The 131,718-nt window shown below is 39.9% G+C and overlaps 14 protein-coding genes across 17 annotated transcripts; 10 read left to right on the top strand and 4 right to left on the bottom strand.

Annotated features, from left to right (window-relative positions):
• The first annotated feature begins 5,743 nt into the window (after positions 1-5,743).
• On the top strand, positions 5,744-10,782 carry septin2 (septin 2). The gene is made up of 8 exons (XM_079232044.1): positions 5,744-5,844; positions 6,028-6,145; positions 6,491-6,592; positions 6,832-6,977; positions 7,392-7,475; positions 8,550-8,610; positions 9,294-9,390; positions 9,582-10,782. The coding sequence occupies exons 2-7, from the start codon at positions 6,053-6,055 to the stop codon at positions 9,378-9,380; spliced, it is 573 nt and encodes a 190-aa protein (XP_079088170.1). The 5' UTR covers positions 5,744-5,844; positions 6,028-6,052; the 3' UTR covers positions 9,381-9,390; positions 9,582-10,782.
• A 424-nt stretch (positions 10,783-11,206) lies between these two features.
• On the bottom strand, positions 11,207-15,170 carry stk25b (serine/threonine kinase 25b). Of its 2 annotated transcripts, XM_079230890.1 has the most exons (11): positions 15,017-15,170; positions 14,792-14,848; positions 14,552-14,660; positions 13,542-13,699; positions 13,280-13,465; positions 12,796-12,941; positions 12,359-12,464; positions 12,209-12,280; positions 11,559-11,695; positions 11,461-11,474; positions 11,207-11,386 (listed from the first exon to the last, which is right to left on the bottom strand). In XM_079230890.1, the coding sequence occupies exons 2-11, from the start codon at positions 14,825-14,827 to the stop codon at positions 11,274-11,276; spliced, it is 1,077 nt and encodes a 358-aa protein (XP_079087016.1). In that variant the 5' UTR covers positions 14,828-14,848; positions 15,017-15,170; the 3' UTR covers positions 11,207-11,273. The 2 variants fall into 2 exon arrangements, with proteins under 2 accessions (XP_079087016.1, XP_079087015.1); XM_079230889.1 differs by lacking the exon at positions 11,461-11,474 and having other exon boundaries at positions 11,237-11,386; positions 15,017-15,146.
• Positions 15,171-18,985: 3,815 nt separating this feature from the next.
• LOC306743898 (mitochondrial fission factor homolog A-like) lies at positions 18,986-21,941 on the top strand (the record flags this gene model as incomplete). Its single annotated transcript, XM_079226462.1, has 6 exons — positions 18,986-19,199; positions 19,384-19,562; positions 20,063-20,154; positions 20,316-20,486; positions 21,605-21,680; positions 21,810-21,941. The coding sequence occupies 6 exons, from the start codon at positions 18,986-18,988 to the stop codon at positions 21,939-21,941; spliced, it is 864 nt and encodes a 287-aa protein (XP_079082588.1).
• Positions 21,942-23,765: 1,824 nt separating this feature from the next.
• Positions 23,766-28,589, top strand: LOC306739789 (putative flap endonuclease 1 homolog; the record flags this gene model as incomplete). Of its 2 annotated transcripts, XM_079221844.1 has the most annotated exons (11): positions 23,766-23,847; positions 24,590-24,656; positions 25,051-25,153; positions 25,429-25,483; positions 25,609-25,670; positions 25,787-25,923; positions 26,645-26,705; positions 26,842-26,973; positions 27,061-27,206; positions 27,292-27,436; positions 27,668-28,589. In XM_079221844.1, 11 exons carry the CDS (start codon positions 23,766-23,768, stop codon positions 27,722-27,724), a joined length of 1,047 nt encoding a protein of 348 aa, XP_079077970.1. In that variant the 3' UTR covers positions 27,725-28,589. The 2 variants fall into 2 exon arrangements, with proteins under 2 accessions (XP_079077970.1, XP_079077971.1); XM_079221845.1 differs by lacking the exons at positions 23,766-23,847; positions 24,590-24,656 and having other exon boundaries at positions 24,930-25,153; positions 27,292-27,341.
• Positions 28,590-28,950: 361 nt separating this feature from the next.
• Positions 28,951-35,780, top strand: agfg1b (ArfGAP with FG repeats 1b; the record flags this gene model as incomplete). Its single annotated transcript, XM_079226135.1, has 12 exons — positions 28,951-29,117; positions 31,594-31,687; positions 31,970-32,085; positions 32,810-32,948; positions 33,039-33,195; positions 33,380-33,487; positions 33,848-33,962; positions 34,156-34,235; positions 34,358-34,450; positions 34,649-34,807; positions 35,366-35,460; positions 35,668-35,780. The coding sequence occupies 12 exons, from the start codon at positions 28,951-28,953 to the stop codon at positions 35,722-35,724; spliced, it is 1,380 nt and encodes a 459-aa protein (XP_079082261.1). The 3' UTR covers positions 35,725-35,780.
• Positions 35,781-37,550: 1,770 nt separating this feature from the next.
• On the top strand, positions 37,551-39,367 carry fbxo36b (F-box protein 36b; the record flags this gene model as incomplete). The annotated part of the gene is made up of 4 exons (XM_079235324.1): positions 37,551-37,646; positions 38,040-38,148; positions 38,633-38,805; positions 38,996-39,367. The coding sequence occupies 4 exons, from the start codon at positions 37,551-37,553 to the stop codon at positions 39,365-39,367; spliced, it is 750 nt and encodes a 249-aa protein (XP_079091450.1).
• Positions 39,368-44,466: 5,099 nt separating this feature from the next.
• On the top strand, positions 44,467-49,785 carry grk7a (G protein-coupled receptor kinase 7a; the record flags this gene model as incomplete). The annotated part of the gene is made up of 4 exons (XM_079228816.1): positions 44,467-45,063; positions 45,990-46,445; positions 48,920-49,200; positions 49,446-49,785. The coding sequence occupies 4 exons, from the start codon at positions 44,467-44,469 to the stop codon at positions 49,783-49,785; spliced, it is 1,674 nt and encodes a 557-aa protein (XP_079084942.1).
• A 4,275-nt stretch (positions 49,786-54,060) lies between these two features.
• atp1b3a (ATPase Na+/K+ transporting subunit beta 3a) lies at positions 54,061-58,798 on the bottom strand (the record flags this gene model as incomplete). The annotated part of the gene is made up of 7 exons (XM_079214370.1): positions 54,061-55,556; positions 55,645-55,731; positions 56,291-56,341; positions 56,589-56,782; positions 56,941-57,039; positions 57,374-57,502; positions 58,687-58,798. 7 exons carry the CDS (start codon positions 58,796-58,798, stop codon positions 55,389-55,391), a joined length of 840 nt encoding a protein of 279 aa, XP_079070496.1. The 3' UTR covers positions 54,061-55,388.
• A 1,918-nt stretch (positions 58,799-60,716) lies between these two features.
• Positions 60,717-68,588, bottom strand: gk5 (glycerol kinase 5; the record flags this gene model as incomplete). Its single annotated transcript, XM_079235207.1, has 16 exons — positions 60,717-62,071; positions 62,810-62,943; positions 63,276-63,335; positions 63,425-63,528; positions 63,992-64,086; positions 64,311-64,415; positions 64,503-64,629; positions 65,005-65,065; positions 66,169-66,242; positions 66,336-66,397; positions 66,716-66,791; positions 66,978-67,109; positions 67,281-67,374; positions 67,511-67,586; positions 68,225-68,318; positions 68,418-68,588. The coding sequence occupies 16 exons, from the start codon at positions 68,586-68,588 to the stop codon at positions 61,902-61,904; spliced, it is 1,635 nt and encodes a 544-aa protein (XP_079091333.1). The 3' UTR covers positions 60,717-61,901.
• Positions 68,589-70,180: 1,592 nt separating this feature from the next.
• On the top strand, positions 70,181-75,123 carry LOC306738006 (nucleolin-like). Of its 2 annotated transcripts, XM_079219835.1 has the most exons (15): positions 70,181-70,245; positions 70,739-70,802; positions 70,996-71,097; positions 71,221-71,328; positions 71,404-71,514; positions 71,876-71,944; positions 72,031-72,154; positions 72,296-72,423; positions 72,657-72,783; positions 72,874-73,007; positions 73,219-73,345; positions 73,430-73,563; positions 73,681-73,807; positions 73,894-74,060; positions 74,768-75,123. In XM_079219835.1, the coding sequence occupies exons 1-15, from the start codon at positions 70,231-70,233 to the stop codon at positions 74,827-74,829; spliced, it is 1,599 nt and encodes a 532-aa protein (XP_079075961.1). In that variant the 5' UTR covers positions 70,181-70,230; the 3' UTR covers positions 74,830-75,123. The 2 variants fall into 2 exon arrangements, with proteins under 2 accessions (XP_079075961.1, XP_079075962.1); XM_079219836.1 differs by lacking the exons at positions 73,219-73,345; positions 73,430-73,563.
• A 2,099-nt stretch (positions 75,124-77,222) lies between these two features.
• Positions 77,223-92,859, top strand: LOC306737137 (polyamine-transporting ATPase 13A3-like; the record flags this gene model as incomplete). Its single annotated transcript, XM_079218838.1, has 31 exons — positions 77,223-77,273; positions 78,848-79,021; positions 79,321-79,494; positions 79,720-79,790; positions 79,950-80,033; positions 80,174-80,243; positions 80,346-80,480; positions 80,604-80,670; positions 80,923-81,057; positions 82,269-82,433; positions 82,614-82,771; positions 82,912-83,100; positions 84,025-84,086; positions 84,618-84,768; positions 85,068-85,190; positions 85,966-86,116; positions 86,323-86,443; positions 86,948-87,072; positions 87,223-87,386; positions 88,065-88,196; positions 88,336-88,415; positions 88,525-88,567; positions 89,099-89,208; positions 89,406-89,502; positions 89,852-89,924; positions 90,268-90,445; positions 90,937-91,118; positions 91,526-91,614; positions 91,816-91,896; positions 92,105-92,200; positions 92,677-92,859. 31 exons carry the CDS (start codon positions 77,223-77,225, stop codon positions 92,857-92,859), a joined length of 3,714 nt encoding a protein of 1,237 aa, XP_079074964.1.
• A 9,555-nt stretch (positions 92,860-102,414) lies between these two features.
• LOC306736350 (transcription factor HES-1-B-like) lies at positions 102,415-103,660 on the top strand (the record flags this gene model as incomplete). The annotated part of the gene is made up of 4 exons (XM_079217975.1): positions 102,415-102,522; positions 102,624-102,719; positions 102,809-102,896; positions 103,209-103,660. The coding sequence occupies 4 exons, from the start codon at positions 102,415-102,417 to the stop codon at positions 103,658-103,660; spliced, it is 744 nt and encodes a 247-aa protein (XP_079074101.1).
• Positions 103,661-114,833: 11,173 nt separating this feature from the next.
• Positions 114,834-116,375, bottom strand: LOC306751508 (uncharacterized protein; the record flags this gene model as incomplete). Its single annotated transcript, XM_079235089.1, has 1 exon — positions 114,834-116,375. One exon carries the CDS (start codon positions 116,373-116,375, stop codon positions 114,834-114,836), a length of 1,542 nt encoding a protein of 513 aa, XP_079091215.1.
• A 1,014-nt stretch (positions 116,376-117,389) lies between these two features.
• On the top strand, positions 117,390-120,383 carry cldn1 (claudin 1). The gene is made up of 4 exons (XM_079226397.1): positions 117,390-117,671; positions 118,490-118,654; positions 118,921-119,005; positions 119,844-120,383. The coding sequence occupies exons 1-4, from the start codon at positions 117,449-117,451 to the stop codon at positions 120,004-120,006; spliced, it is 636 nt and encodes a 211-aa protein (XP_079082523.1). The 5' UTR covers positions 117,390-117,448; the 3' UTR covers positions 120,007-120,383.
• Positions 120,384-131,718: the final 11,335 nt, after the last annotated feature.

Genomic DNA, 131,718 nt, shown 5'->3' with positions numbered 1-131,718 from the left:
AAAAGCTGGCCTACTTCTCATCAATATGACCTGTGTAAGAAAGGGCTGTAAGGTCTTTAGCAAATATACTACTGAGCATTCACCGTAGCCCAGATGTCAGCTGAACAGACGCCTCAGTGCTTTTTACTCTAGCACAAATCATTGGTTGTCATGTTGTTGCTATATCGATAGCAAAAAATAGTTTTAATTGAAGTAGTGAGTATGTGCAAAGCTATGTTCTTTTAATTTATGTTTTACTGTCACATTACAAAAACAATATTTTAAAAGATTATTTCTCTACTTTTTTTTTTTTTTCTACAGCAAGGCCAGTTCACCAACCCTGAGACCCCAGGGTATGTTGGATTTGCCAACCTGCCGAATCAGGTTCATCGCAAATCAGTAAAAAAAGGATTTGAGTTTACATTGATGGTGGTAGGTGAGTGTGTCAGTATTTTTTTGTATTCCTCTTGTCATCATGAAATGCTGGTTTTATTTAACTTGGGAAATTATGGTCTATCTAAGTCAGGGGTCGGCAACCTGCGGCTCCGGAGCCGCATGCGGCTCTTTAGCCCGTCTGTTGCAGCTGTTGCGGCTTTTCTTCTTCTTTTTTTTGCACAGTGGAAAATCTTTCAAAGGGAACTCCTCTTATCTTGGCGTTTGAGGTGATATTTGGTCACTGAAAATAAAAATAAATGTTTAAATATTTCTTTAACTAAAATGTGCATCAAATCCTGTCACGTCGCTGTCAAGCAGCTTCCCTGCAGGTGCTACTAGTGATTCACAGAGCTCCGCCCTCGCTAAACTATCAACAGAGAAAGGTAGTTTAATTCTGCGTGGACGTATTAATTAGCTTTCACTGCCAACGATGCTGCTGACCTGTATGCTTGATATGTGGCGAGGAGTTAGCAAACAACAAAACATTTAATGTTCCAGAACAAGCACACAGCATCTGATGAAAAGTATCAAGCTGCGGAAGAGCGATTTATCAACTGCTGCAGCAAACTGAGCAAAGTAGATATATTTTCAGGAAGTGGATCAAGTCTCCAACTCCACTCCTGCTGCTGGTTCTGCGTCAGCTCATGAGACACTGAGGCGTCCGCTCGTAAAAACGGATCCGTCCTCCTCCGTTTGCGGTGCTCTAAAAGTTTGTAGTGTGGAGGCTCAGTGTAAACGTAGCAAAAGATATGCGTTTAAAATGTAAACCTCACGTGAGGATGACAGGTATTGAACCTGCTACCTTGTGGTTACAGGAGGAACACTCTACCACATGAGCCACATATATAGATAGGACTCGAGGTCTGTGTAGTTGTGTATTTAATGGACCTTAATGTAGCCAACACATGACTTTTTTTTCTCCTCTTCATAAGAGTTTGATAGTTATAAACAGGTAAAATAGCAATACAATGTCAACAATTGTCTTTATTCTTGTTCTATAATTTCATAATGTACATATAATATAACTTTGATATCAAATAGCTTTTGCGGCTCCAGACACTTTTTTTTTTTTTTTTTTTAAGGAAAAAAGGGAAAAATGGCTCTTTGGATAGAAAAGGTTGCTGACCCCTGATCTAAGTGAAAACAAGCTTAATGCTAGTCAGCTATAGTGAACATGGACATTTGAGGAATGTGCTTTGCTTTTTTGGCTCAAGTTTTTGTAATGGCCTTTCTATTTACCGTTTTACTACTCTTTAATCTCCATAGTTCATTTTGTTTGAATGCTGAGAGTAAGCAAGTTGTTTTGTCTTTGACTATAGGTGTATTTTAGTGTGCATGAATGCTTTGGTCTGTAGAAAATGGCAGATGTCTCATCAGTGTAGTTGCTCAGCTGGCGTCAGCATCAGTGTAAACTCTTGATGTGAATACTGACTGTGTGAACCTCCCTGCTTGTTGGTAAGGGGGGAGGGGAGAAGCTCCTGCTCATGCTGCTCATCCTTTTCCTTTTAAAATAAAGCAGGGAGGAATGAGCCTCGAGGGGCCCCGAGGGACTGATTCACACAGTGGACAAGGCCTGCTGCTTCCTCTACTGCAAGAATACTCATTGAGTGCATATTTAACCTTTTGTGTGACTCGGGTTCTTTAACAAATCAGTGTTTTACAGTACTTTTAGATGCTGCAGTTCTAATCCACAGATGGAAACCATATTTATGTATGAAAATGAATTTCACGTTTTAGGCTTACCCTAAAAAAACTGGTACTTTTTCCACTTCACCCCTCTTCCACATGCACCTGAAGCTGTAGTGTAAAACAAATCTACATGTTGATTTTTGAAGGGTGGAAGCCCTGTTTCTTACATATAGTTTCTTAAGTTTCATTCACTGCTGTTTTAAGTTAAACTGCTTCTGTAGTTTTAGGGGTTTCCCAGACAGAAATTAGGGCATACTGCTAGACTAAAACAACGCTCAGTGGGTCTGCCAAAATCCATGTAAAGATATTTTTAGTCTGGTACAAGGCTTAATCGTTGTCTTGGATTCAGACATCAGCTTTTATTTTAAACGTTATCACACAAACTGTGATTGTCTGTCTGTTTAACTGTGGTGTGTTTACTGTAGCCCACCTATTGTTTGTATATTGCGCCAGTTTCAGAGGCAACCAATTGAGAGTTTGTTTGTTAATGTTGTATAGTTCATTCATAATCAGACTAGGGCTGTAACTAACGATTATTTTAATAATCGATTAATCGGTTGATTATTTTTTCGATGAATCGGAGAAAAAAGCATTCATTTCCAATCCTTTATTCAAAAACAGAACTGACAGTGCAAAACATCTTCAGAAAGCACAAACGGGTTGCTCCTTGAACATTCCTGAGCTGTTAATTAAAAAAAATAAAATTAAAATGGACTAACACTAAAAACATACACATGTATGCTTTACATCTGCCAGATGTGAGCCCTTTTTACTGTAATTGGTCTCCTTGGAGCAGAGGCTGCTTTAGCATGCCCTGCTTTATCAATATGTATGAAACACTGGGACAGTGGGAAGCTGTACTGCTCCTCTCATGTCTCTTCTGACCGAAACCTTCAGGCCCAGCTCCACCTCAGCTCAGCTCTGCATCAAGCTGCGCTGCATATAGAGCGTCCTCTTCCTTAAACTATTTCATTCTGGATCTCTTACGACCACGAAATGACGTTGTTGGCTAAGCCAAACTACGTGATTTGATTCATTCTACTTTTAAGTAAAAAAACAATTTGCAGCCAGATCCGCCGGTGTGCCGGTTTAACGTTAACGAGTGACTGCGTGAACCAGACCGGGGGTTTACGGCATGTTTCATCACGTTAGGTTTTTTTACAAGCAAGACTTAACTGTAACGAAATATAAAGTAACTTTAACAACAATACACAACCAAAACACATTAGCTAACGTGATAGCAAGCTGACTAGCTTCCATTAAAAACAAGTTTGAGGGAAATGAAGCCGATGTAGACATCTTAACGCTGATTGGCCAAGACTCGACACGTCACATCCAAGATGTTCTATTTTTGCTAAGATCACGACCTCAACGTTTCTCGGTGTCTCACTCCAATCTCAGACACGCTGGCGGCCAGTTGCTCTGCTCTTCTCTTTTATTGCGACTTTTTGACTGCCGTAATAATCGCGCGACATAACAAATCGATAATGAAATTCGTTGCCAACACTTTTGATAATCGCCTTTTATCGATTCGTTGTTGCAGTCCTAAATCAGACCACATCAGCAGAGACATTCATTTTAGTCAGTTTGAAAGTCTTCAGTTTACAGTTTCTTCACTTAAGTGCAGATTCTCGTTTAAAGATTGAGTTGAGCTAAAAGAGAATATCCGGGTTTAGTTCTTGTTTAATATTTGTAAAAGTGAAACTGTCCAGTAGATTCCTTGATTTGTAGCACTTGAATACTGCTGACTGATTATGAAGTGAACACTTACACTTTCCAAAACACTAAGAAAGCTTAATAAGCCACCTGACACTGTTCTAGGAAAGATTATTGCTATAAATCAGATTTTGTATCATGCATTTCCGTGTGGTGCTTGGCCTACTGTGCGTCACAAGCAGATGTCTTGTTTCCTGCAGTAGAGTGAGGATCTCCTTTGTTCTATTCATTGAAACTGAACCCTGTACTAGAAGAGGTTTGCACCAACAAGAACCTGGCGGTGCTTTCGTCATTTTTAAGCAATTGCAATATATTATGAATGAATGAATATATACTTTATTAATCCCCAAGGGGAAATTTTTTTGTCGTCATCAGTAGCGCCTTACAATTGAAGATACAAACACACAAGATAAAAGATCAATATATAAAGAAGCAACAGGGATGGAAGATATATATATATACAAATTAAAATAAAGCCATATATATATTTAAATATACACAATAAAATACAACTAACTGGAGAATATATTTATATTTACAGCCGCAGAGTGTATTAAAATTAAGTAAATTAGATAAACAGTAGATAGTGCAAAATGCAAGTATGTATGGTACAGTGATGATTTAATCCACAGAGGAACTAGCAAGCGGTGACTTGTTGTAAAGCCGTATAGCTGTCGGCAGGAATGTTCTCCTGTAACGGTCCTTATTGCAGCGTAGCGTGAGGAATCTCTTAGAGAAAGTGCTCCTCTGACCCTGCAGTAGGTGGTAGAGAGGGTGGTCCAGGTTGTCCAATATGGACAAAAGTTTCTTCAACGTCCTTCTCTCCACCACCTGCCTCCAGAAACTCCTGCTTGCAGCCGATGATGGAGCCGGCCTTCTTAACTAGCTTGTTAAGTCTGTTGGTGTCACCGACTCCAATGCTGCTCCCCCAGCAGACAATTGCGAAGTACAGGGCGCTGGCCACAACCGACTGGTAGAACATCTCCAGCATTTTGCTGCACACATTGAAGGATCGAAGCTTCTTCAGGAAAAAGAGTCGACTTTGCTTGTCATTCTAGTGTTGATTATCCCTCGTGTTGTCTTGGGGTCAAAATGACCCGTGTACGAGTGTATATGTATGTGTGTTGATGGGTCATTTTGACCCCAAGACAACACAAGGGTTAAGATGATGTTTCATTTTCGTCTATTGTCAAAAGGTGAATCTGGACTTGGAAAATCCACCCTGATCAACAGCCTGTTCCTCACTGACCTTTACCCTGAGAGAGTCATCCCTGGAGCAGCAGGTAAAACACACATGCACTTCAGGATCCTTGTTTTAAACCACTTCGACAAATCTGCATGTTTCAAACATAATTGACTGGCTTTGTCATTGCATGTTGTTAGAGATTTTGCACTTTCTGATCTTCTAACAGAAAAGATAGAAAGGACTGTTCAGATCGAGGCGTCGACGGTAGAAATTGAAGAGCGAGGAGTGAAGCTCCGTCTCACTGTGGTAGACACACCAGGATATGGAGACGCCATCAACAGCCAAGACTGGTATAAAATATTTTGAGGTCCTATGCAGAAGAGGAAATTAGGTATTTTTAAGTTTAAACTACCCAGTGTCAGTCCTCTGATCTTGAACAGTGATTAGGCGCTAACCTTGGACAATTCAAAATATATGTTTTTCCCCCCACAAATATTTGACTTTGTAAGGAGAATCTGGGCTTTTGATATTAGTATGTAATGGCGTACCAGCATGGATGAGTCCTTGTACAATACTGTGAGATATATATATATATATATATATATATATATATATATATATATATATATATATATATATATATATATATATACATATACATACACACTGTAGTGTTAGATGTGACGTACATTTCTCTCATTCAGTTTCAGCACCATTATCAGCTACATTGATGACCAGTTTGAGCGGTACCTCCATGACGAGAGTGGTCTAAATCGTAGACACATTGTTGACAATAGAGTTCACTGCTGCTTCTATTTTATTTCCCCGCTTGGCCATGGGTGAGTCCTGCAAAGCACACTAATATACATCATTTTCAGTTTGTAAAAGTTGCAGAGAAGTTCTTTTCTATTTAACTAACCATATTTTTTTTATACTGCTTCACTCTTTGCTTTTAATAAATATTTGCTTGAATCTTCCCGTCTCTCTTTGACCCTGGTTCTGTCTGTTTCCTGTCCCACCAGGCTGAAACCTCTGGATGTTCAGTTTATGAAGGCCATTCACAATAAGGTCAATGTTGTTCCTGTCATCGCTAAGGCAGACACACTCACCCTCAGAGAGAGGGAGAGGCTCAAGCGCAGGGTAAGGACAACAGTCGCCCATTGTTCAGGATCTTTTCCCGTTCTTGAAACAATCAGAAGTATCATATGCTCATGGTCACTGCTTTACCCTCCCAGCGCATTCAAATATACATATATACTATATTGAAACAGGGCTATAGTTTAAATATCTAAAACCAAAAGGTAGATAAACCACAGTGAGACACGAAGTGTCAAGGCGGAATAGTCAAGTGTTTTTGGTCAGTATTTTTATGCATAAAGTCCTGATTTTAAAATAGAAATAGTTTGTCATTAACAGTATGTAAAGGACATAACGGATAATAAAAGATGTTAATTTTCCGTGTTTTGTCCTGGTCTTCTTTGTAAGGTTCTGGATGAGATTGATGAGCATGGCATCAAGATTTACCACCTTCCTGATGCTGAGTCGGATGAGGATGAGGACTTCAAAGAACAGACCAAGATCCTCAAGGTAAACTCTCCACCCCCTGCCAAACTTTTCATTCCTGAATCAATTTGAGACGAGTTGGTGTTGTTTTTTTACCACAGGAATGAGAGTTTTTCATGGATAAAAGCAGTTTGCGTTATATCCTCAAATATAATTCCATTTAAGTCAACCAATTACTATAGGGTTTTGTCTTAAGTGTAATAATTTTTTATGTTGGTGATTGAACCATGACTACAGGCGTATAAACTACTCCTATTTTCCAGGCTAGCATCCCATTTGCAGTGGTGGGATCCAACCAGCAGATTGAGGCCAAAGGGAAGAAGGTGAGGGGCCGCCTGTACCCTTGGGGAGTGGTAGAGGTGGAGAATCCTGAACACAACGACTTCCTCAAGCTGCGGATCATGCTAATGTGAGTGGTAGAGGAGGCTAAATCACGTTGCTGTCCTTTTTCTTTCAATGTAATGGTGATATTGAGAGTTTACGAACTTGCCAAACTTTATATAATAATCTGTTGCTAGGCTGGCGAAGTTGTTCGTTTGGCAGGGTGCTTTAAACGGCAATGAGATAAAATCTACCCCTGCCAATAACTTTTTGTTAAGGGGTAGTTTATTAGAATAGGGATGTAGCCACGACAGGAAAGGAGAAAAAAAGATGGATACAAACAACACTAGCAGTGTAATGCGGTGCAGACAAGTTTGGCTAAAATAAAGACATTTCTTATGTTATGGTGCACTCCATAACCAGACAGCTACTACCCACTAGAGGTACAGTGAAGTTAACGTCTGTAGTCCTCCAAATGTCTGACTTTTCCACAACCCCACAGAACCCACATGCAGGATCTACAGGAAGTGACCCAGGACCTTCACTACGAGAACTTCCGTTCGGACCGCCTCAAACGGGGTGGCAGGTTGTCCTCCCATGGTTACATTCTGCCTCTGTCTCCTGCGTACGTACTTGTTTGTCAGCTTGCTTCTCTGCACCTCCCCCACCTCAAACAACAAACCTTTGATTGGACACAGTGTTAAAAAACAACATTGAAATGCCATAGCACGCACAATGGACAGCACAGATGTTTCACTAGTGAAACCAAGCCAAAACAGCCAGAGCTGTGTAGATGGACGCTGAGTTACTAGATTAAATTATATATAATGGGTCATGCCCTTCCAGTTTTTCTTCTGTGTTCGATTCATACAGTATAATGTTATTGGACTAGTATCATTCTGTTGAACCCGACAGTAGCTCTAACTCATCATCATTTTGCATGTTCCCGACACGTAGTGAGGCAGCAGTTAATGCTGTGGTCTCGTGGGTTGTGGTTTTACATGACTAGTCGGTAGCTAAATGGCATGTGCAGTTTGAGTATCTGTAGAGGTCATAAACAGGATTACTGTGTCATGTAACATAGTGTGGACATATCATTTAACACTCAATGTAGACCAAAAGGATTCTTTTAGACTTTCTTCAAAAGCCAACCCAGGATAAGGCAGTGGTTTTACTGTCATCACATTGCTTCGCCATCTGTCCAAGGTGGTGGACTGTTGAGGTACCGTTTTTTTTTTGTGTTCATTTGGGGGAGGTAACACTGTTCCCCTGACTCTCGCTACTTCTCTCTGGAATCTCCCTGCTTTCATCTCTTTGTAGTTATTTGTTGTAGCTGCCCACTTTTCTCTTCTGCAAAGAAAAACTAACCCACTGATCCCTTCTTCAGCTTCTCTATGTGGCTTTTCTAATGTTTGCCTAATGCTTCAACTTAAAATGGTTCAACGTGCACTTTCAGGCATGCAGACATACACAAACTTCTCAGCTGACTCAGTTATAATGCTTTACAAATCATCACACAAAGTGATTTTACATTTATAACCTCTGACTGTGCCTTTTAACTTAATAATACTTACGTTAATCGACATTCATTCTGCAGAAATATTAAAGGTGGATTATGTAGCGTGTGACATCAAAGGTAACTAAAGTTGTGTTGATGCAGAAAGGGACCGGAGCCGGAGGAAATGGACAAGGATATAATCCTGCAGGAGAAGGAGGCTGAGGTGAGATATTTCAGATGCTACACCACTTTGGGCTTATTATAAAGAAATGCATGTTTCATGTATTGTCCTTAATTGTTTATTTTTTTCAGGAAAGAATAGTTTCACATTTTGGGAAATGCACTTATTTGCTTTCTTGCAGGGAACTATTTCAGTGAGCTTTTAGATGAGGTGGTTGTATTTGAATTTTGTTTTATTTTGGACATATCCAGGCTACACTAACCGCCTGCTGGATGTAGCTTCATATTTAGCATACAGAAACAAGAGTGGTAGCAATCTTCTTATCTAACTTTTAGCAAACTAGTGAATAGCTGTGCGTACCATAATTATTGAACTATCCCTGTCACTATTGATCCCTGTGTGTGTGTATATATATATATATCCCTGTTACTATTATTGAACTATCCCTGTCCCTATCACTGTCCTAAAAGTTACAATTTAAAAACTAGAACCAATTCAACATTTATTATAATTGTTTCTGTTTTCAGTGTTTTAATCTTATAATAGCCATGTTAACTGTGGGACCAGTTGTTTCTAGTCAATTATTTATAACTGACAGACAGATATGAATGATCCTACATTTAGCAAGATGCCTCTTAATCACAGCTGTCTAAGTGAATGTGCTTTGTTGTAAGTGCAGTTAGTGTTGTTCCCTGTCATGCATGTTTATGTTCTGTGTCACACAGTTGAGACGAATGCAGGAGATGATTGCCAAGATGCAGGCCCAGATGCAGAAGCAGGGAGATGGAGAGGGAGACGGCCACAATGTGTGAAACGTCTATGGTAGGAGCAAGACCCATGGAAACACTCGCTTCTCCAAGATAGCACAGTCTACACTTTATTACCAGAAAAACGGGACACCTAATTTCCTGTATTTGTATCCTAAATACCTATACGTGGTAATTGTAGTTGCTGGTCTTCTGTGAGGCCAGTTTTGATTTTTGGTTAACTTTTTCTTTTCTCTTCCATTGTAGGTTTGTGAGCCACTGCTCAAGTTTGACTAGAAAGACGGAGGATAGCCGAGAACGTGTATTCAAGTTATTGACTTGTATTGCTTGCCACTATTTTTATTCTAATCCTACATGGGATCTGGAGTCTTTTTTTTTTTTTATATATATACGTACAGTTAAGTATATTCCAAAAGTATTACATTTATATATTTTCACACGGTTCTATTTCTTTCTTTTTTTTCTTTTGGTTTATTTTAAACTTTTGCCAGTTACTCAAATTAAGTCACGTGATCCATCTCTTAAAAATGGTGGAATATATCTTTGATACAAACTGTTACTTTTCCTTTTTATTATATATATATTTAGAAAACCAAAGTACTGCTGCTTGTAGTTCTAAAACATCTCTCAGCATGTGCTAACATTAGGAGAGCTATGCTGAGAACTAGCAGCAGAAGTAGCTTTTTCCACCATTGTTATGCCATTATCTTGGTATTCCTTAAGTGAAGAGAAAACATGATTTCATATTCCCTCTGGTTAATAGTTGACCACACAAGCCTCCCAATAAATAGGGTCCATTTGCTCAGTGTTAATCCTATTACCCACCTCATCTGCATGCAACTGTCAACCCCGTCTGGTCAAATTTTCAGGTGAATTTTCCCTCTAGTGCTTTGTTGGGATCAACTTCTCCCTTTACTGTCAAATACTTATCCATTAGTGCAGTTCTGAGATCAGTATCTTAAGTAAAATGGCATTCAAGTGTTTTTAAGCTCCTTTTGAGTTTGATATGAATTAAATAAACTGTGACCCGTGACCTCTTCCAGTCTTGCTGCAGACTTGACAAATGAAGGACGTGCAAATGAGTTGTGACGCCTCTGTTTGGTGCTTTAAATTGATTGGAATTAATTACTCCACGTTTCCTCGACACTCCTCAAAAGTGAAGTCATGTGCCAGGGAGCATTAACTGTTACATGTCTGTTTTCTTTTTTGATGCAGTGAGATTTGAGGTATAAACTTTTACCAACTGCTGAGTGCTTTGTGGTTTCCATGACCACAGAGATTAAAGTGGCCTAATGAGGTCATTGTAGCCAACGTTTCCTTCACCAGCCAAGATGTGAGTTCTTGACATTCCTCTTTGTGCTGTTTTTATCCAATATTAAAGCACCAAATATTGTTCTTGATGCATATATTGTAATAAGTTTTAATAAAATGTATTAATCTCCTGTGATTTGAGCCTTTTAAAATTATTTATTATCTGCCCGTTACAAGGCGGAGTAGCAGCCTGAAGCTTGTCCACATACACACCAGCGGATGCTTTCCTTTGTGTGTGTTTTAATTTCAGTAAGATTAATTCCTGTTGACAGACAAAACCACTATATGAACCGTGTTTGTATTTAGTTTTTTTTTAGGGGGGGTAAAGGGGGAATATTAATACATTAGTTTAACAATTAACATTAGAAATTCAAGAATTACATAAATATGATTTATATAGGTATATTGATGAAGGGCCCACTATTGTACAGCACCGTATAATTTGCACCTCCAGATAAAATGTCTGTAAGTGAGCATCAGAGTGACACCAAACAGACAATGGGACATTTTCCATAGACTTTATTATAGTTTTTTTTCTTCTCAATCTAACAGGTATACACAACGCTCTAAATGTCATGGCTTTTGTTTTAAATACTCTCCGCGCTTAAAGAAAAACTGTAAAAATATTTAATTATAACTAATTAAAAGATCTCTTGGGGGACAGGACTGGGAAGGGTGCAAAGATACGAGGGGTGGGTGGAGGTGTCTTCTGTGGTCCTTATCTGAGACGTTTGGAAGGTCTGGGAGACAGAAAAGGGAGCAGGGTTAAGTTACATCCAGCTGGGGTTTCACCGCGAAGACGGGGTGGTGTTACCATTTAAAGAAAACCTGGAAGAACAAGATGAAATCAATTAATTGAAGAAAAAAAAATGGATGATGATAATAGTACTAATAATAATATCGGTACATCACCTGCACACTCTCTCCATCATGTGTGTGACAAGGCGGTCGGAGATCCCCGGACAGGACTCTTCGGCCAGGTTGAAGGCGTTTTCAAGCTCCTCAATGGCTCCTACGCCCCCGCCACTCGCCCGCCGCTTCTCCTTCAACTGGCGGTAGTAAAAGAATATATGTTGTGTAATGGGAGGCTTCCACCAAACAAAATGACTTGATTTCAACTGGACTGTTGACGGTTTAAAACATAGGCAGATATCGGTCAGATTTTGTTGGCTCTTGTATGTACCAACTGAGCTCCATCCTATGGTCTTTTCTGTGTTGTGCTTATTAATATATTCTACTTTAAAACAACACAAGTATAAAAATCATTATAATAGCTGTGTAATATGGTATTTCCTGAGGGAAGAATAGAGCTACTTTGGGACTAAATTACAGGCTAAATCAGTGTTAAAAAATAACCTTGTTTAACTTTGTCCAGAGCTCAACAGTCAAGAAGTAATTTACCAAATGAAGAAAATGAAAAAAAATCCAGTTTTATAGACAGGATTAACTTCTCTAGATCAAGGCCTGCTCTTGTTGTGCTGTGTCAAAGTTCTGTTTATTATTATTATTATTATTATATACACGCATATATATAAATAAATGTATTGAACAGTTGGGCCTACCTCTCTGAAGATAGGTGTTACCAAAGCAGACAAGCATTGTGATTTGGGTTGCCTTTTCACCAGATCTCCTGACTGAGAAGAGGAAAAGGATGTTGGGGGATGCGGGGAAGAAAAAAAGATTTGACTGCGTCTGTGCTGCGCGTGTCTTACCTCTGAATCTGTGTGTGTGTAGCCCTTCTGTAACTTGTTCAAAGAGCTGGGTCTGACTGTAGGGAAGGTCCACATGGGACACGTATCAACATCACCATCAGCATCCCTGAAGGATGGAAGGAAAGAGATATTTAAACATGTGAGGAAAACCAATATGACCCTACTTGCACATAATTATTTGAACTACATTGAGAACCATTTTAAAAACATGTGTAACTGTTCCCCATTTGTCACAAGCAAGTACAGCTGACAGAAATGTTTACAATAGGCAACACTAATTACTGATACTACTTGGTGGGTACCCAGTTCTTCTAGTAAATCCTCCATTAATCATCCTGAAATTCTCTAATACCTAAATAATTTACTAACGTGGCTGTGACTAGATCCTTTGGGAAATGTAAATCTCAAGTGTATCGATGTGTGTTCTTGAGACTGACATATCTGAGTCATCAGAGCTGGATTCCTCCCCGTGTCCTTCCGACTTCCAGCGGCGGTAGCGGTCTATCAGCTCCGCCAGGTAGGCCGTCTTCTTGGTGTAGCGCGTGATGAACTTGTGCTTTAGGAGCTCTTTGGCTGTTGGCCTCTGTGCAGACATATTAGAAGAAGAATCAAAAAGGGATCAATTGTCTAGTTATAACGTGCTAAACGAAGCGTCAGTAAGGAGTCCATCGTCACTTCACTAAGATTTAACATTTTGGTGCGTAACAAGAATGGGATTTGGTTTGAATTATTTATCAAACACAGCACAAATTATACTTCCTATTAAGAACAAGGCATGCTTATCCAATAATAAATATTTGGTTTGATAAATTATCCAAGTCTGAAGATCTAATTTCTCATTTTATTTAGCCACAAACAAACATGTTTAATCCCATTTTAGTTCTGCTACAATGCAGATGAATGCAGGCAGGTGCTACTTACAAAACGAGGGTCTTTATTTAGACAAGCCTCAATAAACTCTTTGAAGGGCTTGCTGTAAGGTCCCTCAAGTGTGGGTGGTGTGTTTTTCGGGATGAGGAAAAGGACCCTCATGGGGTGTAGATCCGAGTTGGGAGGTTCCCCTTTCGCCAACTCAATGGCAGTGATTCCCAGGGACCAAATATCAGCCTGAGGGGGAGAGTGACGTGTAAGTAAGGTGTTATCTTCACATACAGACACAGGAACATATACTTACTGGCCTCACCTTGAAGTCGTAAGCGGACTGTTTGATAACCTCTGGAGCCATCCAGAAAGGTGTGCCTACAAATGTGTTCCTCTTAATCTGGGTATCTGTCAGCTGTCCGGCCACCCCGAAATCTGCCAGCTTCACGTCGCCCTGCTCCGACAAGAGTACATTGGCAGCTGGAAGAAAGAGACAGAAGAAGAAAGACAGTCAACATATAAGAACAAGTAATTCTAAAATAAAAAAGGAATGATGTTGTAAAGCATGATTGGAGTTTCATTTTGAAATAATCATGAGTAATGAAGTGTTATAGCACCTTATTTTAGGCCTCTCTCGCGTGACTTTTTTAAATGCAAGAACAATAATTACTCCCTGAAGACGTTTTATCAAAATTTCAGCAACTGTGAGTCACAGATGGATGGACAAAGGACACTTTGCAGTCTCTTCCCGAGTTTAATTGTGGCGGAAACAAACCGCTTCACAGACAGAATCCATGTACATCATCAACCAAGTCTTCTTAATTATTAAGCTTGCTGTCGTAAATGTTTTTTTATTCTCTAATAATTCAAAAAATGTAAGAGCACAACATCAGCTACAGAGAAAAGAAAAATATAATTTCACAAACACATACATTTAACCTTCAGTACATTGTGAAACTTACAGATAGTGTTGATACATTTCTGCAGTTTGAAAGCATATTTCAGTGTGTTGACTTACTCTGTCCAGCATCTGGTGAAGACTGGATACAAATTTTGTTACCTGGCGGCTCCCTTATCAAAGCTTAAAATTAGCTCTGAATTGTGAGTACGATATTTTACTTTGTACCAGGACAACACAGTCAAATTATATGAATTTAATTCAATTCAGTTTATTTTATATAGCCCAACATCACAAATACAAGTTTGCCTCGGAGGGCTTTACAATCTGTACACATGACATCCCTGTTCCGGAACCTCACATCGGATCAGGATTTTTTTTTTAAATAATTTATATCTAAAAGATGCTAAATGAAAAAGAGGGACTTTTATTACCTTTGATATCTCTGTGGATCTTCCTTTCAGAGTGCAGATACTCCAGCCCCTTCAGTATTTCCCTCAAAATAGTAGCAATATAAGTCTCTTCCAGAGGCCCTGGACGGAGCTAGGAGGAACAAATAAATCACAAAACAGTGGGTGAAAAGCGCCAACAACATATTAGGTTTTGCTTCTCCAGTGTAAAAATTGGCAATTTGTATCACACTTTGTAAACTGTATAAATATAGGTCTTCTTACCAGATCCAGAGCAGATCCTCCACCTAAATACTCCATGATAATCCATAGTTTGGTCCCCTGAGAGCAAAAAATACTTGATGAAAAACATCTGAAGTTTAAGATTTAAAAACGCTGCTTTGCCTTTGACTGTTTGGTACTATGTCTGTGTCTCTAAGCATCTTCATGTAGATAACTTGAAGAAAAAAATGTGTACGTAACCCTTCGTTATCTGCATTATAATCTCACCTTCAGGTATGATCCATAATACTTGGTAACAAAAGGGCTATCACACTGGCTCAGCACTGTGATCTCCTGTTGAATGTCTTCAATCTCGTCCTCTGCCTCTTCCAGATCTATAATTTTAATCGCCACCACCTCCTTTGTGCGGTTGTTAATTCCTTTGTAGACCTCTCCAAAGGAACCCTTCCCAATCCGCTCCTGCTTGGTGAAGTACTCCTCGGGGTCCAACCGGGGTATATTCTGGTCCAGTGACAGCAAAGAAAGCATTGAATTCTTGAGTACATGCCATGATGACTGTGGAGGCATATTTGTTTGTATTTGTGTGTGTGTGTGTGTGTGTGTGTGTGTGTGTGTGTGTGTGTGTGTCTTCCCAGGGACAACACAATGGTAAACAACTTCACATATGATTGCTCTTTAATAAAAAGGTGAATTAGATGTGACAGGAGAAGTTACATCTATCTATTTGACTGTATATGATAATGTTCCTGTTCTCCTGCACTGCTGGAACATAAACATGATGTATGATTAACCTTTCTTATCTGTCATTACCTGTCTATTCAGTCACAGCCCATATAATAACCCACTGGATCGAACTTTGTGCCAGTATGTAATTCAAGGAACATGACAATTAAATGTTTTGTAGTTTTCTCTCTCTATGTTAGCAAGAAATTATGGTTTTGAGTAAGAGAGAATGCACTTATTAAAGTCCATACATTTAAAATGGATTAGTATGTTCAAATATGTGACATCTATCTGCAAGTCAAAAACAGCGAAGACCTAAAATGTTGGTGTATATACTGTCACAACATTTAGAGTTTGTAATTACATGTTTTCGTCAGTTTGTGGGTGTCCTTGGCATAGTTACACCTGACGCTAACAATGGCAAGGAATAATAAATACATGAGTATATATATGTGTGTGTGTGTATGGTAGGTTGTATCACCTTGCATTGATAGCTTAAGACCCCTACGCACCTATTCATGGCAAGCCTGACAGTCATGGGTGTTCGCATTGTCTTGGACAAGAAGGGAGGTGACAGTTGGTGAAAAGATGATTTCTGTACCTGGTTTTGCATGTCTCGAAGATGTGCCATTCCCTCTGCAGGTTGGACGGGACAGGGACAGCCGCAGCTCTCCCTTTCCGAGCGTATCAAATGGTCCCTTCGGGTTTTTCCTCCCCTCGTAGCTGTCTAGGAAGCTAGCTAGGTGGCTAGCCAACGAGACAAACACCCAATCTGCTGGCTTTAACAGGGCTGTCACTCCGCGCTCTGTTTTCGGCCTCCAAGTCCAACGGAGGACTGAAGAGCCCGGCGAGACAACAACCTATTAACCGAGAGACTCCATTAATGTCGGCCGTGGTCAATAAGAAGACAGAATGCTCCTTCCGTCTATTAATATTTAATTCATTTCAAGGAACGCTTAGCCTGTTGTTCATTTGAAGCTTGAGGAGGACAAAATAATGGCACCAGCCGGAGGGCGCATGCGCACTGGGTTTAAAGGTGGAATTGTGGGAGCTGTATTTCTAAGCTTTGTGCAGCCTTTTCCTTTCTGTCAATACTGTGCTTGACACTCGGTGGACATTTAAGGAACTCACTTGTGTTTAATTAAATCCAACCATAAAAACGGTTCCTACAGTGTGTTTCTGGTCATTTGATTTTAATCGATTCAAAGCAGAGTAACTTGAAGCCAAGTTGTATTTCAGCAGATATTGGATGTTGTGTTCACAAGCAACATGGTTTTATCTGAGTCTATTCCATAAGAGACCACACATGCCCTGTAAACGAGCTATAATATCATTGATAAGCAAATGCACAATGGATAATGTAAATTACCAGTGGCCCATAAACATTAGCTATGTATTAACTCTTTTGATGGAACTGAACAGTTGTGGATGTGGTTTTATATATATATATATATATATATATATATATATATATATATATATATGTATATATATATATATATATATATATATAAATATATATATATATATATATACATATATATATATATATATATATATATTGTTATTATTATTTCCCTAATAATTGCCAGCTGCAGTAGTTTTTCACCTCCATAAAGAGTTTGACATTGCACATATACAGAGACACATCTACTTAATGACTGCAGCACAAATACCATAATACTGTGCATCTTGCTGTTTCAACAAAGCCCAAAAACCTGGTGGTCATAAACACATTGTCGAACGAATGGAATTTGCATCAACTGTCACTGGTCGTCACTGTCATCACCCAAAAGGCAAAATGTCAAACTTTAGCCCAGGTTCATATGCAGATGTCCTTACACTGGCACGTTGTTAATTTACAGGTAGTGAACCATGTGCACGGACAATGTTTGAACTGTGAAAGAGAAGTGAGTAACGCCACACAAATCATTAAGTGACAGGGAGCATCTGCACCTGAACAAATCCTGTATGTATTATTTTTATGTTGCATTTTTTGTATTGTATTTTTTGGTTAGCTTTGTCATCTTTGTCACACCATCACATCAGAACAAGTTTATTTCCAGTGACCATATTTCTCTTATTGAAGTCAGACATTGAAGTCTGGCATTTTTGGTTTAAATAGAAAGTCACGTTTGTGTAAAAATCGATTTTCATGACGAAATAAATAGTGATTCTCGATTTCATTTTTTCTTTTGAAATCGTTGTTTGAATTTCAAACTCTTCTCTCTGCAAGAAAGGACATGTTGCATATTTGCCATTGGTCTCATTATGATGGGTAAAGTGAATTACAGCGGGAATACTCAATTTACTTAAATCGAAATAATAATAGTATTATTTTGTATTAAATAGACCTAATACATGAACATTTTATGTGAAACAATTCCGATAGAAACAACTAATTTGAGTGTTACAATTGTGTGCGCTTGTTTTTAGACCTGGGCGTTGCCTGCTGCTGAGGCTCCGCCAGACTGATTGTAGATCATAAACTCCGCCCCAGCGGGCACGCCGGGTGGATTTGCTGGCGGATGTTAACAAACACACCAGCTTGAAACGGCGTGTGTTCGGTTCTGCTCGTCGTCCGTTCTGATTGACGCTGTTATTAATGCAGAACGAACCTGCATTTTGACACGTGACACTTTCAACTTCGGTGCTGGAACCATAACGGTTAGTACGGTCGTCATAGAAACCAGGATATACCTGGTTCACTTGCTCCTGCGGACAGTCCGCGCGCTGCTTAGCCAAGATAACACGAGCTAGATGTGAGCTACGTGCTAGGTATGGCGTCTTCATTCAGAGACATTGGAGGCCATGTGTCAACAACAGCTAGTTATAGCTCATGTAATTTGTAATAATGTCATGCAGCAGAATGTTATATCTAGCGTGAGTTAAAATATGATTTGGTAGTTTTGGCCGATACATCCTTCGCCGCCACACGGTTAGAGAGAAACGCTGTGATGTAGCTCTGTTTTTTAAATGATGTATAACTACTCGCATACAGACTAATTTAACGCCAAATCGTTGGCGTTTGATTGAGTTGACCTTGACACCTTGACTTCATCGTCTGTTGTGCTATAGTTATCTTAATTCAATTATGTGCTCATTGTGTTTATTGTTTTCTTTTGTTGTTTGCGTTGTAGTTTTTGTATTGTGTCTGCTTAGCGCTGTGGGGAAATGTACTACTGATGCTTGGTGAATACTAGTAAAGTTTGACTTTACTATGTTTGACTGATAATGATACTGCTTTCAAATATAATCAGAACATAGTGATGGCATTTCAGTTAGACCACTGGCATGCACATTAGAGAGATGGCAAACATCCAGGTCTCACAGAGAAGAGCTCAAATGTGATAATTGAACATTTGACTCCTCTGTCTCTGTGATGGCGCCATCACTGAAGTGTAGCTTAAATGTCTACGGTCTAACTTGCACTCCACTCTTACCTTTTATTTGTTGAGTTTTTTTTTTTAAGAGTTGTTCAATTTCCTTCCATTTGATGTGTCTACAGGCCGGATGAGTGGGCCATTCGCCTCCCCCTCTTCAGAGGTGGCTGAGATGAACCGCCTCCATTTTGAGTTGGAATACACCGAGGGAATCAGCCAGCAGATGCGGATCCCTGACACCCTCAAGGTTGCCTCAGAGAACCAGAGAGGGACTATGTCACTTCAGCATCCCCTCCCCATACACACAACTATGATGCAGGTGCCAGAGAGAATCATCGTAGCAGGTGAGAACAAGAAGATTAAAGGGTGCATGGAAGAACATACCCTCCACGTACAACAAAACTGTGCATGGAAATCTTAAATTGAGGTGCATGAAGGGTAACAAGCTGTTTTAATGTTTTAATATCATTGTGACCTCTTAACACCAACCATTTGTATTTAACTTTCACCCTTCTCCTTCCTCCACAGGTGATGAGGGGGACTCTCAATTTTCTCGTCCACGAGACTTAGACCTAATTCAATCCGTCCCTCCAATGGACCTTCTGAGCATGAAGGCCCCGCCACGTATCCTCACTCTATCAGAGCAGCCACTGGACTCCTTTGAAACGGAACAAACTGCTACTTCACAGAGCAATCCCATCCATGCGGTAAGGGTCAAATCATGGTTTTCATTCTGTGTTTCTCATCACAATTAATTTAATTTTCATTCATTTACTGAACTTGACACTGATCCTCATAGTGTCGCCCTATTACACTATCATGCACATTGTACAATTATAGAAAGGTAGCAGCCTGGAGTTAAACAAACAATGTCATAAAACATGCCACTTTACATTTACAAGAATACTTTTGTGCTATCAGTCATTAGTTACCTAAATTAAATTTGTTAATACAAATATTGTAGATGCAGTAACATTTCGAGTATTAATCAGATTAGGTTGTAAAAGGTGTGAGGCTGTGAAGGTACCACGGGAAGCTGATGATTTGAAGGTTATCTGGTGAAAAACTAAATAGAATTCAAGGTGGAAAATCCCTGAACTCGTCACTGAAATCATGTAATGTCAATGTAAAGTAGCTCACTTTGAAAGGGAGCCAAACAAATTACATATTAGGTTATAACTTTTTTAACTTTTTGTGTCATTCATAGGTCCACTTTCATGCTCGGTCTCGAAGGGAACGCAGTGCCAGTGAGAACATGTCTGGCCGCCATAGTGGTCATATTGTCAGAGGTGATATATGGTAAGCATACATCTACAGCTGATACATTTATTTCAACACTGCTTGAATGCTGCGACCTTTTCATTCTTAATTTGTCACCCGTTATTCTTATTTCACTCTTGATATGTTTAAAAAAAAATCTTATTTCTTTACCGTTTTCTCCCCACTTGCCTCTCTGCCAGTGTAACCCCTTCCCCTTCTGCCCCCCCAGTCCGGTTGTGTCCCCCCCTCTGTTCCCCTGAGGATGCTAACATCAACCTGTTTACGACTGCGGGGTTCCTCTCTTATGTCCAGTCAACAACACGCCGGGCATACCAGCAGGTCCTCGACGTGATGGATGACACACACCGCAGGTCATTTCTATTTTCTTTGTCCCTGTATTTCTCGGAAGTCACTCTATTCACAAAGTTTCTCAGAACAAACAGCTGGTCATGGCTGTGTATTTCTAAGAAAAATCATGAAATGAGGACATTTTGTATAAAAGAAGTACACTTTTCTCACAGCATTGTTACCTTTAGGAGAACTTCTCAAGGTGGAGGGCTGTAATGGCGGAGGTATGAAGCATAGGAGTTTCTGAATCTAGGCAGCAAAAGAGGTCAACAAGTTTGTGATAAATTGCACATGGTAGTAAAGCGTTGCACATGAACATTTTGATGGGATGATGTGTGATTCTGTTTGTCTGCTCTAATTTTGAGGAATGATGAAACAAAGTAACATTATAAACAAAGTGAAATTTTAAGGCCATTTATATTGTTTCAGACTCAACTTACATAATTTCCCTTTGCTCCATGTCAGTCATTCTCACAAGTGGTTCGTTGCAGATTTTATTAGGGTCGACACAAATGTGCAGAATTTCTTCCCTTAAATTTCTTACATTTTCATTTATAGTTGCAGTAAACCTTTTAGCCACGTGAGGGAGCCTGCATTTTTGTATTGTTGTGATAATTGTAGTCTATTAATAACATTGTTTTACTGATGAGAGGAAAAAAGACTTAACTTAACCTGAATGCATTTATTTAGTCTCATTCATAAAGTATTTAACAAGGTATGCTTTTACCTATTCAAGATAATATAAAGTGATTGGAAATTACAGTAAAAATGGTCGGGAGTGTTAATTTATTCTACTCACGATTTCTAGATAAGGCGTCTTGTGAATTGGTCATTGTGGTTTGCAGTTATTTTTAAAGTGGGTCCCGAGAAAAACAGTTTGGGAAACACTGCCCATGTGAGCCAAAAACACTGGTCTAGTGGAGGTACCTGGAGGTGTCAGGGGCTTGAATGGGACATATATTTGTCATTAGCATTATGCTCTTGTCTGTCAGTTTTTTTTAGGTTAAGAAATGTCTGTTGGAAAAAGTTATCTTTTAGGAAAGTTTCTGTAGCTATGCAGAAAGTCCCTGAGCTAGACCCATTTTAAATATTGATGTCACTGTTGTCATTATTCGAAACTGATATATATTGATCTGCACAGGACACACCTGGACCTGGCTCTGGATATAAACCCTGACGAGTCTGGCTTAGTGGACGCTTCCTCACTACGACGACAGGTAATATACCTTGCACACCTTTGAGACTAACTGTCACTAACGGGTGATTCATGTGCTTCTCCTCTGCTCTGGTGTGCATACTGTGCCGTTTTTTTTTTAATGGAGAAAACTGTTCTTGTGGTCATTCAGATTGTGAAGTTGAACCGGCGTCTGCAGCTGCTTGAGGAAGAAAACAAAGAACGCGCCAAGCGAGAAGTGATCCTGTATTCTGCTACAGTGGCATTCTGGCTAATTAACACCTGGATCTGGCTCCGTCGCTAAGATTTGGAAGCACTGGAAACCAAAGCAATTCCTTGTTAATAGTGCAACCACTAAAATACAGTATGAGACTTTACTACATCTAAAGGCCACCACGGGAAACTACCAGAATATTGGCAAATGTCCTCCACCACAGTCCTCTGTGTTTCTATTGCGTATGCTATTTTAGGATTTTAAACATAGCGCTATCAAGATAAGACCTGAGGCAGTAAAACAAAACCAAAGTTTTCAAAACTGATGAAATGCCTATGTTTGGATTATTTACAAAATGTCCCATTGGCTAGGATTCACACCGTCACATTTAACTACAAGTTGGCTTTGGTCGGGTACAGCAACACAAGAACTAGAGGGAAAGCTAAAGTTAGCATATCTCCCATTCAAAGATTCATCTATGGATTTACTTCCAGTATAAAGCGGCAAACAACTAACAGGACCAAGCACAATGACACTATAGCTGGATGTTTACAAAGCGTCAGCAACTACTTTGACGTGGTGAGCTACCTACTAGTTGCCATATTTGGCTACAACTAGCTTCAACCTAGGATGATGTCAACTCTGAATCACTGTCAAAGTTTCAATCTGAAGTTTCTCCGCCTCTAGAATACTGCAATGATGTTCACTTATATTTAGTCAAACTAAATGTGGTACAGATACAAAAAGAATGTGGGCCAGTTACAAGTAGCAAATGTGTCTCTTTATTAATTGGAAAGAATTGCAAAACCTCACTGATTATGGTTGCTTGTGCAAAAACTACTGATTGCAACTATTTAATTCTTGATAAATGCACAGCAAAAAACGATGTTACAGTGATGCCTACCATCAATCATCTTTGAGAGTAAGGAAAAGAGTCTTTAGACGGGAAACATGGATCTACTTAAGCGACAAATGTTTGAGGAACCAAGCTCAGAGCTTCAGACCTGAACTGTCTGTTTAATCCGGTTTAATCAAAGTAAGAAGACTAAATCTAGAGATGCTATAATATTTACCCTGAATGTCCTTGAGTTCTGCATCACCCAAAACATTTGTATAAAGTACTTAAATACCCTGTTGTTGTAAATGTTGTAGTCTGTTGTTTACCTCTTTGGCAGTGACTTGCATAGGGATTCTGTTATGAGCTTGACAAAGTGTCGACAAAAATATGAAGGGTATGTTACTAAGGGTTTTATCTCTGCCATGATAATGTTTTCCCATACTGTTTTCAAAGTTTGAATTTGTTTTTTACGGAGAATTTGAATTTGTTTTTCACTAACCTGACATTAACCGGTGAGACTAAAAGCATGGACTATGTGGTTTTATTCATCATACAGTGTGATATCAATCTTAGCGCTATTTTCTGTGTGATCGTGTGTAATAGATGGCAACGTATATGTACATAACGTATATTTATTATTTTTCAATAATGAAATGAGTATGTTTTTCATGGAGGTTTATTAAAATGTTGCAGTAACCATTTCTTTGTTTTGGTACCTATTACCTAAAGCTGGAGTTTAAAGTCGAATTATTGTACTTTCCTTGTAATATATGAATACATTCATTGTTTGTTAATAAATGATAATTTCCTCCAGAAGCCTGTTTCTGTCCAATGCTGACCCCTACTGCTCTCATAGCTAGTGTGCAACAACCACACTGCAATACCGGGAAGATGTTCAGAGGACTTTAATTGGACATCGTTGGAGAGAGATATTGTTAAAGTGAATCAAAAGTCAACTTATACTACCAAACATCCTCTACGAACGGCGATTAATTTGGATCAAACTCAACCTGTTTCGTTATTTGTGTTCGACCCGGAAGTCTTCATAACAGAGAGTCCGTAGTCCTGGAGAAACAATGGGGATCTCCAAACTGGCCGATTTGATCCGCCAAGATGCTCTCGATGCTGTTTCTCACAAGGACATCAGTGACTACTCGGGTAACACAGCTGCTCTCCATCAGCCTCTCTGTTCTGTTCGGGGTATCTGTTTATCAAACGAGGAAAAGAGCTAACAGCTAGCAGCTAACGCTAGCAGGCAGTCACCTGACCACAGCGAGCTCGACGTTATCAAACTTTGACAAAACCTCTTGTGAAGTAAAACTAACGTGACTTCACTGAAACGTGTCAATGGTCCATGAAGATGTATTAATAGTAGAGTACTTTTACTCAAGTAATGGATCAGAATAACGCTTACACTCCTCAAGCTTTAAAACTAATAAAAAAATGTAGCAACCTGTAAAACATATTGAATGATGTTAACTGGTGTTATCGACAGCACAAGGCATTACAAGTCTGCTGAAACAATCACTGGGGCATGAAGCTCATAATGATTTTATTTAGCTACACTCAAATCTGCCTACTGCCAAAGCATTAATACTGCTGTTCAAAACCTTTTATAAAGACAGAATATATTGTTAATTCTTTTAATTCCTCGCGTTTATATTAAGTACAGTAACATTGTTTGCATAGTTATGTGATGGACTGAATGAATAGGCATATTTTCCTTTGAAATAAAGTGGATTAAATGTGTTGAGTTCTTCGTAGAACCATTTAAGTAGTGTAGTTGAATAATATTGTAAGTCAAATTTGACCTCTGGGCATAATAGACCGGCCATTTATGACTATGAAGATGTGGTATTATATGGTGCTGATGATGCTAGTGCTGTGTCACACCCCGCAGGAAAAGTAATCGCACTGGATACGTCTATTGTTGTGAACCAGTTCCGTGCTGCGACACCTTCACTAAGGTGAGCTCCTTACTGTAAAAGTAGATCTTTTGTGACATGGACGTCTTCCTCCGACCAGCAAACTCGTATATATTGATTCCCCATTTCCAACATCCAACATCTTTACTGAAAATGCTCACACCACTGCTTTGGTGTGTTTGTGTGTTGACTTAATTTGTGCGTTTTGAGGCTGCACTTTGTGGTTGTGTTGTATATACGACTGCATTATATTGTCAAATGTTTCTAATATCTTTATCAACCAATTTGCATATGAGCAAAAACATTAGAAACACCTTTATAAAAGTATGCAATCTGACACAACCACAAACTACAGCCATAAAGCTGAATCAAAATCTAACAACAATCTCAACAACAATTACAATTGTGTGAAATGTTCTTTATTTCTTCTCTGTAGCCCCCTGACAGGTCTCTTCTTCCGCACACTCACCTTCCTAGAACACGATATAAAGCCAGTATTTGTGTTTGACGGGAAGCCTCCTGAGGAAAAGTCAGCTGTTGTAAGTGACTCCTTTTGAGACTGTGTCTTTAGACTCAACATGCCCCTAAACGTATCTTCCTGGTGTGTGTAAAACAGTCACTGCTCAGAGACAGACTAATCTGGATGCTACCTTCGTGCTCATAATGGCCGTAGAACTGCTGTCCTTACATGTGATATCTAAAATGAGGAAGTGAATTCAATGGGCCAGTGCGATATGTTACAGACAGTTAACACCTGTAGTGTAATAAAGAGGACACCTACCCATGCTGATCAAAGCTCCGGTTTTTCCTGCAGCTCGAGAAGCGAGCTGAGGCAGCTGGTTGGAGGTCAGCCAACCTCACAGGCACAGGTACATCAACACAAATATAAGATGTTAGTTATATACATCATTACATTCTGGAGAATTACACACTGGGAATATTATTTTAACATCAAGTGTTCTAAAGTGAATCTTGACTCTTGTGCTCCATGCAGCATCATCCCAGACCAAAGATTGTCTCCAGCTCCTGAAGCTTCTGGGTGTACCTGTCATCCAGGTAGGACCTGCTGAAAATATTTCTTCACATTTCTCTCACTGTCTCTTTCCTTGCTTCATTCAATTAATGCATTTTCCTTTAGATCACCCTCTCTTTCTCTCTGTCTTCTGCTCCAGGCTCCAGGGGATGCTGAGGCTCTGTGTGCATGGATGGTGAGAGAGGGCACTGTGGACGCAGTGGCATCAGAGGACATGGACACACTGCCGTTTGGGGGAAATACTTTAATTCGCCAGCTAAACTCCAAGAAGGACAGGTACGAACTGTACAATTAAGTTGTTACTTTAAGGGTTGTACTGTAGTTTTCTTATGTTTTAATCCATTCCTTTGTCTGAAACACATTCATGCTATGCTGGCAATTTTCCAAACTATTTACTTTGTTAAAAGCCTTTGGCAGACATGGTTTGTATGTTCGATTGTATTTTTGGTCAAATAATTCTCTTTTTCTAAAGTTTTCTGGGGCTGGTGTATTTAAGTATTCCTCAGAACCTCTGACGTCTAACCCTTGAAAGAACATCAATCCATTACTCCATGTTTTTAACAGACTCAGAAGCTCATTCAGCTCGCGACTAAAGAGGCCTCAGTGTTCTACTGCGGCCTCAGAAAGTCTTTTATTCGAGCAGTAGTCCAATTTTTTAATAAACACTTTTAGTTGTTTTTTAGATGTAACATCTTTGTTAATAATGTTATGACACTCTTTATGGTGTTATTCATTAATTTCATCTTTTGTTGTGTGTTTTGTTTGATTTGGTGGCAAATTAGTTTCTTTTGGGGATTAATGAATTTTTCTTATATCATTTATTCATTGTAGTTTTTGACACAAAGTCAGACATCATCATGTCAGGCTCAACTATGTTGATGTATCGATGCTAATACGAGGGATTTCCTCATGCCACTCTATTTCCAAATATCCAATCTATGCCTTTCAGCTGATTTTTCGAAACTGATCTCATGTTGATCTCCGCTCTTCTTTACAGTGAGGTGGTTGAATATTCTTTAACCAAGCTGTTAGAGAAACTACAAATTAGTCACGAGGAGGTGAGACTGAAACCTTTAAAGATGTCTTTTAGAGCATATAATAGAAATACATACATTATAATGTATATTACCGCTTCACATAAATACTACAAACAAGTCCTCAAACTTTCCCTCTTTTGCATTTTTCTTCCACCAGTTTGTTGACCTGTGCATTTTGTTGGGCTGTGACTATTGCGACAAGATAGCTGGTCTGGGTCCAAAGAGAGCTCTGACATTGATCCAGAAGCACCGAACTATTGAAAATGTGGTTTTGCATATCAACAGAAAGGTACTACATGGTTTTTCATTCTGTTTTCATTCTGCATCACAAAAAAGTGCAAGACTTGATAAGACCCCAGTATCCACTGCCTTTCAGACATATCCTGTGCCACATTTCTGGAAGTACAAAGAAGCACGGAAGATATTCTTGGATGCACCACAAACGGTAGCTCCTGAACTCACCTGGGCTGAGCCAGATGAAGAAGCCTTGGTTAGGCTCCTCTGTCATGTCAAATACGTTAAGTATGTACTTTGCTTCAGCCCACTTCCTATGCTTCTCACATGCTTAAAGACAGTTGTGGCTGAATACCTGTTAATATGTTTTTAGGGAAGACCGGGTCCGTCATCGAATGGAGAAGTTCCGTCAGACGCGGAAAAGTAAGCGGGAGGAGAGGGAAAAGGAGAAGGCAGCAGGAGGTAGCAGGCAGTCTCGCATGCAGGACTTCTTTAGAGTTACCAGAAAGAGGGAGCAGGTGAACAATCTCCTACAAAAATATATATTTTAATTTAAGGTATTTTAAAGCTTCAGAATATTATAAATTGGAGGAAAGCTATAATGATTAAATGTACTAAAAACTATGAACAAGTATCTTCGAAGTATTTGGATCATGATTTTTACTCTATTCAAGCAGTCAGTTATTAATTTTCAGTAGTTCCTAATGTGGTGTTTTGATTAGTCTGAATAGTTGTCCTTCTTCCTCTAGCCCGTGGAAGCTGCAGACCCTTTAAGCAGCAAAAGAAAGAGGCCAAAGTCAAAATAAGGCTGCCAACATCTCCACATTGCTTCCTGCACCATTCCACCATCCAAGTTTTGATGTTTTTTTGTTTGAATGCTTTCTAAGCTGTCTTCCTGTCAAGACATCTCAAACCATCAGCAGACAATCCTGTGATCCAGATCTTGATATTTCTGTATTTTATTTTTTTTTAACACCAGGCTTCATTCCTGTGCTGATGAGAACATCTTGCATCTTCAACATCCATGTCAGTGACCAAATTCAAGTTTTTCTATTTGTAGATTATGTAACACAAATAATTGGCAAACTTCAACAGTTTGAGAGGCTGCAGCTTTGCATTTTGAATCATGGTTTTGTAACAGCATTAGAAGAAAACTCTGCTTTTCCGAGTGCTTTCTTGCCACCTCATAATTTAGAAGAAGCGAAAACAGGCATCTTTATATCTTTGTCTCTAAATGGGGCGGATCTGGTCTTAGAGTCTGCAACAATGCAGTTTACTGAGCAGTTCTTCAGTGTATCCAGCAGTTTCTTGCAAAGCAACCAAGACAAGCAGAGCAGGCGGTGGACGGCTATGAAAGAGAACAGTGTGATCACTGTCATGGAGTCCTTCCCCCCAAGCCAAAGCTGAAGACAGGGGATGCCTCATCACCAGATATTCAATGAGCACCTGTTGTAAAAAGGGTGCCAAGGCAGAGACCAAAGACTTGAATTTTAAAACATGAACTAAAGTGGTATCAAGTACATAAAAAAAGAGACAGCGAGATGTTTAAAACCATGTGAGAAAAGTTTGTATTTTGAAAATGTGTGTAAATAATACAGTATACTATTTGTTTTATATTTTGTTTTGATATGCAATGCTGTTGGCCATTTTTTTTTATTAAAATACTGTTGAAGTGTATTTGTTTGACAGATTATCTTGAGCAAAGTGTGATTCGGTGGTGTTGTTGTTTTCATCGCACCATTTCTCAATATGTTTTTCTGACGAATTTCCGAATAGCAAGCGTCGCTTTTAATCCAATTACGAGGCATCATTCCGAACCAACAGGTGGCGCTTATACTCGTAAAGCCGGTTTATTTCACATTTTCTCCCGTGTAGAAGAAGTGTTTGTCAGTCGCCCAGTCTCCCCGGCTCGAAGGTGTCTGGCCGCCGCCTCCGCCGCCGCACCCGACTATCCTCCCTGAAGACACCCTCCCTGTCCCAGGTCCTTTGACCACACGTCCTCCGCGGGGATACCACATCGCTATTTTCGGCCATGGCGACGAACGCGAAGCGAAAGCAGGAGGAGACTCATTTGAAGATGCTCCGGGAAATGACGAGCCTGCCCGCGAATAGGAAATGCTTCGACTGCGACCAGCGCGGCCCGACCTATGTCAACATGACAGTGGGCTCCTTCGTCTGCACCACCTGCTCGGGGATCTTGTGAGTTTCTTTTTGGCCCAAAGTATCTTATTTATTGTTCAGTGTCCACGGCAGGCGAGACGCCGCAGCCGGTCCGGTCCGGTCCAAAACTGCCTTGGCGGTGCCGTTAGCTTGTTAGCTAGCGTTAAAGTCAGGACAGGTAACATCGGTTCTGCCCTGGGCCGTTGGTTCGGGTGACTTAGTGTCGGCAGTTAGGTTTGTTTATAGCTCTACTTCAATGTGATGTTGTACACACACTTGTGGTTCCAGTGACTTTATTGTCTGGTGTGCTCATGGACAGCTCGCCCAACGTAAAGGCTCATATACCGAACAGTCAAATCTTTGACCACCTAGTCTAAAACATCACGTCATGTGGAACCTCCTCTACTTGAACTTAAGTTGGATCTCCAATACGTAATGTTGCAAGCACACACCTCTAGATAAGCCGCACACGTCCAAGAGATAAGCAGGAGCAGGGTGCGTCTCTCAACTTGGGAAGAAGCAGAGGGGCTGTGGGTCGCCTGCTGTCTGATGAAACCACTTCTTCCTCAGAGATACTTCATTATGAAATCATAACCAGGGTTTAGGCAATGCACCTGATAAACTGCCCACTGCCATTTAGTTTCTCCAGAGGTAAACATGTTTGCCAATTTTTCTGTCACTATGTTACATGTGTTGCAGTGCATTGTTGCTGTTTATGTGCAGTATTTACCCATTTAGTTGTGAGCTAATTGTCTGTGCGTGTTTGTTGTATTATGAAATAGTTTGCATACAATGTAAGAAACGTTTTAGCTCAAATGACACTGCTAAGACCAGCTAGTGAGTCTGTGCCATTATCCCTTATAACACTGTACAGAATAAGGATAGTTGAATGTCAGTAAGGAAAAGTGAAATTGGTTAAATAGCTAATCTTTGAATGCTTGGACAGTGCTAGTATACGTTTTAATACTTTAAAAAATAATTGACCCATTGGACTTTTTTATTTTTTTGCTTAATGAACTCACCGTGGGCAACAACAAGTGACACAAACTAAGTTAAATAAAAATGTGTAAACATAACATTTATTACACAAGTATTCACCCTGTGGAAATCAGTATTAGTTGAGGCACCTTTGGCAACAGTTTCAGCCTTGATTCTATGTGGATGGGCCTGTATTAGCTTGGCACATTTGGACACTGCAGTTTTCCTTTATTCTTCTTTGACAAACTCTTAAAGCGCTGTCACGTTGCCGTGAATAGCAATTTTTAAATCCTGCCATAAATTCTGGTTTGGATGGAGATCTGGATGCTGACTTGGCCACACCACGACATTAACATTGTTGGTTTTCAGCCATTCCTGTTATAAATTGCTTCAGGTTTTCCTCCAGTATGTGTCTTGAGTGTCAGACTTAATTTATCCTCAATCCCAACAAACCTTCCTTGGCCTGCAGCAGCATCCCCAGAGCATGATGCTGCCATCACAGGCCTTCATGGTGGTGGTGATGGTTGGATGTGTATTGGTGTCACCAGACCATAGAACCCACATCCACTATGGCAAACACTAACCCAGGTGTGTAGTAATTTTTTCAACAGAGGTTTCTATCTTTGCCAATCTGCCATAAAGCAGCAACTGGTGAAGCAACAGTTGTTGAAGCAACAGTTGTTGACTGCACCGTGTCTCCCATCTTCGCAAACAAAGCTCATTCTGACCCTCATATGTCGAGAACTGTGACAGTGTTGAGAATCTAAGAATAAAGGCCCTTTTGGCACAAACATGTGATTTTGTGCTCTATAAACTGATTCTGTAATCTTATGACAGATTTGTTTAAGCTCCTTTGTCTTCATGATTTAGTTTTTGTGAGAAAACTGACCATGTAGCTGTTGTACCTTCCAGCTACTTAAAGCATATTTAACATTATGTCTCTTGTTACACCTTGATTGACATGATTTTAATTTAGCTCATTATGTGATCTACTAAAACAGTTTGTAATTGTGATTACACAACTGTGATTGTGTCACTATAATTATTTTTTTTTAAACATTGAAACTTGAAGAAGTGTATTTGGGTTTACACTTTTTACATAAAAATATGTTGTGATTCTATCTGTCACTAATAACAGTGAACACAATATCAGCCATTTGAAATTAGAGATTGATCATTTCTAATTAAATATACAGTCACACATTTTTTCTGAATTAATGTGTGCCTTTATATTTTGGTGTCACAATTACATTCCTTGAGATTTAAACCAAATACTCAAAACCCCAAATCTAGGGTCTTTAAACATGTTTAACAAGCAGTAAATACCTCTGATATTTTGTTAGTTTGCATTTTAGAAATGTCTGTCAAATGTTGATACTTGCACTTATTTTCTAAGTACCAAACATAAATATCTCATACAAGAAAATATCCATCTGTGGTTGGATTTTAGTTTCTCATTTCATGTCACATGAACAGCACTGGAGTTGCATCCTGCTCCTCCTGTTCTTAAGCTAACATATGCCTCCTCCACCCACAGACGAGGACTGAACCCCCCACACCGAGTGAAGTCCATCTCTATGACCACATTCACACATCAGGAAATTGAGTTTCTACAGAAACACAGCAATGAGGTATCAAGCACTGTGCACACGTTACAACAAAGGAATCCGCACCATATTTCACAATATTTTAAAAGTCATTCTGGATTTGATTCAGAAGCATCTTGGCATTTTTCTGAACCCTGCATAGTCAACTTTATTGGCCTTCCTCTCCCCACTTTTTTTCCTCCCATTTCTCGTCATCCCCTCCCCCTTCCCTTTACTTTCTCTCACCTCTCTCCCGGCTCTGCCACCACCCCCACCCCAATCCTCTCTTTACCTCCCACTCTCCTCATTCCTCTGCCCCCCCTGTAGGTCTGTAAACACATCTGGTTGGGCCTCTATGACGACAGGACATTAGTTGTTCCAGATTTCCGAGAACCACAGAAAGTAAAAGAGTTCCTTCAGGAAAAATATGAAAAGAAAAGATGGTAAAGAATTTTGTTTGATATATTTAGTTTTGAGTACAATCTGTTAAGAATCACAAACCGACATGCATGACAACATTATTTCAGATCATCCTTTATCCATTGTATAAATGGTTAAATCGAGCAATACTTTATATTGTTGTTGCTTCTTTTGTTGTTTGTTTTTACCATGTAAAGTACCTTGAGCACCTTGTAAAGCGCGATACAAATATAATGTATTATTGTTATTATTACTTGTATGCATCCAGCCTTATTTAATGTCGTAGGGAACTCAAAGGTAATACATGCTAGAGTGAATGTCAAAGGTTCTGCAGGTCGTTCAATAATGCTGGCAGTAGTGGCTGTGATGCAAACAAAGAGTGGGAAGTGCTGAGAGGGAAGTGCTGCCTCTGTCCAAAAACATTTTGCAATTATGGATTTGATTAACCATATATTTTAGTTTGATTGTGTGCTCTTCATTACCGTGGACCTTCTATTTCTACGTGTTACTTTCCCTTTTACTGCAGTTTTGGTGGAAAGAGAGCACATTTGCTTTGTGAAGGAAGGTCACATTTGATTTGTTTTGATTGATTTATATATTTACCTTCATCCCAATCAGCTCAATCAAACAATTACCTCCCTATTTCTTGTACTCTCATAGTGCCCAGTTATAAAAGTCACTTCTATTTTTTTGCTTTTGAAAAAAATATGTCTACATCTGTGGTGGTGTTATCTCATGGATGCCTAGGTATGTCCCTCCAGACCAAGCAAGAACAGTAGCAAGTGTCCAGGCCTCGGTGTCTGGCTCCTCTGCCAGCAGCACTGGTAGTACCCCAGAAGTCCACCCCCTCAAGACCCTGCAGCTCAACAAGACCCCACTGCGCCAGGTAACAGAGATGCACACTGAGGCTAATGTATTTGGAAATTTGGTTGGAGAAAAGTTTTAACTCTCAATTTTTTCCCCGGCTACTGCCCAGTCACCAGGGCTAGGTCGTTCCCAGGCTCATAGCGCTGCTCAGGAGAAGAAGTTTGACTTGCTCTCAGAACTGGGAGGAGACATCTTTGCTGCTCCATCTACTCAAACTTCCAGTTCCACCAACTTTGCCAACTTTGCACATTTTCCAAGCCAGTCAGGTAAGATAGCTTTCTCTGAAAAGTCTATAAAGTCCAACCTTTTACTCAGACACTCATTACAGATTAATACAGATATGTATCACTGTTTAGCCTTTGGTTTGTCATCATTCCATGCATTGCCTTGCCATTGATTTTATTTCCTCATTCATTGTATGTGTTAATTTTTCCTTGTGTATGGCTGCAGCACCTCAGGGTAATTCAGATACCAACTTTGCCAACTTTGAGGCATTTGGAAACACTACAATTCCATCCCACCTGAGCACGTCCCCCCCCTCAAAGTCCTTTTCATCAGGTACCCCCTCCCCTCCATTGTCTTTCCTCCACCCTATCCACACACACTCACCCTCATCTCAGTATTTTTTTTTTCATTTCTTACCCACTGTGTCCACTGGTCAAGCCCTGTCTGTATTGAGCAATCTGCTATAGATGCTTAGAGCATGTGCTGGCCATCGCTACTGTTGAAAACCTGATGGAAGCACATTTTTCTTGGCTAATTTGTTATACTTAAATCTTCTTAATTCTTGCTAAGTTGTTTGTAATGTTGGGCACACACCATTACACCCTTTCAATTCCTCACGCTCTTCCCTGAACCATTTAGTGTGCGAGACACAGATTTTATTTTTTTCCCATTTTCTCCTACATTTTTTCAAAGGGGGAGGTGTGCCAATCCCATCAATGTCTAGTGCCGTCCCTGCCCAGTCCAACCATAGAGAGGATCGCTATGCTGCTCTGGCTGAGTTGGACAACGAGCTCAGCAATGTGCCAGGGTGAGAGAGAGAGAGAGAGAGAGACGTACACACACACACACACACACACACACACACACACACACAGTAATATTGTAACAGTATTGCTGTAGGACTGCTGTAATCAGTACTGCTGATACATTTTAATTAAACTTTAATTTGAATGTTGTGCATGTATTAAACATATGTAAAAATATTTACTTTACTTTTTCAGGAACTTATTTGGACCAGTGCTTGGTTCATCGCCAGCCCAGAATCCACCTGTGTTACCCAGCATGCAGCCTGGCTTTGGAGGTGGTTGTAGTGTTTACTACTACAGTGGTGCATGAGAGAATGGAAATATATTTTCAGAGCTGTGTATTTTATATACGTAACTTGACGACTCATTTAGCAAATTCCTCCTGCATTTCATCTAGCCGTCCCATCCACAAATCCCTTTGTTGCTGCAGCTGTTGCCCCGGAGATGGCCACCAACCCTTTCCAGGCCAATGGCAGAGCTCCAGCTGCAGGTGTGTGCATTTAAAGTTGAGTGTATTCAACATGGCACATTTTTTATTAGACATGTGTGTTACTTTGATGTAACCCAGTTACATTGCCAAGTAGCTTTGTGTTTGCCAAAGAATCTAGAATTTACTCCTCCTTGTATGTGTGTATTGTGGGTGTGTTTGTGCATTTATGTACACACACATACTGCGTGTGTCTCATAGCCTCGTTTGGCACTGGCTCTATGAGCATGCCGGCCGGCTTTGGGAATGCATCTTCCTACTGCCTCCCGACCAGTTTCAGCGGAAACTTCCAGCAGCAATTCCCTGGCCAGGCTCCCATCCCTTACTCTCAAGCTGGGGCCTACCACCCTCAGTCCAATGGTTAGTGGCCTCCCACATGCCTTTGTCCTCTTACCCTGTTTCACCTGTACAGTACCTGTCAGTGATTTAGGCCACATGCAGCTTTTTCCTGGGAATGAATTGTACGTTGTCTTTATCTACATGATGGCCGTCTGCATTGGGAATTGTGTTGCTGTTGCAAATTAAAAGTAAGACTTGTCAGTTGCAGCTACTGCACAGTAATAAAAGGTTGCATTTAGGGTGGAAAGCTTTCGGAGTGAAACGCTTTCGGGTTCTGCTCTGTACAAAGCTTTGGACCAAAACCACAAGGAACCAATCTGACATAAGGCTCTATTCACACCTGAATGCAATCTGACATGCTGGGCATAGCTCTTTTCTTCTTCTTTTTTTTTTTTTACAATCTTTTTATAGTTTTAGTCTCTCATACGTTAGTTCTGTGCATCTTTGACTCTTTAAGCTTGCTTTTTATGGCCTGTTGATATAACGGTTGCAATGAAATGTTATCATGACACATTGCTTAACTGCTGGAGAGAGAGCGAATACTCAACCTGTAAACCCCTATTTCTCTGGCACCCCTAGGCCCTGCATTCCCAGTCTATGGTCAGAACAAGCCGTCCATGACACCCTTTGGGCAGCCCATGGCTGGCCCTGGCATGTCCAATAACCCATTCATGGTGAGCATGCATTACCTTTTTGTATTCCCAACGTTTTGGATTAAAGAAGGAAATAAAGGATGTACTGTGTGGGGCTTTATCAGTTTAAGAAAACAACTGCATTGATTGATTTTCACTGAAAACATTGCTATTCATCATGTATTTTGAAGAAAATAATTGTTTCATTTTCTGTGGGTGTCTTAAATCTCCTGCCCTCTCTCATTTCAGGCTGGAGCCCCAGGTGGGTCGTTCCCTTCAGGGGGTTCAACCAACCCGTTCCTGTAGCACAACTCCCAGTCTTTGCCACCAGAGGGCAGCATGCAGCACATATTCAACGCATACGTTCTGTCATGCAATCAGCGGAAATGCTTTTTTTTAACTTTTTTTTTTTTATTCTTCATAAAAAAAGGTTTACAACACTATGAAGGAATACAAAGGACTATATTGAAGACTATGGGACTGTTATAAGGGACATGTACTGTTTGGACTATATACAATACATTATATGCTTTTTTATTTTTTTGTTTATGACTGTAAGCTCTGTGCATATCATCATATGTAATCACACTTAAGTACATGCTATGTATAACAAAGACTGAGTGAACAAGGGTGAGTATACACACACCTTGTGGAAAAAACCCACTACAAACTATCTACGTAGGTAAGGGCATAGACTTTAAGATCAATCTCTGGTTGTAATCAAATCCATAATCTCGTTTGAGGCAACCATGATGATGTTATTTCAGCATAATTGTGCTTTTACTTGAACTAAGGTGCAAACAGGTCCTTTATTAACTTACAAGTTGCCTATAACCCAAACCATGTATGGTTATATTAGAGTAATATCCCAAGCAGGTGGATGGGATACAGCCTTGATCCTGGACTATTATACATCCTTTCGTTATTATTGCCAATATCTGTGAAATTGTGGAAAAAAAGAGTCGGGGCTTTTTCAAATTTGAAACCAGGGGCAGCTCCTTGGATATGTAGCCAGCATAGAGTTCAGATGGTTTTTGCCCACCACCTAAAGTGACAAGCATGTCTACCAGAGCACAAATGGAGGAAAGAGACAAGAAGTGAGGCTTTAAGATGAGTATGTCTATGTTCTGTTACCCCTCCTAATCTATAGATATTGACAAATTGTTAAATATACTTTAAGTGACCTCTCTTTTGCTTTCAGATAAACACTATATTTTAGGAATATGGTAAAGGCCAAAGGAAAGACTGTTAAGGGTTGTGGGTGTGATCCAAATTGGGTTGCATCAAAAGTGAAGTAGTTATTCACGTGGTTGTGGTTGACTTGTGCTCTTGACCATGTACCAGACCCAGCCCAGACAAATACATGTCCAACACTTTAAGCGCAATATTTATGCAGGATAACAACCGCTCCACGGGCTTGATCTTAACTAAGGTGCTGGAAGTATCAAAGAGTTCAAATTGATAGAAAAGATATCCGCACACGTAGATCTATGCAGAGTACACTTAGGTATAAAGGGTCTCTTCAAACTAAATATTTATCATATGTTAGTTATGTTGTATTCACTACACTCCCCTCATATTTGCTTTCTTATTAAAAAGCATGTGGAGTGAAGAACAGGATGAGGAGAAATACGGATTTCTTTCAGTTTGCTTTAAATTAAGGCAAGGGAAAAGAACAGATTAATTATGGGAATATTACATTACAGGATCAGCCTGGGACTGAACCAGTGTCTCATTTGTGCCACCAATGACTAACAATGAATTTGACCATGTGTTTCTTGTCTTTACAAGAATAGGTAAGTAAATGTGTACATATATAAATATATGTATAAATAAATTAAAAGATTTTTAACTACAATCTTGACTTTGATATGAAAATGCACTCAGTTTATTAGGTACAACTAAGCGAATGGGTGTTACTGATATTGTGTCCATTTAACTTCTGTCAATGAGAGTAGGTTGATATGATAAACACTCGAGGAAACGAGGAGTCCAGAAGGAGCCTCAGGTCGAGGAAACGAGGAGTCCAGAAGGAGCCTCAAGTCGAGGAAACCAACGGTTATCTCTGGAGCCCCACGAGGGGCTGTTCAGCAGAAAAGGCGCCGTTGTCATGACAACAAAGACACGCTGACATGGCGGCCCTTCTGACGGAGCCGCTGTTTGAGACGTCCGGACGCGCTCCTGCAGCCAATAATAACTTTTATAATTTTATTGTCACCAAGTCTTATGTAAGTATTGATGTTCATAAACCGTGATTCATTACTGTGGGTGTAAACTAAGCTACATACATTAAACTAATATTAGCGAGCTAAACCTGCTTCTTACAATTTAAGCTAATCTTTTCCCAACACAAACAGAGAACAGACCCTTCTCTGTCATAATCCGTTTCCTAAACCATAGACTAAAATAAATCATCACATTCACTATCAAACGGCCATGAACAGTTTGCGCCTGCCTCTTCAACAAGTTTTTGCCTCATAGACCTCGGCCCTACGCCTCCTAGTGGTGGGAGGTTTAACAACAAAACAATAACAAAATGGCTCTTAACAAAAGCTTTCAAGAAAAAAAAGATGCGTTTTATAGCGTGTTAAAATATCTAACTTTTGACTGGCCACTTCCAGGTGGTCTGGAGATGGTGGAAGATATCTCCGAGGGCTGTAGACAGGTACGCCAAGCCCGGGGAGCTGAAGGAGTCACACGAGGACTTCTTGGCCGACACTTGGGTGCAGAGTAAGGACTTCATATTCAGGACTATTTAGAGCTAAACACATGCTAACCTCAACTGTTTGCTTTTTATGCAATGCAGAGGGTTTTGTATTTGTGTGGCTGCCTAGTGGTATATCACAAGGGTACTTAAAGCAGAAGCCACTCACTGCTTGTGAGTTCACTCTAAACAAAAAAGTACTTAACAGTTTGTGGTTCCTCCATTGTGGCTTTTTGCCAGTAATATTCACTGGTTTGTGTCTGTTTTACAAAGAGATTAAAAAGGTTGCATGTTTTATTCACCGCTTAAACACTTTGGCTTTGACAAGCCCCAATATAGCATTTTTTTTTAGCTTGCTCTGCCAACAGTAGACCTGTACAGAAATGCATTACATAGTGCTTTAGGTATTTATCACTTTATATTCAGATAGTGTCTTGTGAATGTTTGTATGTTAGGACAAATTGAATGTATGAATATGGATGACAGGTAAAACAATGGGCTTCTTTCCAGATGAGGTCAGTATGGTTTTCGGTCGTCGAATCTTGCAGTACACCAAGGCTTTGTGCCAAGGCCATTATGATTATCTGGAGCATCTGCCTGACACCTTACTTCTGCGGATAATAAATAGTCTAGAACTAGAGGATGTCGGTCAGCTTGGACGAACGTCACGCAGGTTCAGAGAGGTGAGTTTCAGAGAGATGCTTAAAAAAACAACTATATCCTGAGATCCAGGTTGCACCATTGCATTTTGTCTTCCGACAACAATATTCTATTGTTAGTTTGATTTGATAAATTGGAAATTATATCAATGCAATAAATTCCCCTCTTATGCTTGCTTTAATATTACTAATACTAGGCACTTCTGCTCCTCAGCTATGTGGGTCAGAGGAGTTTTGGGAGCAGGCAGTGCAGCAGCGCTGCAACACAGTGTCGGCTGAGATGGCTTCTCTAGCGTGCGATGGGGGCTGGCGCAGCATCTTCTTCACCAGCAAGCTTCAGCTGCAGAAGTTGATCAGCCGCAGGAGGCTGAAGGCTCAGGAGCATCAAGGAGGACAGGTCTCTCCAGATTCAAAGGCAGAGGAATCTCCTGATGTGATGTGTCGCTGTGATATAGACCCTGACCCGAACCCTGAATCGGAGGCTGACTCTGACTCCAGTGATGTAAAGCACTGTGTGGTTGAAACGCCTGTAGAGCAGGGCACTGAGCAAGAGGAGACTGCTGTGCAGAGCCAGACAGTACAATGAGTTAATTCTTTTGTCAAATATTGTGGAAGCCCTGTGTTTTAGGCTTGCTGTTTTATATCTGGATTGATATGCCATTTTATTCTCAGGAGTTGTGTATCGATTATTTGCAGAATATTGTCTTTTATTTACATTTTCATTCGTATATCCATTGTGCCATGACTTTTCTGACTTTACATATTAAAACCAACAAAAAAAGGCTACATGTACATATTAATTGTTCATTTAATATACAAAATGCAATTCTGCTGGCTGCAGATTGTCATTAATGAAACCTCAGTAACTGCCACTTTACAATGAGACTCAACTTTACTTGAAGGGACACTAACATGTTAATTTATTTATGTTATGATTCACTTGAATAGGTTGACTTAATACCGGATCATTGGTATCAAGCAGACTTCTCAAATAACATGGTCTTAATTCAAAGATATTTAGTTGTCAATTTGTTGTCAATTCCTAATTTGTTCCTCATTTCTTAGCAACCATTCAGGATTGTGTTTAAATTAAAACAATATAAAGTTGAGATCGACACAATTATCAGAATTTGTATAAAAAGGTGTCTTTAAGGTGGGTAAAATAATAATAATACAAAGAACTGTAATTTCTGTTTGCAGGTACGCTATCTATTTGAAAAGGTCAACTTGGCCAGTAACAGTTGCATCATGATCTGGATTCTGAGAGGACACAGATAATGTCTATGGGTGCATCCCAAGTCTGATCACATCTGATCAGCTGTCAGTCGCTTTAACAGCTGACAGAGTTTTGTCTGGAGAGTTTTTAGCGAACATTCCAATAAAAATGCACTTAAAATATTGATAGCAATTATCGTATGTTTTCAGTTGATTTAATGGTGTTAAACTACAATTTATATTAATAAAGACACAGTTATCATGAGTGTCAGAGTGGAGATGTTTTTTCTCTCGTCTGTTACCGTTTAATACACTGCATTGAGTATTTATATACTGTGATATGTCCTGCTTATACGCGTAGGATCCATTTCTACCGGCGGAATGCGTCTTATTTATTTATTTATTATTTACGTCGGTATGTTTTGAAATTCTGATTGTGACATCATTATAAAATAACCCACAATATAAATATAGTTTCTCTTCATTACGTGTTGTAAACAAGTGTTTCCTCTCTCCAGCTCTCTGATTTTAATTACATACATAATAAAAGTTATTGAGGGAAACAACAGTGCAAATCTTTGAAGACAGTTGTTTGTGGTCCTTTTATTATTCAGACCTACAATTAACATATTTTAACCAGATGGTGAATAAGAAAACGGATATAGTATATAAATTGATTTTAATCTGTGATCGTCTTCACTCTGGTATGAAACTCCAGCGATCAGTCCGCGCAGCTGCAGTGTCCAATCAAATAACAGATGAACAGCGAGGGGGCGTGTCCAGCGTTAAAACACTTCCTGCTGTTACTTCGCTCCTCCGAGCAGAATAAGCCGTTTCTCAATCAGCGTTCTTCTCTGTACTTGTGTTCTCGTGGACTCGTGGACTCGTGAAACGTCATCAGTCGCGGCCCAAGTACTGTTCCAATTCAAAAGTCCGCTTCTCGCCAAGAACGGTGAAAATGCCCGGATGTGACTTGATCCACCCATTTTACCGGGGATCAGAGCAGACTTGAGCGTACTTGAGAGAGCCAATATGCCAGAATGCATTTCGGACCAGCAAACGAGGGATAATGACGGATGAGAAAACTCATAACTGAAAGTTGACATTCTCTGAATACTACCGTTGTTGAGTCACAAAATTTAATTTTAGGAAGAATCGGCCTACTTAAAAAGATACACTGACGGTTTGAGGTCCTGCTCGCGGGACCGGTGAGCCCCGCAGCACCGGGCCGTCAGCGCTCTGCTGCCCGCCGAGAGCAGCCTGATCTCGGCTGGACTTTTTGAAATGATCCGTTGGCTCCGATGTCTCCGTATCGATTAAACATGAGATATAATTCTGTTTCGAGGATTTAACAAGCAATATTTATTATTTATTCACAGTCACATTAAATCAGTTTGACTGAGGGAAAGGTTAAGGTTTATAATTTAAGATTTTAATTTAACTTTGACTTTGAACTACAGCGGTGTCTTATTACTTTTGACCGAATTGTTTGCAATTGTATATATATATATATATATATATATATATATATATATATATATATATATATATATATATATATAAGTATATATATAATACATATTATACACATTTATTATATACAATGATATGTGTGTGTATATATATATATATATATATATATATATATATATATATATATATATATATATATATATATAAAACACATTTATAAACATATTATATCTACAATTATATGTGTATCTATATAAGTATTTATATAAAATACATATTTATAAACACAATATATATACAATGAGATGTGTATCTGTGTGTGTATATTATATATATTTATAAACACAATAATATATATATATATATATATATATATATATATATATATATATATATATACACACAATATATATACAATGATATGTGTATGTCTGTGAAACCAGTACAAAAAAAGCAGGGTTGTCATATTTTGTTTGACTGTAAAAATACTTTACAGTGAAGAATCAGAGTTACTCATGACAACAACAGCTGAGGTGGTGACATCAAGTCAGCTGCTGTTCCAATTGCAGAAAGACCATCCTGCATTCTCCTGTCTTTGAGAGTCTGGACTCCTAAGTCCAGATTTAAGCCCTAGGCCGAGGCCAGAATGGCTCAGTTGTGAGAGTTAACGTGGCCATAAGGATATCAGCTCCACTCTCAGGCAATATTTATGCAGCATAATCATTTATATATTTATTGGCTTCAGTTTTCTTTTCAAATCTGTATGAAAATGTATTGCACTGCATAATAGGATGTTAGTTGCGCCCCGTCCCTCATTTTGTGCAAATCTTGAGAGAGGCCATAATAGGATGGAGCCAGACCACGTAAAGACCCTGTAGTAAACCATATGGGAGATGGGATGAGTATGCTCTGCTCATCTTAACCTTTACTTCCGCTTCAGGCCAGGCTAATCCTCGCAAGGTTAAAGGAACATGCTGCTCAAAGAGCAAACATCTAAAGCAGAATAGAGAAGAGGAAGCACAGACATTCCTCTTATATATACATATGTACCTTTGCTCAATTTCTCAACAACTCTCTTTATCTCCCTTGCCACTGTATCACTTAATCCCATATTGCATTTTACAACAGCTTGTTTAAGGCGGGTGCCTAACACATTTCTTGAAGGTTTTCACTAATTTATGATGGCCCTCAATGACATTTACACGGCTCAGCAGGGATCCCACAGAGTCACGTGGGAGCTCTCGTCTTACCACTCTTTACTTTTCCTGACCTGGTAAAAGATGAAACCGTTGACCTATTTTCATCCACTCAGGAGGCTTAAGTACTTTACTGACACTATGATCTATTTAAAACATGTGTTACATTTGATATTCATGGCAGCCTCTTTAACTGACAAGGCATCTCTTTCTCTATACAATTTGGAATCTTGAATTATAGTTTGGTGAAATATTAGTAAATAAGATGTAAATTGAATTACCATCAATCTATTCCGTCCTTCTTCAATGTAACAGAGAAATCCATCCAAAATCAACATTTCTCTGAGGAAGTTGTGATCTAATTTCATTGATTGCTGTGATTTTTTTATTTACAAAGATATTTATCCATTTCCACTTTGATCACTCTGTGCTCTCTGACGCCAAGCAAAGCCCTTGATCTTGTGCAGGGCACTAACCGCTTGAGACCATTTGAGTAAAGATTAGCTAATATTATCTGAGGATTATCACCAGGCTAAAGCCATGTGCCAATTCATCATATTGCATTTGTAAAAAAATATTTAATTATTTATGCACTTTTCACACGTTATACACTTCCAACACAAACCTTTACACCCAGTATTAGCTACAACCTGAAACAACATAAAAACGACTAAAAAGGTACAGGTAGAAGAAAATACATCTTCAATTACCCGCCCCTTCTCAAAACAAATAACATAAATGGTATACACGTATGGTTTGCCAATGCTTTTAACAACCTTTTGTGTATGTATCCACATATTAAACAACAAATCATTGATGTGTAAAATAGTATTTTGGATGACATTATAAATACAAATATCTAAGAACATGTGCTCTTTCAGTAAGCCCAACCTGAAGCATCTGTATGCATCTAAATGAGTGTTTACTCACAGTTCACTCGATACTGGTGGCCTTTACATTGCATGTACATTTTTGTTTAATTAATAGTACATAGCAATGAAGTTAAGTAGAATTTTTGTAATGTTCAGTGTAGATATCGTAAAGTGGTGGCTACTGATTAATGAGGTTAAATGATGAGGATAAAATATCAGACAGATTCAAAGTAAGCTCTCTGAAGTACCTGCCCTTTTGAGACTGGGAGGAGGAATGAGAAGAAGATGAGGATGCCATATTATAGGCCCATGTTGACTAAATTGACTTCAGTGAAAGTATTGCATCAGTATTCTGCTCAATGTTTCAAATACAATCTTATTATCTTTTTTTTATGCTACAATATCTCATGTAAATGGAAAACAGAACTGTGTTACTCCAGTTCTCACAATGTTCTTAAGAAGACCTTTTGAAAGTTGTTACAGTTGTCTTTCTCGTTACAGAACAAGTTCTGCTTCTTTTTGAGTCTTTTGCTGTGTCTCATCATTACATTTATTTGTCAAAGAACCAATTGGCCCACTGTTAGAGACGACTGTACACCATGAACAAATATAGAGGGCTACAAAGCCTCTTAGGACAGAGCCCGCTTACGATTCCCTTTCCGTGCACAGCCTCCTTGAATAGTCCACACAAAGATCCTTAAGCCAAAATCCCTCCCTGGTATTTAATTCTAAATGAGTAATTACTGGGTGTGTCAGTGTGTCTTAGCTTTGCAGGTAGGCTGGGTGAAGGAGCTCATTTGTAAGTTGGCTCTGGAGCGAATTGCACTCACACACAGACGCAGACATTCTGAAAGACGCTGAGGGTATCCGTGGGGAGCCACTGAAGAGCCCAGTCACTTAGGGGGGACAGACCACATACAGCCGCCAAGATGTGTGACATGGGGGGACTGGATAACCTAGTGGCCAACACGGCCTACCTAAAAGCCCAGGGGGGTGATGACAAGGAGATGAAAAAGCGTCGCCGCAGCTTGGCCCTGCCCAAGCCTGACCAGTGTGCTACATTACGAGCTTCCCTTGACAAGGATTTTACATCGCTTTGTGAAAAGCAGCCGATTGGCAAAAAGGTCTTCCGTGACTTCCTGGCAAATAACGCTGAGTTTAAACTTGCTGTTGATTTCCTCGATGAGCTGTATGATTGGGATTTGGCTGAAGGTGCAATAAAAGAAAAGGCACAGAAAAACATCATGAGCAAGTATTGCAAGGCTGACTCCAAGACATTCCTGGCCTTTCTTTCTGGGGAGTCTCTTGAAACATGCAAGACGGTGACAGATGCCACATTTGAGGAGGTGATGAAAAGCAAAGTCCAGGAAGGTGTAAGAGATTTTCTGAAAGACAAACCCTTCTCAGATTATCAGGCCAGCCCATTCTTTGATAAATTCCTCCAGTGGAAAGAGTATGAGAAACAGACCATCACTGACAAATACTTCTATGAGTTCAGAACTCTTGGAAAAGGAGGCTTTGGAGAGGTAAGCATGCAAACTCATCTGCATATCATTGTATAAAGTCGGTTGAAATATGTGTGTTGGCAAATAATTAATCTTTTAATGCTTTTTTTAGTTGCATGACTCCCCCAGGTTCCTTATATGGAATGGTATACATTTAGAAAATATCTATTTCCAACATATTTTGTCTAATACATGCAAATAAGTGAGAAAAAATGACAAAAAAGATCATATCTATTCCACATCTTTTGGAATTGTAATATTGGTGCTACATTAGAATATTATGGTGCATGTCATTGTTGTTCCATATCATAATTAAAATACTGATCAATAGACGCTTTTATTGTCAGCATTAGGTTTAGGGTTAGGTCAATTGTAATTGAGATACATTTTTCACATTTCAGAAATTAAGATGACAGTAGAACATGTACAAAATTTAACAACGAAGAATATGAAATAATTCAACAGAAAATGGATTCAAGTGTGTCTTCAAGACAAAACGCTATGATCGAGCAGTAATTAAATTGTAGGGATAGGGAGTAGCAGTATGAGTTATTTTGTAAAAATCATTAAAAGATTAAAGATTGATTAGAAATGTCTTTAATGAATTATACCAGAAGTAAAATGTTAAAATGTTAAAATGGATAAATGTATTGAAGAAGCGAATGACATTTGTAGAAACAATAGGGCGCCAAGACACAGCTGGCAAGGGTCAAGACTTCCTGAACCAATTTTCTTGCCTTTAATTCTGTACTAATACTGAAACAGATACCGTGGTTTATTTTTTTAATTTTCCTAAACAGGGCTTTCATTCCCAATCAACTTTCAACAATCAGTTAGTGCTGCCTGTCAGCTTGATTCCAGTGGGCCTTGCTTTGTTTCTATGGAAAATGGATTCTAATAAATCAAAGTAAAAAAGTCCTCCGTTTTAACAAATAATCTTTCTCCAGGTGTGCGCTGTTCAGGTGAAGAACACGGGCCAGATGTATGCCTGCAAGAAGCTGTGTAAAAAGCGACTGAAGAAGAAGGGTGGTGAAAAGATGGCCCTTTTGGAGAAGAAGATCTTGGAGAAGGTTAACAGTCTGTTTTTGGTCAACTTGGGCTATGCTTATGACACAAAGACCCACCTGTGCCTTGTGATGACCCTGATGAATGGAGGAGACCTCAGGTACCACATTTACAATATAGGCTATGATGGCAAGGGTGTGGACAAAGGAATTGAGATGAAGCGCATCATCCACTACACAGCGCAGATCACCACCGGTATTCTGCATCTGCACGAAATGAATATCGTGTACCGTGACATGAAGCCGGAGAACGTGTTGCTGGATAGCCTAGGCCAGTGCCGACTTTCAGATTTGGGTCTGGCCATAGAGCTTGTTCCAGAGAAGCATGTCACTCAGATGGTGAGTAGATTTACACACAACAGTGATGTTACGGTTGAAAAGGCCATTTTTTTGTTGGGAAAACATGATAAAGAAGTTCACTAAGTACACCAAAATGTACTCTCAAAGCCATTATGATGCTGTTAACATGAGAGGGCCTAGCTGGATGATGTCAGCAATGACAATGGGACTTGTAAAATGATTTTACATCATGGTGAATTTGCTACCATAAAGGGCTATCTATGATCTATTAATAGATCTAATCTATTATTTAAAGTATTTGCAGTTGCATACAGCAAGGACAAGGGCGAGGGCTCGCCCCTGATTATGTACCTGATTTTTTTTGATTTACAGATTTAAAAAAAAATAAAAATCAGGGCTACAATAATATGTAATCCCCATGTACAACCTCTAAACACAACTCAAACAATAAATAGGATTAGGGGTGAGGGTTTAATGGGCTACGTCATCTTCTAAATGGTTAAAGTTTAAGACCACACATAATACAAAACAGACCATTACATCTCCAGTCTCTTAGTGTTCATTGAAGATGAGGTTGAAGCTATAAACTGAACTCCGGCTTGGACAGGCTGTTCATCTTGGTGGGGTTTTTACTTTAAATCCGGACAGGGATTACAAGATTGCTTAAAGATCTGTGCAATGAGTCTTTGAATCTATTATGTAACTCATTTGATCCTTGAGCAGCCAGATTATAGCCTAGCCATTTAGAGGCCACCATTTTGTGAAGGGGGTATGTTGAAGACCTTGGAGGTCCAGTGCTTGTTAAAGTAGCAGTGAATGTACACTGGTTTCCCTCAGCAACTTGGTCGCAGATATTTAGTTATTTCTGTGGATAGTGGCCTCAGGTGTGCAACAATTTATTGCCATGACACTTTGCAAAGCCTGTTGCCTGTAAATCCTCTTCATGCCTTGAGAAAGAGTAACATAGTTATCATGTCATCGATGAGTTAAATTTGATGTCACACTCATTGGCTGTTCAAGCGCACTAACCCATAGATGATCTGAAAAAAAGATGAACATTTAGCAAAAGGGTTTCGAAGGGACTTATTTGAGGTAGCAAAGAGTAAGCTCTCGGCTCCATGAAAGTCCAGTAATCTCATTATCCAATACTCTGATGCTCCTCAACCAGCCAAAGTGACTGGGCTAACCTCAGGCAAGGCTGGCTTTGGTCCCCTAATCTTCTTAGTGGGCATTACACAAGTCTGTCCCTGATGAGATTGACAGATCCAGGTAAAAACCTATGTTGAATATATTTAGACATGTTGGTTTGCAAACCAAGTTGACTATAACTGGGTGGAAAAATGAGATCTGATCTTTGCAACTAAAATCAGATTAATCATGATGATAATGATGTAACCTGTATGATCATACAAATAATTGTGTGTGCAGGTCCATACATTTCAGATGAACAGAACTAGTTACAAAAATCCACCAGGAAAAGTGGAAAATAATGCAGGGGTTTCGTAGATTGCATGTTAGGTAACATGTAAGTAAGTATTAGGACGTTAAACTTGCATGCAAACCTGCTTAAGTCTGGTCAATGAAGTTGTAGTATCATGTCTTCATTAATCAGTCAGATGGGTCAAGTCTTGTCACACTTGTTTAAGTAAGGAACAGATCTTGAAATACCAACTGTATTTAGTTATCACTATCTGTCTTGCAAAAAGATAAACACAATTTGTAAGAGCTTGTAAATGATGCAGTGTCTGATGCCAACAGTCCAAATAATAATAATAATATACCAATACAACACTTAACCTGTAACCTATGGATCTCTGTAACAGGGTTTCCTCAGGACTTACTTGCAGTTGTAAAGGATGAGCTTTTGGTTCTATGCCAGTTTGCGGTGTGTATGCATTCTTTATACATTAGAGGCTACGTGTTGTCCGGATCTTGCAAATTTCCGCTGGTGGCTATAGCTTCTAGAAATGGCCAGTCTTTATATAAGAGGCTGGACAATTTCAACAACAACTGGTCAGTGTGTAGACACACACGACTCTTGACAGGTAGTAGGCTTAGCATTTGGATTAGGGCTGCAGGTGAGGTCATACAGAGAGAGGGAGGGATGAAGGAAGGGAGCAAGGATAGAGTAAGCAAGAGAGGGAAAGGTGAAAGTGACACAGAGGGAGACAGAAAGAGAAGACTAGAGTAAAGCTTTCGTAAGCCAGGCAATTGACCTATGTAACACTTATCAATCGGGATGCATACCATATTATATATATATATATATATATATATATATATATATATATATATATATATATATATATATATATATATATATATATATATATACACCATATAATACCATATTATTTATTTATTTATTAACTATTTGCCTTTCACATCAGTAGTGTAGAATTTATATGAGTAGAATTCTCATATAAAACACACTATGCTTTCTAACAAGTAAAACATGTATTAAAAGGATGTACAGATGCACCTCATATTGAATGCCCCTCTCCCTCCTCCAGGCTGGTACTGGGGCATACATGGCCCCTGAGCTTCTGACCAAAACTCCATACAGGACATCAGTGGACTGGTGGGCTCTGGGCTGCAGTATCTACGAGATGGTGGCTGGGTACACACCTTTCAAAGGCGCTGAGAGCAAGAAGGAGAAGGTGGAGAAGGAGGAGGTACAGCGCCGCATTGTCAACGAGGAACCAAAGTGGGAGCACAAGTGCTTTGATGCTCCCACCAAGGATGTCATCCAGCAGTTCCTAAAGAAGAAAATTGAGGAGCGCCTGGGTATTAGGTAAGTGGTTCTTCTACTCTTTGAATCTGTAAGTAAGCCATGTGCAGTTTACTGGCATTCCGGTGCAACGGGTGTTCAGAAACTGAGATTGGAATAACACGTTTGCTAAGAATGAACTGGTTGATTAAAGCTGGGGAAACCTTGACTTTAACCAAAATGTTGCATGAACCCATGCAGGCACTTTGTTCTTGTTCCATTAAGTCTGACATTGTAGTTTTGAAAGTACATGTTTGCCCCCTCTTTAGGAACAACATGGAGGATCCGAGGAAACACGACTGGTTCAAGAAAATCAACTTCCCCCGTCTGGAGGCCGGGCTGGTGGATCCCCCATGGGTCCCCAAGCCCAACGTTGTCTACGCCAAAGACACCGACGACATCGCAGAGTTCTCAGAGATCAAGGGCATTGAGTTTGATGCTAATGACAATAAATTCTTCAAGGAGTTTAGCACCGGTGCTGTACCCATTCAGTGGCAGCAAGAGATGATTGAGACCGGACTGTATGACGAGCTCAACGATCCAAACAGGAAAGAGGGTGGAGGAGATCCTGATGGCGATAAAAAGTCTGGCACGTGTATATTGCTGTGAGATGTCACATGTTTGATATCGTTTACCAGTAATAACACTCAATCAATTGTTTGTTTTCTCAGTCAGATGCACACCAATATTGATGTAAAGGATGGGGCACAAGCTTCTTTGTTGAGAAAGATGTGCCATTCTTCTCTTTTAAGGATGCTCAAGGAGATGCACTGCTTTCGAGGCACGGTTCGGTAAAATATGGAGGATGTGATGATGTATTTTGAGCATCATCTCTCTGGTTCACAGCTTTTCTTAGAAATATCTAATAATGTAGACTTGCAAACATGATGACTGCTATGAGTAATTTTTACAACCTTTTCATTAAGGACATTAGTGTTAGAATAACAAGGCCTTTGTGCCATAAATACTATGATTAGAGGAAACTGTCTAAATCCAAACTATACGAGAAATACTTTTTTTTTAACAGTGTTTGCAGTAGAGTTACCCGCCGAAGTAATGCTGTTAAATTGAATAATGAGCTTGAAACAATTGGGAATAAACATGTAGTAATATATTTGTGGATAGGGTAAAGCTTACAGCATTTCATAGCACTCCCCACCCACCTATAAACTTTATTGATGCCATCACACAGTCACACTGTTTCTTCAGAGAAACATGCTTTTTAAGCACACGTGTCAGAGATAGTTTTAGTGTTTAATATTATATTTTGTGACCCTAAACCTCTTAATTAAGGACGATCACTGCATTTACATCCAAGTGGTTACTTCCTGATCAACATTTCAGTCTTTACAAAAAACTATAAAAAACAATTGTATGTATTGTATATAAAGATCATCTATCTATCTATGCACAGAGAGAAAAGCAAATATCTAAGGCACCTAAAATGTAGCATTGATTTGAAAGAACATGATACTGAACACCTCTTCACTGAGTCCCTCTCCTGTTGGTGCTATGAGGCTCCTCTTAGTGAGACTGTTTAGCCCTGGGATACTGACAGAAAGATGAGTGCAGAAACAGCAGTTAGTTGCTGCATATGAAGGAGGAAAAATTAGAGGAGTTGGACAATAAATTCCTGTACCAGGAACGTGCAAGTTGTTCTGTCCACGGCCCTGAAACACTGTGATACTTCAGGGCGCTTTTCTTAGTTTGAGATTAGTGTGAATCACTCAAACTAGACAGATCCTGAAGAAGAGTCAGCTGTTGTGGTCATTAAGCTGAGTATAGAGACTTGGGTTAGTTCAAAAGAAAATCCTTGTGATTCTTGTTTACTTGTCTCAGGGTAGTTATTTGCTTTAGGTTTTTGAATGTACAGATCTTGAGAGTTGAGTTTTTACAGTTAATGTTAATAAGATAATTATATATATGATCCATGTACTTGTAAATATAACTTGAGATGAATTGCTAATAGAAAATTGTCAGATGTAAAACAATCTCAAATCATTGAATAAATTAAAATATATGACTTTTACAATGTGTCTCCTCCCTGATTATGAATGTGTGTGTTTGTCTCAATTAGTTGTATACTTGAGGCTTAGCAAGCACATCTGAGTGTCAGAGAATGCCTACAGCTGTGCCACGTTACTCATGTTCTCTGTGCTATATATAACCAAAGAGAAAGTGTTGCTGAGGGCTCTGGAGTAAAACCTAAAAATATCAACTGCATTAATCCCTTTCAGGATGCTGACTACAGCCAGGCTGTGCGGCAGGCTACCGCAAATTGGCATGTTCAACTCTTAGCTGATAAGGCGATAACCAGTGTTATCCTTGCGCCTTCTTTGCTTAAATCAGCTTCAAATCCCTGAAGCATCACAATGTTTCTGCCAAAGACGGGTCTGAGCAGAAAACAGAGCGGCAGTGAGGAGCTGAGAAACATTATTGCACCACATTTTGACATTTTTTGTTTTTCTTAAGGAAAATGGAAAATACAATTCCAAAAATAAGCCAATTGTTTGTGGGTGCTGAAAAGTGAGCCAACCTATTTATTTATCCAAGCAAATCTTTGCAAGATTACAAATAGTGGAAAACAACTCCAAATGCATAAACAAATATAAGAGATCTTTCCAGTTCAGAATTTAAGTTCTAAGAAGTTCCAACATTTGCAACATTTCACTCTTTATTTTCTATAAATAGAAATGTCTTTTCTGGGCATAAATCCAACAAATAGACAAATGAAAATATCTGTTTGGTATTTTCTTTCAAAATATTTGCTTCCAGGGCTTGAAGACAGTATTTTATAAAGACACTCAGGTGGATTCGTGCTGCATGTAGCAGGACTCTGGAACAGACACTGCGGTTGACAGTGAAGGACAGAGCTGCTGTGCCTCAAGGTGCTGTGAGAGCTGGATGGAGGTGCTGTGCAATCACAGCAGACAGGTGTGATACCGACCTGATATGTTCTGACTTCTACACCCAATGCAGTCACTGTGGGAATAGTTACAGGTACAACTATACACACAGGGATGAGACTATAGTCTGTGTTTCAGTAAACAACCAACTAGAAATTTAACTAGACATGCAAGTGAGTATACTGGGTCCATGCATCTGAACCAAAGCCTCACTTAATTGGCCCAGGTGAAAAGGAAAAGGAATCTATCCACTAAACTCATTTCCCAGTGACTGTCACCTGATATAGTGAAAACCAGTGGCCGGTTTAATTATGTGAATTTCGTCCGAATAATTGCAAGATGCAGAAAGGGGAAATGCTAAATGCCTCACTAACCTCCTCAGTTTCTCTGCTGCTGCCCAGCACGATGTTGGAGCCACACTTTCCCTCACATCTTGCTCTGCCTGTGCTCTCTCTCTCTCTCTCTCTCTCTCTCTCTCTCTCTCTCTCTCTCTCTCTCTATCTATCTCTCTCTCTCTCGCTCCCTCCTGTGGCTACAGATTTGTGCTACAAGGATGGTGACAATGAGATTGAGCTGACGCTGATCAAAGGCAAAATATGATCAAGACACAATCTAAATCAATATGTCTGTGCTCTCTCTATACTGTGACATTATAGAGCACATTCACACTTTGAATTAAAATTCCATTTTACATCAATATAAAAAATAATTGTGTTTACTATCATTTCCAACAGATTACTCCAATACGGGATTTTTTGACGACATTTCTGAGAAAAATATTGTACTTTTTATTAATGGGCAAGAGCGATTTATCTGACAGCTTGTAGAAGGTCCTTGAAGGTTCTCTCAGTATTTAGAGCATTTCAGCAACACACTATTTGCTATATGTCAAGATATTGGACTAATGTCTACCTGAGCAGTAAATGAAGCTCTCCCCTCTAAACATAGCTCGGCCACAGTGTTGTCAGGTCTAAAGATTGGCCGTGTGGCTGGGGGTGATATCAAAGCTCAGTTTATACTCCTATTGACATATGCATTGTGAGTATATTATAAAAATGTTGTGAATTGACATCAGGTGCATCGTGCATGATTTTGCATACAAAAAATGCTGCGAGTAAATACATTACCTATTTATATATGTATTTAATATAAGCACATGATTGAATAAGTTGAAATAAGGCATTTAATTATACATTAAATAGATATGAAGTAAAAACAGTAACCTACATTAATGTTGGAAGGGAGGACGCATAGTGAAACGGGAAGAGACAAAGCAACAGATTAGTTTGTGCATCAGTGTATTGGTATTCACAGAGCTGTTTTGTATATTTATGATAACACTATATCTAATTACACAAGGTAATTTTAGGAGCTATAGGTAAATAATTTTTTTTTCAGGGAAACTGCTTCATGCTGTTATGCTGTTGGACTTAAAAAGCAATGTTTGCCCGAGACATGTTTTGAGTTCTGGCAGTGCAGTGGGCTGTTTTTAATTCATATTGGCTGTTGGGCTAGTTTTGTCACACAGACCAGGCAACCATACCGGGCCTGCCGCGCATGCCCATACGTGCGCATCGCGCATGGCCACTTCTTGGCACTTCTTCAAGCAGCGACCCATGTCAGATTTACTACTAGTTTTTTTTTTACTGTCCCATTAATCATCTCATGACCACACATATTTATCTTGAGACCCTTTGCATGGGACATGCATGACAACTGACCTAAACTACCCAACTTAAACGTACTACACCTTGATCAGCTGCAGTAACATGCTATTTTCACATTGATGCATCCATATTGTTCATTTAATAATGTATTATGATATATCAGTTACAGGGATATTTCTTTTACAGTTCTGTTTTTTACTCACGTGAAGGAGCTGAATATTTTTCCCACAGCTACAAATAAAAATACAAAATACTTTTTTTTTCTTTTTTTTCTTCAAAATCACTTTTATTCCACAATTTATTTAATCAGGTCTTAAGGCACCCTGAAGAGATGTTACAAGTTGGTCTTTCAAATGCGGGTTCCTTATAAGACTGTGTAAACATAGCTTTGAATAAGATAATTTCCTGTAAATCTTTGCTTAAATTATTTCTTTACAGTGCACAGACATTGTGTTTTGTGACAAAAATACAGTGTGAATTAAGTAAATATGGTAGATAGTGTATATATACATTGAAGAGTAATAGATTGGCAGACAATCAGATCAACAGGCCGAAGAAGAGAGAAAACTAACAAACAATCTTTGAGACCCAGATAGATATACAGATCACATAAAGATATACAGTACATAGTTACAGTGAACTTTTTATTTTTGAATGCTTTCCCAGCGCCTCTCCACCTTAACAGCTTTTTTTTTTAACTGAACCTTCTTGTGTGTGTGTGTCACCTCAGCCACCATCACTACGCAGCACCCCGCGAGGTGGAGCTGGTCAACTTATCTAGTCCTGCAGGGCTCACCCACATGTTGGCTATTGCAGTGAAGAGGTGAGTAAACAGGAAGACGGGAAGACAGACAGACGGACATGCAGACAGACAGACATCACAAGACTGGGTTGTGGCTACGCAGACCACAACACAAAGATCTATCTATAATTCCCTAAATATGATAAGGATCACAATGTATTTATATTTAGAAAGGGACTTTGTAATTGGCATTTCATATACAGGGATACAGCGGCTATACTTGATTATCGAGGTACGTTCCTATGAAGTCTTTGTGATGTGATATGTGAAATACTCTGGGAGGTGTGTTTGGAAATGTTCTACCTTCTCAATTATACTATACAACAAGATAAAAATCCTCTCAACACCAGCAATAATGCAGCCGTTCACACAGTTTGGAGAAATGAAAACAGCACTCTCTTCCTGACAGCAGAAAGATCTATAAAACATAACAAAAGTCGTATCAGCAATTACACAACAGCTCCAAATGGCTTGGTTGCGATGGCTAAAAGTTATCTAATCACATCAATACTAAAAATGATAATAATAAACTGAGTGAAGAATGAACAGTGCAACTGGTGAATGAAAGAATGGAGGAATGGGGTCAGGAGCAGAACCTGTATCTTTGATCTTTGAGGAGATCGTGAAGGAAAGATGGGTCAGAAATGTCAGCAAAGCAACATTCAATATCTCTATCTAACCGGCTCTCCTATCTACATCTAACTTTTTGGCCACATCCCAAAATGTTGTCTTTGTGACATATTTAACACTTCCTTCTTTCTTAAAATTTTAAACATAAATCCTTAGCAAACGTGGCAGCTTCTGCATCTGGTTTCCTTTCAACAGCGGTCTTCTCTTCTACTCGACCACCTTGATCCTGAAGGTAACACGACCCAGGAACTTATCCCTTTCGTCGTTGTTGCGGAGGTCAGAGCCCTCTACCCTGCACTCCACCGGCAGCTCCTTGTTGTAGTCGTCCTTGGTGAGCAGCAGCTTCACAGCCACAAGGGGCTGAACGTAGTTCTCCTGCATCAAGAAAGAGACAGCTGTCTGTCAATAACACGTCGAGGTGAGTTTGTTAGCAGACTTGATCTGACCGGGGGGAAATACTTACATGGGCTTTCTTGCCATAGTAGGGGAAATACATCTTATCAATGCGCCCCTCACTGGGGAAATACTGCATTTGAATTGGGGTGTCTCTCTGCACAGAAGAACATGTGTTAATCAATGCAAAGTATACATTAAATGAAATGCAGCTCATTATGGCAAATGAGTAGCAAATGAGACATTTTTCCAAGATCACGAGAAAGGACTTGAAAAAAAGGAAAAGCAATGGCCCCCTCTGTTTGTTAGTGAGGAGATTGAAATGAAGTAGAACACATGTAGTGTTCTGCGTTAATCTGCAAAGAACATTTGTGGCTGAAAATTGCGCCTATTAGATTAAAATGACTTGAAAATGGCACTAGGATGAGTTTAGAGGCACCTGCATAATGACTTGTTACATAATAAAAATGTGTTAACACCTCTACTGGCCTTATCCTCATGAATTACATATTATCTTACCCTAAAGCCGTCAGTGACAGCATGCAGAAAGAAATCGGACACAAAAAAACAAAAAGAAGGACAAAATGAAAGATCAACAGAAAGAAAATATTGACAGTTATGGTCATCAGGGATTTTTTTTTATATGAACGAAATGATAAAAAAACCACATACAAGCAACTACAACATGTAGAGTATAGTGTGGAAAAAGTGTTTACTTTTACTGTGCAGTTGATGTAGGGATCCCCACGAGGCTTCAGGCCAATTATCTATGAGGTGAGGGAAACAAGAGAGGTTGAGACTGTGTCGAAGATGTTGCAGCTTGTGTGGAACCCAAATTAGAAATTAATCTTTTATTTTGGGAACGGTCAGCAGGCAAGTAAACAAATGGAGATTAGAAGCTGTGGGAAGGAACAAAAGGTTAAAAGACAGAGTTTTGTACATAAATTGTAAATTTGTAAAGCGATTTTTAAAGAGAATTTCTGTGGTTTTCAGGTCACTGAAAGTGGGAGTTACCCTGTTCATTTTCAGCAGAATACAGGGTTTTCCCTCAGAATATCCAAAGTTGGTGTCAGAGAGGCCAGAGCAGAGACTCAGGAAGCCCCTCTTGAAGAGGCAAGCTTTCTTTGCCATGTCCTCGGTGTCGTCCTGCAGAAAATACTCTCCTCGGGGGCAGTCCTTATTATTGTCCTGCTGTGAATCATTATATCCTGCAAGAGAGAGATGAACAGAGATATATCTTCAAGTTAATGGAATGAATGATTGGAAAAAGATCTGGGAGAAATGGAGTGGAATTTGTTTTCTTACATCCAGCCTTAAATTTGTTTTAAGATAAATTTCTTAGTGTATCAGCGGGAAGTTCACTTACTTTGCAGGAAAGTCTCCAGGTGCTTGACATACCCTGCATACTTGAGGGGGTCAGATTTGTTGAATGACATATCCAGAGAATTGGGACGAATCACCAACCCTGCAACAAAGACATCAAGTAAATAAACATAGAGTAAAGTAGTAACGTATCCCCAGCAGGAGAAACAAATGCACAGCCTTCATCGGGGTTTGTCTCGAATTACAGCCGGACAGGAAGTGTTCTCTGATCCAAACAAGCTCCACTGCTGATATCACACAGGAACAGACATCTAAACAGATCAATACAAAAAGTAGCTGCAATGAAGCACATTATTGTGACAGCATCTCATTGGCGCGAGTATGAATAATGGATGCCCCAAAAAGCAATGCTGCCAGTAGTTACAGTAGCTGAAAGCCCCGGTCCTCCTTTGTACTGATTGCTGAGAGACACCAACCTGGATAGGGAACCCGGTCTTGATACTTCGGCACATAGTCATCCAGACTGATCAGTAGCACCCACATGGTCAGGGCGAACATGCCAGCCAAGAAACAGTAGAACACCAGGTAGAACAACAGGATGAGGGCTGGAGCAAAGTAGAGGAGCAGAAATAGAAAAGAAAGGAGACATAATGTCAGAGACGGGTCATGTATAATTAACTACAAGCTTTAACCACACATAATCTTGGACAAAATTCAGATTTCCTTCATCGCGCTGAAGAAATCCTCATTTGAGTGTACAATCCCTTTGAGAGAAACCATTTTGGATCAAGGTGGAAATGCTACTTGCTGCTGCTAACAAATCTGAGGCCATTTTTCAGACCCTTCACCTTCCAATCCCTCAAGATTTATGGATGATGCTGCAGTGCTGAAAGCATCTGAAGTCTCATTTATGAACAATGTAGGGCGAAGAAAAGGAGCCACGGTTATGGAAACATCTGACTCAAAATGGTTCACCACCATCCAGCTTGCACAGCACGGATGCCCTCTAAGTTGACCAAAAAAAAAAGGAAAAAAATGGATGGACCCCTCAGCTTCCTGTTGTACATCCCCCCCTTTCTCTCATTCCTCGCCAACAGTATCCCACAATGCACCTGCCTAGTGCTTGAAAAGGAGAGAAAGAGGAGAGAGGGAATCCCATTTGACCTTGACAGGCATGCTAATGTGGGCGGCCATGCAACTGCAATGGAGCATCCCACTGCACAGCAGCACAGGGGCCCAGGCAGCCTGACAGCCCGCGCTAGCCTATAGGAGCTGGCTGCTGGAGGGAGGGTGGCGTGTTACTCCCTCACTCTGGAAATAACTGGGGAATCATTACATAAAATGTATGCCCTGATCAGCTATGGATGCAGCTCAGGAATGCTGTAGCACACTCCTCAGATCTGATTAGGTAATGGGGGGTCTTAACAGCTGGGATCTGCACTGTAAATACAATTTCATGACAATACTATTAATGCAGATGACAAATGTTTATACATGTATCATCCCCCCCCCCCACACGCACAAAACAAATCTCTGCTGTTATGATTGATCATGACCTGGTTGATCATCTGCGAAAGGCTGGTGAACCCTTTTGATAGCATCATTGGTGATCCTCTTGTTACAGGCTTCTCCTTTACACCTTCATGTAGGCCGATGATGGCTCCTCTGCTAATCCAAATATCTAAGTGGCAGTCATTTTAATGTATCCATGCACTGACGTATATAGTAGACTTTATAATTCAGGAGGCACTCAGCTTTTAAGGCTGCATTTTTTGACGGGGATCCTTACCCCAGCTGCTGGCCGTGCGACCCATCACCTCCCCGGTCCTCGGGTTGTAGAAGGAGTCCTTCCAGCTGGAAGCGTTCTCCTTGTTGGCCGGTTTGTCCTCGGTGCTCGCCATGGTGATACACTTTTGGTCCAAAATGCGCGGTAACCTTTCCCTAAAAAAAATGCAGAAAAGGGGAGCAGGCGATGTAATGAGGCGAAGAAGCCGACGAGGCGGCGGTGAGTGGAGTGGGCGGCGTAGAACCGAAAGAGAGAGAGAGATGCTCTGGTGGAACAAAAAAACGAGAAGGGGAAGGAAAGGAAAGCGAAGAAAAAAATCAGTGACGTCGGCACAAGCCCCGCCGTGGCATCTGATGCAGTGCGACCAGATGGGTGTACATTGGCCAATGACGGAGAGACGCACCGTTACGCGCACAAATTATAAATAGAGCGCACAATATCTTTCCTATCACACATTATATTATAATGGCGACATAGGTTTGGGAACAAGCTGGGAAATCCATTGTGTATAAAGTGTCTACAGGCTGTGGGATCCTTCAGGAAGAAAAACAGGAACGGTCGCCTTCTATGGTATCACACCAATATTACACGTCATACTGATTTATCACAGTTCTTCACAACATCTCTACGGCGCAACAGTGGTACACGTTTATTCACCAAACCATTAACCAATCCTAAAGGCTACGAGTGTATTTCGACAGCAATGGATGGCCTGATTCAGTCTAGAAAGCTCTAGTTTAGTGCAGCGCGAGTGTGTTTATAAAATGCTATTATTTTTTTATATATATATATATATATATATATATGCCAGTGATCTGCCTACTTGAAGCCCAGGAGGATGCCATTTGTGACTGACTGGTTGAGCATAGATATTTGGAGCATTTGCCAATCCGTGTTGCTATGGCAATTGAGCATTACTGAAATAATATGTGTATGCATGCAAGAGAGAGAGAGAGAGAGAGAGAGAGAGAGAGAGAGAGAGAGAGAGAGAGAGAGAGAGAGATGTGTCATAGTTAACAGAACATTTCATCCCCTGGAGAAGGCAAGTCTGTACACATGATGCAGGTTGTGCCAATTACTGAACTGAACTGAGAGATAATGAGCTGTTGGTGCTTAGGCAGCAGGATGACGGACTGAGACACTGACAGAAAAAAGTAAGACAAAAGCTTAACTTCCAACCCCGGCCCTCCAGCGAACAATCTCAGTGTCTCACAGAGATTGAGGAAAGAGAAGAGAGAGTTACATAATGACCCTTGATGTAGGGTTCAGCTTGTGTGGGGGAGGGGGACTGGAGTAGTGGTCGCATTGCATCCAGTTCCTGCTGTCAGATTGAATTTGTTGCAAGGCAGAGTCCACTAACTCACAATGCGGTACCAAGCACACAACCAGCACGCACACACACATTTGACTGATTAGTGTGAGAGCCGGCCGCACTGATTCATGGGCTAGTCCTCTCTTGTCTCACTCACTCAAGCACATTTTTTTTCTGTGAAGTCCCCCCACTGCAAGCCAAACGCACAGGCAAGAAAATGCTCATGTTTGAAGGAGAAAGCTGAGATTGACATCTCGAAGAGGAAGTGTTTAAGATGCGGGAAGGGGGTGGGGGTTTGATGCATACAAGCTATACAGTATGGATCTGTGTGATGTAGACAAAACGTCAGCTCTTCCTCTTAGAGGACAAGCACACAATCCTCCCATTGTTGAGGAAAACCCCCTTTCTGTGCACTCAATTAGCGCCCCCTTCACCATACCAGCACCGTGAGCAGGAAAACACACCCCATTTGTTCTCAGTCTCTCCATCCGCAAGCTACCATAGCAACCCTCACAGTGAGGTTGGTCACATCAACGGGAAGCCATCCCAACACTCATCCAGCAGCCTGTGTTTCTCATAATTCCCCGGGGACGAGACAACAGCATTTCCCCAGAGTCCATGTGGAGGTAAAACCCTTTTGGCTGCATCTGTTCACTCACCATGTCGGTGACATCTTCTGTAGCTAAGAGTCACTCAAATCCCCACAAGCAACTGCTGATCATTTACGTTTTTTAATACTAGCTCTTCAGCATCATACAAAGTACTTGATATTTTCATGCAATTTTGTAACAAAATGTATGATCACAGAAATATATCATTTGTTATGTACCAGCAGCTTGAGGACGACATCTGCCATTCAATAACTGAATGAAGTACAAGTGTAAGAAATGGAATGTCAATTCAATCTGAGGTGTTAATTTTTGCATTAGGCATAATGTCACGTAAAAAAATAATTACAGTATTAGGAAAGGCACAAACTTTTAACAATAGCAAGTGGAATACATATAGAATACAATTGAGAGATTACAACATAATTCGTTAGCACAAAATAATAACAAAACATGAATTGACAAGAAATACATATTTTCATGTATCCTTATTCTGTTTAACGCCAGTTCAGTAAATATTTATATCCCTGATCAACTTGTTCTAAATAACAGAATATGTGTCAAAGCAAAATTTGTAATTTATGTGTAAGCGGACACAAACCATTCGATAGCTATTACAGAAAATCTTAATCTTCAAATCCCCACATACCTAAACAAATCCCTTTCAGTCAATCTAAACAATCACACATACAAAACTCCAGTAGGATTCCCTTACACAGAGCAAAGCATATACTAGTAGTTTATGATCCAGTCATATTTAAACAATATCATCCCATTTAATAATTTTATTTTGTTTGAGGATAAGGGCTGTGTGGTAACATTTGGCTTCCTATTTAGAGCTCTTTAACTCGTTTATTCTCACAGTTAAGGAAATCAATGTTTTTAACCCTTAATATCATGTGGCATGCAGTTCCTATGGAGGTTTATAAATTAAACAGCTGCAAAACCAGTCATTAGCGCCCCCATGTGGTAACATGTACAAATATTATCCCAGCTGGATAAAATAAAGTAATAAGAAGAGGCACCAGTGGCTTGAGATGTGGAATGAAGGAAGGATGAGGTTGCTATGGTCTGAAGAAATCCAGTAGAAGATGCACAACAAATCACCATCACCATATCATTTAGGTCATACTTCTTTGTACTGTCCAAGATTTACCCTATAATTAGTTGAGAGACAGCTGATGATTGTTATATAATAAAACAGTTATTTTCTGTAAAAAAGGGCCGTCTGCTTTTCACATGGACTAAAAGCTCATGTCTCTGTCAAACCTAGGATTTCCCCATGTGCGCATCCGGTGTCAAGGCTGGTACCAATTCATGGAGCGTCGGATAGCTCTCTCCCATCTCTGGAGGACAGGGGTGTATTCCCGACTCGGGCTGCAAGCGCCGCCCTTGGGTGCTCTTTGGGGCAAGAACGCCTCGTCGGTGCTCTGCAGCTTCTTCAGCTCTTCCTTGGTCCTCCAGAAGCCTGCAGTGACAATGGAGGACGGAGGGAGACTTAGGTAAACCACACTAAGACAAACCCTTTACAATGACCCATGTGTAACACAAGAAGTCCTATACATTCAGACTGAGGCACTGTGAGGGATGCAAATGAGTAAATGCCCACAAACACAATGCTCATCAATGGCTAAAAATTGTTTTTTGTTTACACATCGCTCAACACTTTTGGCTACTGATCCACTAAGAACTAATGTTTCTCTCATGATTTACATTATTATTCAGTCATCATCACTACCTGTTTCTGGCCTGTTCTAAAACAACAAGAACACATTAATCCTCTGTGTTGGATTTGAATAAGCACTGACTAATGTATAACAATATAATTACATAATGTGAATAAATAAATGGAAAACAGGTTACATAACAAAGAGCATAATTTCAGTTGGTTTCTTCTGCTGGTGCCAGAAATAAAAATAGGGCTTTTGATCATAACTTTTCAATGCAACTCAATGTCACGACCAAGCGTTGTGATATTTTTAGAGAAAGACAAAGAACGATATTGAAAGCAAAGAGTAATATTGAAGTGTCTAACTGCTTGACAGAGCTGCTTAGTCTATGTGCCGAGCAGCCTCTCTAAGACATACAGCTTCACACGGCTGGCAGTTATAACCTTAAAGAACTGCACACATTTAATTGAAATGTTTTGAATTTGAAAAGCATCCAGAATTATGTACATTTCATGTGCAAGTTATTGTCTGTATACCTATTCCAAGTCCAGCGACAAAAGCAGCCCCTAAACACGACATTTCGTAGTGCTGGGGTCTTGCTACCTTTCTGCCAAACAGGTCTGCAGTCAGCTGTATGACAAAGTCGTTGGAAGAAACCCCGCCATCCACCCTGAGACAGAAAGAAAGAAAGATGAGTGCACTCAATTACACTGCAACTCACTTAGCTGGAACAGTATCAGAGAAATATCCACCCGTAATGCATTGCCAATAAAAGCTGAACTGCATTAGCAGCGGCCGGGTACACAAGAGTCCACTCTGTTACGTCCAATATGCTGGCTGAAATCCAAATCCTACAATCACATATTGCACTGTGAGCTGGAATATCAAAAGAGTTGTGAGGCGACTACAGGAGCTAAATGCCTATGTTGAGTCTTTCTGCAGCAAGCTCACATTACTACAATCAGATACTCTTTAATTCACAGTGGATAAGGAAAACTGCACCTGATCTTTGTGATAGGAATGCACGTTTCTCTCAGCATTGTCTCATATAGCTGCTTGTTCCTGAAATAATAACAAGAGTACAAGGAGACAATATCAGTTGGCATGAATGAGAAAAGAAGGTCAAACAGAAAAACTTTAAAATTACTCACCTAAAGGCGACGGACTCCAGAATGGCTCGGACCAGATGCCTTTTAGTGGTTGAAGGTTTGAGTCCCATGAGGGAGGCACAAGCTTTGGGATCATTATGAGGAGCCTTTGGTTAAATAAAGTATATACACAACCTGTCAAATGTCTTTAAGTGAAAACCACACCTTGTAAAATAATGCATGAAAGGGTCCTCAAGTGAAACTCAACAGCGTCTGGTTAGCAAGAGTGCAGCTATACTAATTCACAACTGTACTACATGTAGCTCTTGATTATACGATCATTAGAAAACATTAGATATCATATTCACATGCATGTAAGCCACGGACATTCAGGGCAAACACTTACAAAGGCCAGTTCACAATGGAGGGCAGAGAAAAAAAGAGACACATAACCATGTTACACAGAGACCAAATAAAAAAAGTATAAAGTAAATCCATGCCAGTATTGGTTATATATGCTAAAGTGAATATATATTTTACTTTGGGTGAATATGATTGTCTACATATCTGCATATAAAAGTAAACCGTTTTTGTCTTTGACACAGATGGACTGACATCGTACACATCTACCTGCAGGCCACTGAAGGAAGGAACAAAACACACTCCGCCTGAGTCGCTGACACTGTAAGCCATGTCGCTGGTCTCCTGGACGTCAGAGAAGAGCTCTGCAGTAACACACACAGGTTTCACACACGCCTGTAAATCTGCCTGTCGCTAACGTATTCAGTGTAAAACATATTATTGCTTTGACATAGACAACTTTAACTGACCCCAGCACTGTGTTTGTGATACAACTGTATGAAGCACTTCAACTAATGGCCACAATTGGTTGTAAATAATAAGAAAAATAAATAATCATCAGAGCTATTCCATATTACTCTTCGCTCACCAAGCTCCTGTGCCCATTTGATTGCCGTGCCAGTGTCTGCTGCATTGCCCTCTGCCAGGTACACCACCTCTGAGCCAATCTTCCAACCCACCAGAGGATACAGACCTACAGAGAAGTAAACATTGGCTTGGAATGTGGCTATACAGGCAAATCTGCATGAAATAATCTTATCATGTGTGTATTTTGCTTTACCTGCTACGGACGTATGCGGTTTGTTCCCGGTGTTGATGTCCATGAAGGTGCCCGTTCCCATCGTGATCTTGACATCACCAACCTCAAAGCAGCACTCTCCAAACATGGCTGCCTGCTGGTCCGCCATCTATGGCAAAGGGACATAGGAAGCCAGTTGTATGTTATGAAAACAAAACACTAAACACTGGAAATGTCTAAAACACAGATAGTGTGTAATAAGGAGCAATCCAAGTTTGACAAGAGGAAGACCTCCTTTCAAGAACTTATTATTCAAAACGGGGCATCCCTCCACCGTGAATTCTACTTTCTGTCACGTTATCATCCTGTCAAACATTCCTTGCTGATGATAACATAAATATCTTGGCTCAATTTACAACATAATGACGGTGATATCAACTTGGACACATAAATATAATCAAAAGGTTGCAACCAATGTGATCAATCATCAGTCATAATCACACAGGTAACGGAATGTGTGACGCCACAGACCTCGACAACTCACCAGGGACATGATGGGAATGGACACTCCGAAGATGGACGGGTCTGTGGAACCAAAGTTGTGGCTGGTGCACCGTGAGGGAGAGACCAGAGACAAGGCATCATGTCACACTCTTCATCCACAAAAACCTGACACGTCCAATCCGACATTGTTGAAGCAGCTTTAAAAAAAACTCTTTAGATTGGTGTTTCATACGACTTAAACAAGAGTTCACATTCATTTAAGTAATATAACTATCTTTTTTTGCTTGAGACCGTGTAATACAAAGCATATGCATTGTCAGGACAAGTATTTTAGTTTAAATACTACATTTTCTCACTTTTTCATGTTTACACCCAGATTTCACTAAATGTTTGGTCATGGAAATTTGGTTTAAAGTCATGTGTACGAACCCTGTCTTTGTGTTTAAGCTGCAGCTCAACTGAATAATGATTTAGTTTTAGAGGCTTGAAGAGGAAAAAGTTTACAGTATTTTAGAGAAAAAGAAGATCAAAAGAAAGACTAGACAACCGGGCAAAAATATTATTTTGTGGTGCAGAATTTTTTTATTTTTTTTATTTCTTACCGTAGTAAATGTCTCACCACCCGTTAAATTAAACTCACAATCACTTGTGTGAATCCTGACACCAAGATTGGGAACCACTGACTTAAATGCAGGTAATTAGTTGGTAAATTGCTTGAAAACATTTTGTTCTATTTGTTGAAACTTTTATTACATACTGACAGCAATCAATGAACCAAAGCTCTGACAAAAAGGAAAGAAATAATCCTGTATCTGTGGCTGAAGCAGGACTGCAATAGGCCGTCCAATCATTTCATTCATTCCAAATGTAATGATTGGACGGGATACCTGCCTGTCTACCAACCCTTGTGCCTACCTGCACCCGTGCACTCACTGCACATCACCTGTCAAGCAGCTAGCTTGGCAGCCATGTTCATTGTTTAAGTTCATTATTAATTATTAACATTCATGGTGATCATTTTGGGGGAGTGGCTTTGGAGCGAGGCCTGGCGGAACAGGTTGTCAGTGTTGCCTACTTTCCTTGCTGAATTGAGCAACTTTTGCAACTTATATTTATATACATATTACATTTAATTATTTATATTAAACATTTTTTACTCATGGTTCAAGTGTTAGATGGAATTTGAAGAAAATGGTTGACTCACTCTGTATTTTCTACTTTGGGGAAAATAGAGAGAGGCAGAGAAACAAGAAAGCTGAGAAAGCCACTCCAGCACATCTGTGAAAAAAAGTCACATTACAGTAAAATGACAAAAACAACCTCACACCAAAAACAGAAATTAACAGTAAATAAACATGACATACACCAGACCTGATAAGAGTCGAAAATTCCTGTTGAACTGGCATTCGAGTAGTCTGTGGCATGAACCTGCCCTAAAACAGATTCAGTAACACAAAATTAATATTTCACAGAATCCCATTCCAAAAGGTTAAAAAAACAACTTGTATGAGCTCCTGGTCATTTTTCAAACCTACTCTCCCACAGGAGTTAGCTCAAACATTTCAGCCAATCAGTGATGCAACAGGATTGGAAACACAAAGAACATTCTTTCGAGGTCTTAACATCCTTTTCGACAATGTGAAATGCAATCCACTGGACAAATGATATATCACTGTGTTGTTCTCAAATGACACTCAGCTCATAGAGCGAAAACATTCACATGAGCTTCACATAAAAAATGCCACAGCAACCTTTCGTGAGTTTGAACAGGAGCCAGGTGTCTACTGTTCCAAAGCAGCAGTTTCCTTCAGTTACTGCTTGACGAACCTGGAAGAAGAAAGAAACAGGATGAGGCTGACGAGTGAGGATTGGGCTGATAATATGATACAGCCTCTCTCTGTTGGCCGTAATTAAATTAACCCTTGAACACCCACAGCTATGGAGGCCTGCTCTCGGTTTGAGTTTCTATCAGTTCACTGGGTTAAATGTCATTCTATACACAGGCACACACACCTGCTCGTAGTGTGTTAGGGCCCAGACGAGGCGGAAGGTGACATGTTGAGTGGAGAAGACAATAAGACTTGCTGCAAGCGCCCGCTTCTGCCTGGTCAGGAAGTGGAGCGCCGTCATCGTGCCATGGAGTGCCTGTATTTGTCATAAACACAATCAAAGTCATATTGAATGAAGGGACTTGATTTGCAGCAATGAACCTTCATTCAAATAATTTATAAGTTCTAGTATTTCATCTTGTATCTTCCAAACGTATACACTAAAGGTACATGACAGGGGCGAGATGCAAAGCAATAAAAGACTCACTTTCATGGTGCAGGATCGGTTCCAGGATTTCACTAGGTCTGCAGCCCTCCGATCCTGCCAGCTGATGAAGTTATGGAAAGGAACCCCAGTTTTCCTGTCAAAGTGAAAGAGTGGAAGCAAAATGAACCGCAGATGAGCCATGATGGAAAATAACTATATGGAGGCCGGTTAAAAATGTGTCCTCCAGCAGTTTTCCTTGAAGTCCTATGTTTTTTGGAAGGTAATTTTACCTGTCCCATGTTGTGAAGGTGCCTCGTTGAGTAGAGATGCCCAAGGCGTCAATTTGACGCATTTGTACTCCTGCATCTATATCATGAGCCATGTTCACACATTCAAATGGATATGGTGAGAAACAGGACGAGATTTTTGAAACAAGCACTCAAACATTGGTATTATTGTTTGCTTTTTAAGGACAGAGACCAATGTCCAGCGTAAATCAATGTAGTATCCTGGGTTTAATAATGTCCCTAAAGCGAGAACAGAATTCAACAGACGTTTTAATGACAATATAAGATATAATCAATTTAGTCGCGGCAACTGTTCAAATTTGCATGGAAAGATTTTTTTTTTTCTGTAACAGGAAATCAAAGTGTTTCTATGTATTGTGGACAAAAGAACCTTTTACATGTAGACCAATGAAAAAACAGCACAGGATACAGCCTTAAAAATATGAACTGCCTTAAATCAAACTTAAAACAAAATACTTGTATGTTGCACGTATTAATGGTGTTGATTATTGGAGTGCTGCTTATTGAATTGCACTGAACAGAAGCCAGGTGCACCTAAAGAGCTGTATTTGTTCACTTTGAAAAAAATACAGAAACAGACATTTTAACATGAATTGTGGCAATTTGTTAAAGGGTGTGCCTATTAACATGTCCAATGACTCACATCCCTATAACTTCTTGGTATAGTTGTAGCAACAGGGAAAGGTGCAACTGTACCTTGCACAGCTCCTTTGACCACAGTGATAAATCCTTCAAATATTGCATCTGGGTCCATCTCCACATATCCTACTTCTGGATACAAGGGAACAACCTGGCGAGTACCAGAATAAGAAACATAAAGATTAACCTCAAAATAATCTAGTTTGTGTAAATCTTGCATAAAGACACAGGATGAAATTGGGTGATGTACTCGAGAAATGGGAGGCCGAATGGACAGCGAGAGGGTGAAGAATACCTTTGTGGCACATGATCCTCGGATATTTGCCTCCTTGTCATAGATGTGACATCTGATTGTTGTCGTCCCAACGTCCACTGACAAAATGAAGCCTTCCTTCTTGAAACCGTATCTCTGACTTCCCATTGTAGAAACGTATGTCCTACTATTCCTCAAATCAGTCCCACAGCCTCCATGGTCAGCTCATATTGGTCTTGTTTACAGCCTGAATGGATGGCTTGACCCGATACCTTATCTGCATTAGCTGAGTTGTCGTGCTGAGGCTGCAACGTAACCTTTGGACGGCAACTTCTTTGCCCAGTTCCAGTTCTACCTGTTTTACCACAATTATAATTACAATTACAGAGAAGCAGTGTTGGCAATGGAAATCTTAGATCTCAGGCTCCCTTTAACAATGCTCATTTAATAGGTATAAAAGAAGGGTAACATAATATAGCCCACGACTTACAGTGTAATTATCTGGCACTTACTGTGTAAGTCCCCTTTAGTGTATGAATCAGTACTTACCAGTTCCTACAGATACCTAAATGTAGGTACAGGGAACAATTTAGTATTTTAGAAAAAAGAAGAAATAACTTGTACTTTAAGTATTTTGTAAGTACAGGATACATGCATGAGTACAGTACCCTACTGGTAAACGGAGCCAGTTGGCCACAATGACATCCTGCGGTACCTCTTCTACCACATTATTCTTAAGTAATTATGGTAACATATAATGCATATCACCGTTATAATGTGCTACCAAAACGTAATATACTAATAGACGATGCCCTTTGCTCATGGCAGTTGTGACAATCATTTCTTACAGGTAAGCTACACCCACATCTTAGAGATATATTATGTCTTCTCAGGTGCACAACTAGGGAAGGTTGACATTGTCATCAAAGGACAAAAGATTATAATACAGTATTGTAATTACAAAGTCACAACCAGGTATATGCTGTTTTTCCTACCCATTACTTACACTGTACAATTTAGAGTGTGTATACTTCATGCGTGTATAACAAAAGAGAAGAAGGGAACAGTAAATACCTTGTTGTTGTTTGTAATTACAAGATTGTATTTTATCTTTCGTCATTGAATGACAATAAAAGTATTTCATACTTGTAACACATACGACTGTAACATGAGGCTGAAACACTGCAACAGATGAGGATGAAACACTGCAACACATGAGACTGAAACACTGCAACACATGAGGCTGAAACACTGCAACATATGAGGATGAAACACTGCAACACATGAGGCTGAAACACTGCAACATATGAGGATGAAACACTGCAACACATGAGACTGAAACACTGCAACACATGAGGCTGAAACACTGCAACACATGAGGCTGAAACACTGCAACACATGAGGCTGAAACACTGCAACACATGAGGCTGGATGATGTGGTTGACCAACTCAAGAGTCGGTTTAAGCTAATTGGCTACTCAACGCTAGCTGAAAGAAAATTACATTTGAGCAGTGAGCTGCATAGAAAAACATTCCTTATTGATATTTATCTCTTAACACTAAACAGCTGCTACCCATATATTTACCATAGATGTGCTCATAGCACATGAAGTGTCGCTCTGTTCAGGAGAGATTCCGAAAGTTGTTGTTGGTGAATCGCATAAAGCTGAAGTCCCTGTGGGCACCCGTAGTCCAGGTTACGTTTGCGCATGCGTTACTCAAAACGATCTCATGAGGACGTTTTCAGCTCAGCACACGTGTTTACAGAGGCTGCGACGCATTGCGAACTCGTGGTGTTGTAACACGAACTATGGCAAAAACAAACGTAAGTCTTAAATTACTTTAAATTTACATTAACTAAACTCCAACTTGCACTGGGTAGCGTTAGATGTTTCCACGCTAAACATATTGTTAACGACAGCGACAAACTAACAAGCTAACGTTTGGTTTGCAACAGTTAGCTATGCTAGACGTAACGGCGCAGTTTCAAGTGTGTAACTTAGTTTACATCAATTTTGATAAGCCTTTGCAAGTTTCAAGTAACGTTAGTTACCGAGTTACCCTGATTTAAACATGTCAAATGTGAGGATTGGCTGCTTGCATTCACCACAAGTATAATGTGAATATGTGAGGGATTGGACTGTTTGGAAGACATCCCTTTGGGCCCTGGGAAATGGCTATGGTCGTATTCCATTACTTTAAGGCACAGTGTTAATGTAGTCTCGAATTGACAAATTAATCGGTGTTTGTGTTGTTGTTGCTTGCAGGTTTGCGCAGAAGAACACTAATTGATTAATGTGTTTTTTCTTCTTTTTCAGGCTACAAGACTTTGTGGTAGACAAAGCCAAGTTGTCCCCATTGAAGCAGACATTGTCAAAACGGGTAAGTAATTCCTTTTAAAGCAATTGAAAAATTACAATAAATATGACTGTTTGCACTCCATAATGACATTGAAGTTATACAACTCAATATATTATTGTTTCAGAGGGACAGACTGAGACTGTCTCTTCAATGCATTACACAAGATGTCTGACTATATTTCTGAGCTGTGCCAGTAACAAAGCTGCATCTCTAGATCATCAGATGGACACTGCCATTGAAGTAAAAGGGAATACGTCCACAGTCACTGTATCACAGGACAAGAAGAACGAGGAAGGAGATCAGATTATGGACAGTGGTAAGGATGTTGACAAAAGTTACTATTAGTATTTAAAAATAATAATAATATTAGTCCTAAACTAAAAAATAGGAGGCCGCAAAAATGGTTTTCATTGTCTTTAAATCGTGACTATTTTGCCAGAAAAAGAAACTCAGATCATCACTTCAGCTGATGCAGTCGACACTAAAGAGGAAGCTCCCATTGAGAGTGCAGAGACAGAGATGAGGGAAGAGATGCAGAAATGTGAAGGTACTGCAAAAAAAACGACACCACACAAATGTGTCTGAGATTGTGACGGTGTCAGTAACATAGTCTCCTCTTCAGATTCTCAGATGGACATTGTCACTGGAAGTACAGCCACAGTAACTGTAACATTGAAGAAGAATGAGGTTCAAAAGGAAACCAATGGAGGTGAACAGATGAAAAAGACACCAGGTAAGGATGGTTCCAAAAGTTAATGATTAGTCGATGATAAAACAGCTGCGTTAAGTTCTTACTGTCTTTGTTCTCTTTTCACTTACACATACAAAAATAACAATACGGTTCACAACAGTCTGGTCTGTTCTCAAATGATGTGCAACAACGATGCATGTCTTCCTGGCACCATAGCAACACATTTACTATTTGAAAATCTGAACATTCATTAAAATTAGCAGTATGTGTTGTGGCTTTCAATGTTTTACAAATATATATACTCAGAAAATGTACCAGAAGTAACACAAAATATGAGAAGGGACTAGAAATTGTGAACACAGTTAGTTATGATGTCTTTATAACATTTTGTATTGCGTTGCAGGAAAAGGGAAACGGAAGGCACCCTCTACTGTTGAGACCTCTCCGCCAAAGAAAACTAAACTCGACGATGGTATGAACTCATAAGACTCACTGCTAAATGTTTCGTTCCTTAAGGTGCCTTATACACTTACCTTCACACTTCTTATTTTGTTGTAGGATATCGTCTTTATGTTGGCAACCTGGACAACTCCAAAACATTTGATGAAGTCAAAAATTCATTAGCCAATTACTTCATGGCACAAGGTCTCCTGGTTCAAGACATCCGAGTAGACCGGTCCAAGTGAGTATGCTGTTTAACGTTTTTACTGTCGGGTCCCTTTTGTAGGTGCAGTAGATATTGTTTGTCTCCTCCATTTCTAGGTAATGTTGCTGTTACTTTATATACTAAATAACCTCTGAAGTAATGTTTTTTTTGTTGTAGAAAATATGCATTTGTAGATTTGGCTTCAGAGATGGACTTGACCAAAGGTTTGACCTTAAATGGAGAAATGATGCATGATAAGCCATTGAAGATCGCCAAAGCTAAAGCTCCACCAAGGAACAAAACCGGTAACTCAACTACCAACTTATTATTTTTTTTGCCACACGTTTATTTAAATTCTATGTAAATTGCCATTTTCGATAACGGTGCAGCAGTGGATCTTGTATGTTACAAATATTAATATATATTGATATTGTATGTCGATAAATGACCTGATACTTTAGCTATTAAATTGTTCTTTCAAAATCTGTTCAATTAAATCTGGATTTACCAGTTTACAAAATATTGCTCTTTCTCACAGCTCCAGCGCCAAATGACACCTTATATTTGACCAATTTGCCTAAATATATAAAAGAAACAGACCTCAAGAACATCTTTGAGACAGCTGTTAGTATCACTATACCAAAGTGCGACAGCAAATCAAAGGGGTAAGAACATGTACACAGGTCTTTTTTTTTTCTTTTTTCAATGAAGAAGGTATTCAAATATTCTCAAGAAACATCTGTAATCCGCTACAGGTTTGCGTTTGTCAAGTTTGCAGCTGTGGCAGATGCTGAAAAGGCCAAGCAGTCATCCCAAAGCGCAGACCTTTTCAAAGGGGATGTCAGAGTAAACTTCACCCTAATTAAACCAAATTCGGAGAAGAAAGAATGTATGTATGATTGTTCATAGGTCTAATATTCAATAGCAAAACCTACATTTCAGGTGTTTCTAAAGTCAGTTTATTATTCATGTGCTTTTGATAGATGACCTGATACTTTAGCTATTATTAAATTATTCTTTCAAAAATAATCTGTACATCAATCAATTCAATCTGGATTTAGCGAATTTACCAGTTTACAAGATATCTCTCTTTCTTACAGCTGCAGCTCCAAATAACACTTTATTTGTGAGCAATTTGCCTTTAAATGTAAAAGAAATGGACCTCAAGAGAATCTTTGGGACAGCTGTTGGTATCACTGTACCTCAGTGCAACGGCAAACCAAAGGGGTACGAACATGTACACTGGTCTTTTTTTTTTTTTCACTGAATAAAGTATTAAAATATTCTCAAAACATCTGTAATCCTCTGCAGGTTTGCATTTGTCAAGTTTGCAGCTGTGGCAGATGCTGAACAGGCTTTGCAGTCATCCCAAAACAAAAAAATGTTTAAAGGGACTGTCGGATTACAATTCTGCAAAATTAAACCAATTTCAGAGAAGAGAAAATGTATGTAGGATTGTTCATAGGTCTAATATCCAATAGCAAAATCTGCTTTTCAAGTGTTTCTAAAGTCATTTTTTTTTTTTTATTCATGAGTGATGAAAACAAGTGTTTTTTCTTTAGTTCAATCCAAAAGACTGATTGTGATGGGCCTTGCCGAGACGACTACAGCAGAGACTCTTAAAAGTGCCTTTGAAGGGTCTTTAGAGGCAAGAGTCCCTGTAGAGAAAAAGACAGGAGCTTCAAGAAGGTGGGTAGCCTATAGTTAGCTTTTTATCGTCATAATTCTTTAATGCTTTATTTACACTGAATTGTTTTATATTACATGTTTCTCAGGTTTGGCTTTGTGGACTTTGAGAGTGAAGAAAACTGCAAAGCTGTCAAAGAGGCCATGAAGAACTGTGAGATAGATGGATGCAAAGTGACTGTGGCTTTTGCAGAAGCTCTTCCTCCTGGTGGTCAGCCTGCCGGTCCGGGGGCTGCCAAACGCAAAAGAAAAAAAGGTAACACTTGAGTTTAAAGTATCAAAGTCTTGTTGTATTTTTCAGTTTTTCAATTTCTGTGCCAGTTTCAAGCTGCAGCAATCACTGGTTTTACTTTTTGTTTTATTAACAATAAATTAAAGATCTATGTGAAAGTGTTTTCTTTTATTGGTCAACACACAATTATCAACTCACCAGTTCCTTTCATAAATAGTCTTGGCATCTGTCTGCTCCTCTTTTTTTTGGGCATGTCATTTTGCTGTTTTGGTTTAATCTCTGCTCTCAATTGAAGATCAGCTGGCAACTGCTCTGATAAAAGCATTTTGCCTTCTGCACAGAACTAATTCACATGCATTACAGACTCATTTAACAAATAGCTAACATAGTGTGGAGTACTTAAAGTGTTTACAGCTTGTTGCACTGCTGCCCACATGTGGCCTAAACAATCAGTTGATTCAGCTGTAATAAATGCATTCCCCTATTCTCTCGCAGCTTGTTATAGAATGTTTTTTTTTTAATAGCATCTTTACATCTGATGGTTTGCAATATTCAACTGATATTTTGCTCAAATCTATCAAATGTGGTTTTATCTTGGTATTTCTTTACTTTGCATTTCCATAAACGACACGCGCCCATTACTCTACGCCTTGAGTTTACTGACTTACTTTGGTTCTTGTGTTTTTTTTGTGCAAAAGTAAAACTTATTTTTTTTTCTCCATTTATTCCAGCTAAGAAACGTGCAGCTGGCAAATCACAGGATGCTGTTAAAGAAGTGGAAAATAAAGTCTGACTTGCTTGGGAAAACCCCATCCCATGGGAAAAGTGATCAATGAGATGTTTTTCTCTTTAAATGTACAACAATCTGAAAGCATGTACTCAAGGTTGAATCTGCAAGGTGGTGAAACTGCACAGTATTGTTTCTCTGATGGCGAGTCACGTGACGTCTTGTTATTTAAGCTGTCATATTTTGTACTTTAAATCTTTTAATGTCATAACTATTTTTTAAAACATGGAACATGTCTGTAGTTGTGTCATGTGAAACGTTGATAAAGATATAATCCTAGTATGAAAACATACATTTTAAAACCACACCAGCTGTGTCTTTGAGTTTTGTTGTAACATCTGTGATGAAGACCCAGAAGGAGTTACTTAAACCTCAGCCATGAGCTGAAATGCCATCAACGCTTAACATCCCAGATTTCTAACCAACGGCCGGCTGTCTTCTCCGATTTGTTGCAAGTTGCAGAAATTCAGCCCAGACCCTGTGTCCTCTTGTGACCTCACATCCTGTTTTCCCCCACTTCCTTCTGAATGGACCGGTTCAGGACGGTCCGATCTTGGCGCAGCGTGGATCCGTGTTGTGTCGGCGCGTGTCTTCACACGTTACGTCCACGGTGTTGCACGACGGCAGAGGGCACGCGAGCGAACTTTTAATGCAACGGGTTTCTCACCTGTCTGTGCAACGTCTCGTGCATTGATAGAGAAGAGGCGTCGGTAAGTTGTCAATGCGCACGCGTTAGTGCTTAATTACACGGTGTTCATGAGACGATTATAGTTATATAGAAGTTAAATCACAGCAACTTGCGAAACAGTTTTGTGAATATGTAACGAGTGATTCGAACTGCGACTGAAAATGGCTCCTCATTCATTATCCGATGCTGATCCCGTGTTGAAACAGTGTGGACATGTTTGTTTTCCGCTCTGATGGGAAACGTCTGACTTGATTTTTGCTTTTAAAACTTGTTGCTGCCAGAGCAAAAGTACACAAGGTTGTTCAGGGTCTATAACAAGTACCCACCTTATTTGACTTGATGCGTTATAACTTTTATTACGCCGGGTTAATTGATTTGTTGACACTCCAAACGTGTTCTGTCGGTGTGCAATCTGTACAAATCTAGTTTAAATCCGGTAAACGATTAAACTAGTGATGGCAGAAGAACTTGCTCCCTGAAGTCGGAAGCGTGCGAGAGTTGAGTATTAAGATACGTCTGGAATTTCTTATGTAAACTTAAAACGTTATGGCCAGATGCAATGGAGTCCCTGACACACGTTCTGGATTGGTCTGAAACCTCGGACTCCTCTGGCTGCTGTCGCACTGCAACATAGTTGTTATGAAGCCAGCCCCGTGTAGCTTTGGCTCTATGTTTGGGGTCTTTGTCCGGCTGAAAAATAAATCGTATCCAAAGTCCTGGTTGGCTTGCAGACAGCAGCAGGGTTTCGAACAGGATTTCTATTTACTTTAGCTGCATTCGTTTTCCTGTCTTACCACCTCCAGTCTTCCATGACCAGCCTTAACGTTGGGGATGGTGCTCATGCTTTAAGTAAGATGGAGAAAAAGTTCAGCGCCTTACACTTTCAGATTTGTCATGGCAAATGTAGTGTGTGTCTTACGTTTGTACTGAATGGTCAAATTTGTTTCCTTTTAAAATGTATTCAAAACATTGTTTCTAGGGATTAGGAGGCACAAATATAAATCCAGAGGGATGTGAAGTAATCCAAGAAATGTTTGCTTCAAAACAATCTCATACACGAGGGTATTTATTGAGGTCCGGTCCAATAGACCAAACTTTACTGCGGGTTACTGACTGTTATTGGACATAAACATGTGAATGATGCAAAGGTTTTCATGAATTGCAGCCTCTGCTGCACTGCGTCATTGCTCAACACACAAGTTGACGGGTTAGTGTGTTGTGAGGCTCAGTTTAAAGTCCTACATATCAGACGTGTTAAAGGACTTAGCACAATGCAGCCAAAATGAGGCTGTACTTCAATCTACATCTCAGCTAATGCTTGATAAACAATACAAGAAAACCACAATAAAGGGAGCCGATAAGCTTTGAATATGGTGTCTGTTTAAGGTTCAGTCAGGTTGTTACTAGAAACTGAAAGAGATAGCTCCTTTAGATGGCTCTTTAGTTACCAAGTAGATATGAAAAATTGTCTTTTAATGCTTTATGTAGTGAATTAATCACTCACTTCCTTTCCCTGTTTGGGTTTCTTTTTGCTTCAAGTCATAAAACTGAAACTTTTTATGCCCTTGACCGAGATTAAAGTTGCAAAGTCTTAGCTGACCTCACAGAATTGAAAACTTCTATGATAAGAAAGCTCCAGCGAGTAAAGCAACTGTTGGAAATAAAGGAAATAAAGTATTTCCTTTTCTTTGCAGTTGTTGCACTTCTGACAATGAAGACGAGAGAGGTGATGATTATAAACCAGGGTCTGGAGGATGAGATGGTAAATATCACTTCTCATTTTAATAATGCTTTACCTGTCAACACTGTCTTATCGATTGAATCATTAAACATTTTTATATCGTAAAAGAACCGATTGGTGTGTGATTTTCAGTTGGTGTGCTGAATACAATCATTATGACCTGCTTGGAGGGAAATGGAGGATGTCAATCACAAGTGATACAAATTAGGGATTTGTAGCATTTTGCCTTTTAAAGGATATAAGTCATTTGTTTATCAGTATGGATTCAAATTAACGTAGCATTTGATTTGAATTGACAGCCACAGAAATCACACAAAGTAATTTGGAGAAATAGAGGGGGAAACAGCTATCTTTACTCTGTTCCAAGTTAATAAAATCCACCAATCAGGTGCTCTAAAATTCACTTATTTGTTGTAGGCAGAGTTTTACCTTCAGACAGAGCAGAGCAAAGCCAAGCTGGCTGTTACCAGTATTTATGCTAAGCAAGCTAACCAGCTGTTGGCTTTAGCCATATAATTAACATACAGACATGAGAGTATCATGTGTATTTCCTCAAATGGAATAAACAATTCCTCTTACCACCAGAGTTTCAGCAGGAGATCGGATAAACACTAAAAACACCACTGGATTTGTTTTATCTCATTTATGGCAGCTGCAGTGTCATTAATAAGACAAGATGGCCATCAGCATGTGTCAACTTTAAAGAAAAAGGAAGGAGTAATTATTGTTTTAATCAGCCTGAAATAGCTGATAAAAATAACAAGACATCATTTAGCCGCACTTGCACTGGACAACTTGTTCCTTCATTACAATGCACATCATTTTATAAATTCAAGCCCACATACAATGTCCTGTTACTGTAAATATTCCTGAAGCACCAAATGTGTATTACTGAAAATAGTCCCCGACAAATGAAGTGTTTACTCCTGTATGACTAATGTCAGCTGATAAATACAGTGCCCAGCTGTTAAAGAAAAATAAATAAGCTATTTTTAATAGAATAATATTGCCCTATTTCATAGAAGACATGTTCCAGTAGGAGAAGCGCAGATGTAAATAATGAAATGAATAGAGTCTGAATTCAATTTAACTGCTCCCTGGTAATGCGCATGCTGGCTTACTGTCACACTTTTTAAAGTATTGCATCAGAAAAGCTCTATTGAAATGTAAATGTGGGAAAAAGTTTTACACTTGCTTGAAGTGTTTCCTTTGTCAAAAAAGACTTGCATGGATCATGGAAACACCTTTGGCGAACAAATTCTAACGTAGCGAAAACTGGTTTGCAACCTCTACATCTCCAACTTTTCCCCGGCAGGTTACAGCCATGCCGAGTTTATAGCGCCAACTTCTGTAGCCCAGTTTATCGCGACATATGTTGTTTTTTCAACATTGAAAAAGTTCCCTTAAAATCCGCTTGCCAATTAAATAGAAACAGGGCCACTGTTGGGTTTGGTCTTCCATGGGGTTTGTTGTCAATAAGTAGAAAAGTATCGGCTTTGTTTTAGGATTGTATTTAAATGTCCCACTTCACAAGCTAAAGAGCAGTATAGTCGTCCCAGCCCTCAGTGTGATAACATCCGTGTTTGGCCGTGCAGGAGGTGTGGGGTTACCAGCCCTGTCTGTGGAAGAGGGTCCTGGTGGGTGTGGGTGCTGTGTGCTCCGGCGGTCTCCTGCTGCTCCTGCTCTACTGGCTGCCTGAGTGGGGTGTTAAGGGCACCTGCACACACACCTCGCTGAGGGACGCACACACACTGCTGCTCAGGACCACGGTAGGAAAACGACAGAATTTCTTTTCTTTTTCCACATAATATTTTTGCAAGTTGTCTTCAAACAAGGAAAGTCATTTAAGTAAATTCAGCATTTTAAAATGAGGCTATTACAAAGAAACAAACAAGAAAAAGTATTTACTATATACATATACTTTATATGTGGCTGAATCCACTTTGCTCATAAATCCTTCTGACACGTGTTACATTCTTTGACACACACGGCGAATTACGCGCCAAATTATAAATTCTGTGTGGTCTAACAGCCAAGGAAAAATGAAATTGTTTATATTACTAAACAGGATGAGTTCAAGCAGTGGTTTCGAGCCAAAGTACATGTGATGTCGGCTCCAGGGAAGAGACCCTTTGACTGCTTGGATCTGCAGTCCACGGCACAACTGCCTAACGGAGACAAAGACCACGGCATCAGCGCTGTGCGCGAGGAGCATCATGGGGCATTTAGACAACTTTTTCAGGTGCCTCAGTCGAGTCTTTTTTGCTCTTCATTATTTGTTCCTCATCTGATGCTAATTCCAGAATTATGTTCAGGAATTATTTATCAAAAAAATTATAAATTATTTTTTTATAAAGACGTGCATTTAAGGGGCATTTTGTGTCCCGAACACTAATTGGCTGGTTTTGAAGTATGTCTGTAAAGTTCTGACACAGTCAATATCTGACTATCTCTTTCCCCCTCTTAGATCCACTCCTTCACCCACCACAGTACTAAATACTACTGGAATGATGTGATACAGAACTTTGAATTGTACAAGTAAGAGTCCAGATGAAAAACAATGTGCTTGTATTTGGAAATGGTTTATTATATCTTTGCTAAATAAACTCAATGTCTGATATTGAATAGTTGGTACAGTATGCATACTTTGTGTGTTGTCTGTTGCTCAGTAGAAATGAATGTGTGTGACTCTTCTAGAGGCTTGGAGGATGTAAAGGTGAGCTGTGCAAGCATCCACTCTGACCACAGCCCTGGACTTTCTAAAACATTGCAGGACTACAGGTACACACAGATTGGATATTTACCGACAGTTTGTTCTCTCATCTCATATACTACTTTTCTTATTAACCATAGAGCAAGCATCCACATATAAACTGCCCCAAAGGCATGTGACCATGCTAAAAACTTTTTTCTTCTATTAGGAGGTCATTTTTTGGGGAGAATGAGATTGCTGTAAGAGTGCCATCTCTATTCAAGCTCCTCATAAAGGAAGTGAGTTCAGAGCTCTAATATCACATCTGACACTTTTAGTTTTTAGCATAGTAACACCACCAATGCTACTCTTTTACATGATTCTTTCTCTTCCTCCATCAGGTCTTGAACCCCTTCTATATTTTCCAGCTCTTCAGTGTCATCCTTTGGAGTGCTGAGGACTACTACTATTATGCTACAGCCATAGTTTTTATGTCTATGATTTCAATAGCTACCTCACTGTACACCATTAAAAAGGCGAGTCATACAGGACAGCAGTTTTTGTAGGACATGTCCTTCATAATCTTGTGCAGAGAAGTCTGTATTCAGCATCTTGTGGGTCTCCATGAGTCTTCTGTGATACTGTGTCTCTTATTCCAGCAATATGTGATGCTGCATGACATGGTGGCTGCACACAGCGTGGTCCGTGTGTCAGTGTGCAGAGGAAGTAAAGGCATGTTTTACTTTCTGGCTATTAGTGAAAACAAAACTGTCAATCATTCAGGAATGAATCATGTTGATGTCTTAATGTTTTGAAGGTGTGATAGTGTTTACATTTGATGTAGTATTGTATTTAAGTCAGATTATTTTTCTGTTTTGTAATACATTCATCACATTATTGATCTCTAGTAGCTAGTCATGATTCCCAGCAGAGAGACTGTCTGATTTCCCCTACTCACTGTCTTAATGTTGTTCCTAGATATTGAACAGGCCATGTCAACAGATCTTGTGCCTGGTGATGTCATCATTATTCCAACGAATGGGATGGTCATGCCCTGCGACGCTGTGCTCGTACATGGGACCTGCATTGTAAATGAAAGCATGTTGACAGGTCGTATATCCTTATACTTATACTATCACACACAAAATCTTAACCCAACGTGTACTTGATAGCTTTTCCCGGAGCTTATCACAGCATCTCATGGTCTTCATCAGCAGACGGAGCTTACTCAGTTCTCATGGAGTTTTCCTGTTGAACGTCCTGGGAAAAGCTAGCAAATGGACTTTGAGTTAAGATTTTTTTGTCAAACAACTATTTCCAAAGTTCATCTTAACTATGTTATTTTTGTTTTGTTTAATTATTTAGCCACACAAGAGATAACTGGTCTTCACAAAAGTGATTTACCACTATTCTTGAAAGATTATGGTGCTCAGCTTGTACTATTGGTACTACAAATGCAACCAGCTGATGTGTTTTAGTCCTTCCACTGCTACTACTAAGAATGTTGTAGTCAAGACCACCTAAACCGAGACATAAGTCACGAGACAAGACCAAGACGTTGAGGGGTTAAGCCCAAGGCAGGGCGAGTCCCAAACTGACACAGTTACAATAACATGTGCAACATGCAAACCAGAGGTACTTCTTAAATTGATCTGAAAGATTCACATTCCCACAGAAAAGTGAAGATTCCTTTACATTTACCTCTTTATTGCCATACATACTGTACATGAGAAATATCTTGATGAAATAATCAAAAAGCATTGCAGAGGTGAATTAAATGTGTGGACATTTTCCTTTGCTGTCAATGAGCAATCACAGTTAACAAATAAATCTGAAAATTCCCAGGCAATTTAGTGACATCTGCACTGTTGTGTTCTTGAAATAGAGTCCAGAGTCCTTGAGGCAAAACCAATTAAAGATGCGGTAGATTCCAAGACAAGACCAGGAAAGACCAATAAATGTGGTCTTGAGACCTACAACTTTAGCTACCTGAACTAATATGAATGTCTGTCACAAGTAATAATACAACAAAGGTAACTATGTTTTTAAATCTATCGTGGTCTATCCCTCTGTGCCATCCAAATGTAAGCCATCCACACAGAACATACTGGTTATTTTAATAGAGCATTCGTTCTTTCAATTAAACCCAAACTTTGAATTCATGCAAGTGAACCAAAAATGTATTTTGTCACATTCCATGGCAACTTTCTTGGTTTGGTGAAATATTTTTGTTTATTCATTATTTTAAGTGCGCACAGCTCTGCAGCTTCTGTTTTGTTTTAAGGGGTTTTATTTGATTTTAATCCTCTGTCCATCTTCAGGAGAGAGCGTGCCGGTTACCAAGACAAGTCTGCCCAGCTCAGGCGAGGAGGCGGCCAGTAGCTTCAATATGGAGGAGCATAAAAGACACACCCTGTTCTGTGGTACCCACGTCATCCAGACGCGCTTCTACGCTGGAGAGCTGGTGGAGGCTGTTGTAGTCAGAACAGGTGAAACAGAGGGGAAAAACAGAGTGGGAATAACAGCTTATAGACTTCATTATGAAAACAGCTTAGATAATTTGGCTTCCGCTGTAGACTGAATGCCCTCAGGATTGACATATTCAGCCTCTGCAAGTAATTGCAAGAAGATGAAAATAATCAAATGTCATCCCTTATGTGTTGCCACAGGCTTCAGTACAGAGAAAGGCCAACTTGTGCGCTCCATCCTCCACCCTAAACCCACAGACTTCAAGCTGTACCACGATGCTTACCTTTTCTTGTTGTGTCTGGTGGGGGTGGCGGGCATCGGCTTCGTCTACACCATCATCCTCAGTATCATGAACAAGGTAACCTATTCTTCTGGTACATTGCTCACATTGTAATGTTTCATTTAGGATGCTGTATCTCAAAGAGACTTTAGGCTCCTATCATCCTATAGAAATCCTTCTTTGTCAGTTATTGATGGCTCCTCATCGATCTCATCCAGGTTCCAGCTAAAACCATCATCATTGAGTCTCTGGACATCATCACCATCACCGTGCCCCCCGCTTTACCGGCAGCCATGACAGCTGGTATCGTGTACGCGCAGCGTCGTCTGAAGCGCGTCGGCATCTTTTGTATCAGTCCTCAGAGGATCAACATGTGTGGTCAACTGAACCTGGTTTGCTTTGACAAGGTAGTCTTAACCACCCTATGTTGCTATCTACGATTGCTTATTTTAGACTGAAGAAAGTCCTGACTTAGAATGCATAAAAATTAGTTACGAGGCATCCAAACCCACTTCCAGTTCAAGTACAAGTACAAGGAGGATGACTTCATGGTTTTACGACCGTCACAATCACAAATTTAGATGAATCATGATGTCTTGAGGCAGGGATGTAGTTGTACATTGATTCAATTTGGCCACAACACCAACCATAACACTTTTAAATTATGTTAATGATTATTGATTTCGTTGGAAAGCATCTTAATCTATAATGTGACTTTGAAATATCTAAAAATAAACGTTCTATTGCTTGAAACATTCCTTTCACTATATCACATTGGCCATGGAGATACTTTTTATACTGTTGGTGGAAAAGGAACCATCAAAGTAGAGCTGAGACCATTATTAATTCTGGCAACCGATTAGTCACTTTTTAAGTGAAATGTGAATGTATGTCTTTTAGTTTTGCAATGTTGGTCACATTAAACAAGCAAATTGTCAGCTTGGGCTTTGTCATTCTTCAGCATCTTCACCGTTTGAGAAATTAATTTGATCAATCAGATTCATTCATATACTGAAAAAATAAAGTTTTTTTTTTTTACTTTTTGGATAGAACCACAACAGTCCATCCTTAACAAACAGCCAAGTGTGACAGTCAGCCAGTTTATTTTAAGAAGCTCACAGTTGTTTTTATTCATATGTTATATTTCTATATATCTTGTACATTGAGAAAAGAGATTAAGAAAGTTAATTTTATAATTTTACTTTTATGATTTAAACATAAAACAAAATCAATTTCTATACCTCTGAGAATTGAGGCTTATTAGCATTGATTTGCTACATTGATGCGTGATTAATACTATTTGTGTATTAAATGTCTATGTTTTCCTTCAGACTGGTACTCTGACAGAGGATGGTTTGGACCTGTGGGGTGTCCAGACAGCTGAAGGTGGCAGGTGAAAGATAGTCTCTTGCATTACTTGTCTTTTCGCAAAAACATCTGTATGAGTTTAACCACAAGAGTAACCGAAAACCAATATGACAATGTGACAATATGTACTGTGAGACAATATAAAGGGATCAAGAGATTTCTGCATAACGTTAAAACCGTCGTATTGTTTTTTTATATGATTTTTGTGGGAATGTGATGATTTGTCAGGTATTTAATTTGCTAGATTCACCAAAAGATGTATATTCCTGTTTGGCTATTTTATCTATAAACAGTTTCTCAGTTGATTGTTCAGTTTACACAATAAATAATTGTGCCTGCTTTAGTCAACCTACCTTCCTAGTACATTGGAGAAAGAAACATTCCCCGAGGCCTAAAACAAAACTGTTGTTTAGTTTTACTTTGAGCGCTATGTTTTTGTGTGGAATTATTACTATTTCTCACAGGACGTTTCTTAGTTTTTATATTACCTTTTAATTAGATTCAGCATCAGCCACTTGATACAGTATTATTCTTCTCTCCTACCTTCCTCTTCCAGATTTTCTCCCCCAGAGGCTGATGCAGCGAAAGAAAGTCTGGTTAACACTGTATTTGTGGCCTGCATGGCTACCTGCCACTCTCTGACAAAGATTGAGGGCGAGCTCTCCGGAGACCCTTTAGACCTCAAGATGTTCAGCGCTACAGGCTGGGTAAGCAAAGATTGTCAATGTTTACACATAACGCGCTCAGTTACTGGCACCACAACTAGCTGGGATACTGGTCTGTACGTGAATTAAGTAGCACCACACGCATCGCATTGGCAGAGAAAGCTCTTCTTGGCTAAAGTGTTTACAGTCTGGTATCATGGATACTTCCGCATGAACAGCAGAAAATGCCTCCTCCTTTCAAGAGGAAGCATGGACTAAGGTTAGACTAACCCTAAAGGAGTCTACAAGCTCAACAGCTTATTAAGATATCATATGATCTAATTTTTGTTTCTTTTTGTTAGATCCTAGAGGAGCCCACAGAGGAAGAGACTGCACTCCACAACCCCATAATGCCCACAGTGGTGCGACCTCCAAAGCCCTCCGTCCCTGAAGCCAACCAGAACAATCCAACAACTCACAACATGGTACAGTAACACTCCATATCATTATTTTGTGATCAGTATATTTTTCTATAGCTGTGATAATAATATAGTTATAGTTGCCTGACCCCAAATTATAACATTATCAAATCCTTGTTTTTCCCCTCAGTAAGTTGTCTTTTATTTTTTATTTTTACAGCAAATACTTTGACATTTTGGAAAATACCCTTATTCGTTTTCTTGCAGAGAGTTAGATGAAATGATTGATACTCGTGTTTTTATGTTACATATGAACCTACTGCCAGCAGCTGGTTAGCTTAGCATAACATAAAGACTGGAAACAGGGACTCACTAATTAACACGTTATGTCATGTTCGGTCAATCTGTAAGCGTAAACAAACCTGTATATTTTGGTTTTAAGGGAAGGGGCAGTGCCTTGCTGTTGTGGCAACCTCACAGTGATGACGTGACTCCAGGCGCTAGTTGAAAGATGGTTCGACAGAGCCAGGCTAGCTGTTTCCCCTTGTTTCAAGCCTTAGCTCACATGTCGAAGTGTCCCTGAGCAAGACACTGAACCCTTAACTGCTCCCCGGGCACCTCACAGTGCATGTTTCTTTTCTTTCTTTCTTTCTTTTTATGCTAAGCTAAGCTAAGCTAACAATCTCTTTGCTGTTGCTCCATATTTAACATACAGACATGAGAGAATGGTCTTCTTATCTAACACTCGGTCATTCCTTTTACACTGACTGGGAAATAAAAACTGATTTGAAGTTGTTGTTTTTGCACCGATCATGTATACAGTGTGTCTTTTTCTCCTCAGTCCTGTGAGATTGGTATTGTGCGTCAGTTCCCCTTCTCCTCGACCCTGCAGAGGATGAGTGTGGTGATCAGGAGGCTCGGTGAAAAACACATGAATGCTTACTTGAAAGGAGCACCGGAGGTTGTGGCCAGCCTCTGCAAACCGCACACAGGTTTGACCCTACCCCTCTATGTTAAAGGTTTGGGTGGATATTTCCTCCCTTTATTTGTCATCACTGAGGATACACAAAGTAATCAACAATAAATAATACAATAAATAATACAAAGTAGTGTCTTTGATTAAGGCCTCTATTTCTCTTCCACATACTGCACTCGACTAACAAAGGCCAGACTGACATGGCTCTGTCACTCTCTTCAGTCCCACAGAGCTTCACAGAGACTCTGGAGACTTACACAAGGCAAGGTTTCAGGGTTATTGCCCTGGCACATCGACAGTTGGAGTCAAAACTCTCCTGGCACAAAGTCCAGAGCCTCAGCAGGTACTCCTCCCTCCACAGATAACATTGTGCACACAGCTACTGACAGAGACCTCAAATCAGGAACTGTTATAAGTTAGCCTTCGCTGAAATAGCTTGTGTTTCCCGTTCTGATATCTGGAGGATTTGTTGGATAACTGGTCAAACATAGATCAAATGACATAATGTCCAAATATTTACAGTGCTGCTTGTACTAAAACGTGAGAAGAAGCATTAAAAGCGTCAGTTTTCCCACAAACCTCAACCATGTCAACTGTATTTTGTTGTTTGGTTGTATTGCTAGATAGCAAGTCCATGTCACCAATTTATTAAAAGCAACAAAGATCATTTCTGCTTGTGGATGTTTTAAATCATTCCGCTAAATGTAGGACATATTTAAGCAGAAAGGCAGGACATATAAGTAATTGTTCTCAGATTCTATAAAGTGACTTGAAACATGCATTTTGTACGATATTAGTGAATACATAGTGTCTATGATTTATTGTTTATGATATTTGTTGCTTTTAGGAACCTGATAGAAACCAACATGGAGTTCCTTGGTTTGATCATCATGCAGAACAAAATAAAAGAGGAGACTGCTGGGGTTTTACTTGAATTACGGCAAGCTAACATCCGCACTTTGATGGTCACAGGTAAATCAGTTTCGAGATTTTATTCACTAATTAAACTTTTTTTAATGTTTTGTCATCATTGCATTGACAGCTGATATGTAAAGGAGATAATTCTGAAATTCAAATTCAGTATCTTATTTCCCCCCTTTTCTCTCTTTTATCCTCTGTTAGGTGACAACATGTTGACGGCGATATCTGTGGCTCGAGACTGTGGGATGGTTCGTGCACATGAGAAGGTCATAATTGCGGATGCCGTGCCTCCTAAGGATTTCCACCCTGCTAGAATCACATGGAATTACACTGAAAACCCAGCTCAGACCAACAATGGCAATCAGGTGAGACAAAAAGCCTCTAAGTAATGAATCAAATCAACATATAAAAACACAAAATAACACAATAGATAGCTTCTTCATTGGAGATACTCTTTGTTGTGATCTATCTTTGTTAGCCTGGGAAAGTCAAAACTGCTCCAAAAACAATTTGAGCTTATCATGATAGGCTTTTGTTTTCATGCCCTGACCCGTCGACAGCCAACTCTGCGTTATCAATTCTTGTGAATGCGATATCTCCGGAACGCCTGGAGGGAATTGCTTCAAATTTGTCCTCTTGCACTCAAGGATGAATTATTAGATTTTGGTAAACAAAGGTCACTATGGCCTCACAGAACACAATAATTCATATGCTTATTATGACAATTGAACACACATGTCTAACAGGATCAAATTAAGTGAAGTAATGAAATTTGGGATAAACATGGATATGAACTGCAGTCTGAGACCTGCATAATTATTTGGGCCTCAAGTGGAAATGTTCTAAAATATTTGAACGAGTTCAATTAAAGGAATAAACACTGCAGAGTTTGGTGAAACTACTGAAAATGCTTTGTGTCGTTCATTATTGCAGAGCCTGTACATGCATTACACTCCCATTAAACCTTACACAGTCATGCAAGATAAAACAGTTTGGTAGTTTTCTGGTGTTCTCGTGATACTGACTCATTGTTTCTCCTTCAGACTGTGGAGATAAACCTCGAGCACGGGGTATATGACAAGAGAGTTACTCAGCAGGAACCAAGCTATCACTTTGCTGTAACTGGCAGAGCCTTCGCTGTCATCACTGAGTACTTTCCTCAGCTCGTCCAAAAGGTAAAGGTTCATCTTCAGACATACACATGTTCAGATTTGGTATTAGGTAGAGCAGTTTTCGTTTCTGTCTTACAGCACTGGTATCATGTCGTTTGGATTCTGTTGTAATTATTTGTCTCTCCACCTGGGGGCGCTGCAGCTCGTGCTCAGAGCCACTGTGTTTGCCCGCATGGCTCCAGACCAGAAAACTCAGCTGGTGGAAGTGTTGCAGAGCATTAAGTGAGTCTCTCATTTGTTTGTGGCTTCAGTTGTAATCTGTTGATGATCATGTGATTGTAAATTCATTACCACTGGAAAATGTACAACTTTCACCCACTCCAATCCCCAGCTACACTGTTGGGATGTGTGGTGATGGAGCAAATGACTGTGGGGTAAGTATGGACTTATTTTGATTCAATATGCACAAATCGTAACTTCTCAATATACTTCATCCCATCGCTTGCAAGACTGATGACACCGTTGTACACCAGTTCACATGCATGTGTCTAATTGGCTCTTAGGCTCTGCAGAAAAATTGACGTACCACTTTGTAACACATGAGTGTGAAGGCAGTGGTGGATGGCTCCTTTACAAAAAAATCGTCAACTATCCAACAATTAAGAAACATTTTGTCTGAGTGTTGACATTTTTGTACAATTTAAAAGTTGTAAGTGGTATATCCAGACCTACATATATCCATAACATAATGTAATGTTTCTGATGTAAAACCTTTTATGTCAAAGTTACTAATATGATACTAGTAAGTAGTATTCAAAATGTACAAATATTTCCACCTGAAATGTAGTAACAGTCTGAAAATCTAATTATACAAATAAAAGTCACATTTTTGTCACATTGAAACTCTTATTGGCAATATTTTAATAAAAAGTGATGAATCCATGTACAATTTCTCTCTGTCTCAGGCTTTGAAGAGAGCTCACAGTGGGATCTCTCTGTCTGAGCTAGAGGCCTCCGTTGCTTCACCTTTCACTTCCACCACCTCAAACATCTCCTGTGTCCCCAACCTCATCAGGTAGCAACTCACTCCTCAGGGGAAATCCTACAGATCACAGAATATTTTCTTTGACAGTGGAACATTATGTTTTATTCTGATGGAATTAAATGAACATTTTCAGTTTTACTTTTACATTTTGGTGGCAACTATGAGGATTGTCCTTTTAACTTGTATCTGTTCAGTCTGATTATCTCTAAATGTCTTGCCTTCATAAGAGAGGGCCGAGCTGCCCTCATAACATCGTTCTGCGTGTTCAAGTTCATGGCTCTCTACAGCATCATCCAGTACCTCAGTGTCACCTTGCTCTACTCGGTAAACACCTTGAATTCATTTACCTTCAACACAATTCAAAAGAAAATTAAGAAGGGGAAAAACTCTTTTTTTTTCTCATTGAGATTGTAATATGTTTGATGTTTCCAGTTGCCCAATTATTGGTGTTTATTCATGTCCTTGGTGTTTTAAATTTGATGGGGGGAAAACAAAATGTTCTTTACATGTTATTGAATGTCCTGCATTTATTGTCTTGCGTGGTTTGTGCCATTGAGTTACAAACACTTGTACATACTTAAATGAGATTTACATTAAAGCTGAATTCAGTGAGTCTTATAGATTGAATGGTTGTAGATCCATTCCTGTGATTGTTTATTTCCTGATATTGTAGATTCTCAGCAACTTGGGAGACTTCCAGTTCCTCTTCATTGACATCGCCATCATTCTCATCATTGCCTTCACAAGTGAGCAGCGTGAAAACAATGCTTTCCATCAATGTTTGAATTTGATGGCGTTAGATAAAAAGCAATTGATTCTTTGTTGAATTTTAAATTTTTAACTTTTTATTTTTGTATTTTCAACAATACAATCCTTAAATAGACATAATAATATAATTATTATACTAGTTTTGCTTGTAGCAAGTATAAATGCTAACCTTTACATACATGCACATCTACACCGACAAATGCTTATACATATACACAACTATCTACATCCATATACATTCCCGCATAGCATACCCATATATACCGTAGCAATGATTTATTTTAACTCACAGTATTAACACGCAGTCACTTCTGTCTTCAGTGAGTCTGAACCCGGCATGGAAGGAGCTGGTGTGGCATCGCCCGCCGTCCAGTCTGATCTCCGGCCGGCTGCTCTGCTCAGTTCTGACCCAGATCCTCACCTGCCTGGTCTTCCAGGTCCTGGCTTTCCTCTTGGTACGACAGCAGAGCTGGTATGAGACATGGACGCCTCAATCAGAGTGAGTAACGTACCTGAAATTAGATCCTGCCAAATGATGACTCAGTCACTCACTTGTTGGTTAATATATGTAAATCCTGTAAACAGTCTTTTGTCTCTGCCTTTTCTCCAGCTTTGAAATAAATGGTTACATATTATCCTCACTGCACACTCCACGCTGGTTCCAAACTATTATTGCTGCCCACATCCCCAATAAAGAAAGAAATCAAAACAAAATAATGAGTGAAGCCAACTGTCTGGGTGGTTAATTTGGCTAATGAAAAGAATTGGGTAAAGATGAGGCTAATGAAAAGAATTGGGTAAAGATGAGCAAAAATAAATAAATTCATATAGTATCTGCCTGGGAAATTATGGTTGGATACAGTAACATATTTTAAATAAGGGAAGTAGACAAACAGTTGTAAAGAAAGCAAAAAAAGTATTGTTTTTCCTAATTTCTGAATGCAGAACTTTCCAGAAGTTTGCATTAACTCTTTTCCTGTCCTCCTTTAGTGCCTGTAATGTTTCCAGCTCCAGTCTCTCTCTCAGCCGAAATGTAACGAGCCCCCACGACCACAAAAACATCAAGAACTACGAGAACACCACCCTCTTCTACGTCTCCTCCTTCCAGTATTTGGCTGTAGCCATAATTTTCTCCAAAGGAAAGCCCTTCAGACAGCCGAGCTACAAGAACTGTAAGACTTATTTGATTGTGTTGTAGTAATGATTTATTGTCAGAGTGATGCATATGGAAAGAGATTATAATCAGCATAGAAACAAGGATACATTTGCCAGGCACATTTTGAGCTGGAGTAGTATTGTCAATGCTTAAAAAGCATTACAAATCAAACAGAAGAGGTATTTTTAATTAATAAAGATTATTAAGATATTATGTTAGATAGAACGCTGATTGAAAAGTAAACTGTCATATTAAATTCAGTTTTCAAATTAATTAATTAATTATGCATCCATTCCTGTTTTAAAGCCATACTTCAATATGAGTATGACAATACAATCTCTACTGGCACTAATCACTTATGTGTGATACACTTGCAAGTTGAAAATACCGTTCAAGCTGGCATCACTAAATGTTTTTTATCAGGGCCGTTCATGCTGTCCTGCATCGGTCTGTATACCTTCGTCCTCCTCATCATGCTGTATCCTGTTCCCGCCATCGACAGCTTCCTGGAGGTAAATTTAGTTTTTCACCTTTTTGGTTTTTGTTGCGCTACCTGCTCCAAAAGATGTAATATAAGTCCCGGTTGTAGATTTGAACAGTAGAAACGTTTTGAAACAAGAGTGAAGGTGTAACGCCGACTGCTGGGAAGGTGCATGACGTTGATGTGTGGTTTTGTATTCAGTGCTCTCTTCCTGCTGCTCTGCTCCACTCAGATCGTGTGTGTTCCCCATGACTGGCGTGTTACACTGGTCATCATTGTCATTGTCAATGCAGCGGTGTCTTTCATGCTGGAGGTACGAGACATCACACCCTGCAAGCTCTCTATGATTGATCTGCTCTTTTAATTATGTGACTTGCATGCATTTATTTTTTTCTCCTGCCAAATCAATGGATCATGTTATTTATTTATTTTTCAAGTTTCTTTTTGAGTTATTTCTCTGTGGCTATAACCCAATCTTCACGATCAGCATATTCTGAAGTTACCACTGAAATCTCCCGTAGATTTTGATCCTTGACATCATCTTGCGGAGGCTAGTTTTCAGATGCAATCTGGGGGCAACTCGCCCCACAGAGCCGCTCTCTGCTGACACACCTCAGGTTGGGAAGCTTTTGACTTCACTTTTGTTTTGTTTGGTTTCACTTTAATTCAACTCTTAACTCTCTAAATTTCTTGCTTCATTTTTTCCTTTGATGACCTGTTACATACTGTATAAATAATCAAAAAACGTAATCGAATCACACTGAATACTACATGTTGTTATTCAATAGCTCATCTTTCAGTTTACTACAATTTAATTTGGTCTTTGTGTTGAGAATTAATTTCATGAATCAATGGTCTTTTGGGCCGTAACTTGTTCCTGCAACTTAACAAAAAAGGAATAACATAGGCTCTTGAAAATAATGCAATAACCAGTGTAATAACTTAAAATTGTCAACCAATCCCAATATTTCCTCCACAACGCATTGGGTGCTTTGGTCAAAAATGCCTGAGGATGGTCACTCACACATTCAGCAAAGATCATGGAAAGACATGTATATTGCTGACTGTGTTTTCATTCTTTACGTGTTCCCAGGAGGCCAATGATCGCTGGGGCTCGTCCTTCCTCTCCTGGTTGTTCTGTCGGAGAAACAAGCCCCCGAGGGCGTGCTACATGCACCTGGCCCTGGAGCTGCTGGATGACGCCGACTGGCCTCCCAGACCCTCCACTGTCACCTACGCCAGCGATCTTCCATCCCACATCTCTGGCCCCCTCTGACACCAACGTGGTCAACAAGCAAACTACTGCAGACTGAACCTAAAACTTTAGCTTGAGTTGAGCTCAGAGATGTGACAGATGCTCAGATGATTGTGTGTGGGATTTGGAACCGACTGGGTGCCCGCGACCAACCCAGGTGCCTCATTAAGGTGAGGCGTCCTATTGCAACGAATGACCGGCACCGTGAGCTGCTCAAACAGAAAGTTCTCTTTGTTTCGGGTTAACCTCATTAGGAAAGACAAACACTCTGCACTTGTCACACTGCCGAAACCGGAGCCAGAGGCTTCTGATAGTTCAACACTTTGGGAAATATGCAACGCTTATTCGCTCTCTTGCTGAGAAGACTGATACGAGAGTGGTATCAATTGTCTCAGCGCGGAAATTAGCATATATACCAAAATGTTAAACTATTACTTTAAGATGATTACTAACTCAAATGTACTTAACTACCAGTGGCATACAACATGCAACAACATAACTTGACATTGAGAATGATATATGCAGCCGTCAAGATAAGAGCTGGTAGAATTCTCAAAATGCAAAGGAAAGGTGCTTCAATTCCTTTCTTAGTTCCTTTAGCATGATACACTGGACCATCCTTTACCAAAGGAAAGAATATGCCGCCCCACAATTCCTTGCGGCGGCAGCTTTTAAAGTGACGCACCATTTGACCGTCCATGAAAACAAACCATATGCCTATCTTGCACTGGTTTAATAATTATTTTCATACAGTCATAAAACAATGGGATGTTGATGTATTTGAAAACAGTGACAATTATTTAGTTTAACTTTATATGTATTTATTTACTTCTAACATGTAACGAATAAGTAAGAAAGCAAAACAGGAATACGAAATAAATTGTTGCAAACGAATCAATAAACAAATTCTCCTTCTCATCTTTCCTTGACCTCATGACGTTTTCTACGTGGTCAAGGAAAAGTGGTTAGGAAACGACGTGAGGAGTTAACCTTTTGACTTTTCGCCTTAGGCTCTACTGTAGCAGTAGTAGTCATTAAACTTTACAGGTGTGTGGTTGAGATAAACATGAAGGTCAAGTTCAAAGATGGGTAGGCCGGTATGAAGTGGGGAAGGGGTCTCCCACTTTAGACTCCCACTAACATTTTTAATTACGTGACCAATACTATATTTGAAATATTTGAACCACGTCCATTTAAGGCCTAAAAGCACTCGATGAATCTTTCTGCTTCACTGAAAATAAAAACATACAGTCTTCCACTATCAATAGCTGCTGCAGAAATCTAAAAATCGTCAAACAGTTTAGGTCATATGGATTCAAAGAAACATGCGACACTTAACTGGTACTGTTGTATTTCTAAGACAGAAAACATTCCACTGCTGCATTTGTGTCTTAGAGTTCCTTCAGTGGAAATTCTTCCTGTGGAAGAGAGAAGCAGACATTTCTGTCTCCCTTTTTTAAAAGTGTGTGTGTGTGTGTGTGTGTGTGTGTGTGTGTGTGCGTGTGTGTGTGTGCGTGTGTGTGTGTGCGTGTGTGTGTGTGTGCGTGTGTGTGTGTGTGTGTGTATGTGTGTGTGCGAGCATGAAATAAAGTGTTTTAGTTAATCAGAGAATCAAAAACCATTTCTGTATCCGTTGATTGCACTATAAAGATCTTTTCCTCAAAATAAGGCTTTCTTGGTTTGCAAGGAAAAATTATTAAAGCGTCTAACATCCCCACGGTACTGTACAGGAATGATGTTGAAAATTAATTAAAGCAATATAATTAATCAAAAGGAATCAATGAGACGCTTGCTGCTGTGCCAATTTTATTTTAAAGGTTGATTGTAACATTTGATTTGTATATATTTTTATGTAACTATCTACAGCTGTTGTATACACACTTTTCTAGTTACAGTTTAAAATGAAGTAAATGTGAGGGAAATATGAGAATTAGTCACCTAATTTTCGTCTTTATTACCATAAGAAATAACATGTATTATATTAAGATAAAAAAAAAAGAAATGACATTATTAAGGGAATACGTTTTTGAAAATTGCAATACAGTATTTGTACTTATTTTCTTATTCTAACAAAATGTTTCAGTGTCTGGCAACAAATATCCCTGTGTTTGCTCTGCAGAACTCCCATTACATTTCCCAATAAATGTGTATATTAAGCCACTCTTGCGTGCTTCGTGGGGGGCTGACCTTGGTCACACTTTTTCAGCCAAGACTTACTGATCAATTATGGGCTTTCCCAGCCTCCTCGCTGCCTGGCATATGGGTGCTTAAAGGCGCGAGAGTGGAGGAGAAAGAGGGGTATCATTTCATGTGGAGATCAGGGCCTATAGGCAGTGAATGGGTGGATTTAAGGGGGACGGTGAAAAAGGGAAGGGGGTCCTCGCTTGTACCGAAAAGAAAAGAATCTCCCACAGATCAGGGAAGAGCCTTTTTGGGAATATTCATGATGAGGATGAGGAGGCATCATGAATTCATGTGTGTCTCCCTGACTTGCACGGATCATCTTTTCAGTAAACACTGGTGTGCACAGAGCCGAGATGTCTTGCTTTCGACCCGTGTTTGCGATGTAGTTTGGTGGATAGTGTTGCCTCTCCACAAAGCAATATGCGTTTTTGTGTACTCTCTGCTGTATTCCTTTTGTATTGGTGGGGCAACAGATGGAGAGTGGTGGAGAGACATAAAGAAGCTAAAACACACAGCCTTTCTTCCTCACAGCCAGAAACTCGCTCACAAAGATTTTCTCAAGCTTGCGCTCAGACGTGCGCTGTTTCAAACATTTTGGACTTCATCTCCTTTCTCTTTTACCCATACGTTTTTTTTGTCTGAGTTGTGTGCTTTGGGCCTAGTCTTTGTTTCTTTGCTCACAACAGTCCCCGCCAAGTGATCAGGATTGCTTAGAATAAATTGTAGAGTAACGGCCACTGTTGCACACTTTTGCGCAGCAAAAGTTTTAATTTCAGGTGCTTTCTCAATGTGCCTGTCAAACAACCCATGCTTTCCCTTATTCTTCATAAAGTTTGCGAGCAGATGTCAATCTGCTGCAGCTTCTCTGAAAGTAGTTGGACACTCATAAGGCCCTGTCTTGATTTATAGTCGGGACACAAGGCTAACCTGATGCTCACTTACGGTTGGCTTCATTTTACAGATGACACAAAGGCAACCACGTCTGGTAAAAGGTCTGTGACCTACCAGACGGTCACAAAGGCCTTCTCCTCCCTCCTGTCCCGTAAGCATGGGCTCCTGCTCCGGCCCTTCCTGGCGTCCGTGTCCCCCTTCCTTTATCAGTTCTTCCAGACCTGAATGGGCTCTGTGGTTGGTCAATAAATTCAGTGATTCAGGGGGTGGACAGATGCAGCCGTGTTAACGTTTGTTCACAGGCTTGTTGGAGGGACGGGCCCCACCCCGCAGCTCTTTGTCCCCCGTGGTCCCTCAACAGGTTAGAAGTCAATGGAGGGCCTTGTGTGGAGGTGGCAGGGGCATGGATGGAGCCGCCTCTCACATGGCGTTCACACAGGGGGAGGCCCGGCCCGGATCACTGTGACACTTGTTAGTGTGGGGCCACACAACATTGCTTGGGTTGCCTCTCGCTCTCCCTCGAGGGCCCGTGCGATATTCAGCACTTTAAACAAACTAATGGTTGAGGCTGCGGGGTTGCGCCGACGTAAGATGATCTGCACTCAGAGGCCTGGAGTGACCACACTGAAAAGAAGTGCACAAGTGTATCTTACAATCTCAGTTTACAGATCAGACATGCAATAGAAATGAGGTCAGGCCTTCATTTGGTCCACAATCTGTAGTTTAAATTTAAACTAGAATAGCATTAATGCACTTTTGTGGCCCCTGAACGTGTCACACTGTTGCTGAGTTATAGTCTGTCTCGCAGACTCAGCTGGGCCGACGCATGGGAACAGCCACACTGGGAGAAAAGAGACACAGAGAGCCAAAGATGGAGCCACGCACAAACAGGGGAGGGCTTTAGGAGACAGAGAGCAGCTGACGGAAAAAGGCGCACAGAGACTGAAGAGGGACTTAGAGCCATGACTGAAGCCTAACTGTCATGAGAAGATGAGAGTTGCCATGGCCACCCAGGAGCCACCCAGCAAGCATGTGAGCAGGGGAGGCTTTGGGGCCTGGTCCCGGGCCCGGGTGGATCACATGCACTAACCAGGGATTATGTGCATAAATGATGAGCACTAAGCCGGCAGGTGAAGAAGGGAGGCCCTGGGACAAGGAGCGCGCCATCCCTCAGGACAGCTCCCCCTGCAAAGACCAGGGACTTTTTCCCAAGTGAGGCTGATCTCCCGCGTGAAGGGGACTCAGCCAGAGGTCCTTGAGTGCTGAAAGGGCATCCCCCAGGCGGCTTTCACAGCGTAAGTGGCCAAAACGCTGGTCTTGTGAGTCATCTTGAGTGGCAAGAATGGACCATCTTCACATTCATAAATCCTAATGCAAACACACTCGTGGATATGGACTAAGCTTGGATCAGGATGAACACCCCATGGCAGTGCATCAGCAGGGCTCATGCTGACGCTTTTCGGTTCGGTGCTGGTGTAAAACAACCGATTATACGGTCTTTTATCCATCAGAAAGAAAAAAATTATAATTTAAGGTGTAGCTAAGGACAATGCTATGGACAAGAGCTTCACTTTATAGTCCGGATCAACAGGTTGTTTTTACGCAAGGAATCAATGCTTATAATATCCATGGCCTTACAGGAATGTGTTTGAACCTTCATGACACAAAGAAATCACATTCCCATGGTCCACAGAGGAAAAATACACAGTTAACCAACCTCCCCCCAACACCTTCTCAAGACGATAGTATCCCTGAACATATTAACATGTAAATACACTTAGATACTTTGACAATGCACTGAAATGCATATAATCTACATGCTAACTAGTCCTTTAAAGACTTCTCCACTGCTGAATGTGCTTTGGGAACACTTTCATGTCTGGGTTTTAAAAATTAAATGTGAGGCCTCTCTTAGAATCTCAAAAAGCGTTTTTCAATTTGATGAGGGATAAGGCGATGACTGGTTTCCTTTTCAAAGGGGGAGACCTAGAGTTCAATAAGACTTCAGTCTCATTGCCTTTGCCTCCAAGTTGAAGATCTAAATGCTGGCATCTTTTAGAGAAAGAACCCACCACGTTAGGTGACAGATGGCAGGTTGTTATGCTGAAATACCAGTTGCTATGGTCCCCTTCTCCTCCTCCGCTTCCCTTGCCACAGCTCAGCATCCTCTCTGCTGGTGTACTGACTTGGAATAAGCTGACTTGAAACTACTCAGGTTGTTGTTGACAAACATGAGCCTAGATGAGTCTGCTAATCTCCCGCTCCTTTATCTGCTCTTTATTGCCGTATAAACAGGGCTGAATACGCAAAAAAAAAACTAAACCTCTGTTTTCAGCCTTTTCTTATCTCACGCAGGGTTTAATCTAATGCCCTCTACCCTTTTTACATCTCTGCCTCCGCTAAATACGACCATATTTTTGATTCAGCACGTCGCCTTGACGACCAGTTATTTCCCATCCTTGAGCCCCCCCTTCAGCTCCTCTCCTCTATTGATACTGCTACCTCCCCCTTCCCCTTCTTTTTTTTTTGTCCAAATAAAACAAAGCTCGGAGTGAATGTGCTCTGAGGTAGGTAAATGTATTCAGTGACATCAGCCAGGACGAGTCTATTCTGCCGGATTCCTGTACCACTTGTTTCCAGCCTTGTCTGGGGGCCGGACACTCTGTTGGGCCCATTGTCCCACGTGTATTCCACACAGGCCCGCAATTAATGGAGGCCTTGTCTAAGGCTTCTGGAGCAGAAACTGCTGTTGGGGAGGGGGACAAAAGGCAGGCAGAGCCAGGGGCTGGGAGTTGCTATGGGAGGGCCTCCCTCCCCTCTTTAAGGGGGAATTCAAAGGGAGAAGAAGGGACGGAGAGCGAGCAGAGCGCTGGATGAGATGTTTAAGTGATCCCTCTGTCTGTGCCCTCCCCTCCTGGCCTGAGATGTTTTCATACCAGCAGTTGAAAGGAAAACCTTCGCAGTATTTGATGATGAGGATGGTCATTTCACTGCCCACATGGCGGCGGTGGCTCGGTGGAGGAGAAAGCAGGCAGGGGCCATAGATTTCAGACCAGGTGGACATTGGCAGGAGGGTGGCAACTGTGTGGAGACTGCAGAGAGGTTTATCACATTTGATCTACTCTCTAAAAAAAATGTTTTGTCAATTCTACTTTGCAATCGGTGAAATGTGTCTCCACAACATGAGAAGTAATTCCAAGGTATGAAAGCTAATTGTATCCACAATAAAATGACATTATATTAATGACATGTAGAAAACTGCTCAAGCTCTGTCTGTAGACGATTCAGCTATCCTGTTGTCTCATAGGGATAATTAAAAAAACAAAACATAATTTATTGGTATTAAAAACAACAACATAATATTAGTTGATTATAGAGGACTTGGCTATCTGAGAAGAGGCTTATTTTTTCTGAGTTTATCTTGTTTGGATCAAAGTCTAAGGAAGGACTCTGACCCGGTTATTAAGATTAAAACCCAAAAGTATTTATATCTTTCTCCTCCTGTTTCCTCGAACTTGTGGTTATCAGTCACATGCTGACCTTGATAGCTTCCTCACCCTTTCTTGGCTCCCTGGAGCCGCCCACTCCAGGGTTCCCACACTGATACACATCAGGGCTCTGCTATAAACTTCATGTCCACATCACCATTCGCACAATAAAGGGTTGTTTGTGGCAGAGCAGCAGGCTCACTGAAAACAGGACTGATAGGATGTAATTTATTGTTGTGTGGCCTCTTCTCCAGAAACCCTCTCATGTGCTGTGAGCAGAACCTCGGACTATTTCAAAGGAGCATCTTGTTAAAACATCCATGAGAAGATTCATGTTACAAGAGCAGTTGGCCAGAGATAGAACAGCGTCACTTTTCTCATTACATGTTGCTTCCTGTTTTCCTGCTAAACACTTTACTTGGTACATTCAATAAGCTATTTTGTTTTGTGTCTTGTGAGTTTAACCTAAAAAAACAACAAGTCTGTCTTTATGTTCTAATATCAATGAGAGCAACAGTCCTCTTCTCCTGAATGAGTTATTTTATCAAAGAAAACATCAACACTGATCCACTTATCTAAATCCCATTTCGACTAGGAGTTTGACTTGATTTGATCTAACTTCATTTGATATTGACTCGGGTAAAGAAGCCAGTGATGCTTGAAGTTGTCACTCCCACACAGAGAAGAAACTGTGGATGCAAACACTGACCTGGCTTTTGGGGTCATTTCACCTCTGAGGATTTAGGTGCTTTAAGGAGAGTGTTTGAAGTCCATTAGGGAGGATAGAGGCGTCTGATGATAAACCTGGAGAGACAGAGATGTCTGTCAATACAAATATCAGCGAACATGCAGCACAACAAGGAAAACACTTTTTCCATAACCTTTTATTTATAAAACCAGGGTAAAAAAATCCTCGGTATTTGTTTTGTAAAATTCTTGCAAATTAACATAAAGTAGCCTTTTTTTTCCATTTATCTCAACAAATTCAGTGTGATTGTTTTTTTTTTCTTCTAAATTTGAATGTTGATGAAAAAAATAATAAAAGCATTTTCTATACATACATTTATTAGCCATTAAAATGGGTTTATTAGCGAGTGTAGTCTGGCAAAAAAGAAGGAATAAATGAAAATGGAAAATAATGCGAGGATTTTGTACATGTAACCCGTTCCAAAAAAAAGTGTTGAAAAAGTGTTGAAAAAAGAAAAATTAAAGTATAAAATCGGAGTTGAAATGGTGCCACATTTATCAATAATAAATAAATAATAATAATAGTTTGATATTGGATACACAGAATATCTAAATATAATTTAGGCATTTAGGGATGTTGTGTACAGATTGTAAAGCCCTCCGAGGCAAATTTGTATTTGTGATTTTGGGCTATATAAAATAACCTGAATTGAATTCTGACCTCAATCCCAGAGATTAGCCCTGTAGATTTGTTTTTGTATCATAATCAATGATATGTCCTTGAAGATTGAATTAAAGCAGTGACATCATTGATATAAAAACACAACAGATTTAACTGCTTTTATGAACGTCAATGAGTAATTCAGTCATTTATGGACAAAAGAATATTTCACGAACGAAAATTCATGTTTTGATTTTTTCACAAAATGAATGCGGTCGCCTAAAAGATTTTGGAAGTTTCCACATAATATATCACTAACTTAATTATTGTTATCAGTCTTCAGATTCTTTGAAGTATATCTCTTTATGTTTTCCTGCCCTCAACCTGCGATAACAGACCGGAGGTGTCAGAGTTCACTGCAGCGAGAGAGGACAGTTGAGTGTGCCAGAGATTTTCTACTTCACTGGACATCAGGCCTGGAGTGTGTCAGAGGATGAGGTCTTCACCTCAAAGTCTGAAGCACTCGGTGACCCCCGAAAAAGTGTGTCTGTGTGCGAGTGTGTTAAAACAGACACACAGAGATAAAGAACCTGTACAATTGGAAGTGAATAAGTTCTCTGGACAGCTTTTTAAATTAAATAAATAAAGGATGTCCTGTTGCAGAAGCTGCATTTTGTGTGTGTTGCATAACTGAACTTTCAGGCTGTTGAGCCACATAATGTAATTGTTAATTAACCTCCATATCCATTAAAGTTGGTTTTACTTTTGGGATGTGTGGTTGGCACCTTACTCAACTCACCTATCATGAACTCTGAGTAAAAGTGTTGGAAAATACCCATAGAACAGCTTCTATCTTTGTTTATTTAAAAGACGAAATGTGCCAAATGATAAATACTTTGTGATGAGTAGTTTTGAGTAAAAACTTTTTGTATTAATAGGTAAACAATATGACGCTAAAACCAACAAATTATATATGTATTTTACTAAATCAATTTAAACAATTAATGCATTAACAAATGTACTATTAGAAAAGACTTAACCACCAAATCGACTAATGTATTGAACATTAATTACATTCTAATCTGTTTGCTGCAGCTGCTGAGCAACGTTTTATTTTTATTTTGTATTCAAGCAAAACAGTTGTGCAAACAAGCACATTTGCTTCAGCCGATGCGTTATGAACATCTTCAATAAACCCACTTTTGCATATCTCCAACAATAGCATAAGGCAGTTAGCTCGTTTAAGAGTAAGCACCTGACTCGCTGCAGGAGAACTACTTAAACCGAGTAGCTCTTCTTTGTGGAATAGTATCTCAGCATCCTGACAGGTAGCCAATGGGAGCGCCGTGTCGCACGAGCCAGCCGCCTCCCGGCACCGTGTCCCGCGCGCCCATTGGACAGAATGATGAAACTCGGGGAACTCGCACACGAGCCGCTCGCGTGCAGGCTCGGGGTCTCTATAAATAAACCCCAGGCGCTGGAAACAGGAGCGGACTGGGTGTCAGTTTGGCGAGGAGACAGAAGTCACTTGTGACATTTGTCATCAGTAAACTGCTCTGTGGTGTAAGCGGGACTCACTGCACGGAACTGACTTTTGTGTTATTGCTGCGCATCATTCTGTTATTGATTGAATAGTTTGGACGAGTTTTATTTGTAAGCCTGAAGATGCCAGCCGGTACTTTAGAGAGAAATTCTCCCACTGCCGTGGCTGCCACACCGGAAAATGGGGACTCCACACCCGAAAAACCCCGGAGTCAGTCTGAGAACAGAAAGGTAGGAACAGAACAGATTGTTTTGCTAATATTCCTTTGTTTCACATCTATGGTTTTATTTTGAAACATGTCATATGAACTGTTTTTCTTTTCTGTTTCAAGTCCTCCAAACCAATCATGGAGAAGCGGAGACGTGCGCGCATCAATGAGAGTCTGGGCCAGCTGAAGACTCTCATCCTGGACGCACTCAAGAAAGATGTAAGGATCTCAACACTAAATCTTTATTACAAGAATAAGATAGATTACAATTAGGATTCAGCATTTAATCGTCACTTTCGTCCGTTTAGAGCTCCAGACACTCCAAACTGGAGAAGGCGGATATCCTTGAGATGACTGTGAAGCACCTCAGGAACTTGCAGCGACTTCAGATGACTGGTATGTAGCGCATGGATTGATGTTCATGTGCGCGCAGTAATTCTTGGATGTCTAACTTTAGATGGTAAACATGTTCCCAGAGTCTCCACGATGGATTGCTCACGCACAGCTGGTGTGCTTGTCCTTAAGATTTGATTTCACAAAGCCCCGAATGATTAGAATACATTATATATTATTCAAGTGAGCCAATTTGACAATTATTTAATAATAATATTTGTAATCTCTTAATATTTGCTTTACAGTATAGCACACATACTCAATATATCTATCTATTTGTATATTCATTTGTATATATTTATATTTTGTCTCCAGCTGCTGTGAACACAGACCCATCCGTCCTGGGTAAATACAGAGCTGGGTTCAGCGAGTGTGTAGGAGAGGTCACCCGTTTCCTCTCTACATGTGAAGGGGTGCACACAGAGGTGAGGACTCGTCTCCTCAGCCACCTGGCATCCAGTGTGACCCAAATCAACACTGTGAACTTCTACACACCTCACCCGGTTGCTCTGGGACTCGGACAGACGGGTACACAGATTACAGCGGCCTCCGCTCCACAGATGCCTTCCAAAAGTGGCTCATCGATGCACGCTTCCCCAGAAGCGATAAAGCTGTACGGCGGCTTCCAGGTGGTGCCAACACGGGATGGACAGTTCGCTTTTCTTGTTCCCAGCGCTGCTCTTATGCCTCTCGGAGCACAAAACAGCCATCACGTGTCACCTGTTGCACCTCAGCTCACCTTAGACTCTGTGTGGAGACCGTGGTAGGAATTCAGCTCGAGGAAAAGGACTATCACACACTAAAACCTATTTTTGTACATTTTGTAAATGTTTTCAAAACCCACTTCAGAGGGATGTTTACACACATATTTGTGTTTTTATTATGGACATCAGGAGATATTCCTGGTGTCTTGCTTGCTGTGATTTTCCTTGTTTTTGATACGACACATGGTCAGGAAAATCCTTGAAAAGCACTGTATTTTTTTTAGATGAATAAAATATTTCTATGATGCAATACTTGCTGCTGTGGCGTCTTTGTCCTCTCTCGTCCCTCAAAAACCCCATCAGGTTGTCATGCCAATGCCCACTCATTTAGAGGCAGGTGAGCCTGTGCTACCTTTGATAAAGGCTATTTATAGGTTATAAGTTACACTTTGACTTTATCTCAAAACTGTAAAAATCGTTTCAATTAACATCCCGTGGTTTAATTATAGCCCTCTTCCTGGGTGCGTGGTCCACACCTGACCCTTTGCAGTGACAGTGAAACCTGCTTTCTGGCTGAAAGTAAATACCTCTCTAATGAGGGAAGGAAGCTGAGAGGAAACAAGAGGCGTACAGGGTCAGTTGCATGCAGGTCTGTCTGAGCTCCTGCCAGATTGGAAATCATGCTGAAATAGATTAGGCATGATCGTAAAGTTAAAGACGGGGCTAAATGAAGACCAGACTAAATTAATTAATCAAGGATTAAGTGTATGTTGTATATATTATAACGATTCAACCTTTTCAAAAGCTTGCAGGAAATCTGATTTGATGCTATAATTGTGTGCGTGCACACTATCTTATCAGCAGCAGACCTGCAGAGCTGGTCCAATCATTATCCATTTAGTGGCCAGTTGAAGAGCTGACAGTCCCAGCGTGTGTCCTGAGCGTGGTGCTCACACAGCAGGCCACAAGCAGAGCGTGACCAGAGGTCACAGGTGCCCCTCATTCACACTCCAAAGACAACGCAGCTCCAACAGCATGTTGCCCTAAATCTTGCAACCCATCCACAGACCTGGCAGCCCATCACCAGAGGACAGGGCCTCCCTTTGACAGCATCAAAAGGTGGCACACAGTCCATGCCCATTGGGTTGTTCCTGATTTGAAATTCAGGGAATTTAAGAGAACAGAAATACATGCAGGAGTAACCACTTTGTTTCTCACTTGTTCTTGTTTTTTAAAGAACTGAGAAAGCAAAGCAAAGCAAACATTGAATTGAATTCTGCATTTTAACATAAGGAGCCATGTAAGTGAGAATCAAATCATCAATCGGGCACTCTAACAGTTGTTAAAACTCCTCACTTTGTGCAAATGATACAGTCAATTAAGTTTACATCTTTGTTTTGGCACAGCGGAGAGAAGACTGGCAGTAAGGAGGAGTAAAAGACAAAAATAAGAGCTCCCCCTTCTATCAGAGTATCCTTTGAGAAGACCCTGAACACAAAAACAAAGACGGGCCCCTCAGTGGCTCAATGTCTCCTCTCTTTGTGAGCCTCTCCATCTTCATAAAGGGCCTTCCCCTTGTTTATCCAGGAAGAGGTTTAATGGCTGTAAGGGGGGGAGAGGACCATGCTGTCACTTTCACCGTGCTATAGAAGGCTTATTGTTGCCCACTCTCAAAGGTCCTGGTCTTAAAGGCTTTTTGAGAACTCCTCGGGCCAGGCTGTTCAGATAAGAGGAGCAGTGAAGTTCTGACGGGTCGCTCCTATCCACACCTATATGATGGAGAACCTGGAGTGGTTTGGATGGAGGAGCTTCAATAGACAGCCACTCATGAGGAAATGTGTGCTGTTTATCAGTGTTGGGCCCCTCCTTCCATCTTTTGTTAATTGCTTGTTATCCCCTCTCTCATCAAAACCCCAGTTTGATGCAGTGTTTTCCCAAACATTGTAACGCAGAGAATAGTTCATGTGAAGCGGGGTCCGCTGTGCTCCATGATTGATGGCATCCCCTCACAAACAAAGTGACAACAGTGACAGGCTCCCTGCTTGTAGAGACGGTTTCCCCCTGACACTCACCGGAAACCCTCGCTGCCTCCGCCTCTGTGGGTGAATTGGGGTATATTGTTCTTAGGGTTGTTATGGTCTTTAATCGGGGTCGAAGTAGTCAGCGGTGGTTCACATCAATGCTAATGAATAGATTATGCAGTCGATATCAATAGTGAATGAACAATGCTCTTTGTCCCTTCACTCCAATTCATCCCTTTTTGATTTAGCTGGTTGTTTTTGAAAATCTCAACAACATACTGATGGAAGTGTAGCTTCCGGGGGGGAATTTAGTATCAGCGTGACACAATAAACATTCATCACTTTGGACCCACACAGTGATAATGGTGTGACTATTAAAACCAAGTGACTTTGGTTCTGCATCACAAGTCATCACATCGTCAAAGGAGATGTTGTGTTGAATGTCGGGATGAGGGAGCGGAGCTCTTGTTTTCTTTGCCAACGAAGGCCAATGAAGAAGACAATAAAGATACATTTTCACTGCATGGGTCCCTTCAAAGTGAGACATCCCATAACACAAATACACCAATTTTAGCCTTAACTTTTGGGCCCGGCTATCCTGGCAAGACTGACAAACCATGTGTGAGGCATGAGCCAACATGACAGAGTTCATAAGAAATAAAGGGAAGCCGAATGGATACTTGTAGTTTGTTACCACTTGGGATTTACTTTTGAAATGGGTTCTTTGGTCTTATAAGTCATAATGACATTGTACTTAAGTTCATTGGCCACATTCCTGAAATTAAAACCAATGGGACAAGAAACACAAGCAGTTTCATGATCGTAGGTTTTAAACAAACCTTCCAAGTCAGCCAAATTTATTTGGTAGGGAAAACAAAGGAAACATGCTAAAATGATTAACCAAACTGTCAATTGTAGATACACATCCAATTTTCAAGTGAATTTGACTTTTTGGGGCCACAGTGAGCCAAGAACTGACCATTATTTAAACCCAAATGCCTTCAGTATGAATCCAAACTTTGCTGCATGATGTCTCCTTTCACTCTTCCTTTGTTTTCTATCTGCCTCTTGAAAATATTCAATTCAATTCAGTTTATTTTGTATAGCCCAACATTACAAATACAAGTTTGCCTCGGAGGGCTTTACAATCTGTACACATGACATCCCTGTCCCGGGACCTCACATCGGATCAGGAAAAACTCCCCCAAAAAGATAGTAAAAACCCTTTCACAGGGAAAAAAAAGGGGAAGAAACCTGAGGGAGAGCAACAGAGGAGGATCCCTCTCCCCGGATGGACAGAAGCAATAGATGTCATGTGGCCAGAATGAATAACGTAACGGAGTTACAGCACATTCAATGAATGTGACAGAAATGATTCATATAATGAGTAGTATGCATGGTCCATGATCCAGATAGCCACGACCCATTAAGCAGAAGGAGGTAGAGAGGAGGGGCATCCCAGGGGCAGTGGGAGGAGAAAGCAGGACCATGGCGGCTGGCAGGACGGCTCCAGGCCAGTTGCATCAGCAGGGCCATGGTTGTATCAGCCACGAATCCATGGAAAAAGAAAAAATAGTTAGTAATGTGCATTGAAGAGACAATCATTTATCCAGAAGGAGAGAAAGAAGAGGTGAAGAGGAGGAGCGAAAAGAGGAAGAGAAGGAAAGGAGGAGCTCAGTGTATCCTAAAATGTCCCCCAGCAGTCTAGGCCTATAGCAGCATATCTAGGGGCTGGACCAGGGCAAACCTGAGCCAGCCCTAACTATAAGCCTGAAACAGCCCTAACTATAAGCGCCATCAAAGAGGAAAGTCTTAAGTCTACTCTTAAATGAGGTGACCGTGCCTGCCCCCCGAACTGAAAGTGGAAGCTGTATAATATAAATATTAACAATTGAAAGCAAAAATAATAATCTGGCAAAAATGTTTGTAACTTCAGATGATCCAGTTGCACAGTTTGAGCCCAACTTTGTTATAATAATATCAGCAGCAATTACGTTGGGGCGTTCAGTGTTATCAGAACTGACAGAAATGTCAGAGACACTTTCTTCAAAGAATTGACCATTTATTGATTTTATTTTCAACTATAAAATACAATGACATTCAGAGAGGAGGAGTGGATACAGGTGGACAACATAAAGAATACTGAAATAGACCTGTTATATCAGGGAAATCAAGAAAAAATCATTGTATAAAAGAAATGTCAATAAATCATCGCGACAATATTCTAATAATCTTGTAAGCAGTTTCGGTGTTGTGTGTTTGTGTCTGTGTGAGTGTTTTCTCTTGAATGTCTGCCCCGGAAGAGTGTGTGTTTTCTATAATGTGTGTCCTATTTGGGTTTGTGCATATACCTAAATGAATACGGATGTTTTTTTATAGATAGCAATATCATGTATATGTATTTATAGTTTTAAGAACGGCTGAGTTTTGTTTAAGTGTTACCTGCTCTGTTCAAATATTTAACCACTGTGGAGGCAAGTGGACGCACCTATCAGTAACACTTTAGTAGAATAGTTTTGTTGGCATAGATCGGGCTACCAGAAGAGGTGTTGTGATTTGTTTATGTGTTGTGTCAAATATTTCCAAGTCTCCTAGTATGCACAGTGATGGGGATCAAGGGATGTTGCATTCAAAGAACAGTAGTAGTTTAGCAGTTATTTCTTTCCAGAGGTTTTATACTGGTGGGCAGAGTAAGAGTGCATGGAAATAGTAGTCAGTCTTTCTTTAAATATGTGTTGAATTCTTTGTCTTGAAGTAATGATATATTAATGCGCCATCTGAGGGTGAGTTCAGTTTGTGAGTTGTACGTTAAAGATTAGACTGGTTAGAGCGTGGTCTGATAAGTGATTTGATGGATTGCGGTGTTAGATATATCAGTCATCAAATGAATACACAGGAAAATCTAAATTCTTGAAATTGGTGATTGGTGATGATTGGTGGACTGGTGAAAAGTAGTCTATTCATTGGAGGCTGGGCTTTGTAGCCTCCAATAATCGGCAAGACTTAAGTCTGTCATGTATTGTGTAATCGTTTCTGTAGAGTGTCAGTTTTTGGTGTGTTGTGACGTTGTTGACGTGTCTTGTGCTCGGTTGATGACTGAATTAAAATCCCTTCCATTTATGACAGTTGATATAAAAAAGATGTTAGGTAATCTGTCTTGAGACCATTTCTTGTTTTCTGAGCAAGACACCCAACTCCTAGCTGCTCCCTGGGCGCCTCTCAGGGCTGCCCACTGCTCCCTATCCAGGGATGGGCCAAATGCAGAGAAGAATTTCCCGAAGGGGATTAATAAAGGATACTTTCTTTTCGTAACACCCTGTTGGTTGGGTTAATTGTGTGTGTGCTTTTTTGTGTGTCCCCTGATTGTGATTCCCTTCACCTGTGTTTCCCCCCTCATATACAGTATATACTCCAGACTGTCTTCGTTTTGTGTATGTTCATGGTGTTCGCCACCTCTTGGAGCTTTGGATTGTTGCCAGTTCCTAGTTTTGTTTCGTTTTTGACATAAAGTACATTTTGGATTTCTTCACTCAAACGTGCCTCCGGTCTCTTTCCTCTGCACCTGAGTTTTCGTTCACCACACCCAGCCCTGACATTTATAGCCAATGGTTATACAGTTCGATTTGGCAGGAAATGTTCTGTTTCAGGGATGGGGTTAGGTACTTTATAGAGGGTTTATAAGTTGTAACTAAAAGTTTATGAATGTATAATACATCATTTATCTATGCTTTATAGATCAGAACAAAGCAATTGGCAGATAACTTTAACTTTTAGGTTGCCAGATTATAAGTGTCTTTGGCTGTTCTTTATTGTCCTCTACAAAAATAAACACCTCAACCACTTCCCTTTGGAAAACAGCTGCAGCGTGTGGGCCAGAATTCATTGATTCAGATAATGGTTTTGTGAAGCACTGGAGAGGATGCTCAGTTTTAACCCTTCATTTTCAAATGTAAACAAGTCAAGGCTGTTCTCTCTAAACTTGGAACCATGACAAGACAAGCTTTGGACCTGATGGTACTGTATTCATGATATGTGAAATGAATGATGCTTAACAGGGCTTTTGCTAAACCATAATTTGTGAAGAGCACTCGAGCAACATTTGAGTATGTCGTTCCGTTGTGAAACAATTACCTTTTCAAAGATTACTTCTGCTGCTGGTAGTTGGAGTGTGGGAGGTATTTTTTCAATTGTTTTGCAGCAACAAACTGCTTGGTTTGGCACTGGCCCTTCAATTCAGACTGCATGCATGCATTCATAATAAAACATGTCTAACTTGGGGAGCTGGAAACAAAACAAGTATAGGCGTATAAGAGCAGGGTCCATAGGGCCATAGTTTGATTCATCCTGCATAATTGTAATGTGATGATAAGGAGCTTATAGCCTCTAGACAAAAGACAGCATATCATGCAAAAGATTACCATTCTGGTAACATCTCTGCTTCCACTTAACACCCACATCAGGTCAGCTGTTCTTAATATGGTCAGCAACACCAATTTAGCCTCCACACAGGGGCCTGGGTGCACTGAGGGGTACATATTGACCCTTGTTTGTAAGAAAGGCTCACATTCTGAGTGTGCAAAATGGCCTATTCGTGTCCTTGAGATGTTTAGGTCATTGTGTCATGGAGGATGTGTATCACAATCTCATAGGCTGAGAGAGCGGGAATCTAATAGACACCTGCCCTCATAATACCAACTGGTGGTTATCATTTCACGGATGACTGAGCTAATTTACAATAAGCTGAAACCCCACCGAAACAATGAGCATCATAATCAAGGTAAAGATAAATGTTCCATTTATGTCTATGGTTTTGCCCTCAAGACGTATGCACTGGGTTTTTAATACAGTATATTATTAATAATATTGATGATACACCTGATCTAAAATTAGTTTACATTTTCAGATAAAAAAACTTTCCTCTTGAATTCTTGGCCCAGGCATTGAGTCTGAGATGACCTCTACTCTTTGTCTCGAGGACTCTGGCCAACCCTCGCCACCTCCCTCCTCACAGGCCGGTCTAAACTCTGTGGGAAACCCCCCCAGCGCTTTGTGTTTTTTTTGGACATTGTGCGTCTCACCAGATAATGTCTCCACCCCTGTTTCTTTCCTCTCCCATCTAAAGAGGTGCTGTATGCAGCGTGGTGTCCGGCACTAACTGCCCACTAAGCAGGACAGAGATGGGATCTAACCGTGGGGGTCAGTGCTGCCGCAGGACGGCCCTCAGACCCTGCTGCTGAGAGTTTGCAATGAGAGTAATTGGCAGTGATGGATGCTGACAGGTGTTCTGGTTTTGACGATATCTAACAATAGTTTAAGCTTTACAAATATGTTTTGTGACAAGTCATTGCTCAACCCCACAGAACACAAGTTGAAATTAATCTGGCAATGGCACATTTAAAAAAAAGCCAAATATATCAATCACAGTTTTGGCTAAATGTGTATGAAATATGTAAACTGTTTAGCCAAAAACATGACACTTGGGTTTTTAATATTATGCAACTTAAGATAAAGAATATCCTGAATGCAATATTATCATAAATTCCATAAAAGGTTTTTCTTGAAGCTTAAACCTGCATTATGGAGCCAATCACGGAGAAACACTGGCATTCATGTGGAATCAATGTTTTGGTTGAAAAATGTCAGTAGTCACTCAATCATTGATGAGCAATGACGAAAGTGAACCAAAATAGTAAAGCTGTGGACCGTAAAAAACAACAGAAGAGTAAGGAAAGCCAAATTACTAAGTAGAGCTGAGGTAAACTGTAGAGTGAGCTGATAATTCTTTGTGGTAGTACCATCAATTTTTGTGGACGAGAATGTGGTTTGCTTAGACTGACGCGATTACTCTTCAAGCTGCTCTATATTATCAATATAAACACTGGCACTCACTGAATAAAGATATGCATTTAAAGACTTCAACATGTCTTGTTGCTCATTAGCTAACAACCGAGTGCTTTACATGTTAAATATCTTGTTATACCAGAGTTCTGCTCAAGTGTGGATTACCTCCAATTTCATGCCATCACTCCAAACTTTGGGAGTAAGACTGTCACCTCTCTTTGTCATGTGAATTGTGATGTCATTCAACTCGGACGGAGGACCCAATCGACCCCCTGGCCTTTGACCCTTATTAACCCTGGGTTAGAGTGCTGTCTTCAAGGTGTAGCCATCTGTGAGCCTTGCTGTGTCTGGGCTTCCCTCCTCCCTCCCTCTTCATCATCCCTCCCAGTGTTCAGGAGCAGTGGAGTGATCAGAGGGTCTCGAACAACTTTTGAAACCCAGAGATGATTAGAAGGGTTCATGTGTACAATCCTGTAAAAAAAGAAATTAGAACTATTTACGTGTGCCAGTGAGTTACTTGTAGAATTTTTTTATACTATTCCTATAGATGAAGCTATTATACATTTTGCACAGCACTACACATGTTTAACAGGTTTCTTTATAGATCATGATTTTACATACAAAAGCGATGTTGAGCTCATTTGATGTAATGCCGAGTAAAACTACCCACCAACGGTTTATACAATAGTCAAACTTAGCTACACCTTGACCAAATCCAACATTACAATGTTGCATTCACATTATTACCTCAGTAATAATCATCCAATCACATATGACACAATAGTATAAATCACAACAAGGACAAGAGCTATTCTACTTTTAAGTATTTTGCTGATGGTACTTCCACACTTTTACTCTAATTACATTTTGACTTAAATGAGTATTTTTACATTGTGGTATATACAACTAGTTAAAGGAGATATATCATGCTCTTTTACAGGTTCTTACTTGGAGTTAAGGTTTCTACCAGAAATGATTTACGTGCTTTAATGTAAAAAGCCCCACATCATTTACTCATTACTGGCCCAGTCTTTGGTATTCTGAAACTACGTTTTTGCTGTCTTCACATACTCAGACTTTAAACCGCGCCGTGAAGGTTTAGTTCTGTGTCCCTGTCAAATTAGCGAGTGGTTTAGGCTCTCTGGCAGACATTTTGAACCCTTTCCATAAGTCAGCATTTCTGCAGATTTTGCCCGTGGGAATTATCCACAATTCATAGCAATGTGCTGTTAAAAACGGGGTTACCAGTGGAACAATGAAGACGCATTACATTTACTGAGAAACATTAAGGATTTAAGATGAACCATAAAAAACACGTGAATCAGAGGAATGCAAGCAGAGATAGATATATAAAAAGATTTTTACAAAAAAAAAAGATTTGAAATGACCCCTCATCTTGTGAGAAAAGAGACAAGACATTCAAATCAAGGAGTAAAAAGTATCAAATAAATACCCACAAGTGTAAATAATATTAGTTGACGTTGTCATGTTAACATGACATATTGCAGCAAAGTGCTGGCCCATTCATATTTGCACCGTGTCACGCCCTTACAGGCTCTCACACTTAACAGGTGACATCAGTAAGTCCCTGAGGGTTCAGGGTTTAAGTTCTTATAGGGGACATTGGGATTGGGCCTCACTGTGTGGGTCAACCATGGATGTATAAAGAGAACTGTGCCATTCATTCCTATGATTTTGCTGATTGACGCAAAAGTTAGATATAAAATTCAAAATGATCTGGATCTCCAGCAACCGTGGAGCCCATTGAGCAAGAACACTAACATATCGATCCTGCCGCGTTCTCATTCCCATGAAAGGAGTAACTCTGAACTTGGCCATTAGTGCATTTGATAACTTGTACGACTTCATTATTTATGTAAGGACTATTCAAGTGTTTCTACTGGGACGTTGATTTACCTAAAAAAAAATCCGCTGATTTACAGACGTCTCTTTTCTGAGGGCTTGTTGTAGAGTTTAGCGACACGTCTCCCGGTGACTGTATAGTTGCATAACGTCACAACCTTATGCAAGTCCTGTTTACTAGTTAAAAAGCACAGTTCCTGAACATGGGCTCTGTGCATTTATTTGTGGATTGAGCATCTAGATACAGTATTTATATAGCACATAGACCTGCTTTATAATGAAAGATGACATGTACATCTTGTCAGGCCTGGACTAAAATGAGGACTCCGATGCAGATGATATCACGTACCAGCACACTTTATTGATTTCAGAGCCTCTTTGAAGTCCTGGCAAGGATAACTCGCGGAAGGTAACCTTCCTACTAAGGAAATTCTCCAATAAAAAAGGAGAGACAACACTAGAAACACGGAAGATCCTAAAACATGAATCCCTTCCGAAGGAGGAAAACTACTGATCAAAGGGACAAAAGAAAAGGCTTACCTAAACAGGAGGCTCTACAACCATCTAGTACTAATTAAACACAAAATAGCTCCAAAGGGGAGGAAAGAAGACAGATTACAAAAACACAAATCAAAGCTACACTAGAAAACTTAAACAAACGAAAAATCACTCTCCAAGGAGGAAACAGAAAACAACTTACGTGGCGAAACAGAAAACTCGACTGTGGCTAAGGGCTTAGGTGCATGGACAAGGACGAAACACTTTGGCACAAGACAAAGAGAAGACCCGACTATAAGCACATGAGGGTAATGGGGAACAGGTGGAAACAATCAGGGATCGGGGAGACAATCAGACCGGTGACACGTGAGGAAGGGCAAGTGACCTGCAACGAGAGGGGAGTTAGGCTTCAAAATAAAACAGGACGTTACGAGACAAGAACCCAAGACAAGACAAACCTCACAGCGGTGTGACACATCTCACTGGGTCTACAACATGGGATCTTGAGGTGAAGGATCTGAATACTGAGTCCTGCTTTCCTGCCTTTTAAAAGTGTTGTACATTTTCAATTCAAACTAATCTTTTTAAGAAGCAAATAATCCATTTTATTGACCTTTTAGCAGCTGTTCCAAAGCAAGAACTCTGTACTTGTTCTGATGATGTTCAGTTTGACAATGCTAGTATACATAAACAAGGGAGCCAGAAGCATCTACTGAGATTCAACATGTCAGCAGATGAGTACTCAAAGATCCTTTTAGCAGTGATCTTAATAAGCAGTGAGTTGAACTTTGAACTTTACAAAAAAAGGGTTCATCCACCCTGCTTATCATTCAGCGGCATGCATATCAGGTGGTGAGTTAGATGTTTGTTTAGAGTATTGACTGTGACAGTCAGAACATAGAGTGTGACTCTTTGTATGAAGAATGGCTAAATGCATGATAGTGTGTTTGCACAGAGAACAAAGTCTGAATAAGAAGAAAAACTACTGAACAGGGATCTCGATTATTGTCTCATTAGTCATTACTGCAATGAGGCTCATTTTTCAAAATATGCTCCATAATGCTGCCGTCATCCTCCTGAAACTGTACCTTTACTGTCAGTGGAGAACATTTATCCATTTTACATTTGATGATTACAATGTCACCGGCAGCTTGAAGGCTACAGCTCCTGAGATCCGGCGTGTCATCTTTAGACACCGGACACACCAGCTGGTCCCTGTCGATTGAGACGACTGCCCGTCTTCTCAAATAACCGGGGCTCCCGCAGACCACCCTGTCAAGCATCTCTACATCTCTGCTGTTTGTCAGCACCCAGTCGTGCAGATACGACATACGGCAGTCACATTTCCAGGGGTTCCCGTGCAGTCTCACTGTGTGCTGGATGAGAAAAGGGTCGAAAAAACCCAGTGGGAGAGTTTCCAGCTGGTTGTCAGACAGGTAAAGCTGTTGAAGGAGGAGCTGGTCCTCAAACAATTTGCTGCCAACATTGCTCAGGTTGTTATTGTTTAGATGGATTGCTTTGATGCTGGATAGATCATGAAATATCATTTCAGGCAGCAGGGTGAGCTGGTTTTCAGACAGATCAAGATTCTCCAGGGCTGTGACATTTCTAAAAATGTCCTCAGGAAGGTCGGAGAGCTGGTTAGAGGACAAGATAAGGTCGGTAAGAGATGTCAAACTGCTTAGAGAGGACAGCTTAGTCAATCTGTTCCCTTTTAGATTTAGCTCCCTCAAATGTGTTGTCTCAAATCCAAACATTTTATCGCTGAAAATTGTTAGAAGGTTTCCGCGGAGGTTCAGCACCTCCAGTTTGGTTAACACAAAGAAGATATCGTCAGCGAGTTCTGATATTTGATTGCCCTCAAAGTGCAGCTCTGTCAGCTGAGAAATATTGTGGAACATGTTAGATGTCAGATTGCTGATGAGGTTGTTGTTAATTCTCAGGATCTCCAATCTTGCCAGACCAGAAAAAGTTTCCCTTGTCACGTTTTCAAGCTTATTTTGGGACAAATCCAGGACACGCAGATTCTGAAGGTTCTGGAAAAGGAATGCGGGCAGATCTGATATGATGTTGCCCTTCATCTGCAGAGTTTCGAGCTGTTTAAGATGGTCAAACATGCCAGGAAGCACCGCGTTGAACCTGTTGAAGTTAAGCAACAATTTAGTCAAGTTTCCTTGCTTTGAGAAAGTCCCCAAATATAAGTGCTCCAGCCAGGGGTTCCCACTGATTTCCAGCTCCAGTAGCTCAGTCAGATGCTCAAAAGCCTGAGCGTGAACACTTCGTAGTGCATTACTTAGGAAGACAAGCTTGGTGAGTTGGGGGCTCTCCTCTAAAGTGGAGGAGAACAGGTATGATACGGCTGAATTGACCACGATAAAGTCCTTGACCTGCCTGGACATGTTCCTGGGTAAAGATATCATCCGTTCATCAGAACACAGTATTTGGACTGAAGTGAAACAGTGGCAACGGTATGGACACGAGGTTTGTGACTGTGTGTTGCCTCTGTGACAGAGAAGCAGCGCCAGGAACAGAATCAGGCCGGATTCTTTGTCCATTTTTCACTGTCAAAACATGAGGAAAGTTTCTGTGAATTAACAGGAAACCAAAGTCAAATAAAAATGCAAAAGCCGTAGTAGTTTTCTACTGAAAACAAATAATGAAATCCAACATACCTGTGTGTAACAAGGACCCCTTAGCATTGAAACAAATGTCCCTGTCAATCCACAGGCCAGCTGACACGAAGTGCAAACGGCAAGTTTGTATTAGGCAAGACCAAAACCTTTGGTCAGCGGCCAGCTCCTGCCATGGTTTCATTTGCTCACAGAAAAAGGGGACAATCTTTTTGTCCAACAAATCAACTCACAGAGCAGAAAATACTCAGAAAAACATGCATTTCATACTTTAATACAACATGGAAATAATACTGTCTGTGTGTGAGTGAGTCTTCTGTCTTTTGTATTCCTATTAGCTTCAGCAGAAGTCTGTCAGAGATGTGTCACTATTTACCAAAACAAGGCAAATAGATGCGAGAGGGAATGTGCTGTCATGAGAAAAGTTACTCTTGCCAGTAATTATTTTTGTCCATCAGAAATAACTACTTTTACATCCAGTACGACGACTAATAATTACTTTTTTTTTTACCTGGAAGTCTTTGAAGACACATAGTTTCTTTAACGAGAGACCGTGGCTAAAACCTCAGTGCAGATTCACATACAGTAATAACACATTATCAGAGAAGCATCAATTGAAGAGCTTGATCATTGAAAATAATCCATTAAACATGTTTTAAATGGCGTTTGAAAGCACAACCTCAGTTGCAGTGTAAATACAAAATGTGACTGTTGTTTTAGTGCGTTTGAGTCCTCTGAGTTTTCAGTCGTTGCAGGAGACCATCACCTCCACCAGGTGTCATTGTGCTCTTCCTAACTCTGAAGTTGGAGTTGATGACATTCTTGGATCCTCCTACTCCTCTGTGATGTTCCCTGAGGATGCACAGGCATTCAACACTGTTTAGGATCAGATCCACCAGCCCAAGCCTCTGGGAACTACACCAAGAAACATTTAGGAACTTTTCAATCTTTTTCTCCACTTTCATCTTTTACCTGTTCTAATTTTCTGAAATCAAACGATGGCCAATGCAGGTATACAGCTTCTTGGGTTCACGTTGGCCTTCCTGGGCCTCATTGGCACGATAGCATCCACAGCCATGGTGGAATGGAAAGCTTCGTCGTATGCAGGAGACAACATCATCACAGCTCAGGCAATGTATGAAGGGCTGTGGAAGAGCTGCGTATCACAGAGCACTGGTCAAGTTCAGTGTAAAGTGTATGATTCACTTCTACAACTACCAGGTAATGTGGATTTACATATCATGTTTTTCATGATACTGTACCACTAATCATACTGTGAATTCAGGCACAGCACAGTGAGTGTATAACAATTACAGTACATTGTGTCCTAAATCATTTCTCCTTGTCATAATTTCTTCTTCTACAAAAATATGGGTGTGGGAAGACAATGAGAAATGAGATAATGAAAGAATGTTTCAATTAGGAAATTAAAATTATGAATTTAGGAAAGGTCTCAATTGTAAAGGTACGATTTGGCCTGTATGCTGTAAAAGAGGAATGTGTGAATCCCTCTGGTCATTCAAAAACTTCCTAAAAACGACTTGCATGCTGAGACTTGTCCCTCAAATACCAGCAGCTGGATGATAAACAAAAAAGTATTCTTTTCAATCAATTTAAGAGGGATAGAAGTTATGGATTGTGTTGGATTTGAAATGTAAATGTAGCCTTTGTAAATGGATTTCTAGTTTCTATATGATAAAAGGTAGATATGTGCTTCATCAGATAGGAATGCTTCGAGTACACCTTAGCTGGATGTGACTCACGTCGTCTGCACTCCCGCCTGTTTTGTGCCTATCGTAAACAAGAAGAACAACGAGATTCACTGAAGAGATTTCTTAAGCTTAGGTTTTGTTTCAGCTTTTATTTAAGACTATTTAGGAATAGAGGCAAGTAGTCACAATAAATCACTATTTGCAATTAATATGTATTTGAAGTAAGAATACGACCCAGGGAGAAATGAATACAAAACCATTAGAAAGCTGGGAAATTGCTTGAAACCTGCTCAAATCTATGATTCTGTGTCATGTCTTTGTTTCCAGGGATGGTACTGGGCACACGTGGGCTGATGCTGTGCTCCATCATATTGAGCTTAATCTCTATCTTGGTGAACATGGTGGGCATGAGGTGCACCACCTGTATGGCAGATCAACCGGAGCAGAAGGACAAAGTGGCTCTAGCTGGAGGGGTCATCTTCATCATCGCTGGTCAGAGTCCATTCATTTCAGACATGCACACACAAGCAAAGACACACACTGATTGAGCATCATCTTGCTTGGAGGGATATGTTTTTGCCTTATAGATGTTGCACCACACTACTCTGTGTTTTGCTTTGACCACTGTATTGCAACACATCTTTTAGATGATTTGGCTTGAGGTGAATTTATGGGTTCATAGAAATGTTGATACATGACAGGTGACAGATTTTTTAACCTGCAAAGTTATAACATGTTTTTCCGTTGATGGTTTTCAGGTCTGCTTGCTCTGGTGGGAACATCTTGGTATGGCAACAGAATAGCCAAGGACTTCTACAACCCATTCACTCCGACTAATTCTAGGTGAGGTCATCATTCTCTGCACCTTCAGTCAGGAATTCACAGTAATTATTGGGCATCACTGTTGTGTCTGTGTGTAATGACAAAGAGGACGGCCACTTGCCAACTAAACTGTCTTTTATTATACTGTTGTTCTCCTGCCAGTCAGTTAATCCATTAGTATTACACACAGTAAAAGTCCTTCTCTCAAGATGTTTCTGAAGTAAAAGTACAAAAGTAATATCAGTAAAATGTTCTTCATGTATCAAAAGTAGAATTACTTGCTGGGCAGAAACAATTTTATATAATATTGGACAATTTAACATTATCACACAATTGTTTACACACGATCTTAACCTGAAAACTAATTGGTAATTATGTGTCACAGAAATGTAGTGGAGTAAAAAGTAAAGTAGAGTCCAATAAGCATATAAAGTCGAATAACATTGAAACACTACAAGTACCTATCATTTTTACACTTTTTAGAAAGAGCCAGGCTAGCTGTTCCCTCTGTTTCCAGTCTTTGTGCTAAGCTAGGCTAACTGGCTGCTCGCAGTAGCTTCATATTTAACGTATAGATATGAGAGCGGTATAAATCTTCTTTCCTAACTCTCAGAAATAAAAGCAAATAAGCAGATCTTCCAAGATGTCAAATCATTCTTTTTATTTTCAAGCATATTTTTTCACATTTGGATAATTCACTTTAAAATAACGTTGTGATCTTTGAATTTTACTGCCGTGAATTAGACCTAGCCCAACTGAATATAATATATTCAGCTTGTATATACAATTGATGACTTGTAATGCTTGTCTTTTCCAAATGTAAGCATAAGTATCAGTGTGACGTTTGAATAATTCACAGATATGAGTTCGGAAGTGCCTTGTTTGTTGGATGGGGAGCGGCCTGTCTCAGCATCATCGGAGGGAGCTTCCTCTGCTGCAACTGCTCAAGCAAGGACTCAGGGAAATCTCCCCGCCACCCACCGTCCAGCTCTGCAGGCCAGCCGGGCAGAGACTACGTGTAGGACAATCCCTCCATCCAACTTCCGCTTAAGGAAGAACGCGGCCTTTGCTGGGAATTGTTTTCTGTTATTTTGATTTTTGTTTCTGTTTCTTCATATTTTACATATTTGCATGTTATTTTTGGTGTATGTTTATATATGTTGGGAAATACATTTTGATAGTCCGTATAGTTCACAGACAGCAAAAATAAGAAAAAAATAAAATAATATTGCCATCCCATTAACTATGGAAATGTATGTTACAGATGACAACAACTTGAACCCATTCAATATAAATCTGCTTAGTGTGTGACAGTTTTACTTTTGTTAATGGCTTTGATTGGAAACTTGCCACTATTTGATCAATTGTCATGTAAAATAAAATCATCATTGCTTTCGTAGTATTGCATGTTTTTATAGCATTTAGGTTTGGTTTGATGTGTAACACATGGCTGGTGTTTAAATCCCATATAAACCCCCTACAAGCCAACAATGTTTTTCCATCTCTCGGTAATTTTGAATTTTCCAACCCTGTGTGTCACTCAACCACGAGCACACTCACTCTTTTCATGTTATATCTTTAAAACCACTGTACAGTTAAAGGAATTATTATTTCAAAGGTGTGTGTGTTTGTGTGTGTGCTTGTGATACTCCTACATTCGGTTCGGTATCTTGATCAACGGCATCTTGTTTTTTGGCTGTCGCTATCTTGTTACTTTTTGCAACCAGAAGTGACAAGAGAGAATGAAGCTAAGACGTCTGAATGCTGAATAAGACATGTGTAGTCGACCAAAGTGTTGAAATTAACTCAAAGTTGTAAAACCAAAACTCGGACAACTCCCAGACTAGACAACGCAGTGGTAACAACATGTCAATCACAAGGGAACAACGCCCTAAAGCATACATTGCTTTATTGTCTATTTTACACCTTCCTGGCTCTTAGAAAGAATGCAAGTTTAAGGCACTTTAGCATTGGCTTCACTTATCAGAACGAGAGTGCAACATGAGTGTGGCATAATGCACTTTGCTTCAGTATGGTACCGTTCTATTCCATCTGAGAAGGATGTTAATCACAAACGGTCAAATGTTGCCACACCTCTCCTGAGCATTGGGCAGGTCAAAACGTATACTCAGCTGGTCTTGACAGCATTCTTTCTTCCATTTTTTGAGGAACAGGCGCTTGTGTGATGTTCTTAATACTTTTATCCAACACAATATTTGTTATGCTTTTTCATGCCGAATGACTTATTTATACTGAGCACAACTCTGGTAAATATTTAAAAGTATGCTTTTGCATGACTCTTTGTGGTGAAAATCAATTTTAAAGATCTGTCAATTAAATCAACAAAATCGCTTGAATGTTACTCAGAGTGGAAGAGTCTTCAAGTTTTTCAAAACTTGAGAAGGACGACCTCACCTTATGAATTTCATTCATGAACATTATGAATTTCTCCACTTTCCAGTGTTAATGCTAACTATATAACTATTGATTCTATAAATGGTTTTATTGTTGTATGGTTTTAGATATGCGGCCTGAATGGATGACATCTGGGAAGAAGAGCTGCAGAAGGGCTGCTGCAGAAATGCGTTGCCTCAGGGACAACAAAAATAATCCCGACAGAGAGAAAGGAGGCTGGGGAGCGGCTCCTGACAAGCATACCTCAAGCCACCAACTCTTGTCCCAACATGCCTTTTCACAGTGGAGGCATCAGAGTTCATGAAAACCTGATTCCAAATCATTTATACCCATCTATATGTCATACATAAACTCACACTGTGTGATTCTCTATATGGAAGAATTATGTACATTTTCAACTCCATCAGCACGCTCACAACAAGACTGTGTACTATTTTATCTATTGTATGAACACACAGTTGTCTTCATTGTACCATGCACAACACACACTGTGCAGTGATACTGCAGCAGCGAGCGCCACCATCTGGTAACTCTTGAGTCTGCTACTCAAATACCTGGGATGAAATGCAATGGGGAGTGGTGCTGTGGTGAGCACTGTAACCTCACAGTAAGAGGGGCCAGGGTTCGAACCTTGATCCCGGGCGGCCTTCTGTTTAGAGTTTGCGTGGGTTCCCTCCAGGTTAATTGGAGACTCTAAATTCCCCGTAGGTGTGAGTGTGAATGGTTGTCTGTCTCTATATGTGGCCTGTGATTGACCAGTCCAGGGTGAACCTTGCCTTTGCCCAATGTCAGCTGTTATCGGCTCCAGCAACCCTAAATAGGATAAGCGGTTTTGAAAATTTAATGAAAAAGAATTAAAAATGCATTTGTTTGAAATGCTGGATTTCTAACAATAAAGTTCAAATGTATGTTGAACTTGTTTATCCAAAAAGGAAAGACAAGACAACAGCCAACACAAAATACACAAATAAGAAGAGGGAAAAAGACAACAAAGGTCCCCATCTGTTTAGTTGCAGTAGCATCAGCATCTTAAAAGTCTGGACCATCAGCGGCATGACCCTCGATATCACATTCTTTGCAAAAAAAAAAAAAATCACCTTTGACATATTGGCAGTTTATGTGCCTCAGTAATGTTGAAATAATCCAAAAATGCAAGCAGCACAACAAATTGCATTCCTTCATTAGCAACAAGAGACACACATATTGCAATAGAACCTCATGTTGGAATAAACAGAATGAGGAAGTGGATACGATTTAAAGAGTAAACAAAAAAGCTTCCTGAGAAGTCACAAAAAATACAGAATGAATCATCAAGACCCTTCTATTCAAGTACAAAGTCACAACACCCCTTTTGAAGTCCAACTTCCTGAATTGGGGAGCAAAATACGAGAAGCGAAAGTGCACTCAAAGTTCAGGTCCTGCGGTTGTGGTGCGTTGATAGGAAGATGATCCTTTCTTCTCCCTGATTTCCAAGAACTAATCTGGATTAGTTCCTGGAAATCACAATTACACAATTACTGTCAGTGACACTGTAGTGTATTGTGACGTAGTTTAAGATTTAAGACCAAGATTAGGATATACTGACGGGATTTATTAATAAAAGGTATCCAGGGGGGTCCAGCCCCTAGATATGCTGCTATAGGCCTAGACTGCTGGGGGACATCTTAGGATACACTGAGCTCCTCCTCTCCTTCTCTTCCTCTTTCGCTCCTCCTCTCCTCTTCGCCTCTTCTTTCTCTCCTTCTGGATAAATGATTGTCTCTTCAATGCACATTACTAACTCTTTTTTCTTTTTCCATGGATTCGTGGCTGCCTGGAACCAGGGGGGGAGGACCCTGCTCCTCCCCCCTGGAACCGGTCCTGCCTGCTGCCTCGGCCCTGCTGATGCAACCAGCCTGGAACCAGGCCTGCCAGCTATCATGGCCCTGCTGATGCCCCTCTTCTCTACCTCCTTCTGCTTAATGGATCGTGGCTATCTGGATCATGGACCATGCCTACTACTCATTATATGAATAATTTCTGTCATATTCATTGAATGTGCTGTAACTCTGTTACGTTATTCATTCTGGCCACATGACATCTATTGCTTCTGTCCATCCGGGGAGAGGGATCCTCCTCTGTTGCTCTCTTTCAGGTTTCTTCCCATTTTTTTCCCTGTGAAAGGATTTTTACTATCTTTATTGGGGGAGTTTTTCCTGATCCGATGTGAGGTCCCGGGACAGGGAAGTCATGTGTACAGATTGTAAAGCCCTCCGAGGCAAACTTGTATTTGTAATGTTGGGCTATATAAAATAAACTGAATTGAATTGAATTGAATAACCACAAAAATCTGGATGAATTTAAAAGATTTGAAAAATTTTAAATCGCAAATGACAAAAAATTAAGATATGATTCAAAATGCAATTTTAAACAATGTGATATCCATATAGATTGTATCCTTCCATTGTATTAACTTTTCAGAAAATTACAAGATGAGAGAATAAAGTATCTGCTGTTAACATTTGACCAATGTCCTAAATAAGTGCATTGTGAAAATATTCTGTAGAAAATTTGTGAAAAGTGATGTGTGGCCACTAGAGGGAAACAGAGGCCATGTTTTGGATCAATTTTCCAAAACCTGACATACATGAGAGGTATGAACATAAAAGCTATGAAGGTATCAATTACTGTTAGACAAGGCTTAATAATAATAATAATAATATTATGATTTATAGGTTTATATAATGGTTATATTATTTAAACAATATAAATGTACCTCTTTTACCACCATTATTTTTACCTTAAATATATCGAACAAAGCGAATGTTTTGATGAGAAAATCAATATTGCAACTACTATTTCCTATATATTTATATGTATATGAGAGAGAGAGATAGATGCAAAGGAGGACAAACATCTAGTGATCTTAGAAGCACCATGAATTTAAGAATATATATATATATATATATATATATATATATATATATATATATATATATATATATATATATATATATATACTGACAATGCTAATTATACATTTACTATAACCCTCCTTTGTTAATCATTTGACTTTTTTTCATGACATTATTTACACTTCTATATGGCTCTGACTCTGACTCTGACTCTGTGTATTGAAGCCAAGTCTGTACCGTAATTCACAGCACCGATCAAAACTGTTTTTTATTTCAGCAAATGATCCATCAAGTATTACGAAACACTGCAGTAAAGGTCACTCAGAGGGACATTTTTATGATCTTTATAAAACAACTGGACGTTCAGACTGAGGAAGTGCATCAACAGAGCAGCACTTACAGTAACTCCAGGGCTTTTCCCCTCTTTAGCCCGGTATTGGATCTGGATCTGGACCAAACTCTAACTCAAACTGCTGTAATCAGCAGAGTGCAGCTGCCAGACGTCACAGAAAAATCATTGAATGGGTACAAAATCAAACAAGCTTCTGCGGCTAAAAACACGTCTGTCTTCCAGTTTCATCTGTGGTCTCTTGACCATTACAGAACTATCCTGAAAGTACAGCATGAGGGGTTGTACTTGTCTTAAAATAGTGTGTCAGCTATACTGTCAACACTAGGTACAGATCAGCTTTATCTCACAGTGCAGAAATCCAAACCTGAATTATTTGAGATGTTTAACTGACTAAAGTTACACTGGCCCTCCCTTAAGATAGAGAATTACTACTATATATAGAGCGTGTATAGAAATAGCGCTGCCTGTTACCAGCAAGTGAATATGAGTGAAGTAAAAGAATCACACAAGGATATAATAACTTCTAGACCTATCTTAATATATTCAATATATTAATGGTTTGTTGTCTTCGCTGCCTTTTAGGGTTTCAACTTGCTACATGAAAAGTCTTTATATTCTAACATGCTGTACATTTATTGTTCAGGCTCTAATAGAAACCCTGGAAATATATCTCCAATAGTCGTATAGTCTTATTAGCAGGTGTCGAAGGTACCTACACTCAAGCTCTCCATTCACGTTATGCTTCTATTCCACTTCATTTCAGAGATAAATATTTTACTCAACTGCATTTATTTGACATTATCTAATTACAATGTACAGATTATAAATAGACCGTGTTACAAATGAAAGCACCCAACATGATGTAGTTATAATTAGCTTCAGCAACCGTAAAATACTTCCATTGCCCGTTGAAATTATATATACCACCATTTGTCTATGTGATAAATACTCTTCTTTTTATGTTTTATGAACATTTAGCTGATACTACTTATGTACTAGTAAGATCCTGAATGCAGTTTTTACTTGCAGTACACTAAAGGCCTAAGCACATGCAACATTTTTTTAGTGTGATTATTTAATATTTTTTCAAACTGTTGTTTTTCAGTTCCAGACAGAACGGACGTATTTTACAGCAACACATTTGACGTAATGCTTTTTTGCTGAAACAACATACCTGCTGACTCACTTGTTATATTGATGTTTAAATTAATATTTGCTGTTAGATATGAGTCTGACCTCCTTGTACCTTATTGCCCTGAAATCTTTCTTTTGTGTCTGTGGTTGCATGTCTGTGTGTGTGTGTGTGTGTGTGCGTGTATGTGTGTGTGTGTGTGTGTGTGTGTGTGTGTGTGTGTGTGTGTGTGTGTGAGTGTGTGTGTCAACTCCCATTGCAGTGCAGCTTGCAACTCATTTACACTTATTTGAATGCCAACATCTGGATCACTTTCTGTACCAAACCGTCACCATGGGAACCAGGGTCTCCTCCTCCATATTTGTCATCAGTAAACACAAGCAGTGCTTTCATGTACTGTCTCCATCCTCTAGAAAAGAGGGAGATGGATACATGTGTACGTGATGCATGCGTTGGATGAACATTTGTGATTACAATTAAGCTTTTTGGAATAATAAGAGACATTTTATATCATTTTAATCCCATTTTGTGTTTAGAAAGTGGTAATACAAGGACAATTAAAGACAGTTAACAGACAATATGGTAAACTATAGTACAACCTCAATGGAGATATTCACTTGCAATCTCATAACCTTAGAAAGCAACAACGTGAACATAAAATGATTCCATCTGCAGAGCAATTCTCTCTCCATCGAAGCTGTAACGATAAAAAAAAATCGTCCTTTAACTCAGCAACAACAAACTCAAGGCCTATCTAGTTGGCATTCCTTTATCAGAGAATGACATATATACAAATCTTCACCTTCTCCACCAGCAGTCCTCGCTTGACTATCAACTCAAACATTTTGCATGGTTCCCTCCTTGTATTTTAGGAATATTTCCACCTTCTCTCTTTCTCTTGCAGGTGCATTTTTTGGATCCCTGGCAGGAGTCTCCAAAATATCCAGAGCAGCATGACCAAGATGTGGACACAAATGATTTTAACACAGAGACATTGCCAGGCGTTGCTGCTCCGGCTCCCTGTCTCCTCCCATCTGAAGGAGAGCGGGAGCCAATTGAATTCAAGACCCGTCTCCTCTGCTTTCCTGAGCGATGTCACATCCAACATCAAGAAACATATTCAAGCAGGTCTTTGGAGTCCTCATTTGTCAAGATATACAGTGTGTGAGAACATTGGATTTACCATTTTTTTGAAAAGACATTGAAATACAGTTTGATTCAAATCTTCAAAGACTTTAAACAGTTAAAACATTCTCAAAAATATGATATTGGAGAAATAAAATGTGCCAATGAACAGCTTTCCCGTTTTGAGCAGGGGACCAGCATGGAAGTATAACATTTTATTTACTAAAAGCTTTTGTTTTAAGTAAACTCTCCCTGCCATTTTTTTCTTTTACTTTTTCTTTTCATGCAAACTGTGTAATAAATACAATTCTAGACATTCACATATTCACATAGCATGTAGAATCCAGTATGTTTTAAACACTAGTGGATTTAAAACTAATGTTTTTTGTGTTTAGTATTTTTTTCAATTAAATTACGGCTTTATCACATAAATTAATTATTATTATGTGTTCTAAATGTCCCTATTGGTGAAAACGTCTAAATATTGCTGTGGAGCCCCACTGTAACTTCAAACTGTCAGTGAAAAGCCCTGCCCGCCATGTTTCCAGTTACTTTGGCTGATTAAACCTCTTCATGGGTTCATTTTGGGTGGTGCTTTGCTGACAGTTGAGTAATTGTATCTGCTCTAATGGGCGATAAGACACAAAGTGTTGCTAAGCCAAACGCAGCAATGCTACCATGCAGCGCCATGTTGTCAATCCAAATGCATCTTACTTCCATGTCAGAGGTTCACAAGTGAAATATATTAGAATGGGTGTGTGCATATTATATTTGAGCAGCAGGCTTATTAATTATTAAATCTTATTTACAGTAAACACACAAGGAATCCCACATGTAACTGTCACTAAAAGTTAATCCAGAGGGGGTTGGGAAAGACAGGGGCCACTGAGAACATGAGGAACTACTGGAGACTTTAAGTGAGTAAAAAACACTCAAAGTTCTATGTGGAGGCTGCCTGGCAGTTGAATGTATTGGAGGAAGAGTGTTGTTCCCTCACTTTGCCAACAGAGGGCGTTAGGAGAGAAATGTTAAAGGTCCATTTCAAATTAGAAAGAAAAATCTGAAAATGATCAGTTCTCCAAAAACGGTAATATTAATTAAGTAATTTGGTCTGTTAGGCAGATTAACTGGAAACACTAAAATAGAAGTTAACTCAGTAAGTCTCTTCATCACTGATTACAAATATGATCATTACATGGTATTTTACATGTGTAAGTGTAGTTTATGTCAATTAATTAAATAAATTGATTAATGAAAGTGCCCTTTATTCCCCACTATAAAGATATGGCAGCCCTCCACTGTGGTTTTGAAACAGCAAAATATTAAAATACAATTATTCCAACATCTTGGTTGTATAAAAAAAATATATGTGGGCAGACCAGTAATACACATGTTACATGTGCTCTCATTGAAAAGATACCGTATCCGTTTGTGACATGATAATCACGATTTAAAGGATTCCTTTGATTTTAGGAGTCTGAATTAAATCAATTCAGTCATGTCAAAGAGCTGTAAATCTACCATTACATTACATTACATTTAATTTAGCTGACGCTTTTATCCGAAGCGACTTACAATAAGTGCAATTCAACCATGAGTACAAACTCAGAACAACAAGAATCAAGAGAATACAATTTCTTCAATAAAGTTAAACCACAAAGTGCCATTTAAGTGCTACTAAATTACTACTACGGCGCTACCTTCCTTATTCAAGGTGTACTCGAAAAAGAAGTGTTTTTAGTTTGCGACGGAAAATGTAGAGACTTTCTGCTGTCCTGATGTCAATGGGGAGCTCATTCCACCATTGAGGAGCCAGGACAGCAAACAGTCGTGACTTTGTTGAGTGTTTAGCTCGCAGTGACGGAGCTATAAGCCGATTGGCAGAAGTCGAGCGGAGCGAACGAGCTGGGGTGTACGGTTTTACCATGTCCTGGATGTAGATTGGACCCGATCTGTTCATAGCACGGTACGCAAGTACCACCACTTGTTGAGTTATAATTTCAACAGTTTGTGAAGGGCCTTTGCTCGTCTTTTGGCATTTTCACTTGTTATTCTGCAATGAGATATGAAGGGACTGTTGAGAGAAACAGATGAGGGTGATAATTCATCATCAGGGGTAACATTAAATGGTTTTCAAACCTTTTGTGCCGAGGGCTCTGCAAAGACCAACCAAAGTCTCAAAGCACACTTGTTTTCATATCAGTGCAAAATAGCCTCTCTAACATGTGTTATCATTCTAATTGCTCTGAAAATCAGAGTACCACTGCAAATACTTTTTTCTGACCGCTATAGTCACAGTCATGCAGTCACAAGGCCGGTTTTAAAGATGGATTTGAGCGCCGGAGGAGTAGGAAAGTTGGAAGGGACCCACGTCAAGCACATTGAGTGTGAAATGTTTTAATCTTGTCTTTTACAAAAAACATAATAGGGACATTTCTGCAGACTCACTTTAGCGCCGATAATATGATTCAGTTTACATGGAAAATGTAACAAATTACATGGTAAAATGTACATAAATGTGTAAAGTGGCTTAATAAGTGTATATATCAATCCCACTTATAGCGTTGTGTATCAACCAATGTATTACTGGTCGTCTTTGAAGGTGCAGGCTCTAACAAGGCTGTTGCTAATGAAAAGAACATATAAACAAAACTACATCTATTGCAATTCGTTCCAAAGAGGTCATGGGAAGATTCGAGCATCCAGATTTAAGCCGGACACGGTGTGTAGATAGTGTTCCCATCTGATTCAATTTACAAAGAACATGTTAGTGTCACTCAGAGGACAGACAGAAAATTACAGGAAGATGATAACAGGAAACTGTGTGCGCACTGCTGCTGTTATTTCAGTCTGAAATTGGCCAAAATGTACTATCTGTATATCAGATGATTTGATTAAACTTCCAGTTTGCCGTTGGGAGACATTCACTTTACACAGTATTTCTCTTCACAGCAAGGAGCTAGAATTTAAACTTTATATGAAACATTCAACATTTTGGGAAATACTCTTATTTAGTTTATTTTTATTGTCGTCTTTATTACTGGAGCACTTATGGCATTTGACATGATACACTCATCAACATTGGAGAAGGAATCGTGGGGATTAGATTAATTAGTGCATGGGGAAAGGACCCCAGCCAAATCTGTTGGACCAAACGACCACTGGAACAGGAGTCGAGAGGGAGGGAAGTGGAGATGGAAGCTAAAATAATCCAGCTAGGACCAAAAGCTATTCCACCACTCAGTCGGCTCCTGGCTCATGTGGCATCACAGGTCAATTCAAGTTAATTCAGCAATGGTAGGTCCGTGAATGTTGTGTCTACATCTTCACAGACACCTGGCTCCATCGTGGCATCCTAAATCTAGCTGCACTTGAGGGGCGGGCGACAGGACAGAGCACAGGACTCAGGTGGGATTAGAGAACTAGAGACTAGAGAAGGACTAGAGAGGAGTAGGGATCTCTGTTGACAGCAATGAAGCTTGGTGCTCAAACATCGACAAAATTGGTGGTCACAGTGGTCCAAACGAGTGCCTCTAATCTCAAAATGGCGGCCATATTGCACAGATAATTGTTTTGTTCCTGCTGTTTGCATTTCTCCTGATTAAAAAAATGCCCTCCAGGAATGCACTACTGTTTTTTTGTCTTGTTGTTCTTGTGTAGCAATATTCCAACTGCATTTCGTGGTGCAGCCCTGTGTTGCATAATGACAATAAATTGTCCTTGAATCTTTGAATTATGATACGCAAGTTAACACGCAGCTGGTTTTAGCTTCATAGTTAGCAAAGAACAATGAACTTGTGTACTGATCTTCTCATCTAACGATCAGCGAGAAAGCAAAACAAGTGTATTTTTCTTTTTCCCAAAACGTTGGGTTATTCCTTTAATTTCCCTGCTTTGTGAGGACATCTGATTACCCAAGTTTGTTTTGTTTACTGGTTGCTGTGCTGTGGCTAGGACAGGATGAGCAGGGGAAAGATATCAGGGAAACAGCAGGGTGTTCAGGCCCCAGCATCGATTATGGACCCCAGAGAGCGTCAGTTGCTCAGGCCAATCTTGGCCTTTAAGCTATGGGTCACTAAGTGTTCATTTAAGGGATTCATCCTTCTCTGAAAAAAAGTGCTTGCTGCTCTGCTCGCAGCCTATCATGCTGGCTCTGCAGAGTGGAGATATCACATTAAGAGACCACACACATGCAGCATGACGCACTGACTGGTCGGGGATTGAATTGGTGTAAATCAATACTCGCAATCATTTGGGGAATACAAAGTCAATAGCTGACTTTGAGGAGAAATTAATGAAAATCTGTGAGTCTGTTGAGATGTGATGGGGTCTGTGAGACTTGACACCAACACTCTACATACTAGAGTTCCTCTAACATCCAAATGCCGTCCGGATATCTCTGTGGAAACAAACATGCATAACGGCTTTGTTGATAAATGCTCACGATTTGTGGAATCTACTACAGTTCAATAACTTTTCATGAGTGAGGTCCTCCATGGTTAATGTCCCCGCAAAATATTTTATTTATCACCTTTTAGGGAACCAAATTAGGGATAAGATGTTTCATGCACCTTGATCATTCTAAATATAGACACTACATCATGGCTGAGTACACAGAAATACCACTGAGCATATTGTTTATGTAAAATATGCGCTGAGGAACAAATCCACATCCCCACATAACCATATGACTTACAAAAACACATGTTTAAGAGCATTTTCTGATGTGCTGCCTCTGTGGTTAAAGCTGGTATAATTACAAAATATATATTAAAACTACAATTACTATATTTAACGTGAAAGGGGTCACTTAGAC

This window comes from Taurulus bubalis (assembly GCF_910589615.1).
Source record: "Taurulus bubalis genome assembly, chromosome: 1".
Taxonomy (NCBI): domain Eukaryota; kingdom Metazoa; phylum Chordata; class Actinopteri; order Perciformes; family Cottidae; genus Taurulus; species Taurulus bubalis.
The sequence above is the reverse complement of the archived record's forward strand: the minus strand, read 5'-3'. Positions and strand labels throughout refer to the sequence as shown.

Excerpts from the sequence above, each read along its gene's own strand:
- stk25b (XM_079230890.1), bottom strand. The coding sequence starts at position 14,827 with ATGGAGTATTTAGGTGGAGGATCTGCTCTGGATCTG. Across the intron at positions 12,942-13,279 it reads TAAATAAAGACCCTCGTTTT|AGGCCAACAGCCAAAGAGCT; the intron begins GTAAGTAGCACC and ends ATGTCTGCACAG. Across the intron at positions 11,696-12,208 it reads TAACACCTATCTTCAGAGAG|TTGAAGGAGAAGCGGCGGGC; the intron begins GTAGGCCCAACT and ends TACTACCGCCAG.
- cldn1 (XM_079226397.1), top strand. The coding sequence starts at position 117,449 with ATGGCCAATGCAGGTATACAGCTTCTTGGGTTCACGTTGGCCTTCCTG. Across the intron at positions 117,672-118,489 it reads TTCACTTCTACAACTACCAG|GGATGGTACTGGGCACACGT; the intron begins GTAATGTGGATT and ends CTTTGTTTCCAG. Across the intron at positions 119,006-119,843 it reads TTCACTCCGACTAATTCTAG|ATATGAGTTCGGAAGTGCCT; the intron begins GTGAGGTCATCA and ends AATAATTCACAG.
- septin2 (XM_079232044.1), top strand. The coding sequence starts at position 6,053 with ATGAAGGCCATTCACAATAAGGTCAATGTTGTTCCTGTCATCGCTAAG. Across the intron at positions 6,593-6,831 it reads AACAGACCAAGATCCTCAAG|GCTAGCATCCCATTTGCAGT; the intron begins GTAAACTCTCCA and ends CCTATTTTCCAG. Across the intron at positions 7,476-8,549 it reads CGCCTCAAACGGGGTGGCAG|AAAGGGACCGGAGCCGGAGG; the intron begins GTTGTCCTCCCA and ends GTGTTGATGCAG.
- LOC306738006 (XM_079219835.1), top strand. Across the intron at positions 70,803-70,995 it reads AGCAGACATTGTCAAAACGG|ATCATCAGATGGACACTGCC; the intron begins GTAAGTAATTCC and ends CTGCATCTCTAG. Across the intron at positions 72,784-72,873 it reads TGCGACAGCAAATCAAAGGG|GTTTGCGTTTGTCAAGTTTG; the intron begins GTAAGAACATGT and ends AATCCGCTACAG.